The sequence below is a fragment of the Tauraco erythrolophus genome, chromosome 26, assembly GCF_009769465.1.
Source record: "Tauraco erythrolophus isolate bTauEry1 chromosome 26, bTauEry1.pri, whole genome shotgun sequence".
Lineage (NCBI taxonomy): Eukaryota > Metazoa > Chordata > Aves > Musophagiformes > Musophagidae > Tauraco > Tauraco erythrolophus.
Window position 1 is genome coordinate 1,471,644 of NC_141490.1, and position 144,179 is coordinate 1,615,822.

Here is a 144,179-nt window from a genome sequence, read left to right on the forward strand (position 1 = left end):
ACGGAGGCTTGCATGGCCAGAGGACATGTCTTGGCCATACCTATACCTTTCTCTCTGCCTGCAGCTTTCAGTCTGTGACCATGGTGAATCTGGTCCCAAAGGGAGTCTAGACATGCCTGTCCATTGTTGCCAGGTTTGGCAGACCTATTTCACTAAATCTTTACATTTCCCAACCTGCTGAACAAGTTGGGGTGCCCAGAGAATGCTGACAGCAACCAAGCAGTGAAGTGCCAAAACTGCATTTATAAAGCACATCCTGGGAATGAATCTGAGCTTGCAATAACATTATGCCAGGCCACTAACAGCTCTAAACATAGTTCAGCTAAGCAAATCTGTCTGGCAGACTTCCTCTAGCAGGATCCTCACAGTGAAATGTAACTCTGTATCGAGGAATCTCGAGCATTGTCTTTCCCACTGTGGAAGAAAGGCTTAACACAGGAAGACAGGTGCAACCTGCAGCACAAAGGGTTGCAGATTGATTCTTCCCCCTCCCAGGAAAATGATGGGTGTGGAGAAAGAAGTTATTCCTGTGATTTCTGGTTCCCTTCATGGGACAGAATCCCTGGGCACTGCCCCTGTCTGCCTCCCTCCCAGGCATCGCAGGGGCTGGTGAGAGCTGACCTGCACAGAAGGTCAGGCTGGATCCTGTCGTGGATCAGCATTGTGAGGAGTAAGAGAGTGTGTGAGGTTAGCCCGGGAGAAGGCATTTGCACCATTAGCACAGATATCTGAGAAGGTAGAGCAAGAAGGTGGATGTTGGACAAGCAGAGGGACCCCCAAGAAACGAGGCTTGTAAGGGAGAAAAGCAAGAGGCCCAAAGCGATTCCCATGTAAGAATCCGAGTCATTGAGCCCTCTGGGAAACACTGACTGCCTCTGTGACTGTATTTTCTTCTTCTGTGGGTTCCCTGTGATTTGTTTTCTCCCCTCAGCCTCAACAGACCTGCTAACTATGAGCCTTTGCAGCTGACAAGCTGAGGCAAGAGCCATCTTCCAGCCGCTCTCTTTCCTTCTCTCAGGTGATACATAGATTCAGCGGCATTCACTGAGCACCTGCCCTCTTTGCTTTCACGTACCCACAGGGATGTCTTCCATCATCCCACAAAATCCATCTTCTATTTTGTCCTGACAAGCAAAACCATCCAAGGTTAATAAACTTGCTGCCAGTTTGCCCCATCACTTTCAATGAACAGCGTGAAGCAGCTGATGATGCATCAAGAATGTGAGCAGACGAAGTCACCACACCATTGTCTTCACTGGCAGCTCCTGACGAGCTGCATTGTCTTTACAAGCCCACAGAATGGAGTGCTAAGGGCTTTGAAAAGCTCCTCTGAAACTTTTACCTCCTTTGCCTCCCTTACCAGACAATTACTGTGCTTGCTGTGCTTTTTTCAAACCACTGAGTAGCCTGGAAGCTTTTGGGTTTGCATTTGGGGCTCGTACTTACTGCCGACAGATAAACCAGAACTGTTTGATAATACACATGAGAAAGCTCAGGACAGATTCCATATGCCACGCACTCAAAGACCTTCTCAGTGGGTATGTGTGCATTAGACAAACTGCACACTGAAGGTCTGCCTCTCTCTAATGTGGAAACCTAAAGCAAGTAGAAATAGCTGTTGAACAATATTCCTCCGATGCACAGGACCAGTGCTGGCCCTTCTTACAACCCCCATGGAAAGGAGGGGTTTCTGGCCCAGCCATACTGCAGGACAGCACGGTCTTGCCCTGTAATCCGGAACTCACAGGGGTCACTGAAAACTGTTAAGTCAAAACAGTCTCAAGGCTGTTTGGACAGCAATGGGTAGGAAAACCTTTTATTACACTACATTGGAATGCAAAGTTGTTTTAATGACAAAAATAGTATAACTATTAATGACAAAATAGTATAACTATATAACTATACATGTTTTAATGACAAAATAGTATAACTTTGGTCCCCAGGAGACCAGTATAGTAACTATTAAAGGCACATGTACTGTTAGCTGTTTTTCCCAACCTTAGATTTTCAGATTTAGTTTTTCAAATCCTGGTGATTGCAGAAATAGTTTTTTCTAAAAAAAAAAATCAATGAACAGTTCTGTTCACATTCAACCATTCTTCTGGAGTGTACACCAGGAGTTGACATAATCCATGTAAGCCATATGATTAAATTTACTGGAATTGGTATACGCAGAAGTAAAAGTGATTAACTTGACTCATTTTTTTTTCCCCAAAGAGAATGAAATGCAAATGTAACATCTGAAGAGCATAAGCAGTGCAAACTAAAGAGGACAGTCGCTGCTCAAATTGAACCATCTCAATTGTTGTCAGTAACATGACAAGGAAAGTCATTCGAGCATGTGATTTTTAAACAGGCAGGATCCTTCCAACTTGAATGGAATAGAATTTTAGAATAAATAACTTAACTTCATTGACTTGGTTGTTTTTTTCATCAGGACTGCCTCTACTGTATGTGCTATCAGGCTATTTCCTGACTTTTTTCTATCTCCAGATCCAAGGCAGTCAGGAGGAGAGTGACTGCAGGTGTGAGACAGAGCAAAAAGAAAACTGAAGGTGCAGGTGCACCTTCAAGAGAAAAGAGTATGTCTGAGGGTAAGGCAAGCGAGGAAGCAGAGAGCTTTGTGAGCCCACCAAAACCAGCTGGAAATTATGTCCCTCACTTTAAACCTGACAGTTTTAATGACTAATCTAGTTTAATAGACAGCCATTAGTCCCAATGTCCAATGAAAATGGCAAATAAATAATCAGGCTGCTTTTATCTGTACGCCCATGTTTAGTTTAAGATGCCTACTTCAGCTCCCAGATTTCAACCCTAATTGTTCTGAATACGTGTTCCTTTCCTGCCTGCACATGCACACACACAAGAAAGAAAGAGAGACAGAACTTCAGGTCACCAGTGCTTTTGCCCCTCCCTTTGGGTACCAAAAACTCGACTTCCCAAGAAGGGAGAAGCAGCCATGCGAACATTTCCTTCAGACTTTCAGTGCCACATCACCATAACTGACTGTCTGAACCGCTGAGCTAGAAGAGATCACAGTTACCTCTCCATGCTGGAGTCCTGCAGCAGGTACGGAGAGCATTTCACTGCGTAAACTGTTCTCCACCTCTTGTGCTTGACTTGGTACACATGCCCAAAGCCTCCGCTGGCCACTTTAATCCAGTCTTCTTCAAAATCCTCCTTATTGAAGACAGTTAAGCTGCCCATTTGCTGGTCTTTCTTCGAAGCCATGATAGAGAAGGCAGCCTGGCTGTCTGCCTCCTGCTCCGGCGACACCAGAGAAGAATAAAGGAGCTCTTCCTACTTCTGGCTTGCATAGGGAAGTAGGGAGTTACCTGAGCCAAACCATGTTACTTACTGCCAAGAGGTGGATCCTAAGCGTCACTCATTTGGCATGCAGAAGAGCTGCGTTACTGAATTCCAGGTGCTCATGCCAGGCTACTGTGTAGAGGTGGGCCAGGCTGGGTATATGTCTACGTTTCCATGAGGCTGCTCTTCTCTCTCGTACCAAGCCCTGGGTGGGTGAACGCTGAAAGAGCACAAGATGAGAAGCGGTGCAATGCAACAATCCTTCAGCTATCGCGCTGTGCTGGCAACGGGACTCCTCAGCTGAGGCGTCAGTGTTGGCTGTGTGAAAGGGAGGCAGACTGATGCTTAAAGGGAAGCCTCACACAGAGAAACCCACAAGGCTCCAGTGCAGCATGGCGTGTGTGAGCTGCACGAAGAAGAAAAGTGGAAAACACTCCAGAAAGATAAGGAATAGAGAAGAACCCAGAACAAGCATGTGGCAAATGTAAGTGCATGAACCTGAGAAAATACTTAAACAGAAACACAACAAACATGGTGAGCCAGAGGGGTTACCTCAGGGATAAAGCACGCTGTCAAACGCCTGCGAGGGGCATATGAAGAAAGGAGAGAACACTGAAGAGCTAGTCTGAGCAGTCTGACCATTACCATGGGAGCACCAGTAACAGCAGGCATGGCTTTGGTTGCTTTATGCTTTGACTCCCCGGCTGTAAGAAGGGTTTAATGACACTCGTCTGCGTCTTGTGCAGATATGTCTTTAATGACGTCACACAGGCACTATCTCTGTAGGGAAGTCAATGTCAAATGCAATGTGGTGCTGGTTTCCTTAGCGCTACTGCGATACAAGATATAAACAGCATTTCTGAAGGGTATTTGTCATTGAGTGTTGACCTAGAATTTTTAGCTACATCTGAAGAAGTTCTTGGAGGAAGACTGACCCAGGTGGAAGCGCAGGCTACTTCTCCATTGCATTTGACATGAGGTGCCCTGGCAATGGCCCATCACTTACAACTGCAAGGCTTTAGGGAAAGAAGGAAAAGGAAAAAAGCCAGCCAGGATCTGCAGTCTTGTAGGGGAAATAAGTATTAGAGTCTGACATATGATTGTTGGTGATTCCCTGCCGCTCTCCAAGCGATGCCCTTCAAGTGTGACATGTCTGGTCCAGGTACCACCCCCAGCCACCTCCGCTCCCACTTGCTGGCACGCACCTGCCAACACAACTCCAGAGCCGAGGACAAGCACGATGGGGCTCCATTCCCTCCTGTTCAGGCACAGGCAGGACAAACCCTTGCTGAAAGTTTTATTACCGAAAGCGCAAGAGAAAATGAGTGAGGGGAGCAAAACACTCCGTAGTCGCAGTGGCAGCTGCTGCTGCTCCACTTCCTCCACACCACCGACAGGCGTGCTGCATTTCCTGGCCATCAGCTCAGGCACATGCCAGGGTCTGTCTCCAGTTTACTGGCATTAAAACAAAGGTTAAGAAGTGAGGCAGTCATGCTGATCATTTACATATTTTCTTATAACAGCAACCTACATTTCTTGAAACGAACCTTTCCTGCTTTTGCCCCCAACTAGGGAGCAACTCTACCCCACTCCACTCTGAAGAACACCTTAACTGTGGAAGTGGCGCTCCAACTCAGGAGTTTGCAATTCTCACACTTTCTTTTGAATTTCCTAGGGCACAAGCTTGCCGTGCTTCTCGGAAGCAAATGGGAACGCTGCAATTATTGAAGGCCCTCCTCAGCCCCAAGATGCACAAGGATGGAGGCTGAGACGGTCAGGAAGGGCCAGGGCCTCGGCCACTCTCAAAAACCCAGCCCAAACTCGCTCTGCACACCAGTGCCACTGCACAACACACATGTGCAACCTCAGCTCTGCCCAACAGCTCTCACAGCCCCTTGCCCTGAACGAGCACCTTGCCAGCTGCAGCTTGGTCCAAAGATGAACCAACATTAATCACTCCTACAGCACATCGCCCTACCACCAAACTCGTCTCTGGAATCCGTCACCTGATCTCCCTGAGATTCCCCTTCGAACCAGCCAGGATCAACACACGAAGCAAAAATTCTAGTGGTTGCTGAGGGTTAAAATCACGTGTGCAGTGCAATGACATCAGCTGAAGCAGAGTTGGCCAGGAAAGCAGCGAAAGGGAGAGCACACAGTTGGAGAAAGCATTTTATTGGGTGTCCCAGCAGTGAAGCACTGGTAAAAGGGCAGCGGCAGACGCTGCTTCAGGACACGGAGGAGAAGCGTGTTCTTCCAGAGGCTGAGGTCCGCCGGCTTCCTCTCCCGTGCAGCTGATGAAAAAGAAGCATTTGGAACCGGGGAAACCACCCCAAAATCAATGACCCCAAAATGCCGTCCTCCCACACCTATTCCCTGTCCCCTACCTACCCCACCCCCCCCCCCCCCCCCCCCAAGAAAAAACCTCGCAGATCAGCTTTTCTCACCGAACTGGGGCTCCGATGCTCCCCCGGGCGCCACCGTTAGCGCTTGCAGAGTTCCGGACGGTGCTGGAGCCCGGCACCCTGGGCAAATCGAGCTGGGCACACAAAGCAGCGGCCCAAGAGGCTGCGCCCCTGCTTACAGGGGGCTCGAGCCGCTGCCTGCACTGCGAAGCGCCCGGGACTCCAGGGCACTGGCCGGGCCCTGACTTAACGGGTGGTCCTGGTCCCAAAGGCCCACGGAGGCTCCTTCTCTCCGATTCAGGGGCACCCTGACCCGCACCCCGCTAACGGGGCGGTCACCCCACACAGGCTGCCAGCTGAGCACTATCAAGAGTGCTGGGCGCTTTCCGCCCTAGAGGCAGGCGAATTGGCAGCGGTGGCTGGTGACTTTGGCAAGGGCTTTTCCTGGGAGGTTCTGGGGGCTTGGGCAGAACTTCCTGAGGTGGGTTCCTCATCGCCTGGGAGAAGCTGCCGCTTCAACGCAGAGCAGCTGGCTGGAAAGTGGCTGGTGTCTGGGGCCTGCAAGTGGTGCTTGACACCCTAAATCTGCTGCCCTGCCCTGCCCTGCCCTGCCCTGCCCTGGCCCGCCCTGCCCCGCCGTGCCCTGTTCCCCTTTCCCTCTGCTCTCAGCCCCAGGAGCAGCCCGGGAGAAAGAGAACCCCGGGGGAAGGCAAGAGGCTAGGGGGAAGGGGCCCGTTCCGGGCACCGGGCACGTGCCCACAAGCGGGGCCCAGGTCCTGCCCAGGCAGCCCTGGCACTGGGAAGCCCTTTTCTGGCCATCAGCTGGGCCACCGCCCCTAAAGCAGAGCTGGGGCCTTTGCTCTTTAAGCCTCGAGCTGCTGGGCACCACAGGGTGAGAAAAGCGGGCCTCAGGCGGCTGAGCCTGGGGGGGTAGAGGGTGGAGGGGGGAAGGACGGCCGGGGATCAGGGAGCGCTGCGGGGAGGTCCCTCCGGGGGCCGGCGTCCCTCTGTTCTCCAGGCGGAGGAGCTGCCACTTGACTGCGCCCTCTTTCCTTAGCAGCAGCTCCCAGAGAAGAAAGAAAAAAGAGGCATCCATTGTGTGCGGAACCACGAGGCAAGAGCAAGTGAAAGGAGGAGCAGCAGGTTGAAGAGAGGGAAAGAGAAAGGCACCCTGGGCAAAGGGACCTCCCTGTCACCAAGGCCGCAGTCGCACAAGAGCATCCTTGGCGCTTTTGGGATGTTTTTTGTGGCTCTGGGGGAGGGACTTGGCTCAGCGTCATTCCCTAGAATTTTAGAAGCCATTCCAATTCTGTGTTAAGAAGAGACAACTTCCAAATTTCAGCCCTGGAAAGGCTGGAGCCAGAGATACCCGCCTGATTACAGGGGGTCCCTCCAAGCACCTCCCACCGAGCGCAGGGGGCACGCACAGCCCTGCTTACAGGGAGCTCGGGCCGCTCCTGGGCACAGAGGGCTCCACGGCTCGTGACACACGCCCCGAGTACAGGGCTGTCACGCTGGCAGGTCGCCAGCAGGACGGGCAGCCGCGCAGGCAGAGACCCAGGCCCTGACTACAGGCGGGTCGCCTCGCCCGCACTACGGCTCAGCGGCTTCGCTCCGTCCTTCGAGAGAAGGGGCAAGCCCGGACTCCCCCTCCGCTCGCGGTCTCAGAGGGGGCCCCCCTGTTGCTGCACAGAGCCCTGCCCTCCCTCCTGGGAAGTTCAAGCTAAGTACGCTGCAGTCATTTTAACAGGGGCCTAAACAAGAAGCTCATTCGCTCGCCCGCTCACTCCTGTGGACGCAGACACGGACACAGACACACACAGGGAAAAAGAGAGCTTTCCAGAAGAGAGCGAGCTCTATGCAGCCAATGTCTGGGGAGCCATCCCTACCTGCGAGCAGGAGAAAGGAGCCACAGACCCGCCCCTTGGGCTGCACGGAGGCCAGAGGGGCCTCAACACGCCAAGGGGCAGCCAAACCATGGGGCAACATGGCAAACGGCCAAAGACCTGAGCCCTGGTTACAGGGAGGTCACCCAGCGCAAACCCGGCCAGGGCACCAAACGTGCCGGCAATGCTGTCGGGCGGCCACAGCCCTGGCGACAGGGAGGCCCCTTTGCCCAGGGCGCCTTTCTCTTTCCCCCTCTTCAAGCTGCCGCCCGTCCTCTCACTCGCTCCTGCCTCGCAGTTCCACGCGACGCCTTGTGTTTCTTCTCCAGGAGCCGCTGCCAAGGAAGGAGGGCGCAGTCAAGCGCCAGCTCCTCCACCCGGAGGAGAGAGGGACACCAGCCCCCGGAGGGAGGTCCCCACAGAGCGCCCCGACCCCCAGCCATCCTTCCCCCCTCCTACCCTCTACCCCCCCAGGCTCAGCCACCTTAGACCCACCCTTCTGACCGCCACGGTGCTGCCCAGGCACGAGCTGGGCCCCGCTTGCAGGCACGACCCAATGCCAGGAGGGGGCCGTTTCCCCCCAGCCTCCCACCTTCCCCCGGGGTTCTCTTTCTCCCAAGCTGCTCCCGGGGCTGAGAGCAAAGACAAAGGGGGCCAGGGCAGGGCATGCCCAGCCCCACAAATCTCAGCCCCGCGCCTCTGAAAGGCTGGAGCCAAGGACACCTGCCTGCTTACAGGGGGTCCCTCCCAGCACCTCCCATTGAGCGCAGAGGATGCGCACAGCCCTGCTCACTGGGTGGTCCCCCTCAGCTCGGTACGCTCAACAAGTCCCACGGAGCCCGAGGCTCCGACCTACACCCCAGTCACGGGCTGGCCGTCCTGGCTGCAGCACAACATCCTGTCAAGAGCTCCACTTCCCGCCCAGGTGCAGAGACAGTGGCTCTCATCCTCCTTACAGGGTCGTCCCTCTCTCTGGGCAGCCTAACCACGGGGCAACATTGTGGCAAAGACCCCAGCCCTGCTTACAGGGAGGTCGCCCAGCAAAGGCGGTCAGCCACCAAAAGCGCTGGCAATGCCTTTTTGTAACCACAGCCCCGGTGACAGGGAGGTCCCTTTGCCCAGAGTGCCTTTCTCTTCCCTTTGCTTCAGTCTCCCGGGCTTCCGCCGCTCCGCTCCTCTTCTCGCTCGCTCTTGCCTCGCAGTGCCGCACGATGGATATCTCCTCTGTCGGCTCCAGCTGCTGCAACGACAGGGGGACGCGGTCAGGTCCGAGAAGGACGTCGATGGCCGGAGGGAGCTGTCCGCAGCACCACACGACCTCCGCCCGTTCTCCCGCCCCTGTCCCCTACGCCCCACTCTCCCCCCTCCACCGAGAAAACCTCGCAGCTCGGCTTTACTCACCGAACTGGTGCTCCCGTGTTCCCTGCACGGACGAGGCCGAAGGGGCCTCCGCTGCTCCGGGCTCCTGGTCGCTCCCGGCGGGCTCCCGGCGGGCTCCCGGCGGGCGCTGAACCCTGCGCGTCCCCTGCGGCGATGGCTGACCGCGCCTCCGCGGGACGGCGCCGGAGCCCAGCCCTCCCCACGGCGCTCGCAGGCCCTCCCGAAGGCGACGGTCGCTCCCCGCCCTCCCGCCCCGAGGCGATCGCGGACCCTTCCCCGAAGGCGCGGACGCCCGCCCGCCCCGAGGCGATCGCGGACCCTTCCCCCCGAAGGCGATGGTCGACCCCGGCCCGCCCGCCCCGAGGCGATCGCGGACCCTGCCCCACGGAGGCGGCGCCGACCCCCGCCCGCCCCTTCCCCAGGCGGGTCCCGCTCCCTTTCCCCTCAGGCGCCCGCTCTCCCCTCACACAGGCGCGCGACCGTTGGCGACGCCCGCGCGCGACGGCAGCTCCCTCCCGCCCTCGCCAGCCCGCCTGCCCCGCGAGATGCCCGCGCGCCGCCCGGGGAAGAGGGCACGTGCTTCGCGCCTCCTTGCCCGCCCTGCAGCGGGACCGTCTGCTCGGCCCCGGCCCGTGGCGGGGCTCCGGCGGCTCATGGCGGGGTCGGACCCGCTCCCCGCGCTGCGGCGGGCTCCGACGGCTGCGGCGGAGCCGAGTCGGCTCCGCTGAGACGCAGCGCCGCTAGCAGATGCGACAGTGTTGTGGCAACTGACGAGGTCGGTCAATATCTGACAGACCCTCCTCCGGCTACACCAGTCCCTTGCACTGACTACTGGGAGATGTTTGTTTCATTCCCAAAGACTCCGGAGGGCTCCGTTGTTACAATTCAGGAGTAGATTTTCCAGCTGCAGATTTGCTTACTGGCAGAAGAGCCTAACAGAACTGTCTGGTAGCACTGCCTAGTGTTTGCGGCGGCCATAAATTACCCAGCGCAATCTGGGAGTCGCTATAGTGTCAGCAATGACCTCAGGTCCCAGAGTCTTTTAACGTGTTAAAAGAAAGACCTATTAGTACCCACCATGCTATTGGTACCTTTCCCCAGGGTAATCCTACAGATTCCAGTAACTCAGCCTGTTCCTGGAGTTCTCCGCCAGCAGTTACATCTGCTGTAGCTGTTAGCACACTACCCTTAGTACAGCTATCTTTTAGGATCAGTTAGCACCCTTTGACATCTAGTAATGGAATTACCATTTATGATTACCATCTGTACTAGCTACTCAGAAAACAGTCCGCTGGTGCATGTGGCTGGGGCACCAGCGGCTGCACTCTGGCACTGCCAGCCCAGCACACACCGTCCTCCCATAGGGACTGAGCACCCGCACAGAGTTTTCAGTGCTCAAACTGTGCACAACCCCTTGCAAATAGTAAGATCCTCCCTCTCCCAGTGTACTCGATACAATCGCCAGCAGTACAAGGCTCTGGCAAACACAAGGAAGAATAGGAAAAGTGCATCAACATCAGTAAGGAGATCAAGTCCAGTCTCACAGGACCCTAGAAAAGAAGGGCTCCACTTTTTAAAATGAGGTTTCACTACATGCACGCAGAACAGGAAGGTCCCTGGTCTTCATTAACAGGAATGTCCACATTTAGAATGCGTACAGGTACCTGAAGTCCACACCACCTTTGTAAGAGGCGCTGCAACGACACACAGTGTTAGGTCCAACAAGATGTAGGCCACGTTTTCCAGACCGGCAACAAGCACAGACACCACTCGAGCACCTGGAAACCCCGTTCAACGGTCTACCGAAGAGTTACACGCAAGCGTTGGCTTATTTCCTTCCGAAAGAGCAGCTGTTCCTCTGCCACCTCCTGGCGGCTCAGTGCCTTGTCACAGGACTGAAAGGTCAGCCTGTAGCAGAGGCTTTTCCGTCCAGTCTCGGGCTGCTGGAAACTGTCGATTAACTGGATGGATACGACCATTTCACCTGACACCCACCTAGCAATGGTGTGAAATGCAACTTCATCAAATTGTTCCCCATCAGGAACCCAAAAGCTGACATCATGCACATAGGAAGGTGGACAAAGAGAAAACATGAAAAGCCACATGGCAGTTACCCATAGCCTGTACAATGACATGGCTGGACAGTCTCTGCATTGAAAGAATGAACATCACTCAAGACAAACCTGGCTCTTGCTGCCACAACCAACCACGTACCAGCAGTAAAGAAAATTCTGCTGTGACACTGTAAAGTTTTATAGTGCCAACAAAACATCTGCAAAGTGGTAGAAAACCGTAGCACATCAGTGGGCATAGCACTCTATCTGGTTTATTCACCAAAAAAAAAAAAAAGGCGGCAAAATGCTGCTGCTGACCAGCCTTTGTGGTGGTTGCTAGCCACCCCCACGCCAATGACTCTAAACATCCTCACCCTGAGATGCTTTGTTCCCCCTCACTGCCAGATGAATGCTGAACACCCCTTCCCTGAGAACGTTGACTACTGTCCCCAAAAAGGCTGTTGCTGATCCCCTTGAAGATCGTACCTGATCTGTCCCTGAAGATCGTTGCCAGCTCTCATTGCTGAGGCGACTGCCGACGCCTCGCTGCGAGGCAGATGCTGAGCCCCCCTCTTCCCCTGCCTATGGCCCCCGTTTGTGTCAGCTGTGGTGTCCAGGATGTGGCACCCCACTCTGCCCGTGGCTGTACCTGGGCACCATGCCAGACTCCTTCAGAATCACAAAGCGCTCGTGTTTGCATTTCTAAGAGGCTGCAGTGCTTCAAACGTGACCACGTTTCAGGTGCATTTTAGTGCAAAAAGCAGTACAGCTTTTCAAGTTGTATTCCTTTCACCACCATTTTGTGCAGAACCTGCCGTGCCAGTCTCAGGGACCCTGTTTACAAACTTATTTCAGGAAAGAGAACAGTCCTTCGGTTAAAGAGCAGGGTTAAAGGGCACAGGAGACCTGAACTCCTTCCTGGCTCTTTTGGAGTACTGATGCATGCATGCCTTTAGTTGCTTTATGCTTTGACTCCCCAGCTGTAAGAAGGGTTTAACGACACTCGTCTGGGTCTTGTGCAGATATGTCTTTAATGACGTCACACAGGCACTATCTCTGTAGGGAAATCAATGTCAAATACAATGCGGTGCTGGTTTCCTTAGCGCTACTGCGATACAAACGATTATTATTTCTGAAGGGTATTTGTCATTGAGTGTTGACCTAGAATTTTTAGCTCCGTACCTGAAGAAGTTCTTGGAGGAAGACTGATCCAGGTGGAAGCGCAAGCTACTTCTCCGTTGCATTTGACACAAGGTGCCCTGGCAATGGCCCCTTTCCTGCCTGCATTCTGGCATCAACAGAAAAGCAACTGGATCTGGAAGTTGAACCTGGTGAGTTCTTTTTGTGTGCTCTCAAATTCAGCCTTACGGACAAAAATGTGCATTCTTAACTTTCTCCCACTAGGTGGATTTTACCAACAGGTGGTTAGTGGAAACTTGCTTCCACTGAAAGTGAGAAAATAGGAATGTGAGTAAAGCAAAAGGAGAAAGGGAGTCAGCTCTTTAGATGTGAGAAAAGATGTAAAGCTGAGCGGCTGGGTCTCTGGGACTCTTGGGTCCTGTCCACATTCTCAATCAATAAACTTGGCTTTCATCATTTTTCCTAACAATCCATTCTCCTTGACGGAAGGGCTCCAGTCTACAGGGCTCTATTTTATGTGGCTCTTCTGCACTCTGATTTCCTGTCTGCTTTCCTATTTCTGTGAACAGGCTGTGTGGTGGTGCTTGCACATACTGCATTTTAAGTTCTGCTCTTCCTTATAGCTGGACCACTACTACAATTCTTTCCCCAATCTGCAGTTTGTGGACTCACTCGTGCAGAAGGAAAGTAAGGAAGGAGAGACATGCTTAAGGTAGAGGTATCTTGCTCACTGGGTCAGCAAAAGCCCTATGAAAGCAATACAGTGTGCAGAGCAAAATCAATTGCTTTTCTGATCATTGTAGCAGTGGTGTGGGATCTGCATGACCAGTTAGCTGCTTGTAGATCACAGGCCATGGATTTCTCCAACTTGTGGATAGCGTAGGCTTTTGGTTTTCTGTCTATGATGCAGACAAAGGCTTATGAAAGCACTGCCCAAGACAGCAAAGCCAGTAAGGGATCCCAGCAGAATGGGTACCAGCACGGCAGAATCAGGACCTGGAAATAAGGAAAAGAGTAATCGAGCAGGGAACGGTGCTGAGAGAGGGAGGGAGAAGAAAGGGAAGGTTAAATTTCCATTCATCTTTGTAGCATGCCAAGCAGGTATGGCTAACTTTCTTCCCATAGAGTAGTCTGAACAGGTAGTGCCTTTTCAAACACACTACCTTCTTTGCCGTAAGATCCCAGCAGTAAATATTCTTTGCATAAACAAGTAAAAGACACAAGAAGTAAGGTGACTCTCAGGGATGGTGCCAGTGGATTTAAGTCTCTTATGCTCATGATGTGCCAGGTTCAGTGTCACTCCTTTGAAATTGCTGGACAACATCTAATTAACATTAACTAGCTGCTGTATTTCTCCTTTGAACAGAAAGAAAAAAGAAAATGCTCCTGACTCACGTCCAACCTCATTCTGCACGTAACTTTCATAAGTTAGATTTTTTAGTTAGTTGTTTTTTTTTTTTTTTTTTTTTTTTTACAGTTACCTGTGGATGGTGTTTCCTTGCCATACCAGATAACTACCTCTAAATATAGAGACTCTTCCCTAAGCTCAGTACAAGAAATGACTGCACTGCTTTTTCATTCTACAAGCTGCAAAGTTAATAGAAAAAAATATTTAAAAGGAGGCCCCTATACCCTGATTCCTCCCATCTCATCTCACCTAAAACTCAAGACACCTGAAGGAAAGAGTTAGTAGATGTGTCTCAAATATTTTAATGACATTCCTCATCCTCAGTCAATACGTTTCAGCAAAATACTGCAACATGCAGGAAAATTGTTTTCAGCTAGAGGATGTTCTGCCTTACTTTTCTCACCTCACCTCCTTCTAAAGCTTCAGTTCTGCACAGAATACATTTGGTTGTGTCTCTTGTCTGAAAATCTATCGGATCTGATACTAATTAACCATCATGTTTGGGATTTAGGAAGGCCAAAGCAAAGATGAGGCGTTGTTGAGATATAATCTAGTCATACCGGATGGCTGTCAAGAAAGTTGTTAAAAAGTGTACTGTTTTTCTTACAGCAGGAAAAGTCCAACAGAAACTTCTGCGAGACACAGAGAGAAAGAAGGAAAAAAGGAGACCTACCTTCCACAGGTTTATATAGAAACCTGCTCTTCATTCTCCAAACTGGACCAAATGAGATCAGGTTGTGCAGGTTTCCATAGCTGTTTCTGTCACTTGGCTGGAGGAGTGGCTCCATGCTCTCAAAGCAGTCCTGGGAAAGACATATGAAAAGCATTTGAAAGTGAACTGGTGGCACCTGAACAGAATCTCCTGCACTAGTGACTGTGTGCAGTCTACAGCAACCACTGTGCTGATTGGAGCAGGCCTCCTCAGATTGGGTCTTTGTCCAGCACTGCTGTCATTCCAAACAGTGAGTTGCCTAATGCCTGGACCAGCCCATATGTAAATCTCTATTCCCTAATTTCTTTTCCCTAGGGATTAGCACCTATTGCTACCGTTTCATATCATTAACTCATCTTCCAGACTTTTAACAAAGGGATTGGCCAGATACAGTACGATCTCGATGTGATGACTTTGCTACGGGAGACAGCTGAGTTCTTTCCCAGAGAGTCCAACTCTTTTTAGGCTCAATGATTGTGTCTGCAGGCCATAAAATCCTGTTAGAGCAAGCAAGGCATATGCAAGATGCAGATATTCATCCGTCACATGCCCATGCAACTGATTTTCTAATTCCTGCCAAAGCGTCTTAAAAGCAGGCTCAGCCTGACTGGCTGAATTGTCAGAGCTTTTCTAGCTCTACTATGCAGCACAGCCACTCAAACTTTCATGAATGTCTCCTCTACATCCATCTCAAACACTTGTTTGCATTACTTCGGTAGTGCTGTGCCTTTTAAATTCATAGCACAGCCTATGGCTAAGTATTAGCCGCTGTGCCAAGTGTTTCACAGAAGCCTTTTCCCAGAATCCTCCAAGCTTGGGGAAGCTTGAAAACTTCCACATCCCAGACCCAGCACAATCCAATATAGAGTTAGATTTGAGGCCTTTTACATAATTCTGCAATGCAAAATTACATAGCTCTGCTGGGCCTTTTCCTTATGATCATCCTACAAGGTTGCCACTTGCTTATTTGTTGATATGCTTCTTATGTTGATTACACAGAGCAATGGTAAATTGTGGTCATAAAGTGAAAATAAAGCACTGTGAGCTCAGCTTAACTGGAGTAGACATTCAGCTGGGGATTTAGGAGACACAGAGAACGCAGGAGATTAAGAACTGTATGAGCTGGCAGAAGGTGGGGCTCTATAATTTACCATCAAGATTCTTTACTGAATCAGCTGTACTTGCTAGAAGCACCAAATTTTTCTGAAAGTTCCTTAGACCAGTGAGAGTGGACCCATCCCACGTACCTGTTCACACCCTGTTTTGCCATGCAGACAGACATTAAGCTCACAGTGCAAGTAGGCCACTGAGTGATTCAGCATCTGGAATGGCTGGATGGTGAAGCTGGCAGCTCTGGACTTACTGCTCTGCAGTAACTGGATGTGCCTGCATTCAAATGGCAACCTGGCAAGGACAAATGGCAAACAGTTTCAAATTCCAGCTCTCCCTGACTAAAGCAGGGAAGAGGGGGATCTGCTGATACAGTTCTGCACAAGTTTAAGCCAGGTACCTGCATCTACAGAGTAAAAGTCAAACAAAGGTCCACAAAACGTCAGCGTCTCAGGCTGTACCTGTGTCTGCTGCGAAGGCCACAGTCCTAGAGCAGCCAAATTGCTTCCTGGAGGTTGATTTTGCTACAACTATTAAAATGTCTGCTGGAGCCTGATAATCATTCCCTGATCTAGAAATATTCAGAAGCACTGCAGAGGTGATCTCCCGCTGTAGCTGATACAGCCCTTTTACTGATGACAGTAACACGTAGCGCTTCCAACGCACACTCGTGCCCCAGTGGTTTCACAAACATCGACTGACGAATCTGCCAGTTTCCCTGTGCTCAACCCAGACAGGTTAGGCAAGAACAGCCGTGAAATGCTGATGGGGAAACGGAGGCTTGTGGAGAAGCCTGGCTCCCATCGTTGGACTACTCTGCACTGAGGCTGTGTCATCCCCTCTCAGGAAGTGCAGGAGGATGCTGCAAACCTGACATCTGTGACGGCATGGTGCGGAGAAGCAGACTGCTTATTTACATAAGTCAAAGGGTGAGGAGAGATTTTTTCCCCTGAGGGTTCTTTGTCTTATCAAGCCCTTAGTATTAATTACAAGATAACTAAGGGACCAGGCAGCGCTCTCAGATTCATTCTCACTGCTTTGAGCTTACTCCAAGCTCCAAAGAGATCAGACTGCAGCCACAGGATACAAGAGAGAGCACTCTCTAAGGATCAGCCCACCCGCAGCCCAGGCCAAAGAGCCATGCCAAGCTACGCCCATCCCTGCAGCTCCATGTCTGACCTGCGGAACAGGCAGCACGTCGCGCCTGGTCCCCCTGGGCTGGCGGAAGGCGTCACGCAGCATGACCGGATCTGGAGCACGGGCTGGCTGCTGTTGCTCTGCACAGCGATTAAAGCCAGGAAAGTCTCCTGGGAAGGTGCTGACCCTTCACTCTCAGGGCCTGTTTCTGCAGCAGGGCGCAGGCTCATCTGCACGGTGTAGTTACCGGAGCTGCAGACATCGTCGCTCACAACTGCAAGGCTTTAGGGAAAGAAGGAAAAAACGCTGAGGCCCAGCTAGGTTCCACAGCCTGTTCAGAATAAAACAGCCTTAGGGTGAAGTTCCTCCGGGAAACCAAACAGTAAGTTGAAACAAAGGGAGTACACGTAGACCCTGGAATGACAGAGCCTCCCATGATCAGAACCATCTCCTGCCTCTCTGCACAGTCAAATCAGTTGAACTGAGGGGAACTTGGAAGTGTTTTACTGTGTGGGAATATCTACCTTCTTTGCCAGCATGCTGGATTGCTTGAGCAATATCAAATGTTCCTGCTTGCAAAACTGCATGTAGATTGTTTTTGGGAGGAGAGGCAGAGAGTCAAAGGCTATTTACTGTTAAAAAGAAAACCAGGTCTGAAGGACAGTATTAATAGCTGAAATGTGTAAAGACCTCTTTTTTTAAAAAAAATGTGATGTCATTGCTTAACACAGTGTTTTTAAAACAACAATACAGCATACTCATGCTACTCAGCCTATGGAACAATTGGGATATTAACCCCCTCTCCTTAAATCACACAGCATAAATATGTAACAGCAAATGCATTGAGATAATTACCCATTCAGAATAGCAGCATCTGACTGCAAAACCCTCCTCTGGTGTGATTCAATCAGCAGTGCACTGGGCTCCGAATCCAGCAGTGTTAGAACAGTTACTGAGCTTTCAGCTGCTTCTTCTGTTACTTCATTTGTTCTAAACATCTCCTCTGCCTCTGTGTTCAAGAACAGCCTCTCAGACTGTCCAGTGTTTGCAACACCCAGCAAGGAGTTCCCCCATGGTGTGAGCGCTACCAGACTCCGAGAAGAATATGAGGGTCTTTCTGGATTTGGAAGGAACTGGGTCAGATCTCTGGCTAAAAGCATCTCAGTGTCATTGACAGCTACTTTATTGAAGACAGGTGACTGATTAGTAACCTTATTTACAAGCCTATTAGCAGTGACAGAAAATGCTTTTGTTGTAGATGGCCCAGTGGCATGCATAACAGCATCAGGGCCGGAATGACCAGTCTTGTGTTCAATGTTAACTTTCAGTGATACCTTCTCCAAAGGGTGCCTTGCTGATGCTTGATGAGGTGAAGACACGAGTGCCTGAGTGGGCAGCTGGCTAGCAGTGGCTGCATCTCCTTTCACTAACATGTCCTCACTCTTCCCCATTGATGTAGAGACCACAGTTGATTTGTTCACTCTGGCAATGGCAGGCAGCACCATGTTTGGATCAGATCCAGTAGTTGATGTTGGCAGGAGAAACACTTTCTTGTCTGAAGTAGTGATATAATCATTCTTAGCTGCAGAGAGAGAAGTCATTGCTAGTGGAGACTGCAATGTGGTCTGTGTCAATTTAGGCTGTCCCTCAAGAGCAATAATAGGTTCTGCAGACACAGATGGTTGTACTGAAGTTAAACCAACCTTATTCCTGAAAACGGCTGTCGGGGGTTGCTGTGTCCTTGTGTTAAACAAGGCTGACAGAGATACGCTCGTTCCCAAGAATTTACCAGTTCCTATTTTTCTTGCACTTGTGCTGATTTCGGTTGGCTTTATATTTTCTCCAACATTGGCCTGTGTGAACAGTTTAGCAAGGGCTCGATGGATTTGGTCACGTTTCATGGCTGACAGCAGGGGAACGTGTGTAGACACAGGTGAAGGTGGGCTTGCAGGAGAGCTGGTATACATCCTTGGACGGGTAATTGTAGGCAGAAGTTTCCGAGAAACAGTTGTTTTCATTTGGACCTTTGTTGAAAACAGAGCACGTGCTATTGTTGGTCCCTCTGTCATTATAAAAGTCTTAGGCACAATGGGAACAAATTCCAAATGTTTAGTAAGATCAGGTTTTATAGAAGTGGTGCGGGTTTGTGCTGCTTTAGCACACATAGTGACTCCTCCTGAACAGGCCGTGCTGCCCACTGCTGAATCTTGGTGATCATTTCCAGCTGCAAGCACTGAGAAAGCTGATGATATGCTGGATACAAACTGAGCTTGTGATGGCAGCCTTTGAAGTGACTCAGTACTTGGGAGCCTTTGCGATGTGGACTGCGAAGGCATGATGCTTGTGAATGTCTTTAATGGGTATTTTATGGTTCTAGCTGAGTGCAAGACCAAACACTCTGTGCAGTGTGCATGGACAGAGGAAGGCGTGGGCACCAAGCCTTGGTGATGGCCTGTAGTTTGCAGCATTAGTTTCTTAATATGTTGAACTGGATCTACGGTCCCGGTGATAGTAAATGGAGGTTGGGCAGGCATTTGCAAATCGGGGAGTCCCTTTGCTGACAGTAAAGGAATTACAGAAGAAGAATGTGGCTTTTCAGCAGTGAAAAATATTTCGGGGGAAACACGGGGGCTATGCTGTGCAGACACCACTAACGGTGGTGCAGTGGAGGTGAAAGGCTCTGCTAACATACCACTAAGTGAAAGCAAATCAGTCCCCTTGGCCTCTTGGGAACTGGGAGCAGGTACCTGCATCTCTTCAGGCAGTCTGTGCAGATGCATGGCCTGCACTGTAGTGCTTATGCTTCTCTGTGAGTCCAGCAAATGATTTGATGCTGAGGTAACAGCTTGAAACAAACTAGTGATGGCTGTATAATTAGGATTAGTCTGCAGTGGCTGAGAAGTTACTTTTGTTTTCTCCGCTTGTTGATTAGACGTGGTGGAGAGAGTAGTTTCAGGCCTCAAAGACTTACTAGTGGGATAAGAGGAACTAGTTTTCATTGGCATAGTATGGATGCTTTCAAGGGTACCCGAATTCAGGTCTTGCTTGCTTGTGAACAAGAGAGTAGTTTTGTGGTCATCTTCACCCTCAGGAGAGAGCATCACCTGCAAATCTGGTCTGTCGGTGGGCAAAAGGATAAATACTGGCTTAATCAGAATTAAGCTGGAAGAACTCAGATTTGATAAGTTTGCAAGGTTCAGCGCCGAAGAATTCGATGCTGCCAGGATCTGCTGAATGGAAACTAGACCCCCAACACTGGTATTTGGGAATTTTGTAGGTAGAGGGGAATCTTGCATGGGCTGCAGGCATATCATGTCATTAGTACTTTTAAGCAGAAAAGACAAGTATGGGGATGATGGTAGCATTGTAAGTTGATCACCTCTAAAAGCACTGAGGTTTTTGGTAGCTGCATCATGTGACATACCAAACTGCTGCACTAGTGCTTGTGCTAGATATGCTGGGATCTCATCAGAAACACTAGGCACCACTGGTTCAAGATGTGCTGTTGTTGAGCTGGACTGGCTTCCCTGTGCATGGAGTGAGGGCAGTTCTGAAGCATAAGCTGCCAGGGTGCCAGCTTGCTGTATCTGGGAGTCTGAAGGGACAAAGCTGTGAAGAGGAACATTCTGGTTCCCATTGTCATGCAGTCCAGAGAAGCTGGGGACTGTGCTGGCTTGTGGAGTCAGTAGCGGAGAACTGGTTTCACTTATTTGCTGTGGGAGACTTTTATTTCTCTTGGAGTCTTCCACTGTGCTCATCTGCAGCATCATAGGGAAGGTTTCCTGAGACACAGAATGGGCAGAAATGCCTTGAACCCAAGACCCAGAACGAGTAGATGTGGATGAAGTTGGTATGTGAAGTCCTTTCTCAGCAGAGGTGGGGATGCCCATCAGCTGCAATCCAACATAAGTAGGAAAAGATGTACCTGGTGGCTGAAGCCTTGCATGAACAGAATCAAAAGTGCTTACAGGTTGAAGGGCTGCGTTCTCAAAGGTAAATGCACCTGGAAAGAGTGAAGATGTTACTCCTCTTAGCTCTTTAGTAGTTTGGGAAAGTTTTAGTGCAGAAATCCATGATTTGCTTAATGAGGATGAATTAGCAGAAGCCTGTGGGCTGTCAGGGGATCTGGACTTTTCAGGTTTACTTGTCGTCGTCTGATAAGCAGTATCTCTCTGCAAAACTAGACCTGTGATTTCTTGAGAGCTCCTGTTAGTTTCCTGGGAAACATGTTGTTTAGTACGGTTGAGAGTCTGGTACAAAGAGAGGGGCTGTTGTCTATCAGTTGTGCTAACGGGCCCTTGAAATGGAGACGGAAGTAAGTCATCAGGAACTAGAGCTTCCAGGTGCATCAATAATGAAGAATGTACGCTGCCTTGTGGGAGTGTCTGAAGAGCAGGCAATTGGGTTGGGCGTCCCAAACCATTTATTACAGCTGTTATTGAGTTTCTGGCTTTACTGCCTGTTGTTTCTTGCTTCAGAGATAAAATAGGGGAAAACTGAATAGCCGTTGTCTGTGTCATTCTGGAATAGACTGCATCAAGGTCCTCTGAAGTTGGCTTTTGTAGGAATGCAGAAGTTGTAACTCTAGGATCCATACTCTGAGTCTTCTTCAGGTGTGGAGGTGTCACACTAGCTTTGCTGTCAGGCTGGACTTGTGGATTTGTGTCTTTTGGCCTGTTGTTAGTGGGAGGCATTCCTGTGGGTAACCAATCCACCCTCGCATGTTCAAGAGCAATCTTAACTCTGGTGGGAAATGGAGATGCTGCTGTTTCTTTTCTTGAAGGATGAAAATTCATTGTTGAAGTCAGAAGAGACGTTTTAGGTTTTGGCACCTCCATCTGCTTGATAACAGGAATGGAAGAAGCAGCTGTAAACTCAGGAGAGTTTTGATGTGTCCCTCCACCGAGAAACGGATGGGGCAGCCCAGTGCCAGAGCTGGTAGGACTGAAACCAGCCTCAGTAATATTTTCTGGTTTTCCTTGTGGTGACCCGTCTGGCTGCTCCAGATATGTGGTAGCCTGTGATCCTTGTGTGGAGGCAGGGATGCTTATGCTACTCAAGAGCTTTCTAGGAAACGTGTGTCCATCCTGGAGTTTTAAAGCTGCTGTTTCTGTGTGCAGTTCCTCAGGCACCTCCAAGTTTCTAGCCAACTCCTTAGGCAGCACGGCTGTTCTTTTTGCAGCTGTCTCTGTATGGATAGGAATGAAGTCAGCTGTCATTTCCTTGGCAGGATCAGCTGCTGGACTCTGAAAATTAAAGGTCACCTCATCTGAGTTATCTTCTGTAATGGAGAACACTTCGCTGGGTGCTGGGCTGCTCTCAGCTCTTGGTTGGGCTCCTCCAGGAAAGCTCAGGCCTAATATTTCACTGACAAGATGTTCACTCCTGGAGGCACCTAATGAACAGAAAACAAGCCCTTTGCCTATTCAGTTGTTCATGAACTTTTAACAGCTTGCAGCAGCACTTTGCAACAGGCTGAGCAGGAAGTGGAAAGTTAAGTGGCCACTGGAACCATACAGGAGGGAGGATAGGCAGCTCTGGCACTGCCATTCTTTCAGCCAACTGCTATGAATCTGATTCTCTGCTGTTTCTATTCAGTGCCATATGAAGGATGGCACTTCATACTTCTGCCATACAGATACAAAGCATTAGCCAGCCAGAGAGGAACCCGTTGTCTTAATTGTACAAGGATATAAATGGCAGCCGAAGATGCAGGGAGAACGAAACTCTAGGGTTTCCCGAGGACAGGCTGGTAGCTCTTTAATAGTAAAGCAAGATTAATATATACATGAATGAGCTCAGGCTCCTGGCTCTCCTTAACCACTCTTCCTCCCCCAGTATCCCTCCCAGTCCTGTGATGAGTTTTGCGATTCATACTGGGTGACTAGGCAGGACAAAGCTGCTTTGTTTTATGGAAGTGACACAGAGCAGACAGAACATAGTAACTTCTCTACTTTGAACTTCTCAAATCAAAAGCAGATATTTTAGCATTTAAAGAGGCAGACCTATGGTTTAAATGGCTATTGTTTTATCCACACATTATACTTTTTTTCTGTCTTCACATTCAGCAGATTGACATTCCCAAGTATACTTTCCAAACCGTGGACTAAAATATTAATGTACTTTCCTCTCCAAAAACTTTAAGCATTTTCCCTTAGGCACCTGCCAGCAAATACATGTATCTAAAAGCTAAAAAGTGATTATGCATTTAAGTGTTAAGCATTTAAACTGTGGTTTTTGACAAAGGCAAAGCAGAGGTTTAGCCGTTTCACTTCAGATGCAATCCCTGGGGTTAACATCCAAGCGTGGTGCCTTAAGAGGAGATTGCAACTTCTCTGTGGTCATTTGGAGAATCAGTACTACTTTCAGTCAACAGTGAGCAGGTAAGCTGATATAAGGGAACCCAAAAAAGCGATGTATTGCTAGGAAAAAAAAAGGAAGTTAACGGATGATGAAGACTGGTATGTTAAATCTATAAAATATTTTGAATTATGGTTTTGTATAAACAAATGAAACTCCCATGGTTTAGCCCCAACTTGGAAAGCAATACAAGCGACCTGTCTATAAAGACAAGCACCTACTGAATTAAGGTCTTGCATAAAGAAAGTGGTGTAAATAACAACAAATACACCTTGCAGGGGGACAAGGTAATTTGAAAAAAACGTAACAAACAAACCACACAAAAAGAACAGAATTACTAATTAGGTGGAAAATTCTTTGGCACCACTTCCCGAGTTTATCTTTACTGAAGAGAACAGTCTGCCTGAAGACACAAGACTGCTTTCATTAGCCAAGTTAATTTTATATACATTTGTAGGGTATGCTCACAGGCACACAGTAAGTGGTAGGAAGCAAAGACTGGCTGGTTCCCTGCAATGAGCGACAGCAGCCCTAGGAACTCGTTTGAGGCATGACAGCATTACAAACCCACCATTCATTTAATGCTGTCAGAAATACGTGGCAGGACAGCTGTTCCCAAAGAAAATGCAGAACAGTGTGTTACTGCATGGTGAAGAGGAGAGCCCATGCTTAATGTGATAAACAGCAGTGCCTGGAAAAGTATATTCTGAACAAGGCTTCGACAGACGTGGGTTTGATCCTCAGTTCCGTTATGGACCTACTCAGTGAAAAGTGACTCTATTTTTCCTTTGTTTTCCCCCACCTGAAGGAGACAATGTATTCTTTGGGGAATGGGCTGTCTCTTAGCTTGGCTAAGTAGCATAGCAGTGTCCTGATTTGGGGCCACTAATATTCCCACAACAGAAACCATTTAAACCAAATCGTGAGCCTTACGGCACAGCTGTACAAACACAGAGAAGTTGCTCCTTCATCTCATTGTTGTCACACACCTGAGACTGATGGCATAATATTTAGCATGGTTTTTCTGCTCACTGATAATAGAGGAGAAGAAGGCAGAAAGACAGCAATTGAGATTAGAACAAAACATGTCACTCACCAGATAAATCCAATAGTCCAGCCGCAATCAGAATAAAGATGGGGAATTTTTCCTGCATCTTGTGAAGCAGCTCCTGAGCCACCCCAATAACAATATATTCAGACAGGAAGCAGCTCGCTGAGGAGTCACTGTTGCCTCTTAGCACTGGGCATTTGCTGTGTTTGTTCTGGAAGGGCAGAGTATTGGGTTACTTTATAAGAGCTTATGTCAGACAGCAACCAATAATCTGTTCCAAAAAAAAAAAACCCAAACCAAAAGCCTGCACCAATTGGAATAAATTGATTTTTAACAAAAGAAGAGAGTGTGCTCATGTGCATGGCAACGATGGAAAATGTGACTGTGAATATGAGAGGTTGCCTATGCAAGGCAGCTCTTTATATCTGAAGAAAGAGTTAAAACACTAACTTGAGTACTGGGTGCCGTTCTGGGCCCCACAATTTAAGAAGGGCGTGAAGATCCTTGAATGCATCCAGAGGAGGGCAACGAAGCTGGTGAAAGGACTGGAAGGCATGTTCTGTGAGGAGCAGCTGAGAACTTTGGGTTTGTCTAGTTTGGAGGAGGCTGAGGGGCGACCTCATTGCTCTCTACAGCTTCCTGAGGGAGGGGGTGTGGAGAGGGAGGTGCTGATCTCTTCTCCCTGGGATCCAGGGATGGGACGCATGGGAATGGTTCAAAGCTGCGTCAAGGGAGGTTCAGACTGGACATTAGGAGGCATTTCTTTACCGAGAGGGTGGTCAAACACTGGAACAGGCTTCCTAGAGAGATGGTTGATGCCCCAAGCCTGTCAGTGATTGAGGCATTTGGACAATGCCCTTAATAGCACGCTGTAACTTTTGGTCAGCCCTGAGGGGGTCAGGCAGTTGGATGAGATGATCGTTGTAAGTCCCGTCCAACTGATCTGTTCTGTAATTCTATAATTCTACCCAATAAGGGACAGAAGGTTTTGACAGTTTGTGCTGAGATAAATATACACAAGGATCAGTCTGGATCCCAGATGGCGACACTTCACTAAAGGAATCCATTTATGTAGGTGTTTGGCTCTGTGAGCCCAAATAAGATGGACATTTTCTCCCTGTGACCCTCCACTTAGCTTTAGATCACAAGGAAGGCTGCTGGTGGTGCTGCTTCCATCAGTCTATCAAGCCTGCTGGATCTTTTCTTCCCTAGGCCTACAGGTGTTGGCAAATCATGCCCTTAACTCAAGGGAAGCAGAGAAAAGAGAACACACGCTGAAGAGAAGCAGATTACAGTACACCAACTAACCCCACCTGGCTCAGAGCAGCCTGAACTAACATTCTGGGGAGACAGGAATGAGAACCATAGTGAAAGAACAAGCGCTACAAACACTTAACAAGCACACAATTTAAACTTTCACAATAACCGAAGAAGAGACCAGAGGCTTCTTAGGCAAAGTTGCAGTTACACTTCTTTTACCTTTAACCATAAGGCTCTAGTGTCCTTGCAAATATTCACTTGAAGACAGTAAGCAGTATACCTCAGGCACCTGCACACACACCAATAGCGAGCAAAACTCTTGGAGACAGGAAATTCAGAGCAATGCAGGTTAAGGAGATAAAAGGGAACATTATTACATAGCCATGACTGTTGCGAGTGCAGTGGAAATCATGTTAAAAAAATGAGCAGAAGTCAGACAAGTAGCATAATGACAGCTTAGAAAAGCACTGCAAAGACACTGAGAACGAGGTGATTGCTCTTGAGGGGAATAACAATAAACCATTATCCATCCTTCAGCAAACTGATAAAGAGTAGTCTAGTAGATAATACAACAGATTAGGTGCTGACAGATATAATTTCCAGTCCTAGCCATGTCACTCACCTGAATGTGGTTACCAAGGTCAGGTCACTTCATCTTTTTCCCACTCCGTAAGTTGTCCGGGAAAGAAAGTTGTCCTGACTGGCATTTGTACAGCATCTGACACGCAGGGCCCTACTTTTAGTCGGTGCCTCTACCCAAAATCAGCATACAGTTGACACGTTAGCTAACACACTGAACGCTTTCAAGAAGGCTCCATTTCCAAAAGTTCCACATCTCCAAGTTATGTTCTGCTTCTTCTACTGGTTGCCAGCCTAACCATTGCCTGGTCTTGTCTTCACACGCTGATAGTGAGGTCAAGACTGTATTACTGCGTTACCCAAAATTAGAACAGATCTGCTATTTTGCATCCTATGTACTTTGATTAAAGTTTGTGATCTGCAGTTCAACCCATATCACATTGTTTGACGGATAGACAGAAAGTAGCATGGATACCAGACCTGGTACTGGTAACACTAAACAGCACGGAACTTTACAATTATAACTAAAGGAATAATTCTACTAGAAACAGAAGTTAGTACACTCATGGTCCATGCAGACCACTTACCCTTGAGAAGGCATAGGTCTCTTCCCATAGACGGTCACAAGTTATACTACCCGAATACTGGTCAAGACATATTCCTGAGCCATAAGATCTGGTGCAACTGTTTTACAAGCATAAAGACATTACAAAAGTGATCCATAAACCCATGGCAACTCCCAGCTAGAATCTACTAGCAGGTTCTTTGTTCTTCAAATGGGACTATAGCTTGCACAAGCGCAATGCCCCTTCTGTAACTACTTGATTGCTATTGCCATTTGGGGGTGGGAAGTGGACCCGCTTCTCACCCCCAAATGGCAATAGTTCCTGCTGGTAACCTAGCGGGCTCGTAAAAATTCTGCAATAGTAAGTCTTTTTGAGGAGGACAAATTAGTTCTCAAACACCTTTTGCAGAAGGAAGTTAGAAGCAATTCTCTTTCTTGATCATCATTTTCTTCTGGGGACAATACCAACTGGTATATGAAAGGTTCCATTCAGCAAAACCCATCTTGTCAGTGAAAACCAAGAAAGATCTTTAGCTTTCAGGCTTTTAAGATTATTTTGACTGTACTGTAATTTTCTGGTGACACGTTACACCTGCTGTTCCTCTCTGAACTACTGCCTCTGTAAACACAAGATTCAATAGCTTTTTTTTTACTTTAAGACAATGCTTATTGTTTGTCAGGTTTAGAGCATAGTGCTTATTTGGACTTGAACCTTACACACAGTAGGTGTTACATATTTGTCTAGGTAGGGTGTAACTCAATGGTAGGAGCTTAAAAAGAGACAGTGAGATTATCAATTGCATGCTTTTCACTGTGAGGGGAGAAAAAACACGTGCAAGAGAATTTCCTTCTTCTGAAGTGGGAAGATGATTCAGCTGCTATTTTGAAAAGGAGATGATGTGTAATTTGCCAGCCACTGTTCTGAAAGGACAAGATTACATACAGAATAGACACTCTCAGGTGTCAAGGAGGCAAACTGAAGAGCCATTTTGAAGTCAAACATGACTGGCCTGCGCTTCTTCATATAAATGTAATGTATTATTTTGTTTCCTGTGTTCAAAATCAAGGCAAAAAAAGAAGTACTGTATTTATGGCCAAATTCCTTGTCTAGCCTAGGTTCTACAAGCTGTTAGTATAGATTTGTGTTGAGACTGTTAAATTTGACAGGCATCCGTCAGCAGTACTATAGCCGCTGTTTTATTAGCACCACACCACCAGAGTCCTCAATGGATATACTTTCCAGAAGTATCTTAAATCTGCCCTTTTGGAATAACAGATAAGAGGTAAGAGCAATGCACTACTGCCTTTCTTTTCAAATGAGACTTGCCATTAGTAGTAATTCATTTTTGACTTCTCCAGAAAACACAGATGCTAGAAGGATGTGCCATTTGTGTTATTACTTAAAAAATGAGTAACTGTAGAGAAGATTAGAGATAGACACAAGGGGCTATGAGAAAATATTTCAGGTCAGGAAGGTCAACCACTGTTCTTACTCCACACAAAAGTAAAAGACCATGGGATATAATTAAATTTACAGAGATAGTAATTGTAAGGCTACTAAAATAAACAGCCCATAATTCATAAACAAACCTCATTGTCATAAGTTATTACTAAGATTGAGCACTTAGTGAAATTAAGACCAACATATTTAAGCAGGTAAGTATGAGGTTTAAAGCTTAATCAAAGTGTGAGGTGGTATCACACGTATGATACTGAATTATAATCTAGCCACCAGAGGACAGCGTATGGGCGGGGGGGAAAGGATTCTTCAAAGTCACAACTCACAATTAATTTCTGTTTTCATCTAATATACTGGGTACTGGACCCAAACTGGAAGGCAGACTAGATGAACCATTGGTCAATGATTAACCAGTAAGGAACTGACCAGTAAGAAAGAGCAACATCATTTATTAAAGCAAAAACAAGCTTAATGCAAGCTGTTATTTTAGTTGTTAGCCTGGATAATATATTAACTTCTTTCTCCTGATACTTGTATTGTTTCACCGGCTTCTGTGGAGGACCAGCAAACACTTTGAAAAGCTGATGTGCTTTGAGTTAGTTTTATTAAAGAAAAGAAGAAAATACTCAAAGCAAGTAATAGTAACAGCACGTTTCGAAGCTCTCTTGAAGAGTTCACATGCTATGCATGTATTTCATAGCGGAGTTCAGGATGGCCAGTCCATTTAGTTTCCGCAGCTGAAAAATGTGCCTGAAAAGACAACAGAAAGGTTCCTAGGGGAACACAAGGTGACTAACAACAAAAGTTTTAAGCTTCCACTGCTCTCCCCATGCCCAAACTGTCAAGGATGCTTAATGTTACATTCGATAAATTCCTCCTACAGCAGCATGAGAAACAGAGTTTCTAGATTACTATTCCCCACCAAAAAGGAAAATGAAAGTTCTATATAATACTTGACAACTGTTCAAATAGGTGACGTTTCAAATTAACAAAACTAAGAAAATAAGGTGTTTCCCTTTTATACCTCTGGAGTGTTTTGCAAATCTCAGAACAGATACTTTCTCTATTGTTCATTTGGGATCTCCAACAGAAGCAAGGCACTTAAGCTTTTGGAAGCTAAGCATTATCCCTTGCTTTCTGCAGTGCTTCAGGATGCATATTAACAAGTTGAACTCGGTTCCTCTGTCTGGAATGCAGCTGACAGTTTGCAGCTAGCTAGAGCTTAGCACGCTCTTGGCAGGCAGCAGCATTCTTTGCTGACATTTATACTTTTGTTTTGCTCTCATTATTGCTCTGACCTCTACAAACTCATAACATCACTCCTCTTTCCATTCTTCCAGAACAGGTAACATCAGAAAGCAATGCAAAATGAGCTCCCTGAAACATGTTAAGACAGACAGCTATCAACACAGGAAACCTAAAGCAGAACTGTGGAGACAGTACCACCAACGGGAGTTCTAGTTGGAGGAAGGGCGATAGATTTCATGGAGCATTTATAAAAACTAATCATCTGCCCTGTACCTGCTTGCTCGATGAATAAAATTGACTTCACTGGTTAGTTTTTCAAGAATTACCACCTAACAACCAATGGTGCATGAGAACAATAGTCTTTTTTACAATACCTTGGTTCAGCAACACAAAGCTTCCCCAGAGCAATTGCTGCATTCTTCTGCACTAAAGTTCTTGTAGCATCACCACCAGCGTGTTTCAACAAAATCATCACAACATTGGAATTCAGTAAGGACATTGCTGCTCCAGGAACTACAAGGCACTGGCCAAGGCAGAAAGCAGCATTTCCTACAATCATTTCATTCTCTGAGTCCAAGAGCTTCAGCAGCACACTGAACCCTGGGAGAAAGAGAGATTAATTGTATAGAATGCACACAGATTTGTTCAAGTAGCACTGATATTTTCTCCTGTCTTTCCCTAAGCTCCTAGAGAGTGAGCATTATTCCGTGTCAGGTATTTTTCAAGAAAAGCTGGAGGAGCAAGGGAATTTCATAGCAAGGTTCAAGATCCAGGATGCTGGCTCAGCTTCACCTGCCTAGATGTCGTTCTCACAAAAGAGAATCTACACTCTGAGAGGTTATTTAGCGTGGAGCTTGTGTTTCTGCATTTGTTCAATATTCTTACGAAACTGAACATGCCATCTTTGCTGTTTGCAGGATCTTGCACTGGCCCCTCACCCCACCATACTAGCAGGGCAAGCACAGAGTACAGCACTTAGAGCACCAAGTTAAACGTCTTAAGACAGAAATGCTGTTGTGGACAGAACAGCTGAAAAAAGGCGTATAAAAAATGCTTTGTATATATCCTTAGCTAACATAAAGCAGCTCAGCTCATCTACTTCTGTAACCTATACTAATGTACAGTGGCAGAGTATTTTGTCTGTACTCTTGACAGAGTTGCGTAGCTCTTGCTGGCTTCTGTAAGCAGAAGCAATTGAATGTACCCTCAGTAAGTTTGCGGACGACACCAAGCTGGGAGGCTGTGTCAACCTGCTTGAGGGTAGGGAGGCCCTTCAGAGGGATTTGAACAGACTGGATCGTTGGGCTGAGGCCAATGGCATGAGCTTTAATAAGGCCAAGTGCAGAGTCCTTCACTTGGGGTATAAAAACCCCAAGCATCGCTGTAGGCTCGGGGAAGAGTGGCTGGAGAGCTGCCTGGCGGAGAAGGACCTGGGGATGTTGGTTGACTACCGGCTTGATATGAGCCAGCAGTGTGCCCAGGTGGCCAAAAAGGCCAATGGGATACTGGCGTGTATCAAGAATAGTGTGACCAGCAGGAGCAGGGAAGTGATCCTGCCCCTGTACTCGGCACTGGTGAGGCCGCACCTGGAATATTGTGTCCAGTTTGGGGCCCCTCACTTTAAGAGAGATATTGAGCTCCTGGAGCGGGTCCAGAGAAGGGCGACTAAACTGGTCAAGGGGCTGGAAAATAAAACTTATGGGGAGTGGCTAAGGGAGTTGGGGCTGTTTAGCCTGAAGAACAGGAGGCTGAGGGGAGACCTGATTATGGCCTACAAATACTTGAGAAGGGATGGTGGGGAGGTGGGGGAAGGGCTCTTTACATTAGTGATGGGTGACAGAACAAGAGGAAATAGGTATAAGCTTAGTCAGGGGAGACTCAGGTTGGATGTTAGAAAATTTTTTTTCTCTGAAAGGGTTGTCAGCCACTGGAATAGGCTGCCCAGGGAGGTGGTTGAGTCCCCATCCCTGGATGTGTTTAAGAACAGGGTGGATGAACTACTTAGGGATATGGTTTAATGGGAGATTAGGGACGGTTGGACTGGATGATCTCTAAGGTCTTTTCCAACCTAGAAATCTATGAAATCTCGGGCCACAGAATCTGAAACGTTTAGGTAGACTGCCTTCTAAACAAAATACAGCCATAGCTTTCACATGTATGAAGTTTCCTTGGGGGTTACATAAGTTTGCTCTGGTTTTCTTTCATGGTCCCATCTGTTCCTTCAGATCACATTCCACCTTTTCTGCTGCAAGAATATCTTCTGAAAAGGCAGTGTTGCTCCAGACAGCAACAGTGGCTGCTGAAGCTGAACTAAGTGGCCCAGCTGGAATGCTATTTAATGTCATGGGACTACAGTTTGATTTCAACAGGCTCCTAGCAACAGGGAATATCTGGGTTGGCAAACAGAGATGACAAAAATAAGAAATAGTGACTTCTCAGAAGATTAATACCCAGAGTTTTGGTGAAAAGCACGAGAGTGCTAATTTAAGGAAATGAAAGCTTCATCTACAGATGACAGTGAAATTAATATGGAGTGTACAAAAGGAAGATAATGCTCTGAGAGGCTTTTAATGAGCATAAATCCTTGGGGTTCAAATTGAACTACATGAGCTGACAGTTTCTTGACAGGTTCAACCATTTAGATAAAACTTAAGTATTCTCTGTTGCAGTTACATTAACGTTAATTGAACCTGGATTTTAAAGCAATCTAAGTAGTGTTATACTGTATGGCTAGAGCAAACATACTCAAAATGCCCTAAGACACCTGATTTGATACAGTCACTCTGCCTCCATATCCACTTCCTTTTAACACCAAGCCAAATATCCACATGTAAATTGAAGGAAACTGTAAACAGCCTCAAGCTCTGGAAATCAGATGTCTAAAAGAAGTTTCTTATTTTAGCCACTAACTTTGGGAAATACAATCCAATTCAGTTACAGTTTACAAGCACTTTTTTCAAAATGTACATGTTTCTGGCTCTGAAAAAGTGTATCAGCTATTTTACTAGAGCGAAGCACAGTTTCTCTAACAGGCTCATTATCTGATGTGCCTATTTCCATCCACGTAGAGAGCTAAGGCTCATCGAGCACTATTTCACAAGGTAAACCAACACATTTCTCAGAAAACACGGCTCAAGTCTTGCAAGAGTAAAACCTAGTGTTCAGTTCCATTCTAGAGGGGAAGAAAGTAATTGGATGATACTGAGATTACATCTCTGCATTCAATCTAATTAGCAAAGTTGTCACTTACTTTTATCTGACTTCACTAGATCTTCTTGAGCTTGTCTATTACTTCTGGTGCAGATGGAAAGGGTCTTTATACCATAATTGCATGTGATCTGTCCTCCAGCCTAGATTTGATGAGAATAAAGCATACATGAAGAAACATACAGTTCATACCCCAGCTTACTCAAGGTAACAGAATAGCTTAGGGACCATGGAGATAGGTATGCCCAAGCCCAAATAGCAAATTAAGACCTTTGTAGAGTCTACATCTCAAGAAGAACACAGGGTGAAAATGACACAAGAACCATCTCTTTCCTGCCAGCAACACACACATAAATTCCCTGAATCTCTGGAGCCTAATTCCTTTCAGACTATTAACTCCTCTGATGCTTGCTAGTTACAAGAGCCAAGGTGAGTGCCACAACCTTTCACTAGACTAATTTTGTTGGCATTGTAGCAAATCTGTAGAACCCATGTCAGGCTGGGTGCATACACATTCTGCTAGATACACAGATATACAGCAAAACAGTGCCTACAGATTAACATATGCATAATCTAGGGGAAAATTGCTCCCAAGTTTGATTCAGCACTCACTGATTATCAGTGGAAAAGGCTCCATTGCTTTTCAGTGGCCCGAATGAAATCACACCAATTTTGAGCTTTAATCCTCCAACTGGGTCTGCAGTAGAGGATTCTTGAATCTGCAGGTCTCTGCAAGCAGAGCTGTGCACAGGCATCTGGCTCATATGGAAACAACCGAAAAATCTGGGTTATGGATCAGACTGCAGAAGGCACTCTGGTCTTGACACTGGCTACCTAGCTTAAAATTAAACCTGAGAGCACTGTTACAATGGACAACACAAAGGCAGACACACGCAGCCAGAGTGACTGCACAGGGCTTTCTCCTAGGGAACAGAGGCTAAACACAAGGGCAACTATGGTTTTCTTAAGGGATAATACAAGCAGAAATAAAGTGAATTTTGATAAATTAATTTACTTTCAAGAATTTGATCATTTTCTTCACCACCCCTCCTTTCACTGCTGCTTCTACCGCCAAAGAGGATGCTGGCAGGATGCGACTTAGCACTCCAATGGCTCTCTGTATCAGAGAACAGTGTGAGAGAAGGAAAAAAAAAAATGTTTATTTGTCCAGACAACTTCAAGGAGTTTTCAAATTATTTTGGTTTTGCAGAGTAAAACCAAAGTAATTAAAGTGATAAAAGGAGAAATTGACAGAAATATAACAAAGAACATCTTTAGGACATGGATTTTTTATTGCTTACTGGAAACTGAACTCAGCACAGCTTCTAAGGACTCAGTGTAGAGAGAGATGAGACCAAACTGAGATCAGGACAACTCCATGTATGCTTATTTATTGAAACAAATTCCTAACAGAAACCAGCCCAGCACTGCTGGTATTGAGTCAAGTAAAACAGACTAGAACTCAGTCTGAACTCTGAGCTCAGTCATGTGAGCTCAGAGAGTCAAACAGACTCTGAGTCCACATCTGCTCCCACTCATTTGCCTTGAATAACTGCTATCCGTGGGAGTTACACACCATTAACAGGAGTACAATCTCCTAGGTATGATTCATACACAAGAACTGTAAAAAGAAACAGCTGCTAAACACTCAAATTGTTCTTGCTCCTTTGCTTTTAGATAGATTTTTTTTTTTAAAGAGTTTTATATTGAAAACCATCCTAAGGATGAAATTATTTGTAAGAGCTTCTATTAAATAGATTTCAAGAGAACATTGAGACCCTCTTGCATCAAACAATAATGTCAGTAGTATGTCATTTCTTTACTACTAATAATTATAAATGCTTTAGGCTTCAAAGCCTTATATCCAGACTTGCACAGGGCAGCAGTTCACATGGAAGCATTCAGGTCAGGTCAGCTAATACAATCTTTCATTAGTCCACGGATATCTCACTTACTGTCACAATCCTTCCATCCTTGTCCCCGAGGAGAGACATGCATCTGCCACTTATGTCCACAGCAAAGTACTGAAACAACAATGTGAAGAACTCAGGTCCAGCTGATTGCTGGGAAGTGTTAGAGCAGAAATGGGTTAATAGACAAAGTACTCTACAAGAAAGAATGCAGTGGAGATCAGGGTACACATGGCAGTAAGCTATTAACATGTCATCATCCAGAGGTAACTTAAGAAATTATTCCTTCTTGGTGCAATCTTTAGTTTTAAACAATTTTGGAAGGTGCCAGGTATCTAAGAATATCCCATAATTGGAGACTGATGCCAAACAAAACATATATCCCACTATGGAAACGTACTATATATGTTTTACACTGTGTTTTTCCCATAACTCGGAGAGGGTGGTGGAGGAGAAAGTTTTGTAATTTTTTTCATTTTTCAGCTTACTTAAACTGCCAGCTACCCTTAATGATAACGCTAAACACCAGTAAAAATTAAAAACTAACTGAACACCAGGAAAATCCAAGATTGGCAGCCTTCAAATGCTTCAGCATGCTTGATGTTAAAGAAGGCTCTAAATCCATCTACCGCAGCCAAGCTCTTTTTCACTGTACAGACTGCAAGGTCACAATATTCCACGGTCATTCCCTCACCTATTCTATTTGAATGATCTGGTGTGACTTCAGAGACTTGCATCAGGCCCATTTACAAGGGAGGAGGATGCTCTAACTGCTCAAGCAATTCTGAATCTCTAAGGAAGTGATTTTAAGAAGAACATACCAAAGAACATTCACAAATCTTGTATACCTGGATGATCACATTTGATTCAAGTAGTAAGTTCATCATTAGGCCCAGCACTGCAAACAAACATTCCTGGTACTCGGATGCGCTGACATCAAAGCATTCATTCTGTGTACAAAGGAGAGAAGAGTGCAATCAATTCAGAGGTTCAGAATACGCACTTCCTTAGTCTTCAGTGTGCTTGCTTACATGACGCATCAGTGTTCCCCTGATGCACTGTGAACTCAGAAAGAAAATAAAGTCCTGTGAGCATAACGTGAGCTAAAGACAGCTTTTTGATACAGACTCATTCCTGTGTTTGTTTCACTTTGCTATCTAAAGCTGCACACTCCAAACTTCTGATGTTCAGGCAGTTAACAAAATCCTTTCCCTCTCTCTGAATTCTTTAGTTTCTGAGGGCTGAGTTCATGCACACCCTTACCCTGAAAAGGGCCATTTACAATAAGGGACCACTCACTCTCCTCCGCCCATCTATGATCCATAACTTAGGTGAACAACGGACAGCTTTGAGACCTTGGTATCCAACTACCCGATTTGAAAGATCTCAGTCAAGGGTTCGGAGCTATTAGGGGAGGCAGACAAATAAGATCACACAAGTGCCATTTCCACAGGAGACAGGGCTGAAAACACTATTCTAGGGAGCCATCAAGTTTCTTTACCACAAGCTTTAAGCAGCCTTGCCAGCACTCCTTATACTCAGCCATCTGCATTCGAATGACTACATCTGTGCACAGATTCACCATGATGCCAATGCAACGGGCAAGGGCTGCCTGGTTCACCAGCTTGGCAGAGGTCTAAAAAAAAAAGGAGAGGAATAACAAATTAAGAACAAATGACAAAGAAAAAACAAATCCCAGTTCCTATCCCTCTGGCAATGGAAAATGTGATTCCAGAATCTCTCTCATCTATGCTACATCCCAACTTTCCAAATCACCCTCATTTTAACAATGAATCTCCTGATGACATGGGAGAAATCAACTGGATTCTGTGGTCCCTAACCTCAGACTGAACATTCCCTACTATCACTTACTCTGGTCACAGAACGGCTACTGTTGCAGCTGTAATTCCAGTAAGCTGTGTTCAAAAGGAGAGAGCAACAAGCAATGTAAAAACTGCTGTAATTATTGGATTGTCTTGGTGCTCATTTGGAGAAGTGGGAGTATTTTACTTTCCAGCTATATCTGCTGTTCTGCGACAGAACCAATCTTCCCTATCATCTTCCCTCTTCCTGAGGACAGGTTTCCATACCAACAGTATTGTAAGTTTGTAGTTCAAATAAACGATAACCAGGAAAGGGATGTGAACCACTAAACATCTTTACCTTGTGACCTAATGTCACCTCTCTTCACCCTGATCTCTCAGATTAGGAAGAAAAAGTCACTATCCAAGATATAACCAGTTGGTGACAGTGGATTAGACTCACATTAGGAGGTGCGTAACACTAAGGTGAGGGTGAAATCCTGGCCTGATAGATTACCGGTGGGAATCTGGAACCAAGTCCAAAGTTTTCACTGAATAAAAAACTAGTAATATGTAGAAACCAAGCACTAAGTACTGGAGATTGAGACTATTTCCTGAAGAAAGCGTATGACAAAACTGGATTTCTTAGGCCTACAAAACTAGAGACATGGCAACTCCTGTAGTTCTAACACACAGGTTCTGTCTAGGAGCAACTGGCTGTAAAACTAGTAAGAGCAGTCATAAGACATGTTACACAAAAGTAAACTAGAAATATAGAAACTGAGATCTTTCTTACCAGCAACTGGGTGAACAGAGGTAAAACACCTGTGGAAAGCATGACACGGCACTGGGTTTTGAACCTGTCAAGGGATGAAGAAAGCCATGTTTGGACATTGAAAGCTTTAGACAAAAATCACAGATAAAGTCAACAACACAACATAAAGAGAAGGTAAACATTAGTGAGCAATGTAACCTTCACAGCAAAGAAGGCCAACAGCTTCTATCACAAGCTCATTTAGTCCATTTCAAAGTACAACTTTATAAAAATGAATGAAGAAATGTAACTTACTTTTCCTCTTTGGCTAAATCAGATAGTATGTTCATGGCACTGCTAGCCTTGGCATCAGTGCTGTTGACAAACATCATCAAAATCTGCAGCCATCTGTTATTAAAAAAAACCAAAAAAAACCCTTACATCAGCTTTAGTTTAACTATTAAAGATCAAAATAGTATTTTAAGTGCACCAACACAATTTATGATCTTAAACTCCTTTCTGTTCAGTAGGTTTTGACCAAGCTGGATACACTAGGTCCTTCAAACATACTCCATCACCTAACTGCCATTAGAACAGTATTTTGGCACTAGATTCTCTCACGATATTGTCCCTCTTTGCATGAGTGCAGTGATTCTAACACATGTGCCAATTTCTGCCAGTATTAAAACATTTCATCAGCACGTAAGCTTCACAGACATTTGAAGCTAAGGTGCTGTGCTGCTGGCGAACATCTTAGGGACAGACAAGTAGAATGCAACAGTCAAGACAGAGAACACCATCAGCACAGACTAGTACTGAACAGCTTCAACAAATCGTAAAGGCCTGCAGGGAATGTCAGTGTTGATGCTTGCTGACCCCAACAGTCTTCGGAAAGGTTTAACTAAGAAGTTACAGCAGCAAAGAAGAATTAATCTCCTGCCTGAACAGAAAGAGCATCGTATCATTCACCTTTAGAGCTTCTGGAATAATGTGCACTTGTGGCTGCGGGATTTGAGCTGCCTGCAATTCACAGGACTTTAGACTATGAACCCATAAGCTCTGTTGAACATTAAGTACATCTGCAGACATGTGCTGGAGTTTCCACATTTCCTCTACAGAGCTGAAATTCTCTGCTACTCTTCTCCAAGTTTGCAGCACAGTAAGAGAACCTATAGTCTCGTCTCTTCTTGATGGTGAGTCCAACTGCCAAGATGCTCAATATCTGCAACTTTACCTTCTGCGCTTTTCGAGCAATTAGGCCCAGGATCTCTTTCAGAAGTTGACAGAAGATTTTTTAGGCTCCTGATATTTCAAGCCACAGTAATATTATCTGCTTTTTTTAAAGCATCCTCTCAGACATGGCTCATTTCTTTAACCTTTCCTCCAAGGAAAAATGACTCTGAATTAATGTACATAATATAGTGAAGCGTGTACTTTCTGTACATCTATATTACTTCAAACCATGTGGTGCAAGCCAGTAAATTAAAATTTCTCCTCTGCCTAACTCTTGACGGAAATAGCAGGACAATAGCATAAAGGTAATAGACTGTTGTTTCTTTGTCTACTCTGCAAGTCATGGCAACACTGAACAATCGTAAATAACAATGACCAAACAAGGAGAGAGTCGCGGCTTGAAACCATGAGCTATTAAGAGACAACAGCGTAAGCTCCTGATTGAGTGCTAGACAAACACATACTTACTGGTTTAAAAAAGGTAACTATGCCTCAAAATTACGTGAACATCCTCAGGAATAAGCCCTTTCTACTTGGTTTCACTGGCACCTTCAGATACACAGTTTACCATAGTTTTCTGCACACACCTAACCTTTACTTTTTATTAGCTAGGCCTATCCCTCCAGGACAGAAGTCTCAATGTCATTATGTTCCTTTTAGAAAGCCTGGTGCTAGCGGAATGAGTTCTAGATATCTGTGAACCCAGGCATTAAGGAAGTTTTTCTGAGGTGTAGTAGTGTTTCTTACTTGGTTAGGTCCTGATGCTCGACCAGCAGTCTCCTCCCATTCTCATTCTCTGAGTAAAGAGAAATTAGAGCCAATGTCTCCTTTTGGATGTCTGACACCCCAGAAGAAAGCAGTTTTGGCAGCTGTGCCTTCACATCAGGGTGAGTCAACAGAAGACGTTGATTTTCTTCTGAAAAAAGAAGAGATCTAAGAGCAACATCACACACAATGGCATCCCCATTACTTTTTTTTTTTTCCTCTCCTAGGTGCTGATTTAACAGGTTTAATGTCTTTATTTCACCTACTAATGTGCTCACTCCCTCTGATGTGTTCATCTTGCATAACACTCCTGCAAGGCAATGGTAAGGCAGAACATGCACTAACCTTCTCTCGGCTCCATTACTTCAACACATACACTCATGTTTGAATTTTTGCTCTCATCAGCAACAGGCCAGCTTCTTAGGCACCACGTGCTTTTTCAAACAAAGAGACACCAGAACCATGAGCACAAAGTGCTCCTCACTTCATTGGCTGCCTGCAGACTGCTAGGGTCCAGGCTTTCCCCTTACCTTGTAGCATGAGTATTTTCTTGGGCATCAGCTTGATCCCCTGATATGCAAGTCAACACAGATGCTGACACCAAGCATTCTATATTTTCCTGGTGTGGCATTCTGCACCACTTTACCACCCACTATCACCCAGACCATTTCTCATCTATGCGTGTACTCCCTCTATGTGTGTACTTCCTAGAAAGACAGGCAAGGGCTACCCACCCAGTGACTGACGATTGTGAATGTCAAAGGAATTCAGCCTGCTCTAATGGCACTTCTATAAAACTCTGATTTTGCTGGTATAACTGCTTAAAAAAGACAAAATTATACAAGTGATATTATCTTACAGCAATAATCACAGGGAATTTACTTTCCATCCCTTCAGTAGATTTAAAACGCTCACTGAAATAGACTAGAAATTTCATCTCATGATGTACAGAACCACCAAAATTGTGGTTGCTAGCAGTATACCTCCAACACTTGCATTTGACTTGTAAAACTTCATTTACAACAAGGTCTAGACTCAAGCTCTGGGAAAGTGATGTGCATGCAAACAACAGTTTTAGACACAGTAAGTGCCATATCAACAGTACATTAACAATGATTAATGTGGATTATAGTTTTACCATTCCCAGCGCAGACAGCTTGCCAAAGGTAAAGAAGAGAAACAGACAGATCCACTTCAGCAGCATTTTTTCTCTCTGCACAGAAGCCCCTAAATTAGAAATATTAGCTTTTTAAAAGAGCAAAGGACAGATCAAACAATTAGCTCTTTGGCCAGGGAAATCAACCAAGTCCCACAGAGATGAGAATCTGCCACATGAACACTTCAGCTCATAAGCTTTAAACCCAGCTCCTTCGTTAAACATTTTTAGGACTATCAGACTTATTTTCCAGAGGACCTCCCCTGAGACCAGATTTATGACCTACTAGCTGTACTCTACCCTCAACACACACAGATCCTATACGAACATTACACAACACAATACAGGTGACAAATTCAGTTCAGCACTGAAATAGTTGTGAATAGCCAGGGCATAAAAACTTTGTGCAAATTTGGAAGTGCTTCAACTCTTAAGCCTGTTTACAGCCAATACTCCAAATTCTGATGAATCCTAAAGAAGTCACCATGCTGCAGTTCCATTGACAACCTTAAAGAACAGGTCTCTTGCCCTGTTCAACCAGATCATGCTGTATTGAGCCAACTTAGTCGTGCAAAATTTTCAAATCACATCTTTTGCAGGTCTTTTTTCTGTTATCTGTTTGAACCTGACTCAAATACGCATTCAGACAAGACATGCCTCTAAAGATAAAGTTTATAAAGCAATACAGACAAATATTAGTCAGATTTATTCCTTAATTACCAAAACACAGTATAACAGCAGCCAAGAAAATGCAGCAGGAGAAGATACAGGTCCCCAGAGATGATGCACTTTCTTGATTGCAGGATTAGAGAGTTTCACAGGTTATGTTACAGAGCTACATGGCCAAATATTTACTGACGGCGATTAGCCAGGTATACTTAAAGCAAGTAAGTGCTTTCAGATGTTCTTTTATATCAAGTTGGTTTTGGTTGTTGTGGTTTGTGGTTTTTTTTGGTTTGGTTTGGTGTTTTTTTGTTTTTTGTTTTTTTTTTACAAACCTGCTGTTATTATGAGAGATAGGATAACTGTACAGAAATAGGAGAAAGAAGCAGAAATTCGTGAGTTCTGTTCACTGCATCTAAGAGAGCACTGTTTGTGTAAGAGTCAGATATAAGTCAGTCATTCAGACATTAAAATCTGTTATTACATTATCTTTTGATCATTCAATCTGCATTTCAAGAGGTGATTGTGTTTCCTGAAACCAATATTTTCATTTCCTCATGTTGTAACACCCTACTGTTTTCCTTTGGAGAGCTCTTACCGTCTTACAATCTCGTTGTCTTTGAGGATACTGAATCCATTGTTTGTTCTAAATAAAGTTTGCTCAGTGCCTGAAAAATTCAGAGATAACCAGATCAGCTCTATCATCCATCTGGCTGATGTATCATTGTGAAGGCAGACTCCTGCTCTTCTATAACACGGTGTTAAAAGAAAAGGTCACCTGATCAACAGCTTTGGGGAAAGAACATTGTTAAAAGAGGTGAAAATCTCCAAGAATGCTACTTGAAGTAGAAGCAGCTTTGAAGCTGAAGACTGCTCTAATTCATGCCTGGTGCCGTAAAGAACAACTGACTTCAAGTTAAAAGCTTTTTGGGAAGACTGAAACATGAGACTGGCTTTGCAAATCAATATGCTTTAACACAGAATTACAACTATTTCTAAAAAAATGAAATAGCTCTTAAGAGAGCCAAATCCACAAGAAGTCTTAACAGCTCAGCTTCGTCATCAGTCTAGTTGTAAAAAAACGCATGTAAATATCTACTGGCCATAAATTTTGAAATATCAAACATTGCTGATTTTATGTTTTAAATATAGGAATAGTTTTCCTTTAAAAACTACTCTAATTGTGTTCCTCTACTTGGATTACAATTCCCATGATCAACAAGCTTTGCATCAAATACTTACAATCTTTCATGGCTTCTGTTAAAAGTCTGATCCCTCCTGTATAGTAGAGGATATTCTGGTCAGGCCTATCAAGTTTCTGCAGCAGCTCTTTTACGGACAGAGCAGCAAGCTTTCCAGAGTGAACCTCCTTCATTGCTCTCTCTTCAGCTTTTATTCTTTTTTCCTCCAAGTTTATCTCATTCACACAATCTGGGAAATCAAACGAAAACAAAGCATGGCACTTAAATGTTTCGATATGGTCAAGTTTCAAGAAAAAAATGAAATTGACTCCATAACAGAGAGGGCGCTACCTTCTACATACAGGTGTACAGAATGACCCACTGCTCTGGTGAGTGAAACAGAGCTTAAAGAAGAAACAAAGAGAAACAAAAGCTGCATGAGGAGACTTGATAAAAAGTTCTGAAGAGCAGAACAATGGTTTTGACCAAGTTCCATCTTGACTAGAAAACAAGGGACAACAAAAGTTTCTATTTCTTACCTTTAAATAGGCTTTCCTTTTGGGGATCAATTTGTAAGATCTTCTCATAACACTGCCTGGACTTAATAAAGAAAAGGAATGGGCTCTCAATTTTAGACAAAAATGGGAAGATGATAAAAATTATATCCTAGTCAGAGTAACCCTGTTTAAGCTCAAAAGTTCTTGGGCCACAGTACTTAATAAGTGTGAAAAATAAAATTTATGGAGACACACAAGTCAAAACTTTCATAATTAAAAGTGTAAGTTGAATATTATTCTCAGTCTCTACACCTGCCTGCTATTTCAAATTCAAAGGAAAATTTCAAGAAAAAAACTAGGAACATACTAGTGGGAATAAAAAAGCAAATTTCCAATGAGAAAACAGAAAATGAGGCATAGCATTAGAACTGCAGGCAGTGTAACTATCAGCAGGGATCAGACATGTGCATCTTGTATCTTATCTTCTATCCGTCTATTATGTGTATCTTGAGCATATGCTCAGAATTAAACTGATCACCAAGCTTGCAACAGGGAAGAACCTTCTTGACAGATCGAGCTGTCAAGAACCTCTCAAGGTAGATTTCATGTAGACTTCCATTGACCATGCTCTACCGTCATTTGTAGTGAAGTCATTTCTGACAGGATCAGAAATACTTTTGAGTTTGCCTGCTCTTCTCTTCAGGCTCTTGATTATTTTTGAAGATGAAGGGTCAAGGTTGTAGGAAAATATTTGGTACTTTACTTCAAGCTTAAGATTTGTTAATAGGATGTTCCATTGTTTCAACAGTATTTATGCTTCCATTAGGTTTTCACACACGAAATACAGAATTAAATTTTTTGTTTGACATTCATTTCACTAGGACTTTGTGGGGGAGAGAGGGGAAGATATCACTCTCACTAGCATCTTTCATCTCAACAGTTCACTTTACTTGAAGTATATAGAGATTTTTCTCATCCGCAGACGATGTGCAATCATTTCTTCATTATATGCAGCAACAGTTCAATAATACCCGCTGCACATAGCATTTTAGGATAAAAAGAAGTTAAACACGTTTTACTCAATTGTCTTTTTGGAGGAAACGTAGTCACTGCTAGCAGACCGCAATCGGAAGAGTCTATAGTATCTGACAAGGACACTCCTTCATTCTGATCCTTACCCAAGCTGAAATATGGTGCTTCCAGCACTAACCACTTCCCTAAGCACACATTGCTAGTATCAGTCTTGAAGCACTTCAACAGAGGTGCCAAACATGGGAATCTCAGAGCGTATACACAATCCTTGCAGACTCCCCAAACACTCACCCAGTCTAGACTCAAGCCTGACAGCACCGGAGTACAGCTTGCTGTCTTGGTGTCTGACAGCCAAGTGGTGATAAATTCCCAGCAGATGAACAATGTATACTGAATGGAAAACTCTCTCATTCTTTTGAGGTTGATTACAAATTCACAGAGTTGCACAGAAGTGTCCTCCTACATTTTGTGTGTACCAAAGTAAAGGATACAGCTTATTTTACTAAGAAGTGGAAAGAAGACTTGATTTTAGAGTTATTAGTCATTGCAAAGCACAGAAAAATTTTCTCAAGTCTAAAGGCTTGACATACTTTCATCTGTCCTGTTCTTAAGATCATAGATTTCTCCCTCTCGCCCACAACATCACTTCAAAAGCAGAACAAAACATGGTCCCATGGCCACAAGATTTAATCAGCTTACCTCACTGTAGCGCTTAAGTGCCAGGTGAGCTTTCCCCATTAGAAAATAGGCTTTAATACATTTTTCATTGCACTGTGATAAAAAAGGAATTACTAATTATGTGTTCAGACATTTTAACCTCTTAATACTTTTTCTAGCCTTCTGATTAATAGTTATAGCTGCCCAAAATAACTGTAAGCACAGAACAGGGTATTCGTATCACCTACTACAGGCATGCACAGTTTATACACTGAATTATTACCTCCAGGTACGAATTTTCCTTCCCTATGCAAGGAACATAGGCTTTGGTCTGGTTAAAGGTGGAAAGCAGCTGGTGCTAATATCCTTTCCAGAAAACTGCACTTCAGGCAATATAAACAGACTCTTATGCAACTAGGTAACATTAAGGCCTGCATCAACAAGTCTAGAACCGTAGAACTTCTATAACAACAGAATTTCCATATGTCTTTTGATTAGTTCTGCCAGGAATGAAATAAGTACTAATTTTCATTAGCTGTCAACAAAAAAAAATTGAGGAAACATCTAGCTCAACATTAGCAGATTAGGTGATCCACTCCCATTCAATTATGTGTCAAAAATATTGATTTCTTGAAATGATGCTGCCAATATTATCAATAATTTGTCAATTGTGTTGTAGTCATGGGCATCACTGATGTACCACAACTGAATCTGGACTCAGCTCCTTAGCATTTTATCTAATCTTTACCTTGCCCATCAGATCTGATCTTTGTGAGCCTAAAGAATCCCCTTCCCCTTTTTAGAAGGATGCGCAAGATATCGTGTGCTAACATGTGCAGTTCATAGCTTATTATCAGTTATAACAAAATTTTAAATTAAAAGCTCTTAAGAGATAGAAAAGCTTCTGCACAGAGGCAGCACTGAAATATTAACTGCTTTATACTTTCAGGTTAGCTCAGGATGCAGGAATCTGCGCCCCACCATCACATTCTTTCATTTCCATTAGCAAGTTGTCTCCATATCATCAGTTAACAACAAACTCGCCTCCAAGAGCACTCAATCTGATCGCAAAAGACAGAATCGCGAAGTTACCTTTAATGCCCACTCACAGTCACCAATGGCCTTTTCATACTCATGCATCTTCAGGTAGGCCTGAAATAAAACCAAGACAGTCCAGGCAGAAGAATAAGAATACTTCAAACAACTCCACTAACTATTGTACAAACAGTAACTAACTAAAAAAAATAAAATTAGACTGTTGATTTGCCTAGCTATTGATTTTGCAGGATAGTTACCAGTTATTTATCAACTTGTCTTCCACCTCCTTGGAGTTTCTAATTTAGAATAAATTTAATAAAACAGAATTCAAGACATACATATAGATTACACAAGGCAAAACAGGATGCAAAGGAAATGTTAACATTCTACAGTTACAAAAGTGATCCTTAAAAAAAAAATCAGTGCATTTAAATAAAACTATGAACTAGGAAGGTTTTTTTCCCCCACTTATTCTGGAGGAGCAAAGGTTCACCTGTGCTACCTTCAAGAGGGAGGAGACATGAACACTTCCTTAGGAAGGATTAGCCACAGCAGAACTAAAACTTCCAAGGGATTCAGATACATCCATCAAGAGGGAAGAATTTACACCTCTAATGATATTCTTTGTGCAACTCTTTCATTAAGTTTGCAAAAAGATTAAAATCTCCATTCTGCACTGTCTTGCTGTTAACTTCTAGCCACAGTAAAAATTTACTGTTGATAATACGGCAGCAAAGCAGAACTCATTGATGCCTAGAAGTGGAGGACAACCAGGAAAAATTGTTTGCTCTCTTTTGTTAAGCCTCTCTGTAATGCAACATAAATTACCTTTTATGAAATTCACTTAGATCATAGAACAATCGTTTTGAGTTCTATCCTGGCAAAGTAACACTAAAGTACTGTAGTGGCAGCTCATTTCCATGTGCTGACCTGTGCTCTGTTTGTGTAAAGTTCCTGCTTATCTTTCAGTTTTTCCAGACCTTCAGTGTATCTCTGAATGGCTATGACATAGTCTCCTTTCCTGAAGGCATCGTTTCCCTTCTCTTTCAGAGCTGCAAAACAACAGACATGCATTCAAAATAATATTTGTTTTTTATTTCCCCAAATGGTGACTGAGGAAACAGAGACCATATTCTCCTGTTGGAATAATCATCAAAATTCCGGTCCAGCTCCACAGCAGCTGTCTTCATTAGCCATTATTAGCAAGGGACTTCCAATCTAGTCAGTATACATGATCCCCATTCCTCTTTCAGCGGGAAAAATGAGCCTCTGTCCTTGCTCAGCCCAGCTCTGAAATACTAGGACTCTCTCCTCTCCCTCCATCCCAAACCCTTATGATAAGGGGGACAGCATGGAGAAGAACAGGTTGCAACAATTCCGTGAAGTATATAACACTGCTATATCCAGCCAATCAATGCTGTGGACAAGACTGTTGGTCTCAGACAACCAAAGCACAGTGTCAGCGTGCATAAGAACTGCAATAATAGAATAGCTCGATAGCCTCTTAAATCAGCCCTGTTCCTGCTCAGTCATTTTGGAAGGCATTAGCTAGAAAAGCCTTTAACGATTACCGTTTGCTAAGTGTTCATTTCTCTTCCTTCGTTTAGCTCGTTCTTTTGCATCCTTTTCCAAAATTGCCAGAAAGCCATCTTTGAGCCAGCAGAGTTGGTGGTGTTTTAGTTTAAAAAAGAAAAAAAAAAAAAGCAAGCTTATTAAAATCAATCTACAGATAAGAAAAAAAAATTTGTAAGGTATTTCTGAGTCATTTCACTACAAAGAAAACATCAAGGAGACATTTCAACAATTGAACTGGAACATGAATGACAAGCTATTACGTATAAAGACCACGCTACTGCTCTGGAGTTGCATACTTCCCTCGAAGTATCTCATCTCTAGAGATAAACTTGTTTCTTTTAAATTCAGAATACTAACTTCTTAGATGAGAGGCCAGAATATCATAACAAACTACGCCAGCAAGCTTCCTACCTATGGACAAGTACAGCCATACTGGTAAAATCCTTGAGTATGTTCCTAGATCTGACTGAATTGACTACAGTCACTAGAAAAGTTAGCTTTGACTTTGGCAGGAGTGGAATTAGGTCTTGCATGAAGTAACAGCCATCCTTTATCTATCTCTGCTAAAACAGATTAAAACTTCCCTGCTAAATACTAGAGGGAGCACCGTCCTACCTGCATTCGCTGCCTCTGCATTTGCCATATCCTAAAAGAGAAACACAGCACATACATGTACACATACAGACATTTTAGTGACACCCACAACAGCAAAGGAACACTTGGTTAAGTTGTTCAAAGCTACAGGGCATCTGAAATATCCAGATTGATGCATATTGGGAACAAAATTGATGCTTAAACAAAGGATGGTAAGGACTTAATAATTTTTGACATTACCAGAAAGCTTCCGTTACGTATCTTTAGTAAGGCAAGCCACTGAATTCCAAACCCTAATGCAGAAATCAAAGCCTAATAAAATTAACGAAGGGATTCCTGTGTCTTCAACCAGTTTTGCTCAAGTTCCTGAAGCACAGGTAAGTGTCATAAGACAAAGAGAACATGACATCAAGTACCTCCCAATAAGACAACCAGTGACAAAAATAAAGTCACATTCAGAACACACTTGTAAGTATTGTTCAAAATTTTTTCTCCTAGGCAAGAAATGTGAATTAGTGTTTTTTAAAAGGCCTAAACTGTGTACGGCTTAAAATTCAAAGGGAAAAAACTCCTTACAGAAGCTCGTCTGTTGATAACTGTTCTGTTCACCATAGTCTTGCTTTCTTCCTCCCAGCTAGTTTCTTGATCATGGAGCCTTTTCTCTGTTTCAGCAATGTTTTCTTCCTTGATGGCTGGGTCTGTAGAGTTCAAGCCTTGCACTAAATTGGCTAAAAAGGGGATGAAAAAAAGAGATACACACACACAAAACTCTAAGCGATCCTGGCGGGACCAGGAGTTCAGTTGTGCCTCCAATGACACATGCTTTTGAAGGTGCTGGTGACCAGGATGGCCTTTATAAATGGAAACATGTACAAATACAACTTTATCTCGCTTCGGAGAACCACATATGGCTTCCACATTATAAAAACTTGCAGGTTTAGAAAGCCACTCTTGGATCCAGAAAGCCTTACGGCACCTGGGCTTCTAAGGAGACTTCACGTAAAACAAACTCGGAACGGGAGGCAGGAATTTTCCTCTTTCCATTCCCTTTCTGTCTTCCTGTCTTCCTTCGGCCCCCCCTTTCAGCCCCTAGTACCCATCTGAAGAAAATGGCGATGTCGGACCGCCTCCGGCCCCCGCCACCTCCCCGCGGGCGGCACCACCCCACGCCCGGCCAGGGCGGCCAGCTCCGCCGCGGCACGCTCACCGATGTCGTCCACACGGCGGAGGAACCGCTGGAAATCCTCCTCCTCCTCGCCGGTCAGCATGGCCGGGCCGCGACCGCCCGCCGGAGCGACCCGCTGAGTCGGAAGATACGCAGCGACGCCGCCGTTGCCGTGGAGACTACGCCAGCCAGCCACGCTCTTGACGCAGCGGGCGGGGCGCTTGGGGGCGTGGCTATGCAAAGGAGGGAGTGGTGGCGCGGTGGCACACACCCCTACCCACCCCCCCGTCCTTTCCATGGGGAATCCAGCTGTTGCTGATTCACGGCGGGCACGAAACTGCGTTCGTGCGTTAGTTATCTCAAGGAAGTTACCTGCAACGAGACAAAGAAACAAACTAAAAACGCTCCTCTTCATGACATCCGGCACCTTGGAAGAGCCCGTCAGTGGAATCACGTGCTGGCAGGTGTTCTTTCTGCACATCCAAAGTCTGGAGAGGCACTACATTAGCCCGCTGCCACCATTCAGAGATGGACCGGTTTGAACCATGCAGCATGACTGCTTCACTAACATCACTGTGCAGAGAGTTGCGTTTCCTACTTGTCTACAGTGCAGAGCCTCAGACAGATGCTTAACTCCCCCTGTGGGCATGCCACCATGGGACTGCTCGCTCCACGTTAAGCTCACATGCAAGTACAGCCCCGGGAATCCATACCTGTATGCAGGACCTAACAGAGCATCTAAAGAAGGGCAGACTGTACGCATGAGCTTTTTTGTAATTTTTATTTGAACACAGTATTCTGACAGAATGCAAAGTCAAAATCCTCAGTTAGTATCAGTATTTACACCAGTGAGAATGGGAATAAAGGTGGAATTGATGTTTCGCTTGGTAAAAAGATTTTTTGTTTTTTTGTTTTTTTTTTTAACAAGATAGAAGGCCCCAAAAGTAGGGAATGCTGGGTAAGGATGTCAATGGAGGGTCTGAGAACAACTATCAAAACAGCCTAGTGTGAAAATCTGGGGTTTGAAGGCTCCATAGAAAAGTGTGAAAATAAAACTCCACTCTAAAAGCTGAACAACTGGATGCACTATTACCTTATCATCTTTACGTATGGTGCAGCATGAAATGTAATCACTCCACAACTAGAAGCTGATCAGTCTGCATTGCCATATAGATATATATGTATGACATGGATACATATATAAACATATACAGCGTAAGCGGCATCAGGTTGGTCCCTCTTCAAAGGTTTAAATAAAAACAATGAAGCCTAAGCTATCTTAGAAATGGGGTACTTCTAAATTAAAACAAATTAATCCCCATTGACGGCGAGTATAAAACCACTCTCCAGAATTCATCTACAAGTATTGGGAGGTGTCACGAGGGCATTAAAAAGGAGTTGGATGGACACTCCCAGTGTTCAGGCAATTACAGGGTTCACTTCTGCCTTGGAGCAGTGCTCACTCCATTGATCTTGACACAGACCTACTGCAGTCAGCAGGGTACTTTCTAATGATGCAGCTGGGTGTTGGATCAGGCTTTGAGCTGGTTACCTTTGTGATGGAAATGCCAATCCAGGTGATAGTTACCACCGTTTTCACCCAACAGGTGCTGGTCAGTGTCACTGGACATGTTTCTGGTCATTAAGCATTATACAGCATTTGCTTCCTATCAGCTACTCAGCTCTCAGTGAGTTATCACTTACAAGGTATAACATAGAGGTGACAAAAGCAGTCAAAAACTTTGTGGAAAAGAGGAACAAATGTTTGTGGTCATCCACAGGAATGGAGGTACATACTACGTGCCTACTAGTCCTCTGCTACCCCAAGGACTCTCTCCAACCATAGATAGACCATAGTAGCTTTTTGTGCTGAATTTTATAGATTGTTTCCTTAGAAAAAAAAAAAAATAATCCTAGGGCCCGCGGGCCAAGCTTCCCCATAGTTGTACCACCACTGCTGTGATGGGTCATGCAAGGGCTGAATTTGACACAAGGCTTTGAAGTGAGGACCCATCCTGCCCTGATACCCTGCTCACGATGGGCATTGCCTGAGTGTCTATGCGTGCATATCCAGGCATCCTCCATTTGCATCCCAGGAGCTACGGAAAAAATGCAAAAAACCCCACACTTAGCAAATGACAAGACTGTTATTTTTCACAGTTGAAATTATGTGACGCCACTGTAAAAGACTGCATACTTAGAAGAACACACTAATAAAAGTGGCTGAATTTACCTCAGCCAAACTGCAGTCTACCCACTCCCTATCATCCTTCTGTTCACCACCTTAGTGCAACGGAATGGATGCCATAGTCAGCTCAGTTTGATTTTTTATTTAAAGGCTTCTGTTCCTTGTAAGGGTTGTTCTCTTTTTTTTTTTCCTGATTTTTTTTTTTTTCAAATCTGAACTATCGCTACACCTTCCACATCCAAACTATGTTGAAGCTTTTATTTTAATACTATGACAAAAAACACGTTTCACACTAAAATAGTCACGCACCCACAGTGCACAAGCTTGCAGATCTAAAGTAGAAAAAAAAAAAAGAAAAAGAAAAAAAAAAAAACAGAGAAAAAACCCCAAAACCCCAACAGAAGGAACATCTCTATACAATGGGCTGGTCTTCCCCTATATACCTCTGCCTTCCTTCTGCTCAAGCCTCCTTTTCACCCCCAAAATCTCAGTGTTACTCCATGACTCCCAATGATAACCTCCCCCCTCCATAATGATAATACATGTACTACATCAGCCTCTTTTTCCAACTGTTAAAGACATGGTGCCAAGACAAGTGAAATCAATGGGAGTCTTGCCATTTATTTCCAAGCACTTGCTCTTCATTTCATGGTTTTGATTCTGCAGAGCATACAGAGATGATTCTACACATGATGTGATAGAACAGAATAGTTCAGTTGGAAGGGACCTACAATGATCATACAGTCCAACTGCTGATGGAGCCAGCTTTGCAGGAGGGGCCTTGCATGCTGCCAAGCACCCTTGTACAAAAAGTCTTTGCTTTTAAATCAGATTTCTAGGGTCAAAAGAAATGGTATTTACTGACATACTAAGGAGGAATTGATACAGTCAAACATCTGAGATCAGACCATCAGACCAGACCAGCCCTAACTGTACAATCTCCCTTCTGCTTCTCAAAGCTCCGGGAGGGTTCCATGAAGGAAAGGGAAGAATGTCCTAAAAAAGCAGAGATGATATTTCTCTTATGCAGTCAGGCCCAGGTCCAGCAAGGGACTTAAACTCGTACTAAATTTAAGTCTAGAAGGACTCTCACCAGCAACTCTCATTCCAAGTTAAGTGTGTGTTTATGTGGATTGCTGGATAGAGACCTTGATTGGTGACAAGTGGTTTGAATATGCCCCACCCACCCAACAAAACCCAAACCAAAACCCAGCATTACTTTTCTTCTTACTCCAGTAAGAAATAATAATAATAATAATATTATTAATAATAATTAAGAAAAGATAAAGGGGAAACAACTACTGTAAACATCCATGTTTCAAAATGTCTCCCTTTGCAAAGCAAGCATGCTGCTAACCTAGTTATCTATAGACTGTATTTACTTTTTTTAAAAAAAAGGCAGCTATTTTACACATACATTTAAACACAACAAAAATTAAAAAAAAATGTCACTTGTAAACACTGGAAAGAACAGAAGTTGGCAAAAATTAACATAAAATTTAAAGATAAAATTTAGAGTCTGAATTCTGCAAATTGAAATATATCCCCCGAAGCTGCGATTTTGGCATTCTTCCTAAAAAAAGCTAATAATAACCCCCAAATAAATGTCTAACGTGGAGAACAGAATTCAGTCACAAAGAGCTCAAGACACTTTGCATACTGAACAAATACAAGTGAACAGAAATTATAACTTATTTATGAGGCTTTACATATTTCAAACTCGACTGAAAAGTATAAAAATAAATTGTGGACTTTGTTCATTAAGTACCAGCTGCACCAAGTAGTACAGTGGTTATATCTGCTATACTAACCAAGGAAAGAACAGGGTCTTTTTTTTTTTTTTTTTTCTCCCTCCCCTGTCTAGGACTAGTTGACTTTCAGCTTCCCAACCATGTTGCAAATGGTATTTGCAATTTTGCTTATTTGAGTATAAACAGGGTCAGCTAAGCCCTGATTTGGTTGTGGGTTTAACCCTGTTTTTAAAATGTATCACTTTTTAAAAGCAAGTGCACAACAAATAGAACCTTTCTAGAAATCTTTAAGAAAAAAAAAAGAAAAGAGAAAAAAATAAAAGAAAGAGATTCCCCCCTCCCCCCATTTATGCATTTTCTGTTTTGTTTGTTTTTTAAAAAAAGGCAACAGACACTAGAGGAATGAGATGTGTTTTGTGTTTTAAATGCTTGAGTGAAGTTGTTCTGTCATTTGTTTTCATCTGTCGCTGATCATGCTTTGCTCTCATTTTCATTTGTTTGTGTGGCTTCATTGGGGACCGTCTTGACTTCTGCAGGAGGTGTCTTAGTTTCCGTTGCTTGCACTTCAGGTTTGTCTTCTACTGGGATTTTCCTGAAGAAGAATCACCAAAATGGTACAGTTTAGAGACAAAGAAATATAGACCACCTATTGCTGAATTAGGGATGAGGAAAGAATGCGTTTCTGGAAATAAGCTGGAGTAAAATGTGCACTTTCAGATGCAGAAGTAAGTCAAACCAAACTCTCTCCCTTGCCCCAGCTTCATTTAGCACTAGTGACATCTTTTTGGATTTTCCTCCAGCCCTGAGTTAACATACCAGTAGGATGACATCTCAGGCTGCAGCAGAGATGCAAGGCATGTTGTAGTGTGAAAAAAGGAGCAGAAGAGAAAACTCACATAGATGCAAAGGAATTTGATTTTACCATCACTCATTCATGTCACCCAGATGTCTTACTAAAACAGACTGCCATTTTAGCAGAAAATCTTTTTCCCTACAGAAAGGCAGTCTCAGAATTTCTCAGTATTTTGCAGGAAGTGAATTTTGTCAACTACGTTTTCACAAGTGTAAGGGAGGCCAACATCTTCACAGTCTGAAGCCTGTGGGTTCATCTGCCTCTTTTCGCACTTTACTGAAGAATCAGAGAAGCCTGTTTGTCCAATGCTCTCTTCATAGAAATGAAAAGTGCCACATGAGGCATATCTGGTGGCCTCCTTGAAGAAGTGCCCCTTGCAGCCCCATTAGCCATAACATTCTGGGATGACTGCAATCTTAATTCACCCTGACGAGCAGGTGAGAGGAATCTAAGCCTATGGTTGCAACACTGATTTGCCCCAAGGGAAGCAGCTGAGCAGCACAGGTAGAGGATGATGGCTGGATCGGCAGAAAGAACACAGCTCTGCATTCCGCCGTACCGAGAATTCATTTACATGACACAGACCAAGGTGCATTAATTCAGCTGAAATGTTTCCTTGCTATGGACAAACCATTTCCTGCCTCCTTTCAGCTCAGTACCAGATCACACTTCTCTATTCTTTTTGTCTCTCTGTAGCACCTGGCGTTACAGGGCAGCGGCTTTAGGTGCAGTGAACTGAAGTGAACATGGATTTCTCTGCTTGGGAGCAGCTCAGCTGCACTCATCGAGGCTGCCTGGTTCCCTCCAACCCTGGTGCATCTGCTGTGTCACCCAGGCTTTCCAAGAGCCAGATGCTGCATAGCTGTGTGGGGCACAAGGCAGTGCTGTGGAACAGTCACACAGCAGGAATATCTCCTGACTTAGGCGATGACAAGAGCACAGCAGGGAGGTAGGAAGACCAGAGCTGTAAGATGTAAAGGCATCTGAATAATACAGTAAAACAGCATGGGTTTTCACTCAGATCTGGAAAAGAGCCTGGTTCTTGGTTCTACAGTGTCTGACTGACTGCTCATACGCAGTGCAATCACAATGTCAAAAGCCAACAATCAAGGCCAATACTTTATTTTGGATTAAATACAAAGCTTCCAGAATAAGGTAATTTATCTGGAGATGTGAAGATGGAAAAAGTTCTAACCAAAGCTGTGACTTAGGATATGCCTCCAGTGTGGTTGCTATAAGATAGCCTAGATTTATCTGAATGAGCTGTAAACCTAGCTCTAGAACAGCTAGTTAGGTTCTCAGCAGCCATCTAGCTAACAGTGCAGAGCTCAGTGTCCTCAATGCACTTTCCTCTGCAAAAGCTGAAGATGCGGTGTAAACTCAGTCTTTTGGTTTGGGAAGCTGCTCCCACAACAAATCTGAGCTGCCTTTTCAGGACTCATTCTCATGATAAAGCATAGACCCTGCTCAGGCAGGAAAGACAAGATACTCCCTCTATTTCATCTTGCCTCTATCATCATACGGTGTCCAAACAGGAAGCTAGAAAGAACAGGGACCTTACGTACTTGTCCCCTCAAGGGCGGCTTATTCATTTTCAATCAGCATTTTCCAGGCTTCTGTGCCCGTGGCTCTGTCAGCAACTGCCATCCAAACCAACACAGCAAGAATGCTCTTGTCCAACATCTGCACAACAGCGGGGCACCCTCCTCCCAGTTACTCAGGTGAGGACTTCATACTGTTTTCACTCTCCAGTTACAGTGTTCCCTGCCAAACACAAGGTGCAGACTCCTCTCAGCTGAGGAAAGTGGATCCTGTCCACATGGCACAAGGCTCCAAAGGACCCCTAGGGTTGTCCTGCCTAGGAGCATGCTGATGCTCTCTGAATAAATCAGCTGGGTAAAGAGGAGACTCGGTACAGTGGATGAGTTCTCATCTCTAATATACCAGGGACAACACACTGCCAAGTTATCCTGACTCAGCTGTGCTGTGACTGCTGCCCCGCTCTCAGACAGGACCACATTGTCTTATCTTTTTGCCAGTTTAGGAACAAATCCAGGGGTATCATGCTTTTACAGTTTCACATGGCACTACTTTCTGTCTTACACTGAAATAAGTTCTGAAGGGCTCCACTGATCTGTTAGGAAATTGAATATGGGAGGCTGTGTTTGTTGAACTCCATGCCTCTCAGGACAGCACTTCCTTTGCATCAGACTGAACTGTTTCTGATCTCTTTCATAAAAGAATAACCTACAATAGGCAAAGCTGCATAAAAGTCTGAAGAATAACACATTTATGATAAATTCCTAGGCTTGTCTTTTCTCTGCTTCCTTGGCATAGCCTATTCCTGCTTTCCTCCTGGACCTTTAAAGCCAAGCCCTGTTTAGTTGGTTCACAGGTGAGTTAGTTTGCTAAGGAAAGAATGAGATTAGTTAAGAGAACACCCAACAAGAACACAGCACAAGCACCAGTGCACAAGAGACACAGCACACAACCAACAGAAGATTAAAGGCAGCCATACTCGGTCTTTGCAGGAGCAGCAGGTACAGAGCTGTCTGCAGGGGAGGAAGATGCAAGCTCATGAGCTTGCCCGCTAGTCACACTGGCAGGAGTAGTAGTGCCAAGAGCTGCAAAAACATCCTTTGCAAGATCAATGTCTGGCGTCTTGAAGGTCCCTTCGTCCATTTTAAAGTCCTCATTCTGGGAGGGGTTTGCAGTGCTGCCCGAAGCAGCCTCGCTCTTCATATTGCTTGGGTTCTTGGTTGTCTCTGTTGGGCTCTTCACTGTACTGGGCTGCACAGCTTCCTTTTCAGGGCTCTTGGTGCTTGAGGCCTCCTGCTTGGGCTCTGATGGAGCTGGAGGGCTAGTGAGGTTTGCAGGGCTTGGTGCAGCTGGCTTGTTAGCAGCTGCCACTTTGGAGGTCTCGGCCACGTTAGCAACAGTGCTAGGGCTGAGCACTGCACCTTGGTTGGACAGGACACTTGAAGACAAATTTTTAGTAGCTGGAGTAGAGCTTGGGGTATCGCTGAGATCAACAAGGGGGGCCACTTTGGGGGTGGAGGAGGATGGTGGTGAAGAGACTGAGGTGGCTGCCCCTTTGACTGGAGTAGCCTGGCCAGGTGACATGGAGTTTGAGTCAGGAATGGCCACGGCTGGCAGCACAATACTGGAGGTCAGCGTAGTGGTCTCACTGGTGGGGCTGTTCTGAGCAGTGGCAAAGGTTTCAGTGATAGTGTCAGAGTTAGTGGTGCCCGTGGTTACAGAAGGCAGCATGTCCTCAACAGTTGCTGTGGTATCGGCAGGGTGCCTGTGAAGAGGACAGGAGTAGAAGAGAAATAGAGACAATGAAGCCCGTAAACGACAGCAAGGGAAAGGAGAGCAGAGCGTAAGAGTGAGAAGGCAGGTGGGTGGCACAGCAGCAGCATGGCATGAGGTTACAACACACACAGAACACAGAGAGGAACTCAGAGGAGCAGAAATCTTTCAGAGGTCAAATGTGCAAAGGGTAGCAAGGGCTGACTGAGATGACTGAAGAATAACTGGTAAGAGAAGAATAACAAAGAGGACACGTCCAGGGATGGCTGGCTCATGCAGATTTTGGTTTAAGTCTTAGCCAAACGTAACCCTGTCAACTTACAGATGCTCTTCTCTCTCAGCCTAAATTTCCTCTCAGCCTCTTCCACCTAACCTCACAAAGATGCCTTCTACCAATTCCCTATGCTTGCAGCCCTGTGCCATCTGTCACCACACAACAAGGTCCTAGTGTAGGACTCCTGAATCCAGTCTCTCATCGTGGCCCTGTCCTTTGGCCTGCAAGTCCAAGGCCTCAATCAAACCACACAGAATATGATTCTTTTTCTCACACACATATGCAATGCATATACATACACGCACATACACACACGCAGCTTCCAGGTGTTGTTTTCTTCCCTTTTGACCAGATTCCAGCATGTTGTGTTAGCTGGAATAAGGTTTGCTTTAGGACAACGTCTGACAGTGTAACTACGCTTTAGCAGCCATGGTGTAGCACTGGCTGCCTTAACAACTACACAGATGCGAGGCTGGAAAAACAAATGGTTTATTCCATGAGAAGCAGTGTGCCTGAGAACGCCATCTCAGGCTTATTAACAGAGAGAAAACCTTCATAGAGAAGGATAAGTCTAGTCAAGAAAATCAGGACAATATCAATTACAGCTATTCCTCAGTGCTGCATGTCCACGTTTCAGTGCTGCTTGTGGATATAGCCTCCTTTCTCCTCTCACCTCACAGAGACTTCCAGCAGAACCATTTCACCAGTGGGTCCCACTGCTAACCTAATCAAAGGGAGTGACCAGTACATGGGAGGAAAAGCCTGACCACCTCACCACTGTGATGATTCTGCTGAAGGAAAGGAACCCAACTTGTGTCATCAATCCCAAACCTGACCTAAATATTAACAAGCATTTCAGCGGTTTCCTAAACTGAATTCCTCTTGTTACTACTGCAGAAGCTATGGGGAAGTACCCAGAGGACATTAGAACTGCAACAGTTTAGGAAAGAGCTTAATGTAGACAGTGGGCAATACTTAAAACATTGCCAATCCCAGCTAACGTGGATTCACAGACTCAGGCCCCAAACAAGTTCTCCAATACAAACAAAGCTTGTAGGTAGCCTTCTCACAGAACCATCAGACTTGCCATGTTCCCACCAATATCCAGAGCACAGCTGCTCTGCTGCTACCAGTGGAGAGGACTGTTTTCACCATGGGCTGTTCCAGCACTTCTCCAGCATTACTAGGGCAGACCTCAAGCAGCAGTTGGTGCTAGCTCAGGGCTGCTTTTGCTCTGGATCCTGTGCAGGGAACCTGGCCAGGTGCCTGATCCGCACACTGGACAGGACTGGCAGAGACAGGACTTTGAAGAAACATTGCTTTACTCCCCTTCCAGTGCTGGAAACAGAAGTCACTGAATCTTGGGGAAGAGAGGAGGCATTTCCTCAATGGTACGTCACAAACAGCCTGTGGAGATTTTACCTTTCTTCCCCTCTTCCTGCCCTAAGTCATGGGCACAAGAGATCAAGCATTAAGGCAACTGAGGGCAACTCATTGACCCTCTGCTAAGATTGACTAATGCCAACATACTCTGGCTCTGTCAGCGGGGTGGTCTCATTGGGCTCTGTGTGTTTTCCCCCATCGTGGTTGGGGGTCCGTTCCTCTTCGGTCCGCACCTCCACAATAGGCTCCTTGGACTCATCTTTCCTGTAACAAGGGAATTGCATGGAGATTGGTTCCCATTCACACTAGGTATCCTCCTGCAAAGACATGCTGCAAATGCCGATAGTGAATGACAGAAACAGACTGGCCTAAACAGCAGATTACCTCTTTTTATCACTCCCCCTTCCAGTTATTACCCACAGCACGGAAGACCACTGTGACGTCCCGCATTTGGTCTTGCCATTTGATGGCTACTAACCAGAACAGGACAAAGCCAGAGAAAGAGCTGAAGAAACCTCTTCCTGGAAACATAAAGCAGAACCAGGGTGGCCCCAGATCTTTTCAGTACCTTCCTGTCAGAGAGGAGAAACACAGAACTCCCCAAACAAGTTTCTTTTCCAGAGTTGCTGAGGGGACATACTGATGAACAGAAGCAGCAATACAAGTGATGACAGTACTTACGAAAAGGCTGCTTTGCCCTCCTCCATGTCTTTGCCCTTTGCTCCTGGGCCGGATTTGCCGCACAAGTTGACAGCAATGCACATCAGCAGGCCACACTTGTTGAGGAAATAGCAGGTGACATCCACAGCCACCAGGAGCAGCACAAAGATAACAATGAGAATGCCTACAATGGCCGCAGTCCCAAGGCCTGACGTAGGGCTAGTGCTGGCTTTAGAGACCAAAAAGAGAAGAAAAGAAGGCATTGTAGTTAGAAGGTGAGTCAGGGCTAGTTATGGCTCAAATTTGCCTATGCCTAGGTTCCAAGTATGAGAAACTTACAGAAAGTACACCTTCCCTCTAGCAGCCTTGTGTTTTAACCAGTACTTTGTCCTACATTGTCTTTAGAATAATCTACCTGAAAAGACAGATTTGCTTGGACCTAAGGGGGCTTTTCCCATCTCTGTTGGGCTAAGGCCTGGAAAGCAGATTACAGAAAACTCTTCTACTTTAGCACATACCCAGAACTCTGATGGGCTCCCGTTTCCCTCCACCACATCCTCAAGATGAAGGATGTGTCTAGGGTCCAGAGAGACTTGGGCGCTGCCAGCCTGGCACAAGGACAATTGTAAGTGAAGCCTAAACTCTGTAGCATGACTTGCCCTGATGGGACAGAATACTGGGTGATAACCTGTGGCGCCCCAGCATCCATTAGTCCCTTATGTGGTGAAAACAAAAGCAGGAATTAAAACCCTTCCCGTTGCTCAGGTAAGACCCAGCTATCCAGAACTGGAAAGTGGTAAGCTTTTCATGTCTTATCCAGAGATAGCTGAGCTTGTCAGTGAGTGTTCTAGGAGAGTTTTGGCTTAGGTACAGACAACAATCCAAGGGCCTTCTGAGGAAGCAGACTGTCACTCTGTTGACATTGTCCTGGTCACAGCAGCTGCCCGCTTCACCACACCCAATCTCCACCACATTTTCCCAGCTATAGAATAGGAAAAAAATACCTTGCCTTTTCCAGTAGACAAAAGGACAGCAGGTGAGAGGTAGTGATGGAGGCCTAGAAAATGCATGGCGTTCCCCATGCAGTACCAACTTCAGGGGAAGTGCCTTTCACTTTCTACCTGCTTGTAAAATGCTGAGTACTTTCTTAGAAATAGGGAGTGGATAAACACATCAGTTAATCCTGTCCAAGCCTTTGATCATCACAAAACCAACAGGCACAGCCTTGAATGTTGCCAGCTGCAGCTTCCCAGCCTCTTACTGTCATACCCTGAACACATACTACTTTGTTCCCCTTGTTTTATTCAGAATAATTCTTCCCAAGCTGCTGATCTGCAGGCAGAGCATGTGGCTGTTGGCTCATACAGTTCAGCACCTATTTAGATGTACCAAGCTACTCAAAACCAGCTTGCTAATCTCAACTGTCACATAATCTACCTCTCACCATGGGACTGTGCACTCAGCAAAGGCCCGTGCATCTGACAGAGCTGCTTACTGATGTTTATTGAGACATCTGAACAACAGCAGCACGTTTGTCATTGTTTGTAGGAGTATTTTGGTTTTGCTTTCAATTAAGATGCAATTCTATTAATTTCTGCTGCATTTTTTACTGCTGGATGTGACAACCGCCAAACACTTAGAATCTTTTTTTTTTGCAGAAAAGCTCAGCAAAGCACCTATTTTCCCTCAGCCCAATCTATGTTGACTTTGACGGGTTGAGAGATCATTCCTAGGGTTCACAGAGCCTTGCATTTTGTTACTTAAAAATAGCATGAACATCCTTAGCATGAGGCAGATAAGTGTTGTTTCATTTTGTGACCCTGATATGTATTAAGGAATCCAGACTCGAACAGGAAAGCTTCTTTCTGTGTTTGACTTAATCTAAAAGCCTCTGAGACACTCGGCTGACACTTACATCACAAGTCCATTAAAGGCTCAGCAGAACCTTTGTGCCACAGACCAGACGCCCGCCAGCACCTTGCAGCAAGCTGCATAATTAAATCAATTAATCACTCTCCGATGCATACAGGGAGTGAGGTGGTCATGTATTTTCCCTCTTCTAACGTTGTCGTGATTCTTGTGCGGATTATTCAACGATCAATGTGCTCCTGTTCACACCGGCTCCTGGAGTAAAATCTAAAGATGCATCAAACTTTTCTTCTTATCTACATCATCTTTTTGGGAATAAGCTCCTTGTCAGACAGATTATTTAGCACTACTGCAGAAAAGCCTGTCTGAATACTCACCTCTCTCTATTTAGGACTAGTAACAGAAAGCAAAAATGGAAGAAAAGATGGTTCCTGTTCCAAGCAACATTTGCCATTCCACTTAAAGTGACAATGGCGGGTTCTCATATATTTGTGTGCGTGTGTGTGTGCGTTTCTGTGACCAGTGCTGGGGAAGCAGAGTATCAGCTCTCTGATAGCCCTTGGCAAGCAGTAGGATCCATTGAGACGGCAGATGCTCTGCTCTGCAAAAACACTCCCAGCAAGTACCAGGCCCCACAAAATGACTAATCTTGCTAATTGCGATATGTACAATGCAGAAAGTGCCAGACTTCTACTTAAAGGTCTAGTGATGGCTCCATGATTTGATCTACAGCCTGTCTAAATTTTGCTTTTAGGTAGCTCCTATTAGCTTCTTGTGGGGCATTGAAAACACTTATAAACATAACATAGACAAAAATCTAAATGTTCAGACACAAAATCTGAAAACTGTTGCAGGTATCCCAGGTTTTATGAAACTTATGCAAACCACAGGCACATCTGATAACCTGCAAGGATTTCCTCAAACGAAAGGTTAGAAAAGATCAGATATAACAGAGAAAATATGGTTTTATGACTAACACAACAGATAAAGATGTTCAAACCTAGCATCGATTCTCTCATCAGTGTTACGCCACTGATTTTGTCTTTGACCCCAAGCATCCCTGAAACAGTTAAAGCTTCAGCCACTGCAACCACAGTTCGTAGCAAAGACGTGCCTCACCATCCCTCCATTCTGTCTCAGGGTCCTATCTTTTATTTTTAGGAAGCAAGGGCATAAACTACAATGCTACACTGGGAGGACTCCTATATAACTACAAAATAATTCTAAGTTTCCTTCAGAAGTCCATTTGGTTTAATTAGCATGAATATACAGTTCTAACCCAGACTGCTGTGGTCCTGCAGCCTCAGAAAAGGATCTGTAGCTGATCCACAAAACTGCAGAGCACTCAAGTTACATTGAGCGACTGTGCTGTCAATGAAACTTCTGTAAGCTGGTAGTAGACTGACTGGCCCTAAAATTTTGGAATCCATTGCACAAGGTTATAAAAACCACCAAGAACTACTGTTCCCAAAGACCCAATTTTTGCTGTCATAGCTACAAAATATCTCTTTTCTCACTAAACGCCCAGAGGAGAGCTACTGAATCCGTACAAGTTTCCATGTTTCTCCCTCCCTTCCAAACTATTATCTTTCCTGCTCTGCCCCAGGGAGCATGAGCAGCTATGACAGGAAAGGCTGCCAGGAGGATGAGTAAGCAGATGGGGAGAATAAAGGCATATCTGCAGAGGAATGCCCTTGGTTTTGTGCTATTCTCAGACTTTATGGTTCAGACACTGAAACTGGGCCAAGGTAATTAGCTGCAATGTTGGGTGTTGGTTTTTTTTTTCCTAGGGTAGTAAGGAAGTCCTGTAATTTTCAGTAACTTTCAAGTCTCTTCCACAAGTTCTGGTTTTATAAATTCTAATTCATGACATTAATTGATATTCCATATCTTTCAGAAACCAGCAATAAGGAAGAAGAATATAAGAATCCTTAAGGATCTCACAAACTTGGAGGCTGTTGGTGCTCCATTTCTTTTTTCTGTATATGTTTTGTAAAGGAATTTTGCTGTTGCTATAAAATGCAGGAAGCATGCACTATATTATTCAGTTTCACAGACTAGCACATTTGATTAAATTAAATTGATCTACAAATACTTAAGAACTACTCACTCCATACTACAGCCAAACTTATGTTGCATTTAATTTAACTAATATTTAGACAATATCCCCAACAAGTTTGCTGGGGCCTAAAACAATTCAGTGTACAAAAGAAGTGTATAAATAAGCAGTTAGGCTGCTGAGCGTCAGCTGCTGACACTGTGTGTACGAGAGTACACATGTATCACCCAGTGAGTGCTACCGTGTAAATAGATGGTGGACGTTTCTGACCTGATCCAGAGCACATTCGACCTGACGAGAAGCTTTCCATTGACTCCCTCTTCCTATTTTCAGGACTAAGAGGAATAATACTTCCTCAGGTAAAATAAGGAAATACAAAATGTTAAAAAATTTCCCGAGTCCTTAATTCTAAAGAGGTGAAGAATTTATTAGTTACAAAATATTTTTTCAACAGAAAACGAGCTTCCTGCAAGACTGACCTTTCCAATCACTCTTATTTTACAGCGTACAATAAAATGACCCATCGAATTTACTTTCTGCAACTCTCTACAGACATCTATCTGCCCTGCCAGAGGGAGCAGAACCACTCAGATGTGCCTTCCTAGTGGGGTCTCAGCTACAGCGTGGAGAGAACATTCAGGTACAGGGAGACAAAAAAGGGATGGCGAGATGACTCCAGGCATTTCAAAGGACCTACAATATTTGGCAGAAGATAGAAGAACAAGTAAAACAAATAAAAATTCATTTCATGCATCAGAAGAAAAAAAAAAATAACAAAAACAAAAACCCAGGAGAAAAGCTATTTGTTGTCAGTGGATGCTAATGGCTTTAGTTTGCAAACACTTAAAAGTACCCTTCAAACAAGGGGTGCCACATTTTACAGACCTCATTCTCTCAGATGCTCTGCACAATTTATAGTGGAGAAAAGCAGCATGCCAGCAACCTTCTATTCCAAGTGACAACAGCTTCTGTTTCCATATAGATTTAGGCTTGACAATTTATGCTTGCTTTCAACTTAGCTACTAGGTAGCAAAAATACACAACAGTCTGTGGAGCATTTCTTCCAAGACAAGAGGGCAATGGGTATTTCCCCAAACTACTACTGAACACCTTTAGATTGTCACCAACACGGTGGCTTCAGTGGTCTGCTCCTAGCTTCAAGTTCTTATTTTTCTATGACTGACGCCCTTTCCAAGGATGAAAAGGGGAATATGAGCATTCAAAACGGAAAAACTGTAAGCAAAGAGCAAGTTACACAAAGATCCTATTTCGGGAGTAAACTAGACCGTAACTCTGAACAGTTGATCTGACGTCTGCCCCAGCTGCCTTTCTACACTACTGCAGTGCACGCACCTCAGTGCCACTGGCTGCTCGTTCCACCCCACCAGCTTCAAGAGTCAGGAGAGCTTCAAATACTCCTTTTTATCTAGCAGAAACTAGAGGGTGTCAACAATTGCAACTGATCCTAGTGGAGCAGAACATTATCAAAGTCTTCCTGTAAAATGAAGGCAGACAAAGTAACGCTTTGACAAACATGTTTTCAAATATGTGGAGACTTAACAACAAACTGGGGGTACAGCTGCTGGAATCCCATGGGCCATGTGAGATCCTACAAGGCTTTGCAGTTCATCACATAGATGGAAACGTCTTTCCTAAGCGTTGAGGTTCCAGCCTTCCTATAGGTATGACTTGTTCCCCTAGAACATGTGCTTGCAAGGTTGCGTGTATGTGCCGAAAATCTGAGTGTTTGAACTTCTTCTGGTTCCAGATCTGAATCTAAGTCTCATTGCTGAGCACAGAAAAAAGAGCTGGCTTTTCTGCAAACTTTTTCTTGTTTTATTTTATTTACATCAAGAATAAGGCCTGGGACCTTGTCCAGTATTGACTGTCAGACCTCAAGAATCCATTGTATATCTAGGATCTAACATGTTACAAATCCATATGAACTGGTGGTAAAAATACCAGTTATGCTCCTTATTTTTACAAACACAGGTACTCTTTTTGTACACATTCCATGTTGATTGCATTCCTGTTTGCCACTGAGTATGGGATTAATTTCAAGAAACTTCAGCCATGTAAATGATCTCTCATCTACTTGTGTGGGCTTTGCCTAGTCAACACAGAGAGGAAGCCCCTCAGCAGAGATGAAGCCTCTCTGCTGCCTCAAGGCACCTCTCCTTGAATAGGAAAAACAGCCTCCCGAGGCGCTGCTCTCTCTCCGTGCAACATTATGTAAGTTATAGTTTAGACAAGATAATTTTAATAACCTATGACTTGGGTGAGATATATCTCAACCTCAGCTAGCAACCTCCATCTCCGGGTAAGGGGAAACCCACAATACAAGCTGATATCAGATCTACAGATGAATTTAGCAGATTCAGCTACAGGGGAACCTCACACAGCTTTTTAGTATTATGATTACTCTTGCTGTACTTCAATAACACTAAGGTGTAAATTCAAAAGATCTAACAAATTTTCTATACTCTAAAAACTAGATTTCTAAAAGAAATCAACATGCTTTTATGTGCAACACCTGCACAAAGTTTTCATTTATAATTTAGATAGAAAAGCAGTTTACAAATCATAGTGAACAAGGTCTGAATAAACACAGCAAAGACTTATGTGCAGAGCATAGTTAGACAAGACTGATGGCAGGGTTTTTTGTTTGTCCCTACTGAAATTTTGTTAGAAAGATTAATCCCATTCCAGACAACTGATAACATTTGAGACATTCTGTACAGACAGTTCAATAACTATGTCAACAATTTCAGCCTTGGCAATCTCAGGCCTACTCACAGAGAAAGAGACCTAGAAGGAGGGACACATCCATTTTTAGAAGAGCATCAGAGCCAAATGGATTTCCCAACACAAAGACAATTCATGAGGGGCACAGGGTGGTTTGTTGTTGTTGGGTTGTTTTGGGTGGGGGGGTTTTCTGTTTTTGTTGGGTTTGTTTTGGTTTGTTTTTAAAGTAAGAATAAGAGAAAAGAAAAAAGTCAACTGAAATTTGTTCAATGAAACGCAATACACAGAACTTGGTAACAAAGATGCATTATATTGCACCAATTTACAAAACGGATTAATCGTGTCTGGTAGTGTCATGTGCACAGTTGGCCATGAATATTATTAAGGATCAGTAATAATAATAATTTAGCTGGTCAGGTAACTTGATCCAAGCTAATGTTTCCTGTTAAAATGACAAGAAAAGGGATCTCTCTACGAAGCTGATGATACAGTAGTGGAAAACCAGAAAACATTAGACAAGCATCCATTGCAAATAGTATGCTTATGGGCAGTATTATGCCCCAGATGCACTACAGGTCATGAGATACTGGCCTGCACACAAGGGGCCAATGAAGTTGCAAAGATTCAACCACATAAAGAAGATGTAATTCCCTCAAGATGTTTACATTCAGACCACCACACCAGGAAAGCCTTCTAATGGCCATAAATTTGAATCCACATGCAAAAACCCACAGAAACATTTGAGCAACCAGTAGGATTATCTCCGACAAATCTTTTTTCTCTTTTTATAGTCTGTGAGTTTAGATTTTTAGATGGGGCTTTAGGAACCTTTTGCACAATACAGTGGTGATCAGCACCAGAAGTGCAGAGAAATCAGTAAAAAGCATTATCTTAGAAGACTTTCAATATTGTAACTTCCTTTGATGAAAAACAGCAAGCAAACAACAACAACAAAGAAATCTTTCTTTACAACCATTAAAAAGAGCAAATTCATTACAAGTAGCAAAAAATGTTAAAGAGAAAAAACTTGGTTTAAATCTTTTTTCCTTGTTACAAAATACTGATTCTTTTAAATTATTTTTTTTTTAAAACGTTCTGTAGGTTGTTGTTTTTTTGTTTTGTTTGTGTTTTTCCTCTGAACTGACATGATCGATCCTCTGAAGCAAAGTTATCTGCTTCCACGCCTTGGTGGGACCCAGGCCTTTTCAAGCAAACATTGCTTTAGTTTTATTTTAAGTTTCTAACAGAGCAAAAGCAGAGTCACTGCAGAAAGAAGCAATGAAACAAAGGAGGACGACGCTGATGGACTTCCCAAGGTCGCTGCAGGTGCCAGACAATGGTTCCCAGGAGGGGAAAATATGGTTGTTTAAAAACAAATTTGGTGCATGTGGCAAGCGTGGATGTTTCCCCGTGAGATCCAAGGTGACATGTATGACGACAGACATAGGAAAGGAGTAAGGGGAAGAAGGGAGAGGGGAGGGAAGAAAGGACGAGGAAGAAAAAGAAAGAAAGAGAGAAAGAGAGAAAAATAGATAAAAAAAATTAGGTCATAAATACAGAAAACATAAGAATCCAAGGTTTATTTAATTTCATAAATTAAAATGGCTAAAGGTTAAAGAAGAGCATTAGCACATTCACACCAACAAAAAGGCCGGTTCGGAAGCTCAGCAATGTCCAAAGCTGCAGAGCAGGGTCCAAGTCAGGGTTTATGGGGTTTGCAAGCAAATGAGATTAAAAATGATGGAACAGAAGGCTCAGCGAGAAACATAAGAAAATGGTTATCTGGTATTTGAAAGGACAACACTGCCTTTTACACATAAAAAAACAACAAAAAAAATTTGTGTAGCAGGCAATCCATCTGCCTGTCCAAGTCCTTCCCCCAAAGCCTGTTGTACCAAGGACTTGGATAACAGATCCAGGTGACAAAAACCCTAGAGAAGCAAGAAGGTCTCAAGAATACAGGACTGACTTTTCCATTTAGCCTTTCAGCTGCTCGTAAACTACTTTAATGCAATTATTACTATTACTGAAAATAATACCCTTATCCTTCCAACCACTTTAAGGACACTATATAGACGATGGTAACAAAAGAGACTACATAATAAATATACAGTTTGCCTGCAGGAAATTTCTAGCTATTACTGCCAAGCAGAGCAATGCCATGTTAGAGGCATTGGCTCTGACTTCTCCTATGTAGCTCATTTTGAAATCAAAATGTAAAAGCTAAAACACCATGAAAACAAGACATGCTAAAGGAAAGTAATATACAGAGCTTCTTCCCTACTGCAATTTGGCATACTTGCCTTCATTTCAATAAAAGCTTGTGGACTGCACGTCAGAAAAACCTAGCCTGCTCTCTGGAAATATTTTCCCCAACATTATTAGCTTGGGGATTAGCTCGGGGAACTAAAGCGTATGGAAACACCTTGGAAGGCCTAATTGAAACTGAAGTCCTCTACAAAATGACGAAAACCTAGAGAAACAGAGTCGCAAATCCAACATAGCCAGCAGTAATCACTTCACTGCACAGTGCTCTCCTTGCCCCTGAACCAAAGCATGTTCCTTCTGAGAACCAACTTCCTCATCCATCTGTTGGGTCAATCCTGCAGCAAATTTGAACTCCGAAACGCTCCGAAGCACTTTTAAAAAGTGCTTTTGATGCTTACAAGTGCAACATTTGAGTGGCAGCCTCAAATCTTGATTCCTCCTATGCTTCGCACCAAACTAAGTGAAGAACAATTTCAGAGAGGCCAAAGAAGTTACACCTGTGACAAACTAGGCTTCCCCCCCATCTTCCCTGCCTTCCATTTTTTAGAGAGTCCCTGCACATATTACTGTTAGATTTAAAGGGCTCAGAGGCATCTGGGCTCATTGCTCCTTCCATTGCCATGGACTACAGTATGAACACTGTGTATTTCAAAGGCAACAGCATTCTCAAAATCTGCTACTACACCTGTGCAAGACATCCCAGCTGTCCCAGGTAGCTTTATTGTCCCATTGGGCATGTAACAAAGGCTAAAAGGGAATAGCAGCACCAGAAGGCAAGAATGGCTGCACACATAGGAATGTGGAGGAACAAAGACTGATCAGTACTTGTAACTTTCCCTAGGGAGATACATCACAGTGCAAAGGAATCAACTTTCTTCTGTTTCCAGCCTACTGCATTTGCCTGTTCATCTCTGAACTGACCTTAAGGCACTTTTTGCCAAATGACCCTCCCTCTCTCCCGCCACATCAGTCACAGTCGTCCTTCAAATACGTAAGGCTAGTAAGTATTAGAGCTGTTGAAAATGAGAATTGGAGAGCAAGTTGCTTAATGAGTTACTAAGGGCCCTTCCCCCCAAAACTACAGCCTTTTTCAAACATATGCCCCAATCTTTTGCCCCATTTCATTCCTCCTCCCCCCTATCCTCACCCTCCCCTACCATACACATTTTTCAAGCCCCAACCAACTAGGTCATTCATTTGTATGCTTAACAGCATTATCTGGCTGAATGAAGCAGAGTTTCAGCATGCAAACTGCACAAGGTCTCAGCTGTTTCCTTCAGACAGGAAGGGAGCGGGCACAGTGGGGGGCAGACCAAGGACTGAATTCTTAGCGCAAGGGAAAGACTGAAGAAAACTCTCTAGCTGTTCTGAAGAAAAACATGAGACTGTGTTAACAAGCTAGAAGACAGAATAAAATCAAATCACTGCCTTTCAATATGGACTGTCAGCATCAATCTTGGCACAAATATGCTTAACTCTGGCTGTACAGTGAGGACTTATCTGGACTGACTCAGCTTTAAAGTCCATCCATCTGCCTTTAACCAATCAGAACTTTAATTTACAGGTAGTTCAGCAATTTCATACTTGAGCTTTTGTTTGGTTTGGATTTTTTTTTTTTTAATGTGCACTACTACTACCTGTGCAGAAAAGAAATACTAACTGTCCTTTCAGCACCTTACCGCAAACTGCTAAATTCCTAGCATCTCGGCTAATAGGATCTGCGTGTTCTATGTAGCATTTGTGCTTATCTCACTTTTTAAGCACACTAATAAGTACAATCTGTCTGAAACAAGGGTTTCCAGCAGCATTCTAATGCTCTTTAGTTACTTTTCCCTAATGCCTTACCCAACATTAAAACAGCACTGTTTAAAATTACTGCAATTTGATCTCCGTTTCATTTAATAAAAAAACCTTCAGAGAAAGGTTTTAACCCTCTCTCTTTGCAACTGCTAGCAAACTCCTTACGCCTTTATTTCTCCAAAGGCTGAGCTGGATGGACAAATGAGCAGTAAGCAAGCCCAAAGCAGATTTGGAAGGGAAATGTGCATTGTGAAAAGCATTGCCCCAGAGATCTGAACGGTCTCTCTTGCTTTAGTTTAAAATGGGAATCCTACTTTCTGGTTTCAGAAAGCATTTTCTATCCACTGCTTCTCTTATCTGACAATCCTGTCACCCTGATTCAAAAAGCCAACATTCCCTGCAAACAGTCAGACAAGGATTTGTCATGTAGCATTACTAATAGTGTACTGCTAATACTGTACATACTGTAACATGGACCACAGTACAGGTATGTACATGGCAAAAACTAAGCTTTGGATGGGTAACCAGTTGCGATAATGGCTTTAAGCAAGCAAATTGTCAGGGTTACTGAGGCACATTAAAAGGATGCAGCACTGTTGCATTAATTCGAAGCAGAAAACAACAGTAAAGCTTATGACTGCTGTACCTGGGATGACAGTAGGCTGAGCAGAAGTTCGGAAAGCATAGTGAGCTGGTTTGGACTTCCCTTGCTGGTTTTCAGCTATCACATAAACCTCATACTCCGCATTCCAGTCCAGGGACTTAAGCATGACGTGGTCGCTGCCAGACGGAAGTCTGATCTCCGGTTTCCATTCTGAGGAATGCTTCTGCAGAGCAGTGAGAGGACAGATAGGGATGTAAAACACATAGCACAACATTAGTAGTCAGCTTTGACAACACTGTAATGGCTAACTAACAACGCAAAAAGTGAGGTTTCTACACAAGCACACGCTCCTCAGCTAATTCAGGGGTGAAAAACATCATGTGCTGTTGGCTCTAAGTGGAGAGGACAAGAGATACCAAAGCAGCCTCTTTCCTGCTCAGAACACTGTTTTCTGCAGTGTTACCACACCTGAAGAAAATCCCTCTGTTCTTACGCTCATCTTTGCCACATCACTAGACTACTTCCATTTCAGAGGGGAAAAGCTGCCACTTCTGTATGTCTCTGCTCTGCAAAGTACTCTAAAAGTGTACTTGCATGTCTTAGCATGTCAAATTTAAATCATCTGAGAGACAGATTTATCTCTTAACACAGATCTGGCCTAGTTTACCACTACCATTATATTCTGCACCATTTAAGAGAGATTTTAAAAGGTGTATACAATTAGTAACTTTGATACTTCCGACTCCAGTTTCAGGGAATCCAGATGTACATTTCACTCAGACAATTTCAAAAAAACCACTGCCAAGGCACCTTGAAACAGTCTTAGGCAGTTCTCTGGGACTGGTATCTGCTAACAGACTTTTCTGTCTCTGTTAGAATTTATGGTTCTGTGATACTAGATTGCCCTTTTGACATTCCAAAGACTCTCTCCATTTTAAGACACTCTAAGTAACCTAATATGCACAAAATTATGGTGGTAATGAATACTCTTGGAATTTCTAGGCTGTAGTGCAAAGTTTGCTCTGCGACTTTACTCTAAGGATTGTTCATTTTTGCATATAAAGAAAAGATTACTAATAGTCAATATGGAATTAGTTCAGCAATTAGTTCAGCACCATGTCTGCCTGCCTCAGTCACTGAGAAAGCGTCCCGCTTTCTTAATAGCTGGAAAGCTTCCATATTTCAGCTCAAACACACTGATATAGCTGAGCTGCCCTCAGGTGTATCAACACTGATGAAGTGTGTAGAAAGTAGAAAAAAGCTTCAATAACTTCTGGCAATTCTTTCTGCTGCTCTGGAGAGCTTCATATTCTCATTGACCCTCTTTCAAGGTCCAATTCCTCAAGGATCTTCTAAAGCAATCTGACTGGGTGGGTTGCTGGTTTTTCTTTTTTTCCCCATTTTGTCATCATAGGAAAAAGCCATCAAATACCATGTACAACAAAACAAGGGCCACGTTCAGCTTACAACAAATACTAGTTGCTCATCACATAGATGTTCTTTCCTAAGACTAGGAGTAGATGTTTTGCTCAGAGAATCACGTATTTTGCAATCCTAGGTAATTTACAATGAGAGCTGATTAAGTTAGGCCTAAAGGAACTGCTTCCAATAGCATCTCTCACTATCTGTGTCTGTACTGACTACATTGAATGTCTTATTCAATAATCTGCAGAATAATTAGGTACTGAAGCACCCATTACTCAAATATGGCACTTTCAATGACCAACGGAAAGTTACAGTTAGATACATGTCTGAAGGTGGGCAATGGGTACTTTTTTTTGTGGACAAAAAGGCATATGTAATTACTATATGCTCTACAGAAGTTCATGGAGAAAGTTCTACAGAAGACAGCATGGAGAAATAACCTTTCATAGTCAAAGTGAAAGGAAAGAAAACAAGAAAGATTTTGTATGTTGCTTCTGTGCACGTCCTGTCTCATTCTCTATATACTTCCACCATGCCTGCTTAGCAGGTATTCCCATACTGGCCTACCTACAAGATCTTAGCTTCAGGGTTGTCTGCCTACATAGTGAAGCCTGAGTACTGAACAGGCTAAATGCAAATCAAGCTCAAGTGTCAGTCATACTTACAGCTTTGTATTTGATCAGATAATGTCTAATTGGGGAGCCACCATCATCCTGCTTGATAACATTCACTTTAATGGAATTTCCATCTTCTCCCACCTGACCTTCCAGTTTGGGTGCGCTGGGTTCCCCTGAAACAATTGTGAATTTATGTTTAATTGTAAAAAAAAATTATTAGGGAAAAAGTACTCATCAAAATTAGAAAAATACTTCATTATACTCAGCTGCCAGGGTATCAGCCTCACTCTGACCCAGACACAGAGGACACTGTGTGTCTAGGGTACAAATATTTTCAAGACCCAAACATTTCTTGCATTTGGTAGTTTGTTTTCACCGATACAAGTTACCATTTTTGTGTGTGCCAGAACAGAGTCAGAAGCTAAGTGAAAAGGACTCCACCCTTCCACAAGAATATCCTAGAGCAATGACTAGTTTTTCACTGTTTTTGTTGTAAAACACTGACGTGAAACATCTGGAAAACATCAAGATACAGTATGTAGCAAAAAGGCAGGCTGCTCCTATGAAACGTAGATGTAAGAGCATTGTTGAACAGGGACATCATGCTTGTCATATAGACCTGTGTTTGCACTTTGAATGTTGTTTAGGTTTCATAGCTGCTGGACCAGAGACTCACTGGTGTGCTCACTTATAAATGAGTGTGGAAAAAGTGGTACTGAATGACAACAGCACGTCTTTTCACTCAACTTGCACTGGTGTAATTAATTGCAACGAATACAGGCTGGAGAGAACTAGACGTCCCCACTCTTCTGTAATAACCATTTTTAAAAGAAAAAAAGTTATAATTTCCCAGTTTTCACCCCTGACATCAGCAGAAAACTGAAATGTCATTTGCCTCTGCAGGGCATATTGATTTACAACCACATCCTTTTACAGCCATGCCTCTACAACTGCTTTTTCTAGCTAATTACTCCATAATCTACACACACAATCTGCAGAAGATGGTTCCCCAATCCCAACTCAAGTACTTCCTTCTTGCATCTTTACTGTAAGACCTCTCCTAACAGAAGTCAAATCCAAAGGTTTTCCGATTACATATTTTACACCCCTTCGCTGCCTTCAGAAATAACTGCAGCAAATTGCTCAAGAGATACTTTCTCCTTCCACTTCCATATTACCACAGGGATCATTGTTTCTGAAGTGCTCTGATAGCCTGTGAATTCAGTATGCAAGAGGCATTATTACCTATTTATTTGTTTTTGTGGAAAAAGAAACCTATCAACTGAACAACCTCCTGTCCCCAACAATCTAATTATCAAATTAGCAAAAGAACGTAAACGATAAAAGAGCACTGGTCTCTCTTTTCAAAAGTGACATAGACCACAAGAGAGTTCAGATTCTACTAACTTTCTATCAGTGCCTGGATGCTTGCTTTGCTCCATTTCATGTAAAGGCAAGAAAAACTTCGGATGTTCTATGCCAATGCTCACCTAAGATTGGAGTTGGAGCTTTTATTTCTACAGGCTTGAAATGTCCCACGAGTTTAAATGCTAGTCAAAGCCAGTGAGACTTGACAAAATTTATCATAAATCTTGCTGAAGCTTACTAGGTCATTTTATAGTACTTACTGACTTCGGTAGTATCAGCTCTGTGATGTAGTCTAACTGCTTAAGCTATGAATTCTGGACTTAAAAGCTTCTTAAGAGCTATTGACCATTTTAGCTGCTATTCTCTGGAAGCTACTCTGCCCAATTTCTGTGGGTAATTTAAGCAAAATCAACACTGCAATTATTTGTAAGTTAAAACTTACAACTCAGCTCCAGCTGGCAATTCCAGCAAACTCCTGAGATTAATTACACTCTGCTGGCTGGTCTCATTACAGTGTCCTAATTCTTACAGGTATTTTATGTAACAAAGTGGTTGAATGTTAAAAAGCAAAAAATTCCTACACCTCTGTTTAACCACAGTTGTGCATATTTTGTGCTTTTGGAAGTATTTCTATTGATTCATCTGAGTAGTGAATAGCTCATTTAAAGCTGACTACAGAAAACTTATATAAAGGGAATATAACAAACAATGCATGTCCTGTGTTGTGCTGTGCACCTTGAATCTAAATACATTTCCCAAGTGTTTTCAGCCCCAAATGTTTGCACAGGTTTGCCTATGCTGAGCACATGCTTTACTGGTACAGCTTGAAGTGACCTACAGTTCTGCTAAAGCTCCTCTGTCTTTACTTGCAGCGCCACTTGAGGTTTGGACAATGAGCTTTCTTGAACACATGCTCACAGATGCACCGAGGTGTGGTGAAATACAATTAAAAGATGATCCAATTCTGAATGTATCCCGAAGAGAACAATACTAAAACTCTGAAATGGTGACATTTGCAACTTAAGAGCCTGAATGCAATCAAATGAGAAAAAAAAACAGGACACCAAAGTAACATTTGTGACTTTTTAAAACCTTATCCTGTTACCTACAATAAAACTCTAAAAAAAAAATTTAATTCTGTTGCATTAGACTAAAAATGAAAGGAAATAATGAGCCAGTAGTTGTATTAAGATCAACTTTGAAAGATAACATCAGTCATGGGAATTTACAGGAGCTTCCTTCAACGCAAAAACCATTCTCATTTCTAAACCTATTCTGTCTGGATTTGTATTCAGCTACTAATGGAGAGCACATGCATTTCTGACTAGCCAGAGAAAGGTTAATCTTCCACTATCTTTCAAAGTTGATCTTCAGAAGTAATTTGAAGCCCTTCCCTCCCCCTCCCTTTCCCCTCTAAAGAAAGAATTCAAACACTTCTTTCTTTTTTTTTTTGGTGAAACATCAATGAGAAATCTGCAAGACCTAGACTGAAACAGTAATTTAAGATTAATTTGATTTCCTTGCAGGCTAACACAAGCTCTAACATACCAACTGTTCCAAGAAGGTAATTACAATCCATGGATAAACAGAGCTCTTTGATGTCAGATACATACATTTGTGTTTCACAACACATTAACTTCTTTTAAAGAAGTAAAGAGGGAATGCCCCTTTTTTCCATGTTACATTTTTCTTTTCCAAATCCTTGCCTTTGCCTATACCCCCATTACAAGATTCCCATCATACAAGCTGGACACTCAAGAACTGTATTCCACCCTGTGACAGGTTTCTCAGTGACTGTACGTTGAAAATGCAGAAGTAATGCTCTCAAGGTGACCATGGAGCTGCCCTTGCATGGATCTCTAGTGCAGTTTGAAGCAGATGGTACACAGGAACACGTTTTCCTGTTTATGTTACAAGAGGTGCTTCCACTCCTCTGGAAGTTCTCCTGGTTCATGTAGTATAGTGCCATTCATGTCTCAAGAAAGGATAACAGAATTTTATGTTTAACTGATGACCATATTTGCTATCTACTGTACAGACAAAAGGGCGGATTTTTATCTTTACTACTGACTAAATGAGGTTGCATATTTGAAAAGTTCTTGCCAGCCCATGTTTCTCCTGCAATTACAAATGCTGAAACTATTCATAATGTACAATGCATTACAGATTGAAAATTAGGCAGGAACAAGCAAGTTCTAGATGAGCAGACGTACCTCATCTAGGTGTACTGAAAATATCAGATTAAACAAGCAATTATATTTTTTTCTTTCCTCAATTCTAAAAGAAAAATATCACTGCAAAGGTTACTGGTTATGACTATTGAGTTGATAATTTTGAGTTCATTTGAGTTGAAGAAGTTATTACTGCAACAATTCTGTCACGACTATTAACCAATAATTAAACAAAATCAGAAGCAAGTGTCGTGTTCTATCATTTTTCACACAAGAAACTAGCTCCTAGCAACATCTAGGGGTGGGGCATTCATAGCTACTTGTTTTGCTGGACACCGAGCCATTTGACACTGCTGAAACATTTATGAGCAGTGATGCTTAACTATTGACATTATTTGTAGTAGACTTGATGAATTGCTTCACTGATAACTAGAGAGTACAAGATCAACATCTCCTTGGTAGTCTTTCCCATCATCACCTCAGAGAGATAATTAATAATAAGAGATTTTGAAGTGATAAGGAAACACTGTACTTATATAGAATTTGACCTCTTACCTAACTCAGGCTAGATTTTTTTTTTCACTGATTGAGCACCAAGACTAAAATATGAAGGAACATCCTTTGGAAAGATGCTCATTCTTGATAGATTTCAAAGGTCAGAGATGCTGCTGTACCTCATACACAGCCATTCTGATGATTAATTATCCTCTCTGCTGAAACTTCTCTTCATTTTGAATTGTCTAGTTTCTAGCTTCCAATGCCTTCCTTTCCCAATAGTTTAAACTCACTTCTCTGAGAAAAATTCTCTTCAAATAGGAGAATATGGACCATTCCTAATAGCTGAAACCCAACACGTATACCAGTGCAAGCCCTGGTGAAAAATACTTTCGTTTTCTCTCCATAAATACATGGCATTTAATTTATCTTAAGCAGGCAGATGTAATCCAGATACAGGGCTGTAAAATTAAAAATGAGTTAGTGTGTAGTTTCAAACAAAGGAGGAAGAAGTGTAGCAGGAAAAGTTTAGTCCAGCAGAATCAGCACCCCTATAATGAGTCAAAGTGTCAGTAGCTGAAGAGAAAAGGTGGTTGTCAGATGGTTAGAGAAGAAACTCATGCTCACAGAACATGCATCCTCCCTACAGGATGGGAGCTGAAAAGCAAAAGTGCATTACAAAGCTGTGCTACATGCCTGGAGATCTCCCATTTAGACTAAGCTGATGGGACATATTGCAGAAATCTGCCTATTTCACTCATAAAACGTGGGATCCTGAAAGAATCCCCCTTGAAATACTGCTACTTAGCTTATTGAGAGCAGACAGCTCCAAGCATGCCGGACTTCCTCTGGATAATCATTTTAAAAACACTTATCTGCTTAGAATTCACTCTGCTGCAGAAGGAGGGATGCAGGATCTTATGCTTTCACTCTATGGTGCGACAATGCTGAGGGATTGTGTTTGAACCAGATGGCACCTCATTCAGCCCAGCAGCGAGTACCAAATAATGCAAGTGGAGGCTCTTGAAGGGCAGAAGACAAGTAACGTAATTTTTCACCCTATGCTTTACTGCCCTTGAGAAACGGAATGGATTTTGTGCAAAGATGTAAAGTTTACAGCTTTCAGCCACCCTACATTCTTTGTTAGAACTTGACCACTTCTACCAATTTACGCTTCATCCATAGGACGCTCTTCAGCAAAGGAAAAAAGTACACAGAGATGCATGGCACACTGCCTGCTTCTTGCAAATTAAAGTATTTCTGAGTAAACCTTCTCTGGTGCTGAATTCAAGAGAGCTCATGAAGTCCCGTATTTTGAAAGGCAACTCATATGAAGATTCTTCCAAAGGCATCATTGCCCAGAAATGACGAGTTGTGAATTAGACAGCCTTCAGCCTCTTTAGTGCCTGTTAGGAAACTAGTCTGTTTCTGCTCTGACATCTTCTGTGGCTCTGGAGACTTACTTTTTCTTTCCTTTAGCTTTCCTTTCTTTATCTTTACAATTATCAAGAGCTGCATGAAAAAAACCAACCAGACTCAAACTCTTCATAATTCATCTGTCCAGATTCCTCCCCACATTCCTTATGGCTGGCTTCTCAAGAAACCATAATAACATCAGGAAAGACTCCTGCTTCATTGGTTTGCTTAATACTAGATGTTAGGCCAAAAACATCTTGCTGGCCAGTATGAGACTCAAGGCACTGGGACTAGGTGGCTCCAGCCTTGCAGCTCCTATCTTTCTAGGAAGCAATACAATCATTTTGCTGCTTTCCATGAGGGCTACCCAATTGCTGTGCTGTACTGGATTACAGTGCAGGTCCCAGGAGTCATCTAAGTGTTACTACGTGGTCTTTGTTTTCCAGCAAATGAGTTTGTAACTTTCATAGAGGAAGACACCAATGCTTTACTCTAATAAGAATACAGGACAGTACATGCATGAAGTGAAGCATTACCTGTGACGGCACTGCCCTGTCAATGTACACATCGCTGGTAATCCAGTGTTAAGCTCAGAGATCCATTCTTTGGGCTTCAGATGTAACTCATAATGAATCTGACCAACTGTACTCTTCTACCAGCTCCTGAAACCTGAATCACTACCTGTTATCTCCTACACATGATGTGAGAGTAGCTGAGGACAGTGCTCTGAGCCTTTACATTTTCCAATTATTTTTTATCCACTCCTGCTAAACCATTAGCACCAATAATCTCCTGCTGCAGGGAAGCAGTAAATGATTCCTGGTAGCCTTTCACCATTGTTTAATTTATATTTAAAGTGCTTCCTTGATCTAATACTAGTCTGAGGGAGCTGGATTTCAGAAGCTAATTGTTTTTAAACTCTAGTTTTCAGAGAGGGCCACGAGCACCAGGACTTGCATGCAGCTGTAGTGGAAACTTGAGGTGGGGATAGAAGAGAATATGAGAAAGCAGCACAAACTTTTTCCTAGTCACAAGGCACTGAATGTGTGCTGGACCCCAGAAGTGATAGCAGTGCAGATGACAGAAACCTTTTATCACATCTCTTCTCTGCTCCCATCAAATGTGTTCCTTCTGCCCACTTTTGAAAAGCAGCTCAAACTGGTTACTAGACAACTGCAGCACTTCATACTATGAGCTTAAATCCTTGCCCAGCTGGCACCAAAGATCCTGCATCCTTGCTGTTCTTAGAGAATACAACTGCAATCTATGGCAATTTCTGCAACACATGAACAAGGAAGCAGCTGATTTCTGCAATCTTTGACCATTATGTAAATAGGACTAGATTGTGACCTACAGCATCACAATTTGAAACAAACATCAGCCATACCTATGGAAAGTCTCCAAACATACAAATATATACAGGTGAGAAAGAATAGGTAGGGAGTCTTCAGAATGCACACAAGAGAAGCTAACATCAACAGTCAAAAATAAGGAACAAAACCACAAAAACATGCAAAAACAAGACAACTGAGTCCTCAGCCCTCCTGGATTTCGACCAGAGAGGGAAAAGACTAGGGGAAGAGGAGCTGCTTCCATGCATGCGGTAATGTGGGAAGGTTATTGGTGTTAGTTTTGGGAAACCCCAGCCTAAATCCTTTCCTGGTGGTGGTCCAAGAAAATAAGGTGATTTCAGAATTCGTAGATTGAAAAAAAGCCAATTGCTTCCTGGGTTTCAAAATTATTTGTTTAGCAGGGGAAGCAGAAAAGCAGGAGTTTCCCTCCCTCCCCTCCTTTAGATTATGCACAGAGTATTAAGTGAAGTTGTAGAAATCACAATGTTGCAGAAATTGTTTTCACCACCACACACTTTACTTGGAGACTGATTTCATCTTCATAAGCTGCAAGGGTCAATCATTTGCTTCCTGATTTCATGGAGATCACCAGTTACTGTAACTGTTGCTGGTAAAGGAGTCCAAATTAAATCTCTCACCAGGCTCTGAGATACTGTATGGGAGGAATGAGGTGCTCTGGCAAGAAAGGTGCAATAGTACTTCTGGTGCAAACTGGGCAAAGTCTAGCTTCTATCATGTACTCTGTGTGTGCCTATATATACTACTTCATAAAAACATATTTCCCACTCTAGCTATACTTAAGTTTTACTCATGATAGAAAAATTTATGTCTTAAATCATAATGTGACATGCTTACCAATAACTAAATTTCAGAGATAGGGAATTTCAGATCCTTTTGATAGGCTAATAAATACATATAACGTGAATGTCTGTATATATATAAATGTATACTGTATAGGGTCAAAACGTTGCTAGGACAACAGGAGATATGGTGTCCACATTATATGAGCATCTTACCCACAGTCTCCCATCAACTAGCAGCCTGTAATTCGTACACTGATACCCTGAAAGTCAAAAGGATTTTGCCATTGGTGTTAATGCCAGAGACAGTTTTAGAACCTTACTAGGATGCTGACTGTTAGATTCTGATAGTGGAAGAAGCAAATGACTGAGCCACATGTCTTGCTGTGGGTGTTTCGGGTTTTGTTTGTTTGTTTGTTTTGGTGGTGGGTTTTTTTTTTTTGTTTCTTTGTTTCCACCACCCCCTCCCCCCCCCCCCCAAATTTTTTCAAGCTCAGTGTGGAAGACTGAAGTTGATTTCTTCACATGCAGGCAGCAGCAAGCGATTTCTCCAAAAGGCTTGTAGAAGGATTTTAGAGTGATGGAATTTGGAGATCCCTGGTCACTGACCAGAGGGGAATCCTCATCCCAAATCTAGGCAACCAATCAGAACAAAGTATTTTACCTTCTGTTCACCAGCGTGGACGACATCATCAGCACCATGCAAGCCACATGACAAAGTCACATGATACGCACGCACATGATTGGTTGAAAGGAAAGTGGAGGAGGTCACATGGAAAATACAAAAAAATTAAAGAACTGATGTAAACAATGGGCAAGGGAAAAAAATCAACAACAGAATTACAGACTAAATAAAATAGAAACAAAATTAAATTAGGCAGCATAATCAGAAACACTGGGGAGACAGAAAAATCACCTGGAAGCATAAGAATACTAAACCATAGAAAGCACCGACTTATGACCTTATGTTAGGCACAGCTGCATCACTGCTTATTAACACCAAGTCAAAGAAAAAACAAAAGTTATTGTAGAGTGTGTGCCAGAACTTGGACAGCTGAAGGAATCCGTAAGACTGCTGAATACAAGACTGTTGGAAAGAGCAAGGGAATAATACATTGTTATTCAGAAACAGTCCAGGCAGCAGAGGTGAAATGGTCAAAATTATAGCCCACGCAGTTCAGTGCAGACAAACCTTGACGCTTCATATTGATGCATTCTCCCCTCTGCAGAAACAAATGTCTTCCTAAACATCAACAACAATAATAACTGAAAAAAAGAAAAAACTACTATGTGTATACATTTCCAAGGACAGAGCTTTCGATCAAAATGCTGCAACCAGAATTTGGTCAGACTGACAGTTATCACTCACAGTGCACAAGCTCCATCCAACATAGTCAACCTGAAGATTCAAGGAATGGCATGAGTTATATACCATGAATTACACTGATGATTTCCTGTGTGCAAGGGGTTTTTCTGTCAAAGAGGAGAGGAATGAAGTGCTCTGCACTGGAAATTAATTACAAAGATGGCACGAGGAAGAGAGCTACTGCTGAAAGAGATGAAAAAGTGCGCAGACAGTACGACACAGGAATGAAAAAAGAAATCCGTTATGGGACTGGAGGACCCACTAACTCTGCACTCTGATTCCCTTCCTAAATTACCATCTACTTTATAACTTGCATTTTTCATGATTATTCCTCTGTCTCATCTTAATGAGGCTACTTCACAGTGCTCTGGTACTTCCCTGTTAATTTGGTGTAAAGAGAATTAAACCCTTAATCTTTTGGGTGCTTGTATCTGACAATATTAAGGGCATACCATTACTGGGAAAAGAACCGATGGTACAAAATGTAAAATCGATTTATTACATCTAAGCTTTCAATGCATTGTCTCCAGTTATAAATATAGACTCATGGAACTCTAGGCAGGTGCAACATGAAGGAGGGAAGTTTAAGAGTTACTGTGAGATTGCCTGGAGAGCCATTCAGTGTCTTCTGCTCATGGGGAAACATATTTCCAAATCCCTAGTAAGCTTAATATAACATGAGATTTAAAAACTGGCAAGAGAGGTTGCCTTTTGAGATCACTTTCACCTGAGAGAAAGCTTTAGTTAAAATTCAAGGGCAAAATTAGCAGTATAAATATAACTGAAAGCCACTGTAGGTGAGGCTTCCAAGACACAAAAGACATTCGGAAACACTGTCTTTAGCTTAAAACCTTGAAATTCGTCCTGTTGTCCTGCGTAGAAGTCAGATAGTCAGAACACAGATTGTTTTGGGGCTTGCAACAGGAACAAGGCCCTGGTACACACAGGCTTCTATTCACAGGCAACACTTAAGTGAATCTAAAAACACAGGGGCTTTCATAGTCAGCTCTGTCTCTCTCAGGACTACTGGATCAAGGAATCTGATAAAAATGTCTTTTATAGATACTGTTATATTAGGACTTCTTAAGATCTATGGACCACTGAGCAGCTTACTTGCACATCATATTTTTTAAAAGCATGAAAGGAGTGATGCAGTTTTGCCTGTTCTGTGAAAATGCTTCTCCCTACCTCCATAGCTAACTAGATCTTTAGATTAGAGTTGTCTCTGAACATTAAAGTCTTTTGGAGACTGGAATCTCAGCATTGTTTGCCTTGAGGCACTGCAATAGTAGCTCTTGGATTCTGGTTGGACACAGGCAGTGGCAGAGAATATACGCATCTGTACTTCCTGGTAAATCTAGAAGGAGTGAAGGGGAAAAAAACAAAAGGAGTGTGAAAGACAAATTAATGAACAGCTGCTATCAAACTTGCACTTTTTGTGTAACGAGGCTTCACACACATGTCTATCTTATTATAAAAAATACTTGGTGGCCAGGCCCATTTCTTGGGGGAAAGAATTCCAAAGAAAAAGTGTCACCAGCATCTTGGGATGACACATCTTTTTCCCCAAGACTGCAACCTATTTTGCATTGGCTGGAAGCACTGTGCAAGATAAGATAGATGCTATAGAAAAAAAACACTTAGCTTTCCACCTGCATGTCTCTTACTCATTGTCCTCCATCTCATTAATCCTGCAACTTTCGATCTGTTGTTGAGTATCTAGTCAATGTGACAAAAGTTCATATAGATTCTGGAAAACCAAGAGACTAGACAAAAGAAAGGCCAGTCTAGTCTCACCTCTGTGCCTGGCAAGATCATGGAGCAGATCCTCCTGGCAACTATGCTAAGGCGACAGCCAACATGACTTCACTAAGGGCAAATCATGCCTGACAAATTTGGTGGCCTTCTATGATGAAGTTACAGCATTGGTGGATAAGGGAAGAGCAACTGAAATCATCTGCCGGGACTTGTCCAAAGCATTTGACACTGTGCCGCATTACATCCTTGTCTCTAAATTGGAGAGACATGGATTTGACAGATGGATCGCTCAGTGGATAAGGAAGTGGCTGGACGGTCGCACTCAAAGAATTGCGGTCAACGGCTTGATGTCCAGATGGAGGTCAGTGACGAGCGGTGTTCCTCAGGGGTCGGTGCTGTTTAACATTTTTGTCAGTGACAGGGACAATAGGATTAAGTGCACCCTCAGCAAGTTTCTGACGACACCAAGCTGTGTGGTGTGGTCAACACGCTGGAGGGAAGGGATGCCATCCAGAGGGACCTTCACAGGCTAGAGAGGTGGGCCTGGGAGAACCACAGGGGTCGGGGCAATCCCAAGCACAAGTACAGGCTGGGTGGAGAATGGATTGAGAGCAGCCTAGAGGACAAGGACTTGGGGGTGTTGGTTGATGAGAAGCTCAACGTGAGCTGGCACCAACGTGCGCTGGCAGCCCAGAAAGCCAACTGTGTCCTGGGCTGCATCCAAAGCAGCGTGGGCAGCAGGTTGAGGGAGGTGATTCTGCCCCTCTGCTCTCGTGAGACCCACCTGGATTACTGCGTTCAGCTCTGGAGTCCCCAACACAAGAAGGGGGGGTTGGAACTAGATGATCTTTGAGGTCCCTTCCAATCTGAACCATTTTATGATTCTAACAAAGACGCAAATTAGTACCTCAACTGAAAAAAAACCAAACATTTTCAAATTACCTCAAACATTGCTAGACAAAATGGATTCCACAGTGGAGAGAGCTGTAAGAAAAGCTTCATTACTGCCACTGAGACACAACTATTTATCTGAGCAACCTAAGAGGATTAATTCAAAGGACAAATGTTTCTAAACCTCTTACAGGACTATAGGCATCTCCCATACGTTACTGATCACAAAGTCAAAAACTCAGTAAAGTCAGTGGAAACTCTCTTCAGCTTCGTTAAGTTTCAATTGGATCCACTGTTCATTTTCCTGGCTTCATGATGCTACCTAGCAGCTCTCAATTTCTAGTTGCTCTTGGCTTCATTCATTTAACCACTGAGGTTAGGCTAGGATAAGACACAAGATCATTCAGCATTACCATCAATAATTATATGATGCAAAGTTATAAGATGATCTGCCTTGTGCCAATGTCCTTTTATGCTGTTGAATATAGCATATTCATATGCTGCAGAACAACTTTGCATACAAAACAAATGTGTCTACTATTTGAGTAAATTGACTATGTATGCAAATGACAATGAGGCAGTGAGAGGTCAGATCTACTTCTGTTCAGTATAAGAGCCTGAACTTCAATATAGCTGAATATGGAAACTTTCACCCTTAAAAAACCCAACATCCCTCCACCTCAACAACCTGTGCGTAAAACACACAACCTCCCCCCAGCCTCCAAACAAAAAAAAATTGTGGAAAATGTTTATCATGAACTAGCTCTTAGTATCTTTTCTGGATAAAAAGACCTATTCTTTTTAAGGAACAAAGAACGTTCTGCGAAACATTAACACAACATTTTCCCTCACAAGTCAAGCTGTCTCCTAGCCCCACACATCCATAATGGAGTCTCTGCCTCCTAAGAAACAAAATAAAAGATTATAAGTAGACCTGCTGGTTGTCACCTTTCCCCTGCCCTTCACCCTCTCGTCCCCCCCTTCAAGTCTGATTCCATTTGAAAGTTCTCTTCAGCAATACAGAACCACTACCATTTCAGATGCATCAGGAATAACAGTTTGGCATGTTGCATAGATGAAAAACACAGCAAGAAGGAAAGTGTCACTGGCAGATAAAAGAACATTTCATGCAATGTGTAAGACCATGGAATGTGCCAGTCATAAATGCAGTAATAATTTTTTCTTTTTTAATTCCTTTGACAATTCTAGACTAGCCATATTATTGTCTCTCTACATCCCAAACTCCAAAATAATCACACACTTCATGCTTTTAGTATTTTCCATTTAGAAGTGATAAACCATTTCTAACCCACTATAGGTAAACACACAGGTCTTTATCTTAAAGACCATATTCACAGAAATACACGCATTTTATTATTGCAAACCAAAAGAAAAGCATTTGGCTTTGTAGAAACGATTAGTTGTTCAAAACACACATGTGCATCATGTACACCTATGCCTGAAGTGTTTTTCTTCGTCTTCCAGGATTGTGTTGCAAATATTTGCTTGGCTTTCATACTGGCATGTGATTTGCTATAAATCTCCTACGAGTAGGGATTAAAAATCACACATTTGATACATCCACTCAGTATCAGGAAGGTGTGCCACTGAACTCTTAACAGCTAGTCTAGAACAAATATTTCAAAATGGTTCTTTTACAGAAAAATCAACTAATGCAACTTCTAGCTGGTTTTCCTTAGACTACTCAGATCCAGCATATAAGCATCTGCTTACCTGACTCAGATTCACCGGGAATGGCCTTCTAATCAACAAGGCACGGAGCAAGAACTGAGGGAACCTGAATCCAATTCCCATTTCGGATATGGGCTTCTTGTGAAGTCTTAGACCTCTTAGCACAGTCAGGGCAACAGTGGTAAGATGGGGCATTGCTCCCTCTACCCACAATCCTCTCTCCTCTAAGATATTCTGCCTCCTCGTTTGCATCTTCTTTCAACATTCAACATCCCTAGTTGTAATATCAACTTTATCTCTCTAAATTCACAGAAAATAGAGCAAGGCAGGACAGCAAGAAGATTATTTCGTCCACATCCCTTTTGTGAAGGCAGCTTTAACACTAAAATCACTAATGGAAAATGTGAAAGGAAAACATTCCTTTTGGAGATGATAATTTAAATTTCTTTTTTTTCCTCCCCTTTGTCTCCCCCTCTGTGTTTCTTCTAAATCCTGTATTTTCATTTTTTACCACATGCTTGGTAGAATGACAGGAAGAGGAGGAAGACTAGTATCATGCTGAGTTCTTAACAGCTACATGCTCACACAACACATTAATGCAAGATTGTTGATTAACAGACATCAAAATATGTGGTATAGTGCTTTAATTCCCTCAATAGAAGGGCTACAGCATAACAAAACAGCACTCTGGGCCAAAGGGGAGCAGTTCCCATCTACTCACTTGGTGTCTCTGAGCTCTGAGATTGAGCAAGAGGCTGAGTTGCTATGGAAACATGAAGGATAGATAGGACATGTAAAGGCAACGCATACTATGTGAATAAGTTATAAGAGGCAGAGGTGACAGAAAGGAAAGAGGAGGTCTAATGAGGAGAGAGCGAGAATGATACTGAATCCTTATGGCAGGTGTGTATTACCTGAAGAGGCTACAAAAAACGTGCTCTGCTGCTGCTGTTTCCCAGCCCCTCTCTGCCGGGAGAGCCGTGCTGCCAGAGGCGGGCCCCTCCGGCTGCCAGGGAAGCCAGCCTGCACTGCACGGTTCTTGAAGCAAGCTACAGCTCCAAGAGTCCCTGCTGATTCTTTTTCATCCTGAAGTTTTGAAGCTCTGAATTCGATTTCAGAGAGACAGCTACAGCATTTTTGCCTACTTTTGGCCCAAATAGCAACTTGGGTTCCCATTAAGTACTGGAATTTGAGAGGCCCTCTAGAACTGCACTCCTTTGCTAGCTTTTGCCCAACTACAGAGGACAAAGGAGCAAAGACTAATGAGAACTTACCGTCTTGATACACTGTTCTTTCTCTCCTCCGTGTACTAGGGCCAAGGTACAGGCAGAAAGGAGGAAAAAAAGATCTAACAGCCCAAGAATGTACAAGCATGCTTGAAAAATAAGGCAGCTTTGAGAGAAGCTGACAGACTGAAAGCCCCTTGGGAATGCTGCTAAGCACTCCACGCCCAAGAGCAAAGGCAGACTGTACAAGCACTGAATACAAGGATTACCAGGACAGAAGGACAAAGAACGTCTCTACTTCCAAAAGACATGGGAAGAATGCAGCATGAGACACACAAGCTGTGAGGGATTTCTCTGCAATTCCATATAACATCTTTAAAAACAAAAGAATTGTCCCTGTTATATCTTCATGACCAGGCAGATAACTACAGCTACAGAGAACGGTAAATCAGACATCTTGAGAGGCTGGAGAGCAGCCCTGCAGAAAGACATCTGGGGGTTTGGGCTGATGGCAAGTTGAATATGAGTCAACAGTGTGCCCTGGGAGCCAAATGGGCCAGCCATATCCTGAGGTGCCCCAAGCACAGCATTGCTAGCCAGTCAAGGTGGGTGATTGTCCCACTCTACACTGCACTGGTGTGGATCCACCTCCAGTACTGTGTGCAGTTTTGAGCACCTCAATACAAGAAGGACAAACTATTAGAGCATCCAGAAGACAGCAACCAAGATGGTGAAAGGTCTTGAGGGCAAGACTTATGAGGAGCAGCTAAGGTCACTTGGTTTGTTCAGCTTGGAAAAGGCTGAGGGGTGACCTTATCACAGTCTACAACTTCCTCAAGGTGGGCAGTGGAGGGGGAGGTGATTATCTTCTCTCCCTGGTGACCAGCGATAGGACATAAGGAAACGGAATGAAGCTGCATCAAGGGAAGTTCAGTCTGGACACTAGAAAAAGGTTCTTCACTGGAACAGGCTCCCCATGGTCTCAGCACCAAGCCTGTCAAGGATCATCTGGACAATGCTCTTAGTCACATGATATAGTTTTAGGTAGTTCTGCAAGGAGCAAGGAGTTGGACTCGATGATCCTTATGGGTCCCTTCCAACTTGAGATATTCTATGGTTCTACAAATTCCTTTTCCTCACATGGTGAGATCAGTGCTGCTGGTGTGAACAGAATAGACCCTCATGCGGTTTGCAGCCTAAATCTTACTATGTAGATTTAAAAAAAAATAAGCAGGATATAAAGAAATGAGTTTTCTTCCACAGCTCCAAAAGGTGTCTTACTAACAGACTTAGGGAAGTACAAGCCATTCCCTGCTGATCACTTGAGTATCTTCCACTCTGGTTAGCTGAGAAACTAAACTCTATTTGCTGTGTTAAGCTGATTTCAGGAAATTTTGCTTCACATCACAAAAGCTGAGCATATCCCATAAGACATCCCCAAGAACAGAACACAAACTGATCAGAAATCTTAATGGCAAAGGCCAGTGACAACAACCAGCTTTCACATAGGCAGTGTTTCACTCTACATCTTTCTTTTGCTCTCTGTCCTTCCATGAGTCCAGCATACCTGGGAGCTGTCTGTGGCTTTTCTCTGTCCTGGAAAAAAAAACAACTTAGGCTTATCTGTAGTTTTTCTACCTGAAGATTCAGGTTTCACTCAGGGGAAGAAAAAAAAATTAAAATGTATACACAGAAAAGAAGGAAGACAACCAAGGATGTTAGGCAGACTGCACCACACTCAGTGAGGAGATGCATGCAGAGCACAGTTGAAACCAAGACAACAGCCTCTTCTACCATACTCACTCTCTGCTAAATGGGAAGTGGGTGCAGCAGTACTGGCTAAAGAAACAGAAAGGAAGGTGAAAAGGGGTTTATTCCTGTTAAATACTGCCAAAAGATGGAAAATTTAAAAACAAATTGGTAAGATTTTGTCAGATAAGGCTCTCTGGACATAGAGTACAAGCAAAGTAAGCGCTATGCCAGACCTGCATTTCGGATCCTCTGCGAGTTCTTGCTCTGACACAGCATCACTGAACACAGACTGTTCATCAGCATTCTCAGGAGTTCAAACCAGTTTCAGGCCAGCAGAGATGTTGGCCAGCACTGTGCGTGTGGCAGCAAAACACAGCCTACTTGACCACTGTTTTGGTGAAGGCCATTGCTAACTATCCTATTGCCAGCTTAGGACCTGGTGGAATTTGGGGGCTATTTTAGTGTTGTTTTAGGCTTTTTTACATTAAGATATTTTGATATCAAAACCACACTATACACACACACTCTTGTGGTTTAATACACACTTGGGTCCCACCTGCACAACAGCAGAAACAGCTGGGGCTCAAAAAGAAACCCTTCACAAGGTCTGTGTGCAGCCTTTGTTTGTCTTCAGATTATAAGGAAAAGGAAATGCAGAAAAACATTGAATTGTTGGGACAAAAATACAAACCCAGGTCAAGTTAAACAGATATCCTCCCAACTCTACAATTCTCATCTGTGCTAATATAGTAGATCATTATCACTAAGTACTTGGGCCTTCACGTGCCTCTAAAATAGAAACTACTATTTGCTTATTGAGGAAAAGTTAAAAAAAAAAATCTAAATAACAACAGACATATCCCAGCAGGCGCTGAAAAATGGTGTCGGTTTTTACATTCAAGTAGCGACTTTAAATAATAGGGCAAGGAAAACTAGTTTCTTTTGGCTAGTTTGAAAATATATTCTTTCTTGTAAAATTTCTGAAACACTTCTGTGACAGATTGTCAAATTACACCAGACTAGAGGACACTCAACTTTTTCCTGATTTTGACTTTGCTCACAAACAAGTAATATTGTGTCATCAGAATTCCAGCACAGATGAAAAAAGGCATTTCTGTTGTGCCAACAATCTCTTCACTATTGCTGCAACCCAGTTCATGATCCGAGATGGGGTTTGAGAACCCCAGAGAGCACAGAAAGAACTGGAGAACCAAGCGCTCAGAAGGATCACAGCTGCAAGGTATAAATGTGCTTGAAAGAGCATTAGCAAAATTTAATTTGTAAATGAAAAAAACATTATAGCCCCACAAAGAAGGAAAAAAGAAACGGAACTTACCCTACAAGGGAGGAGAGTTAAGGACTACAAACTGATTGATAGCTGATTGCCATGTCAAAAAAAAAAGCAAAAAAAACCTCTACTACAAGCATGATTTAATGTTCTTCAAAGCCATGTACCTGTCTCCAAGTGATGAACGTGGGGCTTGGCAGACAGATCTGTTGATGTGGCTGAAAAAAAGCTTTTTATGTTCTTTTTCCTCTCTTCTTAATTAGATCTTTTCCCTTTTCCTGTTGTACTGATCTGCACAGAGGCTGAATACCTGAGCCCTTATCTCCCTTGAGTATCGTTGACTACATCTAATTCGGAAGGGCTTACCAAATAATTTGCCTGATAGTTATACTACTAACGACAATTAACTTCATATAAGGGATATATTACTTCTACTGAAATTAACAGGCTCCAAGCAATTTTAAGCAATGGACTGCACATATGTTCTGGAAACACGTCTCCCAGCTGACTCTTTGTAATTACTGCAATTTGCAATTCTGTCTATCCATCTGTCCATTCATTCATCCATCTTGACTACGAATCCATTCATCCTTTGTGGTCCACTAAGTCCATGCTTTTGTATAATAATCTTTAAGGAAAGATAGCACAAGCATGAATCAAATCCCATAATTTGGGTTAAAAAAAAAAAACCACAAACAAACCAACCCACTTTCCTTTTTTTCACTTCAGCTTCAGAAATCTCAAAGAATGCGACAGCAGCTTCATAAAGCTTGCCCATGCAATCTTGGGAATAACAACAGTTTCCCACAAGGACACATACGTTACTAAGCAGAATAATGCTCACTTAAAGAGGTTTCTTTTAGCTGCCATTGATTAAGTCCGATTTGAAAGGCACAAAGCTATGGAGCATACAATGTTTCACTGAACCCAAACGACAATTAAACATCAAATCTCTAACTCATTTTGCATTGGGAAGGGGGAAACATGCATTTTTTTATTCAGTATAAGGTTTACTTATTTATTAGAGTATACAATCTACACAAATGCTGGAAGACTATTCAAAGATTACTAATGGTAAAAAGTATTAGTGAGAAGAGGGAAAATGTGAATTTTTTCTTGATGTTTTTGCCTTCAAAATTATGAAGATACTCAAAATTCTGAAGTTTTTTCTTAATTGGTCTAAATCAGATTTGCAATTTGGCTAAAACGTTCTCCTGGTTTTTTTTTCCTCCCTCCTGTCCCCTGAATTACCTAAATTTCATTAAAAATTGAAAATTTTTAATCAATTCATAAACATGAAGCCTTCCACTACTCCACTCTGTAATCAACAAGGTAACTATTATTATTAGACAATCACTAAGTTAAATACTTAAATTGCATGCTTTACAATAGACAAAGATGTTAACCCCTAATTCTGTTCTAAAAAGAGCAGTGTTACCCGTAGTAGGATGACTATTCTAATGTCAGTCTTGTTAGGAAATGGACAGTATTGGTTACCTCATTTCTAAAGACCCTGAGAGGAAAAAGGTACTAGATTAAAAGCTAATGTTATGTATGTTAGAGGAACACTCTAGAAACATAAAAAGAGAGTTAAAGAAATGCAGAGAGGCACTTACGTGAGTGAGGGATGCCTGCAGTTTTTCCATGGATGGAACATAGACAAAAAGAAAAGACAGAGATAGACAAAAAAAAATAAAATGTAGAAGAGGTGAGAATGAGAGACAGAGAACATGGAGCTGGAAAATCAAAATAGCACCAGCTGTCTCAAATCCAACCCTAGGGAGTGGGGTAGGTTACAGGAGTTATCACAACAGATTGGACATCCATTGTGAGGGCTGGCTTACTGCACAGGGCCTGGGATTTCCAGGCAGGAAGGCATGTGTACTGTCCCATAACGCTCAGCAATTCTGCTGAGGCAGAAGCTGGCAGACAAAACCAAGACCACGCACAGCTCACAGGGCCTCAAAGCATGCACATACATGAGCTGGAACTATCGCTAGCTCTGAATTCAGGAGAAGGTCCTGCGTAGCAGTTTCAGAAGAACTATGAAATAGGTACACAAGTATGGATGTGATGGTGGGAAGAAGAATAGGGCTGCAGATCTAAATGCAAGGGGAACGGGAAAGAAGAATCTCAGGGGTTGTGGGCAGTTGAATGCACATCCTAATACTTGGATGAGCCTGTGTACAAGGATCAGAGACCACCTCTCCCCCGCCTGCTTTTGTCACATCTCTCCTACCCACTCTATGCACTTTTCCCCCTCTTTTTCTCCTTCCTGTCTTGAATAATTCTCTTGATTTTAATTCTTGCCTTTTTTGTTCCTGGCTGAAACAGGAAGGAAAGTGTTAGGCCACAGCAGAGCATCCTGCCATTGAAGTGGAAGATTACTCAAGTAAAGCAGACGAGAGGCTGTGGAAATCACCTTACGTGCTGCATGGGCATCGTAACTCAGTGATCTGCAGAAAAGAGAAATGCCCCTCCATCCCCAGTTCATGGCCAGTCCTATACTGAAGCTCTTAATTTCTGATTTGCAAAAAAACCTGCCCTGCGAGAATGACATTACATTCTCTGTGACCAATGCTCTTCTCAACTTGCTGCTTTTTCTTATTAAAACTCTCCATTGCATAGGCCCTTCTCTTTGATATACAAAGTTTATTCTAGTAACCCAAGGCACAAATTAGTGCAAATAAAATAGTTCCTCTGCCTCCTACCTTCAAAGATTTTTAAGTAGTAATGAAATTCACTATGATCAAAAAGCACAACAAAAACAAAGGGTGCAGCAGGGTCTGCAAGAGAAGAAGGTGTCATCCATGCATGGCAGAGATTTCCTGGAAGATGTAAGGAAAGAGAAGCAGAGAAGCAGAGGGAGGTCTCAGTTTTACTTACGAACTGGTTGTGTCTTGAAGTCGGATGGCAGGCTAATCTCACCCACGCCCTTGCCATTGACTGCAGACAGCCTCACAGAGTAGGTAGTTTCAGGTTTCAGGCCAGTGATAGTGATCATGCCCTCCACGTTTGCTGTTGGAGAAACAAGGGAGGGAAAGCAAAGGAAGGCTTAGGCTTTAGGTCTACCATAAGTGCCATGTTTCTGTCATATACTTGTGCCACGTTCACCTCAGGTAACAGAACCCTTTTCTGTGCCCAGTCTCACATAAACAGCACAGACAAAGAAAGGTGGAAGCTAGTACCTCTGTGTCAACCAGCTGATTAGAAATGCGTGTTGCCACAGCTTCTCTAGAGGGGATGTAGTGGAGTTCGTAGTAGACACCAGAGGACAATAGCCCTTGACCTGTGACCTGTGCCAAGAAGCTCCCTGAATAATGCTCCTGAAGACCACTGTCATATGGGGCTCTGGTTGTAATAAACATACCACCTAGAACTGCTCATCTGTTGGGCTGCATGATCCAACCGAAAGCAAAGCCCTTAGCAGGAGAGAATCCCATCTCACTCCTTTAACAATCCATAAGGAGGTCAGACACAATGTAAGAGATTGAAAGAAGGTGGAAGATCCAGCTTCAAAAACAGAACTCTCCTCTTCATAGTCCTCCCAAATCAAAATTCTTTTAGTTTATTAGACTGAGGGATACATTTTAAGCATTGTGTATATCTATAGATTGCTATAATGAGACAGAGTGTAATGAGAGTTAGGCTTGCTTCTAGGAATAGGAGGGTTAATGTTCCAAGGGGAACTGAAGGTTAACTAAAGGGGCTGACAGACAAGGCTTGAAAAGCCTTCTGTAGGAAGCACACAATCACTCCCTAGTCAGCTAATGAAACCTCATTAGGTATCAGGCACAGGGTTCTTCACCTTATTCAGATAGGATGGTGGGAACACGGAAGGGATATGGAGACGAACATAGTGCTACAACACACTCTGTAGGCAGAGAAGGCTGGTGCCCTGTCACATACATAGAGCTATCAGCACAGCAGGAGCCCTAATTTCCAACTGAAGGCTCAAGGTGTCATTGAAAAGCAAATGTTTAAGAACTTGTCTGGGGCCTTAATAAAGGAGATGAAATTGCAAAGCTATGGAACCCTCCACTCTGGCTTTCCCCCAAAGGAAAGTAAGTCTTTTGAGATGCAGGTGGGGGAGGTAACATCTTGTTTCATCATCCTACCTTCTTTTGCATCATACAACCTCGAATGCCATTCTCCCTCGCCCAGCGCCCTCCACTCTGCTTTATACTTGAGAATGGGCACCCCGCCGGTAGCTTCAGGCTCATCAAACTCCACCTGGGCAGTACTGGAATAGGGCTCCACTCTGTCAATGGAAGGAGAGGACGGAGTATCTGGGGGAGGAAGGGAGAACAACCAGTGATACAGAAGACAGCAGGAAACAAGCTCCAGTGGCAAAGAAAACAGAAAACGGGGAATATGCAACACACTTGTCATGGCTTCACAAAGGAGAGGAGAAGGGTAGGCCTGAGGCTCCCCTCAGAAGAGGAAGGCTGTTAAGAGGGTTTTTAAAATGCTAATTAGCCAGTGCAGAGTCCTTAATCTTCTCTCTCCTCTAAGAGGCTAGGGACTTACAGTGCCTTCTTCAAAAGAAGACAACCACAGAAGAGTAGCAAGAGTATCCCAGATGCTATTCTGTCTGTACAGTCTCTTCCATAAGCCACTCCAATACATAGCTTGACCATTCCTAAATCTGTCTCTATGGCAGCCCTGAGAGGACATGAAAAGCCCTTCCAATCTGTCATGCAGTCAGATCCTAGGCCTCTCTGGTTGGTACTCAGTGCTCTGGGGTTTCTATCTCGCACTACCTGTACTATTAGGGATATTTTATTGATTTTGAGAAGCACACGTGCACACACATGCACATATGCAACGGCTGTCAGAAATCAAAGCCCACAGGTCTGTCAAAGTGTACTGCAAGCACAGAAAAGAATGAGACCCTTCGGAAACAAGGAAAGAGATACTAAGGATCTTGTTATCCACAACCCATCCAAATGCAAAAATCTATGAACAGTCTCTTTGAAAGTAGAAGCTGGTTCCTGTTACCCCATCAACACAAACCAGAAAAGAACAGTCACTTTGTCACCTCAGCTAAAAGGCTGCATAGGCATTTCCTTATCTCCCTGCCTGGGATGCTCACCTGCCTGCACAAGAATGAACTCTGAAGACTCTTGGCCGATGCGGTTCACAGCAGTGCAGTTATAGTTCCCAAAGTCATTTTCAGAGTCTGGTGTCACCTGTGAAAGGAATGAAGGCTCATGCTTGGATCAGAAAACCTTTTTCACTCTGCCACTTCACTCTGCATTTTGCGAGAGAGAGAGAAGCCACAATGAAGGACATGTGCTAAAGCTTCGAGGGCTGTCCACAGAGAGGAGAACTGCAGTAGGAAGAAAGTCAAAGGCAAGGGTGGGTGGGGTGGTCTATTCTATTACCTGATTTTCATAGTATTTACATGCCAGAAACACTACACAACTTGTTTACCAACAGGGTGCCCTGACAAAAGACTTAACTCCTTTAACATCAGGAACATAAAATATTTGATAGCACTGAGCCTTCCTGGCTGCATATGCCTTCACCCCTCCTTGCTTTTCCTCACCTCCAGATAGCTTGCTGATGGAGTGTTGTAGATCTTGATGTTACTGTAGTTTGAGCTGGGAAGCAGCTGTCCGTCCCGAAACCAGGAGATGACAGCACTGGGGTAAGCAAATACCTCACAGGTGATGTTCACTTGATTCCCTTCCCAGGTGTAGACAGCCACAGGGCCCTGAAGCTTGGGAGCATCTGAAAGACAGACACATTTGTGTGGGCAGTTTGAGGCAGAAAATCTCCTAAAGTAGCCCAGTCAGCCTCACTTTGAGATTTCCTTGGCTGGGGTCCAGTTAATGTGCGGAAAGGAATCTAATACAGGAAATGGGAACTGTCTTCTCATCTAGGGAGGTGGGCAGTGTCTTTTGCTGAAGGATATAAGGAGGAAACCTACTCAGTCCCAAAGGCTGCTCCTAAATGCAATGTGGGAGGAGGAGCAGACAGTATGCTATGCATCTAGGGAAGTGCATAACAGGAAGTTCTCCTAGGGGAGAACTCTGATGCACCCAACAAATGGGACTGTGGCAGATTCGTGGCCCATAACCTTCCCAAGGTGCAAACAGTATCACAGCTGGAGACAGCTAAAGCAAACATTTGCATGTATGCACACAGCAACACGTCTCCAAAAAAATTATTTCAGATTGAGTAGCTTCCCATGGCCTCTACATAAACAACATACATTTCCATAGTCATAGGTGCCTCAGTCTCATCACAGGAAAAGGAAACCAAAACACTCCCCCCTCTAAACACATGAACACCCTCCCCATCCATCCTCCACTTCTTACACTGCACTTCAAGGTACATGGCTTGGGAGTCCTGCCCGATGGTGTTGCTGGCTGTGCATACATATTCTCCGGCATCTGTGTACTGAATTTCTTTGAGAGTCAGGGATGACACCCGGGCATGGCTACGTATTACGATGCGCCCATCCAGGGTCTGGCAGGAAAGGAAAAGAGAGTTAGAGGCTGATTTCTGAGCCTGTGGTGCAGACTAAAGGAATGGGAACAAATGGAAGTCTACCTCACACCAACCCTCCAGTGCTCAGTACTTCAGAAGCAATCACCTGAGGCCAGGTGAAATCATGGCACATTTCCAAAAGCAACAAGATTCTCTGTCACATTGGGCCACCTGCAGTGATTGAAAGCACTCAGGAGAAGGGAAAAAAATGAAATGAAGGACCAAAGTATCAGATGCTACCACATGTCTGAGGACAGCTGGATGACGTCGAGCTTCTTCCCAGAATGAGAATTGTAGAGATCCCGATCTGGTTAAAAGCTTTTGCCAGCATGCTCTTGTAGAAAACCTCTCCAACAACTATTGTGTTTCTGTTCAGAGAGTTCAGGCCTTCGTCTTCTCTCACTGATACTTTGTTTTATTTCAATGTCCTTGAAATGGCATTAATAAGAACAGATTCAGACCTCAGAGCTGAATCAGGCAAAATGAAAGCTCAGAACTCTCACCTGAACATGGCACTGAAGAGGTCAAGGTACAGTGAACAGGGCAAGAAAGCTATGTGACCCTTCTAGAGACTATCCTGCTTCAAGGTCTTGTGATGCCCCAAGAAAATTCTAGAGCAATCTGCATGGGTTATATGCCAGTTTAGAAATTGCTTCCATACACAAGAAATTGTGGAGATGTCAATGACAGAGACACAAGGAATGTAAAACCCAGGCTACCATCTGCTCAAAGAGATTGCAACCACCCAGCGATCTTGTCCCATGTCACTTTTTTTTTTTTCCTCTTTCCAATTTTTGACCAAAGCCCAAGCACTCTCTTAATACATGTAGCGCATAAGGCCATGGATTCCTCCTTCCACCCTGGTGCTTGTGCTTCAGCTTGGAAGCTTTAAAGCACCAACTGTCTCATCTAGTTTCCAAAGTGGCACAAGCACAAATGAATAAATTAGGTACCCTCATGGCTGTGCCCGCTGCTACAGTCTGCCACACTTAATGCAATTAATGCTCCAAGAGCATTAATTTTCTTGGAAGATACAGGACAAGTACTGAGGTTATGAGTAAAAACCCTGAGAATATTAAACAGCTACAGCACTGAGCTGTAGCACTAAGTACCTTTCTGGTGTCTCAAACGGGCAGATCCTCTGGGCATGAAGCCTCTTTCTGTTCTGAGCTAGTGGTCTCAATCTCTGAGACTGACAAAGTTTCTAAAAGTAAATGCGATTACCTCTGTTAGTTCTGAATATTAGTTCATTTGAGCTAGTCAAATTTCATATGCACAAGAATAGTATCCTTTGAAGACACAAAACCAATTATATGCATTTTTCTACTCTCTTCTACCCTGCACGCAGGTCTACTGCAATCCCTGACCAACACCACAAGCTACAAACTCCACTCCCTCTCTTGTGCTTGGTTCCTTGTGTTGCTGGCAAGAGTTCTTCATTTCATGGTGTCGTTTGCATTGTTTCCTAGAACCAGGCAAGGATCCCTTAACATGACATTAGTCCATTGTAGTATCTTACCCAACCAAATTCTGCTTTTATCTTTCCTCATTGGCAGATTATATTGCTATCCCTTTGCCTGACTTGTGATTTTACTCCAAAACCCAGCACACTTGTGAAACTATTGCAGTAGGATCCATAAACTCCAGATCTGCAAAGGCTCTCAGCTTCTCTTAGCTCATGCCTTGGGTGAATATTTTAAATACTCATCTTTATGACCCCATCGGCAGGCAAGAGTATAAACATGGCAAAATACCAGCACATGATCATTACAGCAAAGGTAATTGTACATCCAGTGTCATCTGCCTTTTCCCCACTTTGTCAAGATCCAATACAAACAAAAGAGTGCTAGGCAGTCATGATAAAACGATAACTTTACGAGTAATGAAATCAATTCTGCAGATAAAGCTCTGGTTCTTAATGCAAAAGGCAAGAGTAAAGAAAAAGACAGATCAGGGAAAATACTCCAAAGAAGAGAAAAACGTCTTCCCAAGAAAGCATGCTACTAGTTTTCTTTATTCATATTTCAGACCATCAGATGCTAACAATTCCTGGCTAGTAGAGACATAGGATAGGTAGAAACTTCCGAGCCAGATATAGACACTAATAATCTCTTTACCTAGCCTCTTTGATTTTGAGATTTTGGATAACAAAATGCTTCATAGTAACAGTGAGACAACCTAAGAGACACAGGCAGTAACTCATGCCATAGCAACTGCCACTCTGCAGAAAAGGGTATGATGGTTCTCTATAATCCCCAGTTACTACAACTTATGCTGATATACATACAGGTCTTTTCTTCAAATTCTGACAATGCCATGTGGCATACAGTCACTATGTACAAAGCTGGCCTAGATTTCAATACTTCAGTGCAAAAGGTGGAGAGGAGAGACAAGTAGGAAATGCATTTACCCCCCCTCCCTCCACATTTTGGATTTTCAGTCCTTTCACAAACAAATATCCACGACAATTTCATACAGTCATATCTCCTCCTCACCTGCTTTCCACATGGTGGACATCATTACAAAATAGCACCTGGAAATCTTGACCACAGCTACAAGTTCCAGTGAAGGAAGACGAGTGGTCTTTCCTAGCTCTGTGCTTGCACTGCACTAACTAGAACTTATCTGCAGCTCTTAATATTTGAAAGGTTGCTCTAATTCCCAGTTACCAGAAAGGCATCACCAGTCTGTGGTGTAGCTAAGGTGTAATTTTGCTTGTAACTGAGTTTTTTTTTAGCATCTGCGAGTGATGATGTGGTGGAGTTTTTGTTAGAATATGCTCATGTGACTTTCAACAATTCTCCAGTATATGCAGGACCAGAATGATGAACTGAGACATTACGGACAGTGCATAGTAAGCAGAGCTGGCTGTGGTTTAGAGGGAGAAGCAGTCAACTGCAATTGTGCCTCCAAACTGAGGAAAGCAAGATTTAACACCAAGATATGCTGCTATGACTGAAGCTTATAGAGACTTCCTTACTTTAAACTAGCTAATGCATTAGTAAGAGTGAAACACTTAATCCCAAGTATCCACTTAGCTTCTTGAGAACTAAATTCCCTGCCTCTGGAATACACTGCTAAAAGACTCCATGCTAGCTATTTTAAAGATATGTCTACACAAGCTGCAAAAATAAGTGTCAACACCATTCTCACAGAACCCCACTTGGATGTTTTAAGACATAGATGCAGTAAGAAATTTAGAGACAGCAAGCTTAATGGTATTAGTGCTCATATTAATAAAAAGCTTGAGACAGAGCACAGTGAAAACACTGGAGGTGGGAGGATGGAGGGCAGATGGAAACAACTGTAACAGGAATTAACATGAGGCCTGAAGAGATGCAACTACTCAAATTCCAAATTTTTCAACACAAACCCATCTGAATATTTGGTGCCTTCACTTGCCACAATTCATCTATTCCCACAGATTATTTTGAAGTAAGAATGGGCAGTATCTTCTCAGCCCCACATGAAACAAAGGCAGATAGTGCTTAAGTTAGGGGTTCACTTCACTTAGGCCACACTAGCCTCTATTGTTTAAGACAGCTTAAAAATAACAAAGAATTCAGGATACTCAGGGCCTCCATAAAGTTGATTCTAAAAATATAAATATGAATCACCCAGTTCTGACAGCTATTTTTTTTCCTCTACCTGACCCCTATTTATTTGCTTAGAAACATACTTTCTGGTCCATTTTGGAGCAAGAACGCTAGAAATCAGGTGCATGTAGAGGTAGGTTATTATCCTTATTTTTAAAATACAGCACTAAATGCGAACTAAAACAGCAACAAACCACATTTGCACCAAACTGAGTTACTGCATTATCCCACGCCCCCTCACTGACCCTTACAATTCAAAGACAAATAATAATTTAGCAATTTGGAGCATTTTCTGGAGAAATATCACTTGTGAAAGATTTATCTGCATTGATTTTGAAATGGAACATGATGCAGTTTTCCTTTAAGAGAAGGTCAAACTTAAGGAGTACCATGAGCAAACAGATGAGTTGGCTGGAGCAGAAGAGGCTATCATTGGAAAAAAATACCTTCCCAGAATACAGGCTGTTGCTAATTCTTAAAACTCTGGAAGAGAGATACGATTCACACTAGTAGCATAGAACACAATCGCGAAAGTGGTACTTGTCAGATTTTACATTTGCTTTTATTTTTTTTTTTTTTTTTTAAGTGGCAACCAGAATTACTCACTCCCAACACAGCTAGTTTGCTCATCCAAAAATGCACTACTACATGCCAAGCATTATCTAGCTCTATAAGCTGTTTCTTTTATGTATTGATATTCAATTCTTTCATATTATTAATGCTGGTTTAGTTTGCGTGGTTACTGGACTAGAGATTTGTTAATCTGTAGTGCTTAAAAAACACAAAACCAAAAAACTAAAGAAGTTTGCTAAAGATCTGGTAATCTTATACCTCTTGTTTCTCGGGCCGGGTCCACGAAGCCTGGAGAGAACAGATATAGAACACAACAACAACACAAAAAAGCAATAAAAGTTTATCAAAGTTTGCTTTTAGGTATCATAGTGTATGTACTACATTGCGTTCTGTGCACATGCACAATCCAAGTTGTATATCTCTCGTGTGTGGGGTGATCACAATTTCCCTTTCCCAACATAACCTCAATTTAGATTTGCATTTGAAATTTAATATCCTATAAGTTGGTCTTAAAATGATTAAGCAAAGGCTAATGGTACCTAAAGACTGCTTCTGGTTTTACATACCGAGTGACTATTTCCCTTGTTACACATCTCACCATTTCGAGAAACCTGTTCCAAGCACACTGGGGAAGTGATTCTGATGACCTAGGTCACTAAATAGCAAAGATAGTTAAGTAACCGATTTTCTAGCACTGGTTTGCTAGCCACCCGCACACACTGATTATCATTAACACTCATGTTGTTAACGTGGTCATGCATTTGTACACATTTTTACATGCATACTGTGCAAGGAATAGGAGACCTTGAGCTGCAGAACATTGAAACACTATGACCTGCCTGGACAGGAGACAACAGGGCAGAACCTTGTACCTCCAATTGATAATGTCCAGCTCATTATGCTTAGGGATGTGTGCACCCAGTCCTTGCTGGGCATGTGTCCTAGTTTTAGCTGGGACAGTTAGCTCTTCTTTTTAACAGCTACAAGAGCTCCGTGTTTTGGTTTTACTCAGAGGCTCGCTCTAAGAAGAATGCTGATAGCACGTTGATGTTTGTGGTTGGACGTGAAACTCCAAGGACTTTTCAGTGTGCCGGAGTGCAGAAACACGGCGGGATAAGGGGGGAGCATAGTTGGGACAAGGGGGACAGGATTCCCCTTGTGATTTGTGGTGGAACTTAAGATTGAGGGCCAAACTGGCCAATTAGTATTCCATATCATGCAGCATCATGCCCAGTATAAAAGTGAGGGGCAGCCGGACAGAAGGGCTTTTGCGCTTTGGCTCTTTCACCGCTTTTGCTCTTTTGCGCTTTTGCTCTATTGTTTTTCTTTTTTCTCTCTCTCCCAGTACTCCCACTCTCGGAGTACTATCTCTCTCTCTCTCTGCCCCTCTCTGTTTCGGGGCCTCGCGTTCGTCCGGGATTGCAGCTTCGGGACGAGACGGGCTTCGCATACGAGGGGGTGGTGAGCATCTACACTGTGTATTAAATCATCTGTATTAAATTGTTCTTATCTCAACCCACGGGTTTCCCGTTTCTCCTTTAATTCTCTCCCTCATTCCTGGGGGTGGGGGAGGGGGAGTGACCGGCTGTGTGTGTGAGGGGGTTCAGCCTAACCCACAACAGCTTGGGACAACTAAACAACAGGCATCAGTAAAACATGCGCAAACCTTACCAATAAACATACATTTCCCATTCAGAGAAAGCCACCAACAGTGTGGACCATATTCACTGTGGTTCAGAAAGACCAAAGTTGCCGAGTTCCATTTTTCCCTAAAATTTATCTTTCACATCTTTTTCTTCTGGTCTCTATTTCAATTGCAACTTGATCCCTTTCAGTTCAGGAGTCAAAAATCACCTGCTAATATCACAGCCATGATGGCATCATTGAAAGTGAGGCACAAGCATTGCTGATGTGTGGATACACTCTTGTGTGCATACACAAGAGTGACATTACAGAAATGGAGATGAAAGCTTACGAAATGAGAATAAAAAACATAGTATTGTTTCCACAGTGCTTCTAATGGACATTGTAAGACTTAAGTATCAATATATGGTACAGACAGCGTCATTTTTAGAATGTCTTTGATAAAAGCAAGTTATTTGCTTGTAACTAGAGGCCTGAAGTGAAGCCACCTGAAGAGAAGCTCACCAATACCTGCATGTGCTAGGACACTCCCATCATCTGATCATTTCTATGTACATATATCCTGTTGTGCACAAATTCCTTGAAAGCTGAACAAGCAACTGTAATAATTCATCATAAACCCTTTTCGATGTGCTAGTCATTCTCTGTACCTGAGCAAGTCAGGCTAGCGAGGGAACTGTCTTGCTTATACCCAAGCAAATGCCCTTCCAATCCTATTCACTGAGTCTCTGTGATGTCAGCACAGAGGGATTTTGGAAAAAAAATTATTTAATAAAGAGTCACCTTTTTATCCTTTGGTGTTCAGTGTCAACCTAGAGGAAGACGAAAGAGTAAAAAAGCCTGTTCCCAAACTCCTATAGTGCTCTTTCTTTGCAATGGCACTCGTGGGTGTGGGGAAAAAGGCAGAACCACATTTTCCATCCTGGAGAGCTTCATACTAACTCTCCCTCACCAAGACAAAGAGATAAACAAACTCTACTCAGCACCATGCAGGGGATAGAGGGGGAATCAAGAGCCTCATGCATGCTAACATCTTCCCTTCCTGTTGGAAGCAACTTGTTAATTGGGAGCATCTTCAGTTACAAGGGACTTCCTGGGAACTGCCAATGTAGTTTACTCCCTGGATCACTAAATCCAAAGATATTCCCATGCACAACTCATGAGATACAAAGTACAAAAGAAATTTAAGACAGGGAATTGTATTCAAGGTGTATTGTCCACTTAAAAAGAGAAAAAAAAAGATCAGGAAATTAAGTTAAATTTTGAAACGTTAGATCTGCTGCATCACATCTAGAGGCACTTTGCTGAAGGTATTGCAACAACGCTCATTTGCATCAGAGAATTTGGCTCTTCTCTATTTCACTCAATTTTTAAATTAAAACATAATTTTTTTTAATTATTTCATTGCTAAATTTGACATAGGGTGGCTGTGCAAGGGAATGAGTTCCTCTCATCTTCTTGTTACTCCGCCCTAGCATGCTGCTGCAACGCTGGCAACCCAAGGTTTACATCCTAGCAAAGAGCAGTCCTTACACCTTGCTGGAATTAAATCAAGTTGTTTTCATCTACAGATTTTAAATTTTTAACAACTTATCTATTTGCTTTAGCTGCCAACAACAGAGTTGATAGAGGCTACTGGTCAGTAACAGTAACCCAGAAAATAAGGGGAAGGATGTACTGGACTGTTCTCAGGGTAGCACAACACAGCCATGTAATTCATCTGTCAGCGGGGTGAGCAAAAAGACATCTGTTATTCAGACAAGCAGTCACCTACCAAAGGGGCCTCTCAAACTCTCATCCGTTCAGAAGTCACACCTCTGCATTTTCCTACTTTAAGAAGAAGGAACCTCGTGGGACAGCATTGGTAGAAAATAACACTATACAGGTTAAACTGTAATTAGGATAAAAGAGGAAGAATATCAGAGCTGATCTCTTCCTCTGTTCTTTGATTCCTTCATTTCGGTGAGAAAATGTTTTTACTTTTGACTTGCCATGGAGAAAATGGTAATGTGATGCAAGTCTTTATAGCTAGTGTGGGAGGCCAGGCAGCAGTACTGAGTGAGATCCTACCCCACAGATACACCTACTGTCAGCTCTGGCGAGATGTTAAAAGGCATAAAAGAATCACCTGTTTCCCCTCCCATTCCTGACACACTGCACTATACTGCTGGGTAAGAAACCTAGGGCTGTCTCCACAACTGTTTCATGAAAGTGTGTGCAAGAGTAGTTAGCGATCTCCTCATCCGAAAATCTGACAGGAAACACACTCATGTCTGCACTAAAATTGTAAAACCGGTATACACCAATACACAACAGATCAAAACTGTATCTACTGAATCACAGTTCATATCCTGCTAGAGCAATAAAAGAAATATGTCTCTTAAAAGGGCATGAAATATGCTGGAGAGGATGAGGAATATAGCATACTAGCTTGATCAGCTTTACATCTGGTATCATTCCAAGAGAAAGCGTTCCTCCTCCCTACGATGGCACAGCAATAAATACTTGAAGAAAGATATGCCAAACCATTTCAGATCATCACGTTGATGACTTTCCAGGCCTGTTGCTACATTCTGTGTTAGTGATAGACAGAAATCTCACACTGACAGGGCAAAAGTTTCTCCTAAGTAGCATGTTCCTACATTCGCAACCAAAGTAAACTACATATAAACAATTTTTTTTTTTTTAATTTTATTTTATTTTACTTGCACTCTGCAGGGCAGAAGAATGCAAGCTGCCAGCTTACTAGTAAGAGGAAGCTTCCAGCATGACAATATCTGGAAATTTAGTCTGCTTATCTATGTTGGTATACAGTTGCCAATCATCTGATTTTGCTAGAGCACAGTCACAACCACTTACCTTTGCAGACCATCCTCAATACGAAAGATTTTTGCCCAAGGAGTGCCACATTATGTAGGCATAGCCAGAGAGGAGAATCTTTCACTATGCATGCTAGGATACCAACAGGTCTCAGGAAAGCATGAGAACGTTGAAATAGTTGTGACATTTTCAACCTAGGTGTTTAGGCTATAGCACCTCCTGCCCCTTGTTCACATGTCAGACTGTCTCTGTTCTTAGAGAAGGACTGAGGGGGGGGGAAAACCTCTAAGCCAGAGAGGTTTTTTTTGTTTGTTTGTTTGTGGGTTTGGGTAGGTTCTTCTGATGAACCAAACATTCTTGGGAGTTAAGGCACCTCTAGACCTTTAAAAATCTAGACCGAGGTATGATTACAAAAGTAAATGATATGTAGCAACGCAGATGCATCTAAGTATCTAGAAGTATCATATTCAAAAGTAGAGCTTGATAATTTTAAAAACAGTATTGTTTGTCCCACTTCAAAGACCATCCATTTCCTTGCGCTATCCCAGACATGGTAAGCGAATAGTAAACTGAATATATTAATTTGGTTGTACCTGTAACAGAATGTTTAATCAGAGCTATTTTAACCTGAGGATTTTCTAAACATCTGTACCATTCACTTAAACTTACAGGACAAGATAGAGAATGGGAAAAATTAAAAAAAACACAAAACAAGAGACACACACAAAAAATCCTACCTAGAAAGTGCATAGTATATGAAAAAAAAATTTTGCCCTGAAGGTTTGAACCAGACCATGAGACACATGGCAGTACCTCAAACCTTTGATTTTCCCCCAACTATATAAGAAACTATCAGATTATTAACATTTTCCTTAATATTGATCACCAACTTAACAGTATAAAACAGGATATATGAGAGTCTCAAAAATGGTTAGCAGTTTTGCCACTGAGACCTTGTAAGTTCAATTGGGCTGAACAAACAGGACTCTCTCCAAACAGGCTCTCCTACCGACTTCTACTTGATTTAGTGTTATTTCAGTTTTTATATTCTTCTCCATCAAAGCTCTTTTCTGTGTGACCCAAACTCTAGTGCTAGAAGCAGTAGAGCACTTAACCCCTTCCACCACTCTCCTAGACAGAGACAAGACCATGAACAACCTTATCCTGTCAAAACAGGTGCCCCAGTCATGCTATAGTCAGTCTCCAAGCCAACAGCTTTCAAAGGCCATCAAAATCTCTCTCTAAACACTGCAGGGATTTACACTAGCCCTCCAATCCAGAAGATGTTCAGAAAGAATTAAGGCTGGAAAACTTTGACACCTTGATTAATAAGTTACATATTAACAATATGGTGAAGAGCTGACATCATGGAGGCAATTAAAACAGCTAATTTAGGAGGCTATAGCGCTAAATGGCAGCTGTGTGGATGACTGACAGCAGATACCTCTGTCACTTTAAGAGTTTCATTGTGTATCTTCATATTGAGTCAGAACCCTTGGTATGCTCAAGTTAGCTAAGCCTTAAAGCATCCAGTTATTACAAGATTATTAATAAGCAACAGCTCCTTCTTCCAACTTCTGTCTGGGCTTTCTTTCACTCTAAACTATGCATCTTGACCACCTTATGCAACTATTACGAAACATCTACAGTAATACAGAACTTGTCTATATAATCTTGTCTAGTTTATAATATAATAATAATGTAATATAATCTTGTATTTATAATTGTAATAATTGTAATATTGTATATTGTATTTATAATTGTAATAATGTAATATAATCTGTAATATAATCTTGTCTAGTTAAGGGGAATTGTGGTTCATTTAAAAAAAAAAACAAAACAGCACTTATTTTTAAAAGAAAAACTGCTAATTATTTTTGTCTTTTAAGAACAAAATGGTATTGACGTGATCAACAAAACAGGTGAACACTAAGGTAGCCAGGCTTTTGTGCTTCAGGTACATGCAGTATTAGAATACAATACAGAAGGGCAAGAAGGAATTAACAGGCTCATTTTGGTCCACTGCATCTTTGACAGGTAATACCCCACGCCTCTCCACCTGCCACCCTCCCAGATGATATCATCATCATGATGCCAGCATGGATAACACTGGAATCAGGGTGCTCATTCCCACCTCTCAGTTTGGAAACAGAAGGTAAAAAAAACGTTTCGCAAGCTTCCTGCAACTGCAGGTCCCTTTAGCAACTCCTCTGAAAAGGGTCCAAGGGTCTACTGCTTTCCAGTCAATTCATAGCAATACCAGCAGGAATTAAAAAACATATCCTCAGTTGTTATAAACTGAGATGGCTCTTTGTACACAAGGACATCTCTGGCATTACTTCAGCTGTGGAGCTGACCCTTTAGCAGATAGTCTGTGCAAGATGGCACACGTTCTCACTACAGAGAGGGGAATCACCATGATTTCCACGTGCATCTGTGTGCGGCTATCATGCATTCTGGATCAGCAGAGGAAGGCAGATACAAGCTGCACTGATCCCAGCAAATGAGACCATGGGTTTAGGAAGGGTTATACCTTCTCTTCATTGCTGATATTCCGGGTGGAAGTTCTCCAAGTGATGGAAGGGATCGGGTCACCGGATGCCTCACAGGTCAGTGTAATCTGATCCTCCAGCTCCATGGCTGTTTTATTCTCCACATAGGTGATTTTGGGTTTTGCTGAAGAGAAAAAGCAACCTTCATTCAGTTGATGCTCAGAATGAAGCTTGCCTGTCAACAGCAATGTTTCAAACCAGCAACACTGGGGAAAAACGGTTTTTGAATTGGCATAAGTTTACTGCCATATGGGGAAGGGAGCAGAGTGACGTTTGAGAAGAGGGTACCCCCTTGCAGAACTAAAAGACCTTTTCTACATATGCTTATAGCTAAGGCTTGTAAGAGAGGACTAGAAAAGAGTCTATCTGAAGTAGGACCCATTTAACAGTGTGCCAATGATCAGTCCCTGAGATTATTGGCTAAGTCTTCCACCTCGCTATTTTCTCTGCTCCAAATCAGCCTTTTGACAAGCAGCTTTGGGATGGGATGGGGAGAATTATATTCCTTAACATTCCCAGATCCATTGGAAGGCAGGAAAGCTGCTGATTCATTCCTGCAAACTTGAAGTTATTCATACAGTGGTGGGGTGGAGTTCATCTCCCTGTCCAGGTTATAGCAAGTCCCACTGAAGTGCTAAAGCCCTTTTAATAGCACCTTTGGTTGGATTAGAGTTCAACCCTCTGGAAGATATTAAGTAGCATGTGAATCTTACACCACTCCCTGCACATGACTGAATCTATTTTATCAGAGAGGAAGCAGAACGGAGTTGGCATCTGTTTCAGACACATACACAGAATCTGTTCTGTCTAGCATGATGGCAGAGGTGCACAGAATCACTTGGGAAAGAAGCAGCTCTGGATAAGCCGCATCAGGCATTAACTGGGATAAGTAGGTTACTTCCAGCTTGCACTAGTGACCTACCAATAGCCAACTGGAGTGGAAAGGGAGGACAATAAGAGCATGTTTACCAAAGACTTTGAGATGAATAGTGGCATCCTGCTCGCCAGCCTTGTTCTCAGCGATGCAGACGTATTCTGCTTCATCATTCTTATCCACCTTCTTGATGAAAAGCTCAGACCTATCGTAGTTAAAACTGTATTTCTCATCATCATCAGCTTGTTCTATTTGCTCTCCATCCCTGCAGGGCACAAAGCACACTGACTGTGTTGGGGAGGAGAAGAAATCAAAAGCTATTTGTTTCAGGCTTGTTGTTAATACTAGAACTGTATTATGACATTGAAACTCCTCAGGCTGAGAGGGACCACCACCTTTTCCTTTCCCTATGGGCTACAAAGCTTACATTTTATCTATTCGTAATCCCTCCTGCCTTATGGCTCCTGGCAGCTGAACCTTTCACCTCCTGACACACATCATAGCCTGTATGCAAGAGCTATAAACACCACTGAAGGTGGCTTCTGTCCTTGCATACCAAGGCAATATTCCAAGTTATCAGCTTCTTCAGCATTACAACTTGTCCTCACAATTAATTTTCTTCTTAGTAGCTCAGATGGTGCTATGTTTTGGGTTTTTGATCAAAACAGCATGGATAACACAATGATGTTTTAACTATTGCTGAACAGTATACACACAATAACAAAGGGTTTTCTGTTCCTCACACTGTCCTGCCAGTGACTACGCTCGGGATGCACAAGAAGTTGGGAGGGGATGCAGCTGGGACAGGTGACCTGGCTGAACACTTGCCTGCCAATGGGAAGTAGTGAATTAATTCCTTATTTTGCTTTGCTTGCATGCATAGCTTTTGCTTTATCTATTAAATTGTCTTCATCCCAACCAACGAGTTTTTGGATTTTACCCTTCTGATTCTCCTCCCCATCCCACTCAGAAGGTGTGTAGTGAGTGGCTGTGTGGTGCTTAGCAGCCTACCGGGGTTAACCCACAATGGAAGCTAACTGAAATTCCATTATGAGGCTATTCTCCAGCCTGGTTTTCCAGGCCTTGGTGAAAACATCCATGCTCACACACAATCAGGACATTGCACACAGCAGCTTACTTTGTCCACGTCATGGTTGGCTCAGGATAGCCATCAGCATCACATGCTAAGGTGATAGACTGGCTGAGGTTGGCAGTGGCATTCATAGTGCTCTGCCTGGCGCGCACAGAAGGAGGTACTAGAAGAGAAGGAATGCAAGTTCGAGTTAGAAAGGACAGAAGATGTGAGCACCTGGAGTGCAGGTGCTACATACCCTGCCCCCATATCAGCCTTACTCTAAGCTGCTCACCGTTTACAATGACCTGAATATCTTTGAAGTTGATCTCCCCACGAGCCAAGATCCGGCCCTCACAGCGGTATGTCCCTTCATCTGTTTTCTTGATTCCCCGGATCTGCAGGTAGTTGTTGGACAGGACTATAAATCGAACTAGAAAAGACAAAAGGAAGATTCATCCAAGGACCCTCAGGAAAGCTCACTGCAGGTAACAGGTTCTTCTATTCTCCTTGCCCTTTCTGGGTTGAGACAAGGCTTAGCATAATAACGCTTCCCTTCCCATCATTTAATGGAGATGCTGCTGTAACTGGATCTGACATTGCGAAGAAAGAAACAAGATGTAGGTAGCAGGCAAACTCCTCTGGTGCTTTATATCATAAGTACACACAGAGAGATAAACAGATAAATATATAGACACAAGCACATTTACATTTAATTAGTCTCAGAGAACAAGCAATTTGAAACTTGCCCCTCTTGCCCAAAAGTGGCACAGTTCAAGTCTTACTACAGTTCCTTTATGCCTGCAACAAGCAGACATGGGAAACACAGCTGAGGCATGAATGCTCAACTGGAGTCGGAGCTCTGGAGTCCCCTCTGCCAGTAAAATGTCCCTGTGGGCATGACAGTCTGCAGCATTTTGAAAGAAAGGGAATGGTTCTTGCAAGGAGCTTTTAGCACCTTTTCCTTAGAAAGACTGGAGAGTGTCACAACATGCAGCTTTTCTGTCTGATGGCATTTCTTTTATTTGAAAATTTTATCTAGCATTTCTTGGTCTATTCCAGCGTCAAAGCCTGACGGTCATTTCTGTGGGAAAATTATTGTTCCTCCCATTGCCAAACCACACCACCTTGAATAATTAAATTCACATCCTAAGACCTAGTGTTAAGTACAAACTGCTTCTCTCCTCCCTTGTGACCACCACCATTTTGTTCTCCTGAACTCCTTTTGAGCCTGATTTGAGCCCTGATGGGAGATGGATATTTGGCCCCTGAATGGACAAGCACCAAAACATCTCTTGCGCCTTACCATCTTTTTTTAGGATAACATCCCTGTCTTTGTGCTTCCAGATGATGGTAGGAGGCAGTGAGCTGACCACATCACACACAATCACAGCATCATCCCCTTCCTTGAACTCCTGAGGGGTAGGAGCATTCTTGAACATCAGTTTTTCTGAAAACAATGGAAGGAGAAAGTCACTGCAGCTATCTTTGCACACCTCAAGCCTGAGGAAAGCAAAGAAACCCCAGAGGACAAGTTCTCTAGAAATCCTCATGTTCCCAAGGGTAGGATAAAGGTGTGCCTGACTCAATGCACTGCACTGCAACACAACAACTCCATTTTCCAGCCCCACCTCCCAGGCATATCAGTGGGCCAAATCAATACTCTACCTAGCTCACCAATTTGTCCACACTGCAAAGAGAAAATGTGAACTTGGAACTGCTCAGCTTCCCAGGAGGAAGGGGAGGAGCTGCTATCATGGCTCCACTGGACAACATGCTGATGGCTTATTATAACCCTTTTGAATGTGTGATCCTCTTTATTGAACACCAGTCTTATTTCATAGCATGTCTGTCACCCACAAAAGTTGCTCTCTGCTTACTCCTCCCAGATATTTATGATCGCTATCATCTTCTTCTACCCCTTCCTCCCCTGTCTTTCAGAAGAATTTAAGCAGCAGACATGCTGGTAATCCCCTGACAGGCCAAGGTCCTAGTTCCCACTTTCCCCTCAAAACCAAGAAAGGAGAAGGCTGCAACTTCTTAATATTCTCTTTATCTTCATCCTCCTTCTTCCCCTTTAGAAACAGCCTTTTCTAGGAAGGTAAAATGGTTGCCTCCCTAATCTTGCCTCATACATGCGCAAGGTAGACCACAAAATAGCCTCGGAGTCGCTCTCTTACGGAAAATTTTCACATTGACGGTGGCCTCGGAGTGTCCCTCCTCCATGCTACTGACAACACATTTATAGATGCCAGCATCATCAATGTTGGCGTTGTAGATGGTGAGGGTGGAGGAGTACTCATCATTTTGCACCACTGAGATGCGCTGTTGGTTCGGCGTCAGCTTCTCACCGTTAGGGGAAAACCAGGAAATGTCTTTGTATTTGGCCTCCCCTGCCGCTAGGGACAATAAAAGAAAACAAAGCAAATTCAAACGAGTTCTCAACAAATCTGCACAGAGGGAATTAAATACAACCAGTAGCACTATACTGAAGACTGACCCAGAGGAAGGGCTTCTGATACCTGAGAAGCAAGCAAAGAAAATTCTCTGTCACAGCACTGTGAATGGTCAGCTGCTGTCCTGCAAAAATGATATCAGGTTGTTTTTATAATCTAAAGGGGTACACTCATTTTAGCCCAGAATGGCCTTCTGTGCATCCTGGGATCCTATGTTCCAGCCCCTCCACTACACAGATCAGTCCGAGAAATAAAAATCTCTTCCTGCTTCAGCTCCATCGTATTTTCAATAAATACCTGTATTTTCAGACTGGGCTACTTTGCATATCAAAATGATGACACTACTGTAGCAGCAGTTCTGGCACTGATCAGCTTAAACTTCCTGCTGCATCCAGTGTAAATAAGAATCGTTTTCAAGTGGTTCCAGGCTGCCTCTTTCTTGCAGCTTACATCTCTGCATTCCTCAGTGCAGCTTTGTTATTTGGGACAAACTCCTATTACTGAAGGGGCTTTAATTGATCTCACAGTTTTCTGAATGCAAACATCACAACAACAGTTGCTCAGAGGACACTTTCATTTTTAAAGCACTGGCATTAACAAATCACTCTGCAGTTAAGCACTCCTGCATCAGACAACCTCATTACTTGTCCCAGGCAGTATGGTCCTGAGGAAGTGTCCTCCTCTGATGGCATTTTGCTGCCAGAGCTCACTATAGCTCCAATTTGTTCTGTGTCATGCTTCAGGATGCTATCATGTCAGTGCTCCACCGTACTAATTCCTCCCATTAGAAACCAGGCCAGTTGCTGTCAGGCGAACCTCTGAAGAGGACACGACTGTTAATTTGGAAAATGCTATACAATTGTAGGATCTGCTTTGAGGCACATGCACAGTATCCGCACAGCACCACGTTGTGCAGGAGAACAGCCTGGGGCGGTTGGTGGCCTGAACAAACAGTAGATTGTGTCACAAGAAACGCAGGTGTTTGGCAGCATTAAAATCCTTAGTTGCAGAGGTAACAACTCTCAAGTCACCTAGCACTCTCATTACTGCTGTTTGTGGTTGATTAGAGAAATAATTTGGAAATTTTAAATCCAAAAGATCAAAGAGCTGTGGAATGATGCAAGGTGCAATTATTGTGGCTATTGCTTAGGCTTAGAGACATCACTTCAGTACCCATTTTTTCATTTTAAAATCTGTTTGCTGGAGCTGCTTTCTGTTGCCAGCTCTCAAGGGAGAATGCATTTACTGTTTCCAGTAAACAGCATGTGTTGCCTTTGCTACTCAGTCTTGTAAACCGTAAGGGCATATGAGAAAAAAGCAGCAATAGAACTTGCAAGCTAGACCTGGCACTGGAGCTTTTATCCCAGAGTTAATACGACAATTGACCTTGCTAGCAAATCTAGATAGAGACAACTGATGCCATAAGCCGTCACTCACCTTGACATAAGAAGAACTTAGATTCTCCAACATTGATCTCCCCCTGGCTTGGAACAATGTCCACTTGTAAAGAGGCTGGAAAAGAAATGAGCATGCAGAATATGGTTAGACAATAGTAGTCTACAGCTAAAAAGCTTGGCCAGCCTTCCAATCCCCATGGCTCCTTTACTCATCCAATGGAAGAGCATACAGTAGAGTGTTCTTGGCTTTTATAAGCATTGCTCTCAACCAGAATTTATCTGAATGTACAGTGCCATGGGCCCCTCAGGACCCAAACGAAGTTTCTAACATACAGAGTTGCTTCCAGACCTTTATAAGGGCTGATTTACTTTCAGATCTCTACCACACTGCAGTACTACCAAGCATGCTTGGTGCGCAAATTAAGAACATCAAGCAGCCTGCAAGGACTCCTCTATATTCAAACTGGATCTGGCTCAAAGGCCTATAGCGCAAATAAATTATCTTTGCTTTGGAGACTTCTTTTTGCTCTACATGATCCCATATTCATACAAGTCCCAGTTACTAACCATCCCAAATGCAGAGTGAGAGTCAAGGTCATACTCTGGGTCTTTGGCAGCATCTTCCAGTCAGAGACCTAGTCCAAACAGCCAACAAATCGGAGATATTTATGGCAGACAGAGCATACCTGGATTAGGAAGGAAATTTCCTCCAGTATATACCGATGAGGACTATTGACAGTTTGTGATTTCTGCCTTCAGGTACTGGCTGAGACTTGCTTCCAAGTTCACCCAGGCGCATTTCACTTAACTCCCTCCTACTGCAGATTTGGTCTCTTCCACTGTCTTCTCATGGAATACCATCAGTGCTTTGGCTTTTATGTTAGTGGTTTTTAGTTGTTGTTTTCTTGTTGTTTTTTTGTTGTTGTTGTTAATTTTATTTTATTTTTAAATAAGAGACTGAAGGTGTTTTGGCAGCAGATATGGAACAGATGTTCCACGGACCTGAATGAAGCATCTAATACATCCTTGTCTGGAACTGAGGAAACCTGGAGTCAGTGAAAGACATGGTACCTTCTGTGCTCCCTACAGTTGAATCCAGCACAGCCTCAAAGAAATAATTTAAAAATAACCCAAGTTCAGTAATAATTCCAGAGAGAATATTTGAGGATACTGTTGCTGAAAGAATCAAAATGGATCTCAGATGTTGTCAATCTCCCTTTAGACATCTTTATTTAACTTGTGTGTCTTGTCTGAAAGTACTCTCACCTTCCTTGTACTTTTTAATGAAGTACACATTGCCCTTCTAGCTCCTGCATTCATCCTGGTTTATTTTTGGGTAATCTAATTTCTCTCAACAGAACTGCAAGTGCAAAGAGCCAAATATAATAAAATGCTAAAGGTTTATTAGATTCAGTGCAGCGAGGACTAAATAACCTATTTCTATAGGCTCACTTTTGTTGTTGTTTTTCTACAAGCCTTTCCAACACCTAAATTTTACATTTGGAATTATATTCTGGAGTTCTTTTCTTGGGAAGGTCTCTGCTGTATGGAATGAGTGCAAAGGCACTACAAAGAGATCTTAAATGTCTCAAATCCAAACTAGATTTCTGCTTTGCAGTACTAAAAGATTCATCCTTCTACATTACAACGGAACTAGATTGGAGCATAGACAATATTACAAGCTCAAATAATGTCTTCGGGCAGCAGCTGCAGCAATGTGCAGTGATGCAAATACTCCAGAACATTACAGCAGTTTCCAGTATGAACACTCCAGAAACTGGGGGCATCAGCAAAAGACAGGCATTTTTTAATAATGGGACCTTTTTACAGTGTTTTCAAATCATCAATTAAACTGTCTTTATGATCTTGTCTTCAGCATGTGAGTGATAGTTCCTGTTTAGAAATTAAATTTACATAATCAAGAATCTTTAGTCTCACTCAAATGAGAACAATTTATTAAGGAACATTTAGAGCTCCTGCACGAACAGTTAAATGTTTGTTAAACTTCAGAGGCTCCGATAATTGCTGCTGTAAAAGCGTTCTCATCTTCACTCAGAAAGGCCAACATTGACAAAAGAAGTTCACAGTTCGGTTTTTGAATCTATATTTAGATATCTAAACTAAAAGTTGGTCTTTCAAGAATAACCAACCTCTCTGAACGGCTCTCTAAGAAGTAGGGCAAGTCTCCTACCTCAATACCCAAGCACAGCTTAGAAGCCTACATTTGGAGTCCCACTACTGAAAAAAAAATAACAACCCCACATGATTTTTCCTCATTTATTCATGAAATTGAAACTGATTAGCATTTAATGGATGAAGGAGAAGGAACATGCCATTTTGGAAGTGTGACCAGAAACCAAAAGCAAAAAGTCAAAGATGCTGACTTTATTAAAACAATCCTGTTTTAGTACAGTAGGGGGAGAATCAACAATCACAGCAAAGCAAGTTAGACAGCCAAGATGAAAGCTAATCAGATTTCTGGCCTGTGTTGTATATACTCCAGCATGACTACTTATTTTCTAATTTCAATTACATTGGTACTAAACAAGTGAGAAAGGAAAGCATACCTCCCCATTTTCATGTTCATTTACAATCAGCCTTCCACAATGCATATCCAAGCAGGCCCAATGCCCCTTTCCCCCAGCAACCTCACTGCCTTTGTTCATAGCATAAATTATGACCCATTAGGCAGAAAAACGCGATTGGATTCTGGCTTTCCTCCAGCTATAGCTTAATGCTGCAGCAGCTCTGTGGCCTAACAAGTCCAGGCCAGGTATGAATTTCAAGAGGCTGAAATGAACAGGTTTTATTTCAAAACTGCAGCTATTAGCTTGCAGAAAACAATCATCTTAATTGAGCTATTTCTCTACCCCATGTAGCCAGAGCACTTCTCAGCAACTTTACTGCAAATGTTTCACCTGTCACCCTCCATGTTTTCATGTTGTAGTGCATAAAAACTGTTCTTCCAGAGCAGCTAGTTTTACCTCCAGACCACAGAGGCATTACTTTTAGCTGCCAAACACACTTGGGTTTTTAAAAAACATGCACTGCTTCAGAAATGAAAACCTGTTTGTATGCCAATGGCAACATTCCTTGCAATGCTTGGGAAACAGTGGTGGACCGTGGGGGTTAGACATTAAGCATATAGCGATATAGAGAATGAAGGAGCGCTGCCTGCCATCACTAAAAAAGGGCATAAGTAGTAGGATTTTCTGATAAGGTGTCTGAGCACATTTCTTTAGCCAACAACCACTCTGACACAGCATTTCTCTTCATAAGTAAATGGGAGGCAATTAATCAGAGCCAGCGAGTTCTGTAATGGATAATAATAGTGCAAAGTCCATGCCACTTTTCTAGTTTTACTCTCACCAGATTTTAGCAGGCTGGACTGATAAACGCTAGCATTCCATCGCAAAAGACTGGGATACAGCAGTAAAGAGAAACAATTCAGCCAAGATTCAATTGAAACCAGAGCTTGCGAGTACTGTGCGTTCTAGTTCTGGCTAACGTTTGCACGTATGGCTGCTAAGGCTTGCCTAGCCAAGAGGCTTTCAGAAGGAGGGGACAATAAAGTATCCCTTGATCTCTTGAGTAATGACAAGGGGCTTATTACAGCCCTCTGGCCTGTTTAAGGCACTCTTCTGAGCCCTGCACTTTTTAACAACTGGGAACACAATGAAGTTGTGACCGAATTCCCCCACAGCACTGCCTTGGAAAACCACACCAGACCAAGCAAGGGTACTTAGACTGGTTATCAACTTTCTTTCTACTCAGCCAAGTACTGCTAGCAAACAGCGGGGGGCTGGTAAAATGGCTTTGAGCTAATTGAGATCTAATAAAAATTCATACTTCTTTCTTTCTTTTTTTTTTTTGGTCACACTACACTATATAAATATACCAATGCACCTCTTCTACACTTTTGAGAGTTGCTACATGCTGGGAAGGCAGTGGCAAAGGCTGGGGTTATTAAGGCCTTTCATTCCACTCTCAGGTGCTAGAAATGAGAAAAAAGGCTGTCTAAAGCACTGAACTTTTCATCACTCCAGAATTCAGCAACAGTGCTCCACCTTACATCTTTTTTATGCATGTCTGTGCCATAGTAGATGCAAACAACAGGAGATCACACAACCAGGAAACATCTTACTGTAAATACAGCCAGAAGGGCCAGGCCAGAGACCTGAGCACAGGCAACAACGTCCAGCTGTCAAGATTGTCCCTTGTTTTTTCTAAGGGCTCAACTCCTGTACATTTAAGCAATAGGCATGTTTTCAAGAGAATGAAAACTAGAAACCACCTTTTGGACACAGGAAGGCAAAACTTTTTGAAGTCTTTGAAACGAAAGAAGGAAGGACATCCTTGGTTATGTCTCATTCAGTCAGTGCTCCCTCTGCTCCACCAGCTGCAAAGTTATCATCAAATCTCCTAATTAACAGCCAAGTAATAGAATTTCTGGAAAGGTTATGCAGAGGGTCAGCAATTCCTTCACCAATAGTCCCTCTGTATGGCAGCACAGTCCCTTCAACCATGACACAAGCGAGGCAAGGAGGAAACCTCCTGATGAGTCTGATGATGAGATGAGTCAATCTCCTAAGAGTGGAAATGCATTTTTCAAACCTAGTGATTACCATGACACAGAAACCACGACCTCAGGAGTAGTAGGAACCAGAGAGCTCATATATGCAGAAACACACCAAGGGGAACCTGCTGGACTAGAGAACTGAGTACAAGTGCTCCAGGCCAACTCCTCCTCAGAACCTCCTAGTGGGAGTCAATCTGTCTGCGCTCATCTGTGCCTTCACATCCCTTATTTGACTTTAGGCAGCAACCGTAGCTTTTTTTTTTTTTTTTTTTGGCATTTATACTGTGTCTAGCACAAGGGAATCCAAGATACTCCACTATTGTAACAAATGGCCATAAGAATCTTAAAGGAACATCTGACTTCCATGCCTTTGCTTACATCCAGTCAGCAATCACTCCCTGCAGAAAGACTTCTGATTGTTAATCACTACATGGAGCAACCAATCATCTCGTAGTTAGTAAAGGCACAAAACATACTCGAGAAGCAAAATTATATCTGGCTTTTTTCAGTCTCTTGTGTTTTCTTCTGGTGGTAGTTCTCTGTAGGAGCCAAGCTAACAGATTGGATAGGCTGTGGGTCTGCTCCAGCCTGGAACCTGTCCTGGGTCTTTGTTCTCAATGTGTTTGCAAACCATCTTAAACATTTCTCCTACCAACTGGGTTAACAAAGGGCTAGGAGGCAGACTTCTGGTGATGAAATTTGGCATAAAAGAACCCAGTTGTGTTTGTTCAACAGCCTTCAGTCAGGGAAACAGAAGATAACTTCTGGAAATCAGGTATCATCTGAGAAGAAATGTTCCTCTGAATTAGTCACATCAAGCTCATCTGTATTTCTTTTACACCAGGGAGACTTCAACCCTAATTGTTTCAAACAGCCTTTATCAGCAGAACAATTTGCTGACATCATAACCGAGATAAACAGGTTCATCATAACAATAAACTGTGTCTTGAATTACATAAACAATTGCTCCCTACTTGCTAAACTTTATTGCTTAGTATATGATCAAACTGACAAATCCAGCACTGCCATGGATTTTAACCACTACTTAATTGTTGGGTTTCCTTTGCAGTTCAGGGAGATGGAGACTATTTTTTCCACTCTTCATTTAATAGACACTGTGAGCCTATTTGCATTCCACTTCCAACTTCAAGCAATAAAGGCCTTTTTAGCATCACATAATAACTGCATTAAAAGGCCTCTTCATAATCACACAATAACACTTTTTATAGCTCTGCCCTCCCCCATATCTTTTATCTAGTTACAAAGTTCCCCAGCCCCCAAATAATGCTGAATAATTCCTCATTGATTTGAAAAAAAACTCTGCTAATGCAACTTCCCGTTCATCTGTAGTTAAATATAATTAATTTTGCATTTCAACAAAAGAAATGAGCTCAAATGAATCCATGATTTTGGTAATAGGCAGGGAGGATGTCTCCCTGCTGTGCTAAGACTGAGGCTAACACAGCAGGCTTTACCTGTTAAGTAAATAACATGTCACTTTAAGCAGAGGAAGGTGTGTTAATTGCTGCGTATTGGTTTTATATCTGTCTAAATTCGAAAGGACTGAAACAAAGCGGAAGCTGCAGTCACTCTTCCACATTAGAAGCAGGATGGCTAATCCACACACTGCTCTTGAAGATCTGTCTGGGGCCATGCAAACAGAATGTAACAGAACACTAAATACACTTAACTACATATTTGCATTAATGCAGATTTACTATGGGGTTATATTCATCATGATTCCCTAGGATAAATATGAGTTCATCCCTCCCGCATCCTTCCTTTCCCACAAACCCATTACTCCTTTAGCCTTCCACCGCTTTGCCACTGACCCTCAAGGTTCTGACTTGAACTTTGGAACTAAACAAGGACCTAAATCCTTTTGACTTCACAGCAGGAGTTGTTATCATGTATAGCACATGCTACATGACAAATATACCATTCCTCTGTAGCCAAAAGAAGTGAGCAGGAATCTACAGCAGGATGCACTTGCACATGCAAGGTAGTCTGCCCCTCTCTCCACGTTTCTGGAGAGGTTCTTCCCTGAACGATTTCCTATCTGTGTACTTGCTTTTGGAAAAGATGCAAACCCTTCAGCTTCAGGACAGCCCGTGTCAAGCAAAGACAGGAGACACCAACTGCAACCTGGGACCTGACTAAGCCAGTATCAGCAGAATTTTTGACCATTCTCTAGAAGAGCTTGTTTGTCTATCTTCTCAATAAGACTCAGGGCTGGAAACCAAAGGTCTGGCTTCTCTGCTTTATCCAGCTGCCACCTTTGTTATACAAGAATTTGTCAATGGGTTTGGAAAACACACACTGGAAATTACTCTTTGGTGGGTATCTGTAGACAGCTAGCCTCAGCAACAAACACTGGTAGATTCTGTGTGATTTTTTTCTGTCTTTTCTCTATTGACCTTAAGTCAACACCTGTTGACCACCTAAGTCAGCTTTGGGGTGATGAAAATGGGGAGAGGAATTGTCCCAGGTCGCCTCGCCATGTTCACTCCTAACATTCTCTCAGCATAATAATATGACAAACTGAAACACTTACTGACCCACATTTAATTTCTCATCTGATCTGAAACATCTCTGCTTATTAACACTTCAAGTCTCAGGTTAGTCCAGAGACATGCCTCCACTTTCAGCCACTGAGAAAAATACTACAGACATGAGTGAAAAAAAGGCAAAATAAAACTTGAACGTGGTGATGAAACCCCAGCTGTGCCTACAGCCAGATCAGGACGAGGCACAAACTGAGATGGTACTCACAACACCATGGCAAAATAGTTTAATGTCTGTGGGGCTGGAGATTAGGGAGGAAGGATATAGCACACCACGATCAGATGCCCTCAAGGAGAAACAATGAACAGTGTTCATCAACTCAGTTGTGTGTCTCAGCAGAGAAGCGTGACACCTTCTGTAGTGACACCCACTTATTTTTCTTACCACTTTTGATATCTCTGAGCAAGCACTGACTCAGTATTCTCTGTACCACGAGCTGAGCATGCAATTTACAACGACTGCAAAGTACATAGCACAAAGACATCCCATTCCTACTCACTCGATTACACTCAATTCTCTTAAATCTCTCTGGAAATGCCCCCTTTCAAGACCTAAATTCAAAGTTCTTCTGACCTTCCTAGGACAGAGACAAATTTAACTTTTTTTTTTTCCAGCACTTAGTGCTGTCTGTGGCTATCCTGTTTACATACCATAAAGTCACCTTTATTGTATCACATCACTCTTTCTGACTCCCATGTTTCAAAAAGGTATATACATCCAAAGCCTTGCTCAATGGTCCGCATATTACTGACACATTTTCTAGCTCCTGTCAGCAGATTTATGACCTATGCACATGTGTGGTGTTTCCACAAGATCTTCTGTTATCAGGACATTCTCAAATGACAGGCCCTAGTAACACCAGTCTAAAGAGAAGACAGAGTGGTTTGGAGGGGATAAGGATGCTAATATCTGAGGGAGGATCATAAAGGGACACTCAAACCCTCATACTATCTGAGTACAGCCTCTGAACACTCTCTCAGATGCAGAATATTGATTCTTTCAGCAAATAAGTTTCAGATGACAACGTCCTGTTAATTACACAAGAACAACCCAACAGGCTGTACAGTCCAGACCAGAGAGTAGCACTCACATAGCTGGTTAGGGGCAAGGAAAACCCAATTCTAAAACCAGCTGGGATAGACATAATGATGCTGTGTTTCCCTGCCAAGGTATACTTGGGTTTCCTTGGCCGTCTTTATCTGCCCCTTCATGGTGTTCCAGGGCTGAATGAATTACAAAGATAGAAGTGTGGCGATATTACAGTAATGGCGCTTTCAGGAGATTAGATAAACAGAAAACAATGACGTGTAATATCGAAGAGCAGCAAGGAGGAACATAACAAAGCAAGAAAAGGAAAAAACTACACAAAGTGGAAATAAAAGAAAGAAAACAAAAAAATAGTGGGATTGCATCTACTACAAAACATAAAACTTGCAACAGAGCGAAAGAGGAGGCATCTATCCTGTTAACATTAGGTCATCTCACTAGCACTAGGGGACACAAGATTCTTGATATCTATCAGTTATCTGTCTGTTAAGAGCAAGAGCATTTCATGTATTTGCTTACCTTTTAATTCCCATTAATAGCTAAACTTCCCAGTTCTCAATGCTCTTTCTGACACATACTGCTCTTGACTTTGAATACAGTTGGTGAACTTGGACGGTTATTTGCCTTTGAGGCAACAGAGCTCCTCCAGTAGTAGGAATTCCTATCTTTATGCCACTTATACCACAGGTAACTTTCTGGCAGTCGCAGCATATTTCTTTCTCCCCAAACTCACAATCAGCCTCTAAGATTACAGAGATCTATTGTGGCAACTCTCTGAAGGTCCAGGCTCTCTACAAACAGTAGTTACCTAGCCTGCTATGAATTCACAATATGAACAAGCTGTGACTAATACCAGAATGGCAACTAAAAAAATTTCAGTGAACAATACAGAACATTTTTCAAAGAAATTCTTGTGAGATTAGTACCTTACTACCATTTCTGCCTTTGAAAGCCTACCATCTATTCTTTACTGAAACATTGATAGGAGAGGATGCTCCCCTGAGTATATAGGTAATATGTACCCATGAAAAGAGACCGAGTGTAACAGTATTTGTCTATGGTCAGATTCAGATGATACAAATTCCTAGGCTACCCACAACTCCAGCCAATCTTGTGCTAGGCATTTGACAGCTCCTTTACAGGACTCACAGTACGCTAGCATCTAGTTTACCTCTTCTTGCTTAGGTCCAGTGCAAACACCTGCAAACACCAAAAGCAACAGCTTCACTTTCTGTCATTGATATGCTTGGGACAACTGTCACAGCAAAGCAAGCAGTATTTCACAAGATGTACACCATTCGCTGTCGCTGCAGCACAAGATAAGCCACAGCAAACAAAGGCTTGCTTTCAATAAAATGGAGAGAAATTTGAGATGGGTTAGGAGAACACAGCTGGGGATCCACGCATGAAACAATATGTCTCCCTTTGAACAGATGTACCAGGAAGCAGCCTAGAGCTCCAACAGTTGTTAGAGGTTAACTAAGCTCTTGAGTTTTCTTTCCCAGATATTAGTCAAAGTGAAGCAAACCTAAATACAGCATCATCCAAATACGAAACCATTTGTGGGTGATGTTTCCCGAACGGTTTTAGGAAAAGAAATTGCAAAAGAATAATCCCTTGGATATGCATTTTTCACATCCTGCAGCTTTGCTTATGTGATCAGCTACTTCTTTTTTGATTCAGACAAAAACGTCCCTGAATCCTTCTTCAAAGGGACCTGGGCCATAAATCTGAGTCACACCGATTGCTTTCATGACAGCAAGCGCAGAACAAAGCATTGCCTCTGCCACACATTTGACAAGAATCTAGCTTTTATTCCTCCAGATAAAGAATTTTTGGGATCAACTGGATCTAAACAGCTTTCAGCACCTTCAAGCTTGATTGCACAACTCCCCAAAAGCTTGTGATGCTGCTCTGCCTTGGTGTAATGATTCTAACAATAGCCCAATAGAGCAGACTGATGGGGCACTCTGTATTTAGAAGAGAGTTGCTGTGGTCACTGTGACTGCAGCAAGCTGAAGTAGGTAAAGAAAAGGAGATAAAGAAAACTAGACTCATCCTTTTATACAAACACAGCCGGCAGGACTGCCAAGAACAAGCCTGGAGCCTTGCAGCTGCGGTACGAACAGTATTGTCATTTGTAAGAATCCGCCACTCATGCTCTTTCACTGGAGGGTGGCCATTCTCAATGCCCCTAGGAAGCATCACCAAGCAGATACCTTGACTGCTGCGACTGTTTAGAGGAAAAAACATTTTGTAGAAAGAGTAGCAAAAATACTTTCCAAAATAGCATCCTTACGATCTCACCTCTTTCTTAAAAAATAATTTAAATACATTTGAGTTACTGTTTTGAGGAGGAGATAGGAGAGAAGGAAAATAAGTACAGAGCAATAAATAACAGCCAACACAAGCCTATTTCCAGCTACCTAAATTCTATGATCCAAATCTGCATCCACCCCGTAACAGAATAGCCGACAAAAGCCTGACTGAAACAATACCAGCAGGATGTCTTGGTTGATGACCTCAGTACAGAGGAATGAGGTGAATTTCTGAGGCCTGGAGATAGACTATGTTATCCTTCTGGCATCAAGGTTGTGGAATCTGAATTAAGCTTCCAGTTTTGATATATCCAAAGGCAGCCCTAAATATGTGCAGCTAGAACTGGGTGGAGAAGGATTCAGCATCCACTCAGGTATTGATACAAGCACTGGGCTTTTCAGAGGAGCTTGCCCTGCCTGCTGACACCATCTTTGACACCCGGAAACAAAAGGAATTTATGGAAGTTTGTGGAAAGAAACGCAGGTTAGAAGTTAAAGTTCAGAAGCAAACCCACTAACAGCACAAGCTTTCAGTTTCATGTTCCTACTGCTTTTCATTTGGATTACATTCCTCTGCAATGTTCAAGTGAAACTAAGAGAAAATGCATCGCATTTGGCAAATAAAAACCAACATAGGTAAAACGAGTTTTAAAGGCAGAACCCTATGTTCACTTAAAGACTGTATCTATAATTCTGTACATTTCTAGCAACAGTTCCCCAGTTAAACTCCATAGCACATGCTAAATTCCAGAAATTAACAAAACTGATCAGAAAAAAAAAATCTACTGGCTCTAACGCCTACAGCTCTTTGAGTAAGGGTAGGATTTGTAAAGCTTATGAGTTCTACAGATTATGGCAAAAGCCCTCAGGATTTAACATACAACAAAGGCTTAACAAGACAGAGACATGCCTCCTGTACACGGTCACTTTATTAAAAATACACTGACTGCTCAGGAGTAGGAGGCAAGCAGCTGGAATTGATCTCAGCTGGTCTGCAGATCCAATTCCTTCCTCATCGCCATGGCAACTGCTCAGTAATTCTGCCATGAATGGGAGGAGGGGATTGTTGATACCTTTGGGGAATCTCATAACATAAAAACTCAGAGCCGTAGCAAACAGCAGCTTACCATAGTGCTACGACGAAATGCAAAGAGAAAGACATGACTGAAGCAATATATAGAGGGGAATCATCTGAAAAAAAAACCCAAACCATAGGCCAGTGGCCCAGGAGTGACCTGCAGCTGGTATGTGAGAGGATGCTCTTCACCCTGTTGCTAAATACGCCATATTGTAGTCAATATGAACAGGCAGCATTACATGCTGGAACAGAGGGCACGTCCCATGTCCACCATGGCACCATCCCGCTTTCAGTTGAGCACAGTGCTCAACCACAGGATTTTGAAATGACTGAGACAGCAGTGGCTCTTGCAGAGCATGCAGAAAGCAGGGGCAGCTCTGATCCTATGCAGTGCCTCTGGCTGCAGACCCTCTTCCTGACCAGCCAGCGTAGTACTTGAGATTTTGAGGCAAGTGTTCCGTGCTTAAAAATACCAGGATTCACAGCAGTCTCTTACAAACATCCAAATCCAAGGCACCCTGAAGACTTCCTACCTGAGTTTATCCCAATTTTATTTCCCTAGGAAAGTGAACCAACTTCAGTGCTGCCCCCGCCATGAGTGGGGTTTGTGTCCCATCCCTCGTCATCAGTCAGTGTAATCACAAGTTTCATCCAGCTGGGACAATGCCAGAACAGTCTCAAAGAAAATCATGCTCATCAGAGCTGAATTGCAAAAGTATCAAAAGGAGCGTGGCCAGCAGGTCAAGGGAAGTGATTCCGCCCCTCTACTCAGCTCTCGGGAGACCTCACCTGGAATACTGTGTTCAGCTCTGGAGTCCCCAACACAAGAAGGACACGGAGCTACTGGAACGAGTCCAGAGGAGGCCACGAAGATGATCCGAGGGCTGGAGCACCTCTGCTATGAAGACAGGCTGGGAGAGTTGGGGCTGTTCAGCCTGGAGAAGAGAAGGCTCCAGGGTGATCTTATAGCAGCTTTCCAGTACCTAAAGGGGGCCTACAGGAAAGCTGGAGAGGGACTTTTTACAAGGGTGTGTAGTGATAGGACAAGGGCCAATGGATTTAAACTGAAAGAGGGCAGATTTAGGTTAGATATAAGAAAGAAATTCTTTTCATTGAGGGTGGTGAGGTACTGGAACAGGTTGCCCAGAGAAGTTGTGGATGCCCTGTCCCTGGAGGCGTTCAAGGCCAGGTTGGATGAGGCTTTGGGCAACCTGGTGTAGTGGAAGATTTCCCTGTCCATGGCAGGGGGGTTGGAACTAGATGATCTTTGAGGTCCCTTCCAACCCAAACCGTTCTGTGATTCTATGACAGGCTCAGTTACCTCATCCTGCATAAGGTTTTACTGTCCCATTATCATCAAGTCTTGGAAATGGTTGCCAGCAAGCTCTTTGTTATGGGCAACAGATGTTAACTAGACCAACAACCACATCTCTCAGTAGAGCCCCTAGGAATTCTTTGTACTCAGCTCTCTAACTACAAAACGGAAAAATAACTCTGGCTATATGATTGTCTCTGATAATAACTGACATTCACACTCTAGAAGCATTTAGGTTTAGGCAACAAGCACTTTACAGGGCTCACACCTGGCATTACACAGTTCTAGAGGAAAGGCAGCATCGACAGCATGTGGAAAAAGATGGGAAAACTGCCAAAAGATTCGTCAGGTTTGTGGTCCTAATGAAATAGCTGCACCTTTCTGCAATTTCAGGTCACAAGTAATTGTTTGCTCCTGCCTCCTGCACTGCCTTTCAGTATAGCGTACAAACGATTTATCCACTGCAAGGACACAGGAAGCCAAAGGATACAGCTTTGGGTCTGTTAGGGTATAGCAACATTTTCTACACAGACAGCAATGGTTGTCCTATGTCCCCATTCTTCACGGAAAGAAAAATGCAGTTCTATGAACTAAAAACATAAGAAACGCAAGTTTTTTTTTAACTGAAGTTAGTTCACTACTGGATTAAGGAAATGACAACTGATAGTTTAGTTGCTCCCTTTCTCCTGGTCTCATCTTCAGGCAGGATCAGGAGAGCTGTATCATCTATGTTATTTGGAAAACAGCAGAGATTGCAGCATTTTAGATCCAAATGGCCTTTACTCATCAGCTGATAATAAATAAATAAATAAATCTCACTGATACTGATTTGGTGATCAACAAAAATTAGTTTCTTCTTGTCATACATTACAATTACACAGTAAGACAAACAACAGGGCTGTATGTGCCTGACATTCATGTGTGCACTGTTCACCACACACTGTTCCATACATTCTTGCAGCTTTTCTTATTTCAGAGCAATGTAAAGAATGTTTGCTGGGTTTTTTTTTTGCTTTATAGAAACTGACAGTAAGATTAGGAAACATTTAAAACAGAAACTGAACCATGTTTGCGAAAAGAAAGTTTACAAAATTTCTGTCCTGTTGCCAAACTGTAAACACCAAACACATGCCTCAAGAAGTCAGGCAAAACATTGGTAGCACTGCACACAATATGATGATGAAAACATCTAGTTGGAGGTCTTTCACTGTCTGTTTTGTGAGCTACTTTGAGTATACACTCCAAAGTGTCCTTCTGTGGAAGACACTACAAACAGTGAGAATCAAATCAGTTCATAGGTCTCCTACTCTTAAGTGAAGCATAATATTTGGATGCAGCTGCTTTCCAGCACCAGGACAAAATGCTAGAGAAACCACATAAGTTGCAGATAATGGAAGACAGAATCAGTAACAGTGCTCGGAAACACTCCTAGTCAAGGGTAAGTATCTACAGCTGCAATAAGACAAAGTACATTTTACAATGCTTTCCCCTTCAACGACATAGCAGATTGTGAGGTCCTGTGGCCTGATATCACTCAATAAGGCTAGCAAACCTTTAGGACGGAGAGCTAAAAACACTCCAAAAGTTAGTGATATGCAAGAACGTGATGCTCCATCTGAGCCTCTGAAGAAGCCCTCTCATTGAGGGCTGCTGGTTTCAGAGGAGCCTTGACTAATGTGGCTCTGTTTTTCACACCGCACTCAGTAATCTGCACATCTTGCGCTGACTGACCTGAACATCTGGCCTCCCTGTTGACATGATTTTGTAATCATCTTTGTATGTGGAATAGTGAGTTTCTCTCCACAGCTCCTTCTAGCAGAACATTCCCTTCACCCCCAGGTCAGAGCTGGCATAAGAAGCTAAGCAGACACGTGACCTGGTCTGTCTTTTATTTTAGCTGCTGAAAACAATAGGAATGTTCCATTTATCTGCTCTATCCTGCACATTGTCCCTGACTTCCTTGTCACTTGCAAGACAGAAAAAAGCGACGCAACCCACAAACTGCCCAGCTCTGCTCAGTTAACAAAAATAAATGTATTGTAAAGTAGCCTTTTTATCCAAGCAGCACCTCAGATTGAGGCTGTTTCACAAGATTAATTTCTTTACTACAATTTCCTTTATAGTTCTAATTACTTGTGTAAATTAAGGAAATCTGTAAACTGGAGTGTTTCATTAAAAAGCTGGGGTATAGAAATGCTGAATTACTTGACTCTACCACTTCTTTCAATGTTGATTGCAGCTGTAGTTTTAAATGAAGGGTTTGCATAACGTTTCATAACAGGCTTTGTCACCATTTTCCCCTCATGCTGAGATGCCAGTGTTTTGCACTTAATGATAATAAAACATCAAGCTAACTATAAAGGTCTCCTTTTACCAGAGGACAGGAAAACAATGTTTAATGCCACCTCCTACAGATAAGCTTCTGTTGAAATATAGCTTACAATAATATATTAGAAAATGTTCTATCACTTCCTATTATTTAACTCTGTTCTTTAATGGTCAAACAGTCAGTTTTCCAGATAACCTAGTAGCTTTTTCCCTGATGTATCATGCTAGTTTCCCTCATTGCTGGGATTCACAGTAATCAACACAGAGCGCAGCAAGCTCTTGTGTTTTATCCTGCACATTCTGAGTATTTATGCTCCTCGCCAGGCTGTTCAGGGCAGCCAGCTGACTGCCTCACTTATCTGAATCTCTCACAAAACCCCTCTGGTGCTGGAATAGACTATGGACCCTTCAACACAGTTCTATACTAGGAACTGCACCCCCAGTACAAATTATCAACACTTCTTGGTTTCTCTCTCCTGAGACAAACATCAGCTTTCCAACAAAACAAAAACCGACCTAGCTAATCATCTGTCAATGAAGAAAACTGGTTCTCTTTGCTCACATAGAAGAGTAGTGAACTTGCAGTCCCCCATTGTTTCCATCCCAAAATCATAAACCGAAGTCAGGATCTCAGGACTACCACAAAGCTATGTATGCTGTAAGAATTTATGCAGAAAGGTCTTCACTGAATACTGTACCTGAGCATGTCTTTTTTTTAAACCACAGATTAAGATAAGCAGCTCTTGCTTTTAGTTACTTTTCATCTCAACATTTAAGTAACCTCATTTCTTCCAAACTCCTAACCAATGGACTGAGACAGTATGCAGTGACTTGGCACTTCATATTCTAATACAGCGTGACTTAAAAGGCTCAGCTCCCTCAGTGGCCAGAGACTGTACTCAGGAGTCACATGAGGTCACTGATTTTGCACAACATGACATTAAAAAAAGCACATTAGTTGCCTGTATTGGTGCTTTTCATCTCGAAAAAAAGAGAGACTACATGTCTTCTGCTCAAACTTCTCTACTTACCTCAGTGAGGAGGACACTTCTAGAGCCTTATGAGGCCTGAATGAGGCCCTAGTTACACAGAACATAATCAAAGCCAGCCCTAAGAAAACAGGAGGAGGGTATGAAAGATTGCATACTATTTCAAGACAAAGATATGCAGTCAAGTCTTGCGCGGTGCTAGAGAGCCAAACAGACCGCAAGTGTAACATGCGCAAAGTCAGCAATATTACACCAGGACTTGATTTGGCTCACACCCAATGAAGTCTACGGATGCATAAAGCATTTTCTACATGCGTAAAAGTGTTCTTGCTGTATGAGATGTGCTGTGTCATCATTTACTTTATAAACTTGTAGTCTCCAGGATTTGTAACTTGGCTATAAAAATTCACCCTGGCAGAATCTTGGCATACAAGAAGTGTGCACCTATATCATGAAGGAAGGCAACTAAATCAGCGTAACATTAACGTAAACTTCACCTGGAGTAGAGTGAGAGCACCTAGGGAGCTCTTCCTTGCTGAATGCCAAAGCTGAGGGAAATGCACAAGAGTAGCCCAAAGCCGTGTGTAAAGCATGCTAAGCCTTGGTGTATATCTCTCATCAGAAGGACTGGCCCATAAACATCCCCCACTTTTTCAACCAGCAGCCACGTCAGGATTTGTCAAGTGAAGTAGCCAAGCTGGATTGTAGCTGCTAATGAACAGCCTTTGGCCAGATAATGTTCACAGAACAGTTTCCAAAAGGTGATTCCTTATCATTTATAAATGACAAAACTAGCTGAAATATGCTGATAGCTAGCAGAGTTCCAAAAGCTACACACAGATAAATAGCAAAACAGGTAGCACTGATTTATAGCTGACTCCTCTGTAGTAAACAGGAATTATCAGTGTTGCCTTACAACCTAATATTGCAAGATTAAGCAATCCCATTTTTCCTCACTATATTAGGTGAAAAAGAAACACGATGACTTGCCTTTGCATTAAAAACACGGAAATGTTGCTTCGCTATATAAAACCCCATTGAAAGAGTAAAAGCCATAGGAAAGCAAAAGAACAAGAAAATATGTTAGTATTTATAAGGAAATACCTCATTAACATCAGATGATTTTTACAGAGGAGGAATTAACGAATATGCATTTTGCAACAGAAAAAGCACAATGATATAGGATGGAACTGCAGAGGCAGGCTGGAACCATCACTGGACATTTCAAGGGATTACTTCATCTACTTTCCTTGTTTTTCAACTTAAAAATCAAGCTTTTTAGCATTTATAGCAACTGCAAAAAACTGGAAGCAACTATAATAGGGCTGGCAGCTTTAGTAAAGTAAGCTGGTCACAAAAACCAAGGTATAAAACAGTTCAAGAGTTAGTCCAAGCCCCATGGCATTTGGCCTCCTCATATAACTGCAGTTCTCAGTCTCTTCACTGTCCCTTCATGTCTGGAGACAAATGACCCAAGCAAATGATGGAAGTAGAGGGAGGACTAAACTGATGATACTGGAGGCACAGCACAACTGGTCAGAAGTGGGGAAGTGCAAGCAGTCTGGATTTTAGTTTTTTTCAGCTCCTTTGGTTACAGCATCCTACTGCCACACAAGCGGAAGCTGGAGTATTACTTTTAATAACAGCAGAACCAGGTCATCACTGACCATACCTGGAAATGCTCACGCTACTAACTTTTTGTACAAGCCTTTGATGACGGTGAACAAAGACAGCCCAGCCACTTATACCCCAAGGACAAAGCACAGTCACAGGGCAGACTATTAGACATCTCTGGGAATTTGGTGACTTGTTAAATATACTAGTGCCTCTGGAAAAATCACTATAATTTGTGGGTAGGCTGTAATAACATTTGAAGTAGTGTGTTAAATGGAAGACCTTTTGCAACTACCCCATCGAAAGAACTTCCAGAATTTCGGAAAATCATTGGGCCTATTAGCCTCATTAAGAAGTCTTTCCCTTGAATAAAACCTAAAGCATTAATATAATGAAAACAGAAGCCAAAAGATTAGGAAGAACAATATGCTAATACACTGGCCTATTTGCTCAACAAGCATAGGAACAAAAAATGCCTTCAGGCAGGAGTGAAATGAGCTTGTTTACTGCCTCTTCCCTCCACTGCTGCATTACTATTTTAACTATGTAGTTGTCAGACTAACATCAAGTTATAGGCAATAAATTACTGGCCCTCCTCATTCAGGCACTACAACATACAGAAGAGGAATAGTTTACGCAAGCTCAAATTTAGACATCATTTACAGTTAAGCAGCTCAAAAAGCCGTGATCCCAGGGAAGAAACAAAAAGAATATAAAGCCAACCAAACCTGCCCCCTGCCCTCACAGTGTATCCAAATGCCTTATAGCATCAGCTGTGACTGACAGGATAAAGAGTAACCAAATTACGAGAAGGCAAGAAAATGCTTCACCTATTGTTCTCTAGGTAGTCTCCTGGAAACCTACCAAGAACTCACCACAGCAAATATAAGAAACTTAATTCATGTTTAATGACAGGGCACAGCACTGGGTAGCCTGGAGTCTTTTCCACAGTTACCTCTGCTTTAAAAAACATACAGCATCTATTTTGATTTTTCCTGGGACAATTACATCTCTTAAGGGGGTTACAGTTAGCCTCATCAGCCAGGTAATTGGAATGAATGCTGAGCTGTTTTCCTCGGGTATCTACGATCCTTGCTTGCGGTCTTGTTATATTTCTCTTCTGAATCTCTGCAACTCACAAGTTATGCAAGTCAGACACGGAACATTTTAGCTAAGCATTTAGCTTCAAAACTTAAGGGAACTGGCAGAGTTCAGCACTGAACCTCTCTTGGTCACTACAACTAAGGCACTCCTTGCAATAACATCAGCTTTGGGAATAAAGAGAGATTGGGTGTTCTTTTTGTGTCTATTATTACCGGGCAAAACAGCCTCTTCCATTTTTAGTGCCTTCTCTACATTGTAAGTCCCAAATCAGGTGGGATAAAGCAGAGCTTTTCATCTCACATTTTGTCTTCTTTTGCAAACCATCCCTAGACATTACATGAGCAATGGGCAGGAATAAAATCTCTTACCTTTACTAATTTAAAAAAATAAACAACACACCCACAAACAAAGAACAACTGTCACAAACTTCAGATATACACTATCTAATCTTATATGAATGCTAATAGCAGGTAATGGTCACCGAATATCAAATATTGGAACCAGAGACACATCAAACCCGGTCTGAGAAAATGGATTTCCACTAGTAGATGACACCATCTCTAGCATGAATCTTACTGAATGGCTAACGCATAAAACTAAGTTATCTCTTGAAATTAACTATAACATAGAGAAAAAAATGCTTTATTTCCCTGATCAGCACATGATTTAAGGTTTCTGTTCCGAAATAGACTGTGTCATAACAAAATGCTGTATACAGATTCACTCCAGGATCTGGGAGATGAATAATTTCTATTTAAAACTGCTCCGAAGAAGAAGAAAGACTGAATGAAAATGTTTCAGAGTAGGCTGGTCAAGAATGAGATACATTGTTTACTTTTTTATTGGGGTAGGATGTGGAAAGCTAGAGGAAGAAAAAAAAGTTTAAACAGTTAACGGTAACATCTTGAACGATTTCTTTTTGTATATGCACAGATAGGCTATATGATGCATAGATCAATCGTCTCCGTAATTAGAGAATGAATCCTTCTGTGTCTCTAACAAGCCTAATACATAAGCACAGTCCGAAATTCTAAGGCTAGAACTCTCCCATGGCCTTCTGATATTTGAAGGATAGACTGAGCAGAGAGAAATCTTCCTTGTACCCCTATTAGGAGTCTTTCTTCCTTTCTGTAATACTGGTATGAAGAACTCGGATTTAACAGCAGGATTGTGCCAAGGGCTGCTCAAATTAACATTGGAAGCACATGCACAGCCATACAATGTCACAAGTGCAAAGCATTTTTAGTTTAAAAATCACTTTCCTTTCACTACTCCCAGCTCAAATACAGGAAAGAAAAGATTACTTAGGCCAAGGACAATTATGGCAGCTGGTATCTGTGTCACCATAAGAGGAAATGCTTATGGTGTGACAGCTATGAGCTGGCATCTCCACAGTCTTTGGATTGTGAGGAACAGTCCCTATAAGAGAAACTAGACTCGAAAGCAGCTGTTACTGTTGAGACCCTAGCCTGCATTTTTTCTTTAGAAAACACACCCTTTACACTACACAATCATCTCTTCTCCACACACATGCTATCTGCTGTATGTATAAAGAGATAAAAAAAAGAAAAACCTGAGGGCTGGAGATGTGGCTGTTCATAGCTTCTCTGACTGAGAAAATAGATAAAACAAATATTATAGAATCATAGAATGGTCTGGGTTGGAAGGGACCTTTAAAAGATCAGCCAGTCAAACCCCCCTGCAATGAGCAAGGACATCTTCAACTAGATCAGGTTGCTCAAAGTCCTGTCCAGTCTGACCTTGAGTGTTTCCAGGGAGGGGGCATCTACCACCTTTCGGGGTAATCTGTTCCAGTGTTTCACCACCCTCATAGTAAGAAATTTCTTCCTTATATCTAGTCTGAATCTACCTACTTTTAGTTTAAGTCTTAGCTGAGTTTGCAGAGCTCTTGACAAGCAGCCTTCAGATCACTGCCATAATCAGGTGCATCCAAGATTTGCTAGACTCAAACCCTTAAAGACAGACAAACATATTCCAGGCAGACAGATATCCAAACAGAGTCCTCTAACCAAGACATCTTAATGGTATTGCCCAATTCTCTCATCCTATATCCTCGTGTCCCCTCTGGTAAGTAATTTAATCCATGTAAGCATCAAGAGAACCTCCAGTGCACTCTGAATGCAACTGGATTTTCACACCTCTCCCTGTGCAGTAACACACAAGATAATGGGGAGCTAGACTTCTGCTGCTGTTGCTGAGTGCTTCACATGACATTGCTTTTGTAGCAGCACTCTGAGAAAAAAAACAAAACAAAACACACGCACATAAATAAAGAAGTCATACACATACACAGACTCATTTTCGGATCCTACGATGTAACTCCTCTACAAAGATCCTAACATATTAGGCACAAATATGCATAAGAGCTGGTCACCTTTACTCATGTAGTACTGTACTCTGATTTACATCTCCTCAGTACATCGGTGTTTCTGAGTGGAGATAGAATGACTTAAGCCAGAGCAGTGGCTTCAGGCATCAAGTGTTCAGCATGTATAATTTATATTGCTGTAGCAGTTTTGATGGGAAGGAAAATAACAGGTAAAGGTTGTAAATTATGAGAACTCAGCCTAAGCTATAGCTAATCACCAAGATTACAAAGAGGTAGCCTCATACTGAAACCATAAAGGCTTTATGAAACAGGACTATACAATCTGTGCTAAAACCACTGCAACTCTGGTAGAGTTTCTGATCAAAATGTAAGCACAAATCTGTAATCCTAGGGAAACAAAATCAGCCTGGTCAAGCCACACACATTAATCCATCACTTATTTTCTTCTGGCTTTGCATTCAATTGCACACACATTTTTTGTTCTATCTCACTCTGTTTCCTCCAGAACCTCTCTTCACAGGGGGGCAACATCTGAACAATTTGGCCTGTGAAGTTCACTGCCTGTCACAAGCAATGAAGTCCCTGTGTGTTCTGCAGAACACTGATGCACAACACCAGCACACTTCTCTGCCCATTCTCCTCTCTGAAGTAGGCTACTGTTATTCCCTGCAGCACTCCAAGTCTCTTCTAGGATGCAGCATTTGTTTCCATAGTAATGTCAGTGGCTCACCCTCCTTCTTCATTGATTTTGACCAAGGAATGGCTCTGCCTTGGCTAAACTTTGTCCCCTCAGTGTAATTAAATCAGCAGGAGAAGTGAGTCTGCAAGTGCCTTCATTACTGCAATAATGCAAGAGGCCTGTGGTGTTCTTAATGAAGCTGGCTTATAGTTTAATTTAGTGGCTGATTACTTCATCTGAATAAAGACAGTAAGAATCCAGCCTCAAGCTTTTGTAAGATACATTTGCTTTTAGAAAAAGCTATGTCTCACATGCAGGAAAAACAACAACAGTTATCAGATACCTTTCAGTAACTGGTAAAAACTCAGTCAGCTCTCAGCAATAACCACTGCCCAGTCTGACAGTAAAAGCTCAAAATTAGTGGTAATACAATTAAACTAAAGAGCTCTTATACTAGAGTGGTAACCACTGTTTTCAGAATATTGGGGCTTAAATTAAGGGTCACAGGCAGGATTTGTCTAAAGAAGCTTTTCTCCTTTAGGGTCTGAAAAATTTCAAACCCTGAATCCTTATTTAGATTTACAAAGTGGCCCAGCACTGAACACCTAACATCAAGAGATGTTTGATGCCTGCTCTGCACTTCAAAAATCAGATCTTTTTATGGAGATGTGTTCCGTAAATAGGAAAATAGGAACAGTCACAAGGGATTATAGAGACTAGAATTGCAGCTAAGCTCTTTAGGGCAGGAACCTTGTTTTGTTTGCAATTTGAAGCACAACAGTACTGGTCTTTAATTGTGGCCCTTGTGCTCTGCACAATATGGATGAGTCAGGTGCAATAGCTGGTCTCCAACGATAGTCAGCACCAGCTTTTGAAAAAGAAGTAGGCAAGGTTAATCCCTAGGATAATGTATATCCAGGGACAGACTCCACCTGACCCCTATTTACTAATGGCTGGAGCATACTCTGAAGCCTGAGGATTTATGTCTTCTAAAGCTCCCTTGTACATATTAATTTCCTAAAGTTTATCAAGCACTCACTGGCCTAACTTTTGCTAAGAGGTCTACAAGTTCCAAAATCTAGACATGATTGTTGAACACTTTTTTTTCTTGGTCTAAAAAAAACAAAAACACAAACCAAATCAAAAACCACAAGACAGTGACTTGGCTTTATCATTTGTTTGACAAACGAACATTGACAACTTCAGATAACTGAAAGAACACTTCTAATTCAATTCTTCTGTGAAACCTGAGAGTCTAACTAAGCCTTAGAGTCAAAACAGTAAATTAAAATGTTTCTCTGAACTTAATGGTTTCCTACTTCAACTATCCTTCCCAGCCCCTCTCTGTTACAACTATGGGTTTTTGTCATAAAAAACGAGAAGGAATATTGATGCAACTAGTCCTGGAATACAGAACACAAACAAGATGCTGTTAGACTGTAAAACTTCAATGCTGACACGAATACAATACTGTTTATCATTAATGTGTTAAAACAGGAAAAAAAAAACAGACGCATACAAAGTAATGAATGTAGAGGCTTGCTGAAAGATTAAACCTAAGTATCATTGTATTGCCATGATTAAAAATAGCAAGAGAATGTACCACTAAAAACCCTTTCGGAATCATTGTTACCATTATTAATTGCTCTTTACTATAAAAAGTCTCAAGGGAACAGTGAGATGTGCAAGTATCTGAATCCCCCAGATACAATATCCTGCCTTTTATCTCCATCATCAAGAGGCAGTATTTGTTTTTACAGCCTTAGTCCCAGTACTACGTTTCCTAACCTTACTCAGATCCACATCTACACAAATAACCACCAAGAAAGTGAGTCAAAAATTAACACAGGTCAGTCTCTACCTATCCGATTCTTGCGTTTATTTCAGACTGAGGAACAGTTGAGCAGGAAGGGGCAAAGAGAGCCTTCCAGAGACTACAGGGATGAAGGATATAACAGTCTCTCACAAAGCTTTGAGGATGAAGTACTACATAAAAACTAAATGGATACAATAAAGTTGTCAGAGGCAATCGATAACTCCCATTACCAATCTGCTTTGAAAGCCACAACAGCAGTAGTTAGAATGTCCAGGCAGCTAACTGAGCCCTCCCAGCAATCAGGCCAGGTTTCAGGGTCCAAGTAATTTCTACTTCCCATCCAGAAATTACATCATATGACCTACACACCTCCATGGATGTTTCCAGTGATGTACAAAGATAGAAGGGACCTATATCATGAAGAGAGCTGTGGGGATAGAAAAATATATGGAAGCAATTTAGTCATGCAAAACTCTGCACGACTGACTTGCTGGATGACTTTCAGCACTGCTACGGAACGAGAAGTGCTGTGTTCTACGCTGCACCATCCTGAATAAGCCACGAGAGGGAGTGTGAAACCCATGGGACAGCAGAGCTGCTATGTGAGCTGCTGCGACAGGCGTGAGCAGGAGGATATTGTTGGAACTGAAGGCATAAGGCGGCTGGGGAAAACTGCGGGGCAAGGTAAGGTCAGAAAGGAGCTAGAAAGCAGAAAGAGCAAGTCTAGGTCGTAGAAGAAACTCTTGACAGCATGAGCAAGGTCCTAGAAGTTCTTTAGTAGCAACGAATGTGGAGAACTGGACATGGCAAGTCCCCATTCATTCTGTTCCTGAGATGGTACCAAAAAAAACCCAAACAAACCCAACCCAAAAAACCCAACCACAATCCACTCCAATGAACATGTGGTAAAGGTGCCCAGTTCCTTCAATAAAGCTCTTAAGCTATAATAAATGTCTCTCACCCCTCATGTCTACTGTTGCAGCTGTGTGACGCGCTCCTTAGAGCTTGCAAGTAACACTACATCCGGACTTTTCTGCTTTAAAATGAGTCCCCAACATCACAATGTGTGTCCTGTTAGAACCGAGAGGATGTTGCAAGCTCCACAAACCCCACTAAAACCAAGAGAGCCATAACAACATTTGCCTCAAGCAAGTATTCCCAATTCAACTCATCTAGCTTAGCACAATTTGCTGTTTTGTATTTCCTGTGAAGTATTTTTATTTTATGTTAGTCATAAAGAATAGGTTTTCAGAGACTTGGCAGAAAACTATTACAAAAACATCAGTGCCAAGAACATATATAACAAGAAAAAAATTCCAATGGAAAGAAAAACATGTATTCAGACATCCTCTCCTCATCCCTTGCCCACCAAGCATATGAAATAATCCTTTGTCACTGCCCATAAAAACTAGGGCTCATGCCAATTTCCTGGATTACACCTAGAAAGATTACATATAGGTGTTTTTTATTCCTTTTTAACCCATAGATTTTTAAGTCAGAAAGGACCACTATGCTTATCTCCTTCTTTGAAGGATCTAAGGAGGAAAGGCAAAATCTGTCAGGAATGGCTTAGTTCAGCCACGACATTATTGATTGTGGTAGTCTGGATCTAATGTACAAAGATACAGGAATTTGGTTCCTAGGCTGCAATCAGTGATTACCTGTGTACTTCTGACCCAAAGAGGGAGGGAGGATGGGGACCAAACCCCAGCAAATCCAAAGCTGCACATTCCCTTGATTATTAGAATGAGTAAACACTTAATCTGACAGGAGAACCCTTAATAAACAGCTGCTTCAGCCTTCCAGCATTGCTTTTTTTGGATGTGTGGATGGTGCCTCATCCAGCTGTTTCTCAAGCACATTCCTTAATTCCTTCAGACACTGAGACACCTGAGTAACATGTCATAAATCACTCTGACAATAGCAGCCTTGCTTCCATTTCACACACACAAACCACCTGCTCACAGATTATGCCAGTCAGATACTGCATGACGGAAAAAGAAACCACCCTTACTTCCCTGAACTTAAACCTAATTTCCTGGTGCCTTCAAGTCAGCCATTCATAGCACACGTACAGTGGAGATGGACTGACTTGCTGTCTGTATTACACAGGAATCTCATTCATGATTATACCATCACACTTCCGAGTCCTTGCAAAGTAGGATCAGAGTTGACATGACACAGACTGTAAGTAAAGACAGTAAAGCACTTCCTTAAATATCTGCATGCTGTAAAGCTATACAGGATTTCAAGCATATGCAGTTATCACTTGGGCGGACTCCTGAGTTTCAGTCAATCTTACTGCCATGCTACCAGCAGCAGCTGCTTTCACCTCTGCGCATCAGGGCTTCATCCAATCACACCTGTAAATTGCAATCTGGCACAAGGCCCAAACTGCTCCTACTACAGAAAGGGCACTGGAGCACTTCTGAAGTACTCTCTGCTCCCAAAGTGACCTGTTTCAGTAGTTAAGGTTCTGCCTGTTATGCTTCATTTACCTAATGAAACCTTCGATTCTAGATCACTGGCGATGAAATGTGCAGGAGCCACCTTGTTTTCCAAAATAGCAATACAACCATGTCACCAATATTTCATTTGGACTGCCTGCCACCTGGGGAAAGGTGCATGGCTAGAACGCCTTTCTGCACTCTAGAATGAGGAAACATGAAGAGTCTCAACTTCCAGGCTCTTTCCACCCATTCCATTCCTTATTCTTTTTCCACTTCTTGATCTATTCCAACCCTGCCCTCTTTTGCTCCAACAGAAATTAAGTTCTCCAAAAGCACCACCTGTTATTTTTATCATATGTTCTCATAACACTTCATATACTAAGACCCTAATCCTTGCACGGCATGCATTTCTAAGCAAAAGTCAAAACTCAGGATGGTAACAGACTTGAAAGCATCCATCTCCTGGGAGTCCAAGTGTAAACACATACCATCCATTACAAACACACATCAAGGCATTATCACTGCAGTCAAGGACACGCATACTTTCTACCATAATTCAGACATGGGTTTGACTCAGTGAGACAACAGAAGGTTAATAGCCGTGGAAGGGCAAAAAAGAACCTTACGTTCCCATTTTCCACTGTCTCAAGATGCCTTCATGTGGAAGGAAGAACTGACATAAAAGCTAATTCAGTATAATGGAAGAGTAGTATTAATTAGCTCCTACAAAAACCAACAGGTTTGAGATGCCCAATCCCATCAGGCTGCCTTAAAAATTTGAATGTAAGATATGAGGCTCCACAAACTTTCCGACACAACTGCCTCCCACCCCACCTGTGACTGGTTCCACTCAATCACAGTTGTATTATGGATTTCATGTTACAAAACCAGAAAAATTGAAAAAATAAGTTCTAGCTGGTTCACTGCTGCCTTCAGTCTATGACTTTCATGTGAAAGCAAGGCAAACAAGAGTTTCAAATTCTTCCCAAAATAATCTCATTATCTTATGCCTTAAGTTATACCACTTCATTTTTTAACTTCTATAGAGGTGAAAAATGTTCCATTGAAACTCCCACCTGATCTGCTTAACTTACGACCAGGCATTTCAAGCAATTCAGTAGCAAACAACTAACCCATATGTTTCATCTGTAGAAACACGATTGAGCCTGTGCTGGAGGCTACCACACTGAATGTTGCATGGAGGTCCATTGCTGCTTGGTTTCCTGGGACTGCAGCTACGCAACATGCTTTCCTACAGCTCATTTTTCAGACAGCATTCAGGGCACAAATAACAATCCACATTCTTAATAGAAAAAAGAAAGGGAGAGAAGAAAGTGCAGGGTTTCTCATCTCTCCTCAGATGCTCACTTCTCACTGAGGAGACACAGAAAGGGAGGAAAGGGAAACTGGCAGCAGAAAACTGCTGGGACTCGCCTCCCAATCTGCACTACACAACTGCTCCTGCCAGACACTTCTGCTTCTCCCCCCCCCCCCACCCCCCTGTGTTTTATTAGAAACAGATGGGGCCCCTGGCTAGTATATTATCAAGTCCCCCTACACAGCTGCACAGCTCTGAAATTGCAGAAATAGCAATCTCCTGAATAAATTTCTCCTGCCACTAACAACTGCTTTCTTTGTGGTAATGAAGACCATAGTGGGTCTGGAAAGCTTTCTTCCAGTGTCAAGAGCCATGGATGGGTTTATTTTCAGCCACGATATATTTCTGTATTCCACAATGAAATTCTATGAACATGTGCCAGATGAGTCTCCCCTCCCCAGAAGTCACAGCTAGTACAGTCTGCAACAAGCATGAAGACAATGGAGACCAGAGAAGTAAAATAATAAACGTTTCTTATCCAAGAGTCATTTGATGGTAAAGAAAAACATGTCCGCTAACACTAAATTCCTTCTGTTCTGCTTAGGTCAAGCCTATACTCAAACCAAAAGTTTCCAAAGCAGGAAGTAAAGCTGCAGTGATTTTCACCAACAGCAATGGACACTTAAAGCTCATCGGCAAGTACTCTATGCTTAGTGATCTTATCCTGGACATAGTGACTCCAGTAACTTCAGAGCAGACTTTTGTTAAAAATTGGAAACAGATCTACATGTGGAACATCAGAAAAAAAGGGAAAAAACTCTAGGTATAACTACAGCACTAGATTCACTGCTGTATCTGCCTATTAATTTTTTTGTTCTGATCATAAACATAGGTGAGGCCCTTTGTCCACTCTCTAGGTACCATTCACAGAGTCTAATCGCTCCTTTGTACCACCCCACAAACCAACAAAACGCCTTCTAATTTCCTGATAAGAAAACTACCCCAATTCTTGCACACAAATAAAACTCGATCACTAACCCATCATTACCAAGAGATATTTTAGTTTTGATGCCTTCTCTATTGTGCCCATAGGGAAAGCATTCAAAATTTGCCTTAAGGTATGACATAAGGCCCTTTCTCCTTGAGCTTAGGAAGCAGCAGATGTGATATTAATGCAGATTCCTTGATTCTTCAAAAATCAGATTGCACATTTCAAATTCTGCCCTCTTTAGCATCACTTCACATAAACGAAATTCACTGTGGCTCCTCAGTAGATGAGGAAACCACCAAGGGAGTCACCGGTAAGTGAAAACTCTTCAGAAGCCTGCTTATTTGTGCAGAACATAACTTGGAAAGGAAATTTGTAACATCACGTTTAAGTTATGGGCAAGCCACCTTCTGAATATAAGGTAGGTTTCAGTGTGACTGAAAACTAAAGACTAAATATTAGGTGAATATGTCCATCATCCCTAGTTCTGTCCTTCAGTGACTTCCCCACACTACCCCATAAAACTAGGAAACTGATGATAGCTCTTTATTCAAACAAATTTAGCCAATGTGTTTTCATGAATGCACAAACAGCCATGTAAGTGTTATCTTTCACGTTTAGTAGATCACTCCTGTCCATAGGTACAAGATGCTTGTCAGAAAGGAGCCTCAAAGGAAGAGCTTAGCAAGTTTCTGTAAAACTGCCTATTCAAGCTCAATAAGCCTTCAGCATGCAAACCTTTTTGAGCTCTTCGCTGTCCTGAGTACTAACAAGATGCTGGGAACCAAACCTCATATGAATGCTTGATTCTCACCACAGATTTGTAGACTGCCACCTTGCAACTGTACAGATCCTCAATTTATGTGGACAGGTTCTCTTTTACCAGCCTATGCTCTTACAGTTATTTACAATTACTTATTCAGCATCAGGGTTGCAAGCCTCCCTACAGAAGACACGCACTGAAAGACGTCCTAAGGAATGAATGATCTGAAATAGTAACAGATGTAGTTGGCTTCTCTGATGTCACACATGAGCTCAGGGGCATAAGCAGCAGCAGAAGCTGACTTTCAAACAATGGCCATAGTGCTTTACACACTTATCTAAGATCCCTAAAGACAGCTGCTAGCTCAGATTTGCATACAGACATCTCTAGCACACTGAAGTGAGAGCTAGGAGGAGGAGCCAGATAATACCTGATCCACATTTGCATGTCAGCAGGCTTTGTCTGGCAGCTCGGCCAGCTGGTGTCTAGGTAGACATGCTTAGCCAGAGGCACAGCAAGTCTCTAACAGCAGGACTGTCCAATACCAGCAGGGTCCCTACTTCCCTGATAAGAGAAAAGATTTTGATCCTAAGAACAAACCATACTTGCCTGTCTTGGTGCGTAGTATGTTTTCCATACGCGTAAATTACTAACCTAAACCCTTGGAGCCTGCTCACACCATCTCCCCCTGCCCCAGTGCAATTTCAGATATAAAACAAAGCTTTGCTGGAGCATCACGCAGCAAAAATCAGTAATATGTAGCAGACACAACTATGTTCTGAAGGTTAACAGACTGTGCAAACTATACATGTGCTATGAAAGCTGGGCTGCCTTATTTTTACTGCAGATCTCTCTTCTACAATCTAGACGTGCTGTAAGGCCCCAGATTCAACCTGGTTACTTCAGTCCAGTCTTTTTTTGAAATAGACAGAATCATTTTTCTTTTTTCTTTTCTTTTCTCTCCTCTCATGTGTGATCTATGCTCTTTCAGCCCTAAGGAGAATAGGTAGTGCGAGGAAATCTGTTAACTATCCAATGCTCAAAACTATTTCACGGTAACAACCAAACAACCTTAAAGCAGCAAACCAGCATGTGTGAACAAAGAGTGCAGCGGAGGAAATTCTCACCAAGCAGCAAACATCATTTAGGAGCTTACAACAAAAATATGCCTGAAAATAATGAAACGAAACCTTCACAGAATCTTCTTAAAGACAATGCTAACTAGTATCCTTAATATTATAACATGAAATTATGTATTCACCTCTGTGTGTGACAGAACCATTAACGCAAACTGCAGCCACAGAAACGACTAACCAATTTGCTTTCAGGGCCCTTCCCTTCACAGCCACAACAAAGGCAGTAAAACAACCCATGCTTCACGCAAGCATGTATTAAGCCAGAGACTCAGGTAACTGAATGATTTGCCCTGTGCAGAAAAGCATGAAAAAGAAAAGAGGTCTCATTGGGATGTTAATGAATGCAGCATCATTAATACTAAATGACTGGCTGCAAAGTTAAACACAAAATGTAAGTAGACTTTGAACCAAGCCAAGCAAGCTAATGGTTGCATCAAACAAGGAGGTCAACCATTCTACTGCCCCAATTATTAAACCGGGAATTCTTGTTGTTATAGGATGGCATTAAAAGGAATTTACTGTCGCTTTTATGTTTTACATCGCTCTTGGAGTGCTACAGTTACTCAAACTATTTGGCATGCTGAG

General features: G+C 42.9%; 4 protein-coding genes across 4 annotated transcripts in view; all 4 read right to left on the reverse strand.

The window, feature by feature from the left end:
• Positions 1 to 3,231, reverse strand: part of ANKK1 (ankyrin repeat and kinase domain containing 1) — a 9,062-nt gene extending 5,831 nt beyond the window's left edge. The window contains exon 1 of the mRNA XM_086627004.1: positions 3,044 to 3,231. Coding sequence (XP_086483130.1) covers positions 3,044 to 3,231 — 188 coding nt within the window. The remainder of the gene's footprint in view (positions 1 to 3,043) is intronic.
• A 9,787-nt stretch (positions 3,232 to 13,018) lies between these two features.
• On the reverse strand, positions 13,019 to 24,070 carry LOC147526865 (uncharacterized). Its single transcript, XM_086627086.1, has 6 exons — positions 23,998 to 24,070; positions 17,397 to 21,936; positions 16,584 to 16,823; positions 15,542 to 15,698; positions 14,256 to 14,385; positions 13,019 to 13,170 (listed from the first exon to the last, which is right to left on the reverse strand). Exons 1-6 carry the CDS (start codon positions 24,053 to 24,055, stop codon positions 13,019 to 13,021), a joined length of 5,277 nt encoding a protein of 1,758 aa, XP_086483212.1. The 5' UTR covers positions 24,056 to 24,070.
• Positions 24,071 to 28,489: 4,419 nt separating this feature from the next.
• Positions 28,490 to 48,395, reverse strand: TTC12 (tetratricopeptide repeat domain 12). The gene is made up of 21 exons (XM_086627032.1): positions 48,335 to 48,395; positions 47,704 to 47,855; positions 47,149 to 47,179; positions 46,530 to 46,607; positions 45,889 to 46,010; positions 45,013 to 45,072; positions 43,963 to 44,034; positions 42,274 to 42,334; positions 41,796 to 41,984; positions 41,152 to 41,221; positions 39,873 to 39,961; positions 38,717 to 38,885; positions 37,052 to 37,144; positions 36,779 to 36,842; positions 35,682 to 35,816; positions 35,029 to 35,130; positions 34,226 to 34,294; positions 33,286 to 33,387; positions 32,314 to 32,413; positions 29,438 to 29,663; positions 28,490 to 28,565 (listed from the first exon to the last, which is right to left on the reverse strand). The coding sequence occupies exons 1-21, from the start codon at positions 48,393 to 48,395 to the stop codon at positions 28,490 to 28,492; spliced, it is 2,121 nt and encodes a 706-aa protein (XP_086483158.1).
• Positions 48,396 to 52,702: 4,307 nt separating this feature from the next.
• Positions 52,703 to 113,956, reverse strand: NCAM1 (neural cell adhesion molecule 1). Its single transcript, XM_086626785.1, has 21 exons — positions 113,878 to 113,956; positions 113,198 to 113,272; positions 111,485 to 111,703; positions 110,611 to 110,754; positions 109,600 to 109,737; positions 109,371 to 109,488; positions 108,328 to 108,497; positions 107,340 to 107,482; positions 100,601 to 100,630; positions 96,002 to 96,152; positions 95,227 to 95,411; positions 94,771 to 94,867; positions 93,794 to 93,964; positions 92,562 to 92,693; positions 91,292 to 91,306; positions 72,149 to 72,273; positions 70,101 to 70,281; positions 58,735 to 58,942; positions 58,201 to 58,317; positions 55,603 to 56,388; positions 52,703 to 52,823 (listed from the first exon to the last, which is right to left on the reverse strand). Exons 1-21 carry the CDS (start codon positions 113,954 to 113,956, stop codon positions 52,703 to 52,705), a joined length of 3,405 nt encoding a protein of 1,134 aa, XP_086482911.1.
• Positions 113,957 to 144,179: the final 30,223 nt, after the last annotated feature.

Coding starts and splice junctions, on each gene's coding strand:
- LOC147526865 (XM_086627086.1), bottom strand. CDS start 24,055: ATGCAGGAAAAATTCCCCATCTTTATTCTGATTGCGGCTGGACTATTG. Junction 21,937..23,997: donor TGGACTATTGGATTTATCTG/GTGAGTGACATG, acceptor TCTGTTCATTAG/GTGCCTCCAGGAGTGAACAT. Junction 16,824..17,396: donor GATGCTGCTATTCTGAATGG/GTAATTATCTCA, acceptor CTTTCCCTAAAG/CCTTGCAGTTGTGAGCGACG.
- TTC12 (XM_086627032.1), bottom strand. CDS start 48,395: ATGCTGACCGGCGAGGAGGAGGAGGATTTCCAGCGGTTCCTCCGCCGT. Junction 36,843..37,051: donor GATTTAGCCAAAGAGGAAAA/GTAAGTTACATT, acceptor ATCCCTTGACAG/GTTCAAAACCCAGTGCCGTG. Junction 28,566..29,437: donor CTTTGTGTTGCTGAACCAAG/GTATTGTAAAAA, acceptor TTGTCTTTTCAG/GCACATTTTTCAGCTGCGGA.
- NCAM1 (XM_086626785.1), bottom strand. CDS start 113,956: ATGCGCCTGGGTGAACTTGGAAGCAAGTCTCAGCCAGTACCTGAAGGC. Junction 110,755..111,484: donor CGTCAATGTGAAAATTTTCC/GTAAGAGAGCGA, acceptor CATTGTTTTCAG/AAAAACTGATGTTCAAGAAT. Junction 58,943..70,100: donor TCAGCCTACTGTCATCCCAG/GTACAGCAGTCA, acceptor TGGTCTCTAAAG/CCAGCACTAGCCCTACGTCA.